Below are 144,179 nucleotides of genomic sequence, written 5' to 3'. Positions count from 1 at the left end.
AATCTGTTTGAAGCCCATGCTGAGCTTGGAGCTGAAGACATTGACCTTCCCAGAGTGGACAGGCTGTGTTTCCTGGCTGGTGGCCAGCTGTGGGTCCATCCCACACCCAGAGAAATCTCAGTTCCCAGGGCTAGGCACCACCTGCTGTGCCCGTTGACTTACTTTAAATAAATCTCAGTTGCCAATTAAAAAAAAAAAAAGAAAACTATGTAAAATTAATTGCTTAATGAAGCTGCTTCAAATTTCAATCAATGCATTTTAATGCTATTTGTGGATTATGTGTGCTATATTTGTAATTTATATTTTCAATCTTTAAGGAGATTCTGTAACTGAGATACACATGTGTGCACACACACACATAGGCACTCACGCGTACACACACACACACACACACACACACACAAGACTTGGTGAACTCAGTTTAGTTCATACTTAGGTTAGACTGCTGTAATACTGGGGAAAGTATTACATTTTTTATCCTATTTTTTGCCACATGGTAATATGCAGAAGACACATGACCATTGTCATCGTGCTCCATTGCTAGCCTGTACCACCTTTCATTTTCTGTCATCACAACAATGTTCTGACTTTGCTAGTGTGGATTTTGTTGGTTTCATTATTGAATATTTTACTCAAGACAGAGTCTTTCAAGCTATGTTTGTAGGTTCAGAAAGAATGATTATACAAAGCTATCATTTTGTTATTTCTTTTTTTTAAGTTCATTTATTTATTTTGTGTGTGTGAGAAAGAGAAAGCAAGAGAGAGCATGCTGGAGGGGCAGAGAGAGAGAGAGAGAGGGAGAGAGAGAATCCCAAGCAGGCTCTGCACAGTCAGCACAGAGCCCAATGTGGGGCTCCAACTCACAAACCAGGAGATCATGACCTGAGCTGAAACCAAGAGTCAGACACTTAACTCACTGAGCCACACAGGCGCCCCTAAAGCTCTCATATTTTTTATGTCTTTTGTATCTATGGACTTATATATCTGTGTGAAATAAAGTCCTGTATTTACTGTGGGAGCCTCTGAATTTTACAGAGGCTTTTTACACAGGAACATAACTATTTTTTTTATTAAAACAATTTTTTTTTTTACATTTCATTTATTTTTGATAGAGAGACAGAGCACAAGCGGGAGAGGGGCAGAGAGAGACAACGGAGACACAGAATCCGAAGTAGGCTCCAGTCTCCAAGCTGTCAGCACAGAGCCCGATGCGGGGCTTGAACTCACAAACCACAAGATCATGACCTGAGCCGAAGTCGGACACTCAACCAACTGAGCCACCCAGGTGCCCCAGGAATGTAACTATTTTAAAGGCCATAATTTATGATTTTTCTCTGATTTTTGCTTCCTTTCAAGCCCCCCTAATTACCAATACTCGTGATGTACATCTCAGAAAGTGTGTTTATACGTTATTGTGTTCAGCTCATAACCACTTTAGCAGAGCTTTTAGTTCTCACTATTACAGACTTTTCTGTGGCCCGTATGCTCAAAACTCTGCATACATCTGATTCCGACACAGGCTTACAGGCAGAATTGCTGAATCAAAGGATATACCCTTCCAAGGCTTTTGATACAAATTTGCCAAGTTCTAATTAGTTTATTCCTACTAAGGTTGAATATGTTTTCTATATTTATCCTGTTGTGATTATTTGCTTGTGCCCTTTGCTCATTACTAAAAATATTAGGTCCATATTTTTCTTAAGTTCTCTTATAAGAACTCCTTTTATAACGATAATTTCAATCCTCTGGCAGATATATTACAAGGGGAATTCCTCACCACCACCCTGCCCCAAGTTTGACATTTCCCATTTGTTTTTTGTTTGTTTGTTTGTTTTTTAGAGCTTTTTTAGAGCTTTTTAAGTTAAAAAAAATTTTTTACATAGACATTTAACGGTTTTATTTAAAAATTTTTTAAATCTTTTCTTTTATGAATCTTTTCTCCCTTTTGCTTTTATGAGTAGAAAGTTATTGGGGCGCCTGGGTGGCGCAGTCGGTTAAGCGTCCGACTTCAGCCAGGTCACGATCTCGCGGTCCGGGAGTTCGAGCCCCGCATCGGGCTCTGGGCTGATGGCTCAGAGCCTGGAGCCTGTTTCCGATTCTGTGTCTCCCTCTCTCTCTGCCCCTCCCCCATTCATGCTCTGTCTCTCTCTGTCCCAAAAATAATTAAACGTTGAAAAAAAAATTTAAAAAAAAAAAAAAAGAAAGTTATTCCCTATACATAGATTATGTAAATTGCCAATAATGCTCAAATGACATATTTAAAAATTTTTTTATTGCCGTATACTAACAGGGAGTGTTAGCTTCAGTAGACATCATAATGATTCAACTATTTTACACATTAATCAATGTTACCATGATAAGTATAGTCATCATACAACCTTATTATAATTTTTCTTTTTTGAGAGAGAGAGAGAAAGAGAGCAAGCAGGGTAGAGGGGCAGAGGGAGAGAGAGAGAGAGAGAGAGAGAGAGAGAGAGAGAGAGAAAGAGAATCCCAAGATGTGGGGCTTGATCCTACAACCCTGGGACCATTACCTGAGCAGAAATCAAGAGTTGGATGCTCACCGTCTGAGCCACCCAGGCGCCCCATTACAATCTTATTGACTATTCCCTATGCTGTACGCGTCACCTCTGTGACTTATTTATTTTGTAACGGGAAGTTTGTACCTCCTAATCCCTTTAGCTATCTCACCCATCCTCCCCCTCCCCTCTGGCAACCACCCATTTGTTCCCTGTATCTCAGAGTCTGTTTTTTGTTTGTTTATTCATTTGTGTCTTTTTTCATTGTTTTGTTTTTTAAGGCCACATATAAATGAAATTTTATGGTATACTCAGGTTGTCACAAATGGCAATATCTTGTTCTTTATGGCAGAGTAATATTCCATTTTTGTGTGTGTGTACATTTATGTGTGTGTATATACATATATATGTATATATATATATATGTATACACACACACACACACACACACACACACACCATCTTTTTTATCCATTCATCTGCCTATGGCACTTGGGTTGCTTTAATATCTTGGCTATTATAAATAATGCTGCAGTAAACATAGAGGTATATATATCTTTTCAAATTAGTGTTTTCATTTTGGGGGGTAAATATCCAGTAGTGGAATTACTAGATCATATGCTATTTCTGTTTTTAATTTTTTGAAGAACCTCCATACTGTTTTCCAGAGTCGTGCACCAAGTTGCATTTCCAACAGTGCACAAGGGTTCCTTTTTCTCCACATCCTCACCAACACTTGTTATTTTAAATAAAATCCTTAAATTTAGTGTTAAAAAATTGCTACTGCAACAAAATTTCTTTAAAAAAATTTTTTTAATGTTTATTTTTGAGAGAGAGAGACAGACAGACAGAGCACAAGCAGGGGAAGGATAGAGAGAGAGGGATACACAGAATCTGAAGCAGGTTCCAGGTTCTGAGCTGTCAGCACAGAGCCTGATGAGGGGCTTGAACTCATGACCTGAGCTGAAGTGGGATGCTCAACCTACTGAGCCACCCAGGTGCCCCCCAACAAAATTTCTTTTTGCTAATTATTTAAACACAGCCTACTGTCATGAAATTATTGAAGAAATGGCCTTCCCCCATTCTTTCAAACTTAGGATTTCTGCTAAATTCTACTTAGTAGAAGTTGGATATTAGGGAAAATAATCTTATTTTTGGTTTGCATGGTTCAACAAGAGCCAGTGGAGACTTTAAGTTTTGAAATGATGATATTTTTGCCCCAAAGATTAAGTATGAAAAGAATGAAAATCCAAATCAATATTTATGAATACCCCACATAGTTCTGGTTTATTTTGTTTTTAATTTCCTTTTTAGCTACGCCCTAACAGTAAAGCACCAGTGATTTGTTTTGCAGAATCCTTGCAGCCTTTCCTGGAAGCCTGTAGCAACACTTTATATTTTTGTTCTTGCTTTGTGCTGCTTTGAACCCCTAAGGTTGATCTTCAAATACTAGGAAAGCTCAATATGATTCTGCAGAAACTTTCCAAAATCAAGTAAGAATTTTTCTAAGATTTTTTATTGAAAGATATATCATTATGATGATTTAGGCCTTTCTGAATCCTATATTGGTTCAACTTTGTTAAGTCACAATTCCAATGTAGAAATTTCCAATTTCTAAATGTAGCAAAGTGAGATTCATGAACTATTACTGTATGTCTACAATATATATGCAGTGACAAATGAGAATCAGAGTGCCCATCTAAGAACATCCTGGTTCCATAGTTCATTTCTGCTAAATAAACTTAGAGTACTGTAAGGCAATTAAAAATAAGAGCAGTTTTTAGCAACCAAGTGGTAGTATCAGAGTGAAATACTGCACACTGATACTCTGTAATACCAGAGGTGAAAATAAAAAAGATAATAAAAGTATATTTGCAGATCCTTATTGCTGTACTGAAATGAATTTAGGGAGTAAAAGTGAAGCAGTCAGAAGAGATTTAAAATGATGTTGGTAACTGGATTTATTTTAGGAAACAGTTATGGACTTTTTATGCTACGAATTTGTATTTTATTGTAAGAACCAAGGCCATTTTTTCTACATTTCCTCTTCTTCCCCCTGATGCAGACATTGATATAACCAGTTATTAAATTATAAATAAAGGACATAAATTTTAAGCTTTATTTTCCTAATATTGAGGTATTCTCCAGTGTTTCTTTTGGGGCAATTAAGCACCTGTCTCATCCCATGTATATAACAGTAAACTTTTGATTTTGGTTCAGCTCCACTGCCCCCTCCCTCTCCCCTCCCCTGGATTTGCATGGTAGTGAACCGAGGTATTTTACCAGGACTCAGTGTACTTGAATAGTAAATATGATACATCTTAAAATTATTTGTAGATGTGTGCTAGTGGGTCTATGTGTTCTGCTTGGTACCTAGTACACTGTACCATACCACAGTAAGTTATTAATTCTCAAACGAACCTTATACTACTCATCTCACCAAATTACTTGTTTTGGACTGGCATCAGTTAAACTTATCAATTCATTGTCTTCCTTTACTTACAGGCTGACTGTACCATGGTTATCTTGATTTTTAATCAGTAAATTATCAGGAAGACCTGTTGTGGTTTACCTATGGTGCTATGAAGCTGCAGTAACATTACTTGGGTTTGATTTGGTCTTAGCTTTTTTTTTTTTTTTTTTTTAATTTTAGAGGGAGAGAGGGAGCACGAGCAGGGAAGCGGGGCTATGTTCAGTGTGGAGCCTGATGCAGGTCTTGATTCCATGACCCTGGGGTCATGACCTGAGCTGAAATCAAGAGTCAAGGGCTCAACCAACTGAGCCATCCAAGTGCCCCTGGTCTTAGCTCTTAATTTGTGGGATTTTTTTTTATGTAGTCCCAAAATGCAAGTATATCCTTGAGTCAAAGCATTTTATTATTCTTGATGTGTTTTATAGCTCACATTCATTTCAGACTGAGATAAAAAGCTTGAACAGGAGGGCTGGGAATAGCTGATGCTCAAGCAGGTCTTAAAGTAAATCTTTAAAACCACAAAGATGTGAATCGTTTTGTATTAAAGTGGGTGGTTATGTAGGTTATTTGATCATTTATTTCAGGAGGTAAATATATGTAGACAAGGAAATAAGAAATATGTTTCAGATGTTATTCTGATTGAAAATGAAATTACCGACTGGTTATTAGGAGGAGGATGGATAAATGGGTATGTTGGATCTAAGTCAAAAGTTAACCCAATATTCTGCTACTCACTTAAAATAAGAAGATCAAGTATTTTCCTTTTTCATGCTACAAGGAAATTATTTTTTTCTCAAACATGATAATAATGAATAGGGTGTAATTTTCAGGATCATAGAGCATATTCTTTTTTTTCTTGAATTCTTTTCTACTGTGGGCTTCTCTCCTAAAACCCTTTTTTGTTTGCCTTTACATATTAATCCTTTAGTTCCTTATTTTCTGCACTAGGTTGAAAACCAGGTGCCATTTGCCCACATTTACAAGTAAATGATCTCTCATTGCCATTCCAGATAATTTCCCTTAACTGTGTGCAATTAAGTTAAGGTATTCATTCTGTTATAGGAGTAATAAGAAGCTCTTTGAACATTTTACAATTCATCTGATGTTTCAAGAAAAACAAAGGACAACACATCCAGAGCATGCCTTTCTCTGTATTAACCTAAATTAAGCTCTGTTCAATTTGGGTTTAACAAAATGCAACTCCTTGGCCTCCAATGAAAGCCATTAGACTGGCTTAATATTATTTCATATATATGTGTTGCTTATTTGTAAGATTGTAAAAATAACCAAAGTAACTAAAAGTCTACCAAGTAAAGTTATCAGTAGCATCATTTATCATGAAAAATAGAATTTTTTTAACTTTTAAGATGAAATCTATAGAAGCTATGGAATTTTTGGACTGTTTCAGCTCAACTGAGGTAGTAATTACTAATGTAAAAAATGGAATTTCCAGAATTGGTGACACTGGGGTTACATTTTTGTAAGAGTATTTTAGGAAAATTTTTTAACTTATGTGATTATTTGGAATAAAATTGGAGTTTATGAGGGAAAGAATGTTGTCATTCTTTCTCAATATATCTACTTCCCTTTCAGAAGCAAAAGCACATAATTTTTAACTGCCATCCTCATATCATAACTTTTATATATATCCTAGATTCACAAAAACTGATTTTTTTTATTGTGCTCTTCACAGAGTACTTTATTTTTTTCCATTCTATTTAATTTATTTTTTAAATTTACATCCAAGTTAGCATATAGTGCAACAGTGATTTCAGGAGTAGATTCCTTAATGCCCCTTACTCATTTAGCCCATCCCCGCTCCCACAACCCCTCCAGTAACCCTCTGTTTGTTCTCCACATTTAAGAGTCTCTTATGTTTTGTCCCCCTCCCTGTTTTTATATTATTTTTGCTTCCCCTCCCTTATGTTCATCTGTTTTGTATCTTAAAGTCCTCATATGACTGAAGTCATATGATATTTGTCTTTCTCCGACTGACTAATTTTGCTTAGCATAATGAACTCTAGTTCCATCCATGCAGTTGCAAATGGCAAGATTTCATTCTTTTGATTGCCAAGTAATACTCCATTGTATATATATATATATATATATATATATATATATATATGTATATATACTGCGTCTTCTTTATCCATTTATCCATTGATGGATATTTGGGCTCTTTCCATACTTGAGCTATTGTTGGTAGTGCTGCTATAAACATTGGGGTGCATGTGCCCCTTCAAAACAGCATAGCTGTATCCCTTGGATAAATGCCTAGTAGGGCAATTTCTGGGTCATAGGGTAGTTCTGTTTAAAAAATTTTAAGGGACCACCATCATGTTTTCCAGAGGGGTTGCACTGGTTTGCATTCCCACCAGCAACGCAAAAGAGATATCCTCTTTCTCCACATCCTTGCCAACATCTATTGTTGCCTGAGTTGTTAATGTTAGCCATTCTGACTGGTGTGAGGTGGTATCTCATTGTGGTTTTGATTTGTATTTCCCTGATGATGAGTGATGTTGAGCATTTTTTCATGTGTCTGTTGGCCATCTGGATGTCTTCCTTGGATAAGTGTCTATTCATGTTTTTTGTCCTTTTCTTCACTGGGTTATTTGTTTGTTTTTTTTTTTGTGTGTGTTGAGTTTGTTAAGTTATTTATAGATTTTTGATACTAACCCTTTATCTGATATGTCGTTTGCAAATATCTTCTCCCATTCCATCAGTTGCCTTTTAGTTTTGCTGATTGTTTCCTTTGCTGTGCAGAAGATTTTATTTTGATGAGGTCCCAACAGTTAATTTTTGCTTTTGTTTCCCTTGCCTCCAGAGATGTGTTGAGTAAGAAGTTGCTGCAGCCAAGGTCAAAGAGGTTTTTGCTTGCTTTCTCCTCGAGGATTTTGATGGCTTCCTGTCTCACATCTAGGTCTTTCATCCATTTTGAGTTTATTTTTGTGTATGGTGTAAGAAAGTGGTCCAGGTTCATTCTTCTGCATGTCACTGTCCAGTTTTCCCAGCACCACTTGCTGAAGAGACTGTCTTTATTCCATTGGACAGTCTTTCCTCCTTTGTCAAAGATTAGTTGGCCATACATTTGTGGGTCCATTTCTGGGTTCTCTATTCTGACCATTGATCTGAGTGTCTGTTTTTGTTCCACAGAGAATATATTAAAGAATTTTTTTTCTATTTTTCTTTTTTCCGAAATAATTTAATCATCACCAAACTATATATGTACATTAGAAGGTTTGAAAAAAAAAATTGAAACATAAGGGATGGCAGAACAGCATGGAAGTTTTTTTTTGTCTCTCATCCATGAAATACAGCCAGATCAACACTAAACCATCCTGCACACCTAGAAAATGATTTGTGGATTAACACAACAATATGCACAAACTGAACCACAGAACTCAGCAGGTACACAGAGCAGAGAGTGAACTGGGGGAGAGAGAAGCCACAAAAGGAAGGGACCTGTGATTGCATGTAGAGAGATGATGGAGTTGGGGGGGGAGAATACAGGAAAAGCACCATCCCCCCAAAGCAGCTGGAGAGAAAGTACAAAAGGGGAAAAAGCCACAGGGACTGAACAAAAAATGGAGAAAGAGAAAGGAGAGGGTTTAAATTCCACTAAGATGCTATAAACTGGGAGAGTGCAGAGTCTGAAATTCTTCAGCTTGATATGTTCTGGTGCTCTGGTGGGAAGGGTGAACCCCAAGGAGCAGAGATTCAGGTCCTCGGGGTCCTCGGGCCACATGGAGAGAGGCAGTTCCCCTGCTGGGAGGACATTTGGTAGAGGCTGTGTGGTCACCCCACAGGCAAAGGTCCCAGCGGACACCAGAGAACAACCACATTCACTGGTGTGGGAACAAGGACATTATGGGAGAATCCTGGTGCCAGATGTGTGTTGTGATTTACCATAATCCCTGAAATACTGTTACATGATCCCAGAACATTTTATGGGGCAAGCTGGCACCCAGGAGTGGTCTCTGGGCATTGACAGAAGCACAGTCCTCCCTCTGAACATTCCTGGAGGCAGGTGGGCACCTGGACATTGCTCATTGACCCTCCCCCAGAAGATCTGACTGGTCAGAGCTACAGTCCTTTAGAAGTGAGGAGTTGGGAAACACAGCAGCATTTGAGATAAAACTCAGGAGGGAGGGGCCACCGGGCAGCCTGACAGCTTGGTCATGGACAGTGTAAAGCGAGGAGTGGATGGATGCCAGAGACAAAGGACAGGTGCACAATTGCTGGTTGGGGAGAACAGAATTTCGATACTAGAGACTGTGTAGCTTGGTGATGCCATTTTCACCCCTCCCACACATGTGCATACATACCTACAAGCACCACAACAATCCACCCCAGTAAGGTAAGCCACACCACCTAGTGGAGAACAGAGCCGTTAAACTAAGCACTGCCCAACTGGGCCAACGTCGCTCTTCAGGAACACAACAAGTCTGTGCCTGCTTAGCTTATGGACTATAAAGTGTTTCATAGTTTGACTTCTAAGGGAGACTGATGTAATTTCAATATTTCAGTCTGTTCGCTGGTGCATCTATTTAATTTTTTTCTTTTTCTTTTTTTTCTGATTCTTGAATACAGAAAGAGAAAAATTTATTTTTATTTTCAATATTTATTAAAACTATTTTAAATTTTTTTCTACTATATATTTTACTTTCTTGTAAATTTTTCAAATTCTATTTTACTTCCATCATTTCATTTTATTCTATTTCATTGTATTCATTCTTTCAAATTTTCAAATGTTTTCCTTTTCTTTTTTTTCTTATCTTGCCCTTTTTTCTCTAATCTATCATGCTCCTTTCAACAACCAGACCAAAACACACCTGAGATCTACATCATTTATTTCATTTTTTGTGTTGTTTTTAATTTTTTAATTTTAATTTTTTTACCTTATTTATTCATTTTCTTCCATCAAAATGATGAAATGAAAGAATTTGCCCCAAAGGAAAGAACAGGAAGAAACGACAACCAGAGACTTAAACAACAAAGATACAAGCAAGATATCTGAACCAGAATTTAGAATCATGATAATAAGAGTACTAGCTGTGGTTGAAAATAGATTAGAATCCCTTTCTGTGGAGATAAGAGAAGTAAAAGCTAGTCAGGACAAAATTAAATATGCTGTAACTGAGCTGCAATCTCGAATGATTGTCTCAGCGGCAAGGATGGATGAGGCAGAGCAGTGAATCAGCGATATAGAGGACAAACTAGTGGAGAAAAATGAAGCAGAAAAAAAGAGGGAGACTAAAGCAAAAGAGCACGATTTAAGAATTAGAGAAACCAGTGACTCATTAAAAAGGAATAACATCTGAATCATAGGGTCCCAGAAGATGAAGAAGGTAGAAGGTTATGTGAGCAAATCATAGCAGAAAAATTTCCTAACCTGGGGAGAGACACAGACATCACAACCCAGGAAGCACAGAGGACTCCCATTAGATTCAACAAAAACCAACCATCAACTAGGCATATCATAGTCAAATTCATAAAATACTCAAACAAGGAAAAAATCGTGAAAGCAGCGAGGGAGAAAAGTCCTTAACCTTTAAGGGAACAGATCAGGTTTGCAGCAGACTTATCCGCAGAAATTAGGCAGGCCAAAAGGAGTGGCAGGATATATTCAATATGCTGAATTGGAAAAATATGCAGCCAAGTATTGTTTATCCAGCAAGGGTGTCACTCAAAATAGAAGGAGAGATTAAAAGTTTCTGAGACAAACAAAAATTAAAGGAATTCGTGACCACTAAACCAGCCCTGCAAGAAATTTAAAGGGGACTCTCTGAGGGGAGAAAAGACGACATAAACAAACAAACAAACAAACAAACAAACAAAACACCAAAAGCAACAAAGAGAAGCAAGGACCAGAGAACACTACCAGAAACTCTAACTCTACAGGCAACCTAATGGCAATAAATTCATATTTTTCAGTGCTCACTTTAAGCATCAATGGACTAAATGCTCCAATCAAAAGACATAAGGGAGCAGAATGGATAAGAAAACAAGATCCATCTATATGCTGTTTACAAGAGACCCACTTTAATCTAAAGACACCTTCAGTTTGAAAGTGAGGGGATGGAGAACCATCTATCATGCTAATGGTCAATAAAAGAAGGCCAGAGTAGCCATACTTATATCAGACAATCTAGACTTTAAAATAAAGACTGTAACAAAAGATGAAGAAGGGCATTTTATCATAATTAAGGGGTCTGTCCACCAAGAAGACCTAAAAATTGTAAACATCTATTCTCCAAACATTGTAACAACCAAATATATAAATCAATCACAAACTTACAGGAACTCATTGATTAATAATACCATAATAGTAGGGGACTTCAACACCACATTTACAGCAATGGACAGAGCATTTAAAAAGAAAATCAACAGGGGCGCCTGGGTGGCTCCATCGGTTAAGTGTCCAACTTTGGCTCAGGTCATGATCTTGTGGTTTGTGAGTTTGAGCCTTGCTTTGGTCCCTGTGCTGACAGCTCAGAGCCTGGAGTCCACTTTGGATTCTGTGTCTCCCCATATCTTGACCCCTCCCCTGCTCATGCTCTGTCTCTCTGTCTCTCAATAATAAATAAATGTTAAAAAAATTAAAAAATATATCAACAAGGAAACAATGGCTTTGAATGGCAGTGGACCAAATGAACTTAACAGATATATTCAGAATATTCCATCCCAAAGCAGCAGAATACAGATTATTCTCCAGTGCATACAAAACATTCTCCAGAATAGATCACATACCAGGACACAAATTAGCCCTTAACAAGTACAAAAAAATTGAGATCATTCCACGCATATTTTCAGACTACAGAGCCATGAAACTCGAAATCAACCACAAGAAAAATTTGGAAAGATAACAAATACTTGGAGACTAAAGACCATCCTACTAAAGAATGAATGGGCTAACCAAGAAGTTAAAGAGGATTATAAAAAGTACATGAAGTCAATGAAAATGATAACACCATGACCAAACCTCTGGGATGCAGCAAAGATGGTCATAAGAAGGAAGTACGTAGCAATCCAGGCCTTCATAAAGCAGGAAGAAAGGCCTCACATACACAACCTAATCTTACACCTTAAATACCTGGAAAAAGAGCAGCAAATAAAACCCAAAACCAGCAGAAGACAGGAAATAATAAAGACTAGAGCTGAAATTAATGCTATCGAAACCAATCAACCAACCAAACAAACAACAACAAAAAAACCAGCAGAACAAATCAATGACACCAGGAGCTGGTTCTTTGAAAGAATTAACAAAATTGATAAACCACTAGCCAGTTGGATCAAAAAGAAAAAGGAAAGGGCCTATATAAATAAAATCAAGAATGAAAGAGGAGGGATCACAATCAACATAACAGAAATACAAACAATAATAAGAGAATATTACAAGCAGTTATATGCCAAAAAAATGGGCATTCTGGAAGAAATTGACAAATTCCTAGAAACATATACACTACCAAAACTGAAACCAGAAGAAATAGAAAATTTGAATAGACCCATAACCGTAAAGAAATAGAATTAGTAATCAAAAATTCCCCAAAACAAGAGTCCAGGGCCAGAAGGCTTTCCAGGGGAATTCTACCAAACATTTAAAGGAAGAGTTAACACCTAGTCTCTTGAAGCTGTTCCAAAAAATACAAATGGAAGGGAAACTTCCAAACTCTTTCTATGAAGCCAGCATTACCTTGATTCCAAAACCAGACAAAGACCCCACTAAAAAGGAGAACTACAGACCAATATCCCTGATGAACATGGATGCAAAAATCCTCAGCAAGATACTAGCCAACCAGATCCAACAATACATTAAAAAATTATTAACCAGGACCAAGTGGGTCCTGGGATGCAGGGCTGGTTCAATATCCACAAAACAATCAATGTGATACATCATATCAATAAAAGAAAGGACAAGAACCACATGATCCTCTCAATAGATGCAGAGAAAGCATTTGACAAAATACAATATCCTTTCTTTATAAAAACCTTCAAGAGGGGCGCCTGGGTGGCTCAGTTGAATGAGCGTCCAGCTTCAGCTCAGGTCATGATCTCACAGTTTGTGAGTTCGAGCTCCACGTTGGACTCTGTGCTGACAGTTCAGAGCCTGGAGCCTGCTTTGAATTCGGTGTCTCCCTCTCTCTCTGCTCCTCCCCCGCTCATGCTCTGTCTCTCTCTCTCCTTCAAAAATAAATAAAAACACTAAAAAAAATTAAAAAAATAAAATAAAATTATTTTAGAAAAAAAAACCCTCAACAAAGTAGGGATAGAAGATCATACCTCGACATCATAAAAGCTATGTATGAAAGACCCGACACTAATAATCATCCTCAATGGTGAAAAACTGAGAGCTTTCCGTATAAGGTCAGGAACACAACAGGAAGTCCCCTCTCGCCACTGTTACTCAACATAGTATTGGAAGTCTTAGCCTCAGCATTCAGACAACAGAATGAAATAAATGGCATCCAAATCTGCCAGGAGGAGGTCATACTTTCAGTCTTCACAGAAGACATGATACTCTATATGGAAAACCCAAAAGGTTCCACAAAAAAACTGCTGGAGCTGATTCATGAATTCAGCAAAGTTGCAGGATATAAAATTAATGCACAAAAATAGGTTGCATTCCTATACACCAATAATGAAGCAGCAGAAAGAGAAATCAAGAATCAATCCCATTGACAATTGCACCAAAACCCATAAAATACCTAGGAACAAACATAACCAAAGAGGTGAAAAATGTATAAACTGAAAACTATAGAAAGCTTACGAAAGAAATTGAAGGGGACACACAAACACACACACACACAAAATGGAAAAATATTCCATGCTCCTGGATAGGAAGAACAAATACTGTTAAAATGTCAATACTACCCGAAGCAGTCTACATATTCAATGCCACCCCTATCAAAATAACACCAGCATTCTTCACAGAGCTACAACAAACAATCCTAAAATTTGTATGGATCCAGAAAAGACCCTGAATAGCCAAAGCAATCTTGAAAAGAGGCATCACAATCCCAAAATTCAAGCTGTATTACAAAGCTGTAATCATCAGGACGGTATGGTACTGGCACAAAAACAGACACACAGATCAATGGAACAGAATAGGGAACCCAGAAATGGACCCACAAACGTATGGCTAACTAATCTCTGACAGAGGAGGAAAGACTATCCAATGGAATAAAGACAGTCTGTTCAGCAACTGGTGCTGGGAAAATTGGACAGCGATATGCAGAAAACTGGACCTGGACCACTTTCTTACACCATACACAAAAATAAACTCAAAATGGATGAAAGACATAAATGTGAGACAGGAAGCCATCAAAATCCTCGAGGAGAAAGCAAACAAAAACTTCTCTGACCTTGGCCACAGCAACTTCTTACTCAACACATCTCTGGAAGCAAGGGAAACAAAAGCAAAAATTAACTGTTGGGACCTCATCAAAATAAAAAGCTTCTGAACAGCGAAGGAAATAGTCAGCAAAACTAAAAGCCAACTGATGGAATGGGAGAAGATATTTGCAAACGACATATCAAATAAAGGATTAGTATCCAAAATCTATAAAGAACTTATCAAACTCAACACCCAAAAAACAAATAATCCAGTGAAGAAAAGGGAAAAAGACATGAATAGACACTTCTCCAAGGAAGATATCCATACGGCCACCTGACACATTAAAAAATACTAAACATCACTCATCATCAGGGAAATACAAATCAAAACCACAATGAGATACCACCTCACACCAGTCAGAATGGCTAACATTAACAACTCGGGCATCAATAGATGTTGGCGAGGAGGCGGAGAAAGAGGATCTCTTTTGCACTGCTGGTGGGAATGCAAACTTGTGCAACCACTCTGGAAAACATGATGGTGGTCCCTTAAAATTTTTTAAATATAACTACCCTATGACCCAGCAATTTCCCTACTAGGCATTTATCCAAGGGTTATAGGTATGCTGTTTCAAAGGGGCACATGCACCCCAATGTTTATAGCAGCACTACCAACAATAGCCCAAGTATGGAAAGAGCCCAAATATCCATCGATGGATGGATGGATAAAGAAGAGGTAGTATATATATATATATATATATATATATATATATATATATATATAATGGAGTCTTACTCAGCAATCAAAAAGGATGAAATCTTGCCATTTGCAACTGCGTGGATGGAACTAGAGTATATTATGCTAAGCGAAATTAGTCAGTTGGAGAAAGACAAATATCATATGACTTCACTCATATGAGGACTTTAAGATACAAAACAGATGAACATAAGGGAAGGGAAGCAAAAATAATATAAAAACAGGGAGGGGGACAAAACATAAGAGACTCTTAAATGTGGAGAACAGAGGGTTACTGGAGGGGTTGTGGGAGCGGGGATGGGCTAAATGGGTAAGGGGCACTAAGGAATCTACTCCTGAAATCATTGTTGCACTATATGCTAATTAACTTGGAAGTAAATTAAAAAATTAAAAATAACTGAAACATACAAATATCTTAGTTTCCCAACATCCAGGGATATTTCTTCCTACTGCCAAAGATGAGTGATGTAGCTGCAGGTCTGTTGAGGTGGAGATGGTGGGACCTGGGACAGAATACTGAGAAACACAGAAAAGGAGCATTGTCCTAAACACTGAAAAATATGCTGTATCAGTATATATTCTCATTTACAGAAACTGGGAGAAATTTTCAGGAAACGCTTGCACCTCTTCAAGTGAGTGTCAAAAAATGTGCTGTTTGTGAAGCCAAAACAGAAAGCCATAAAGAGAGAACAGGTTGAGTATGGTGACACTTTTAGGAACTGAAGAATGCAGAAGGAAAATGCACAGCAGACACAAAAATATACCATCACTGATACAGCAGAAGATAGAATCAGTGTCACGAGGAAAAAGAGTAGCTTTCATAAGTACCTTGAGATGGTACCAACGAGAGAGTGGACAGCTGATGGAAGAGCAAAGGTTGGCATTTGAGCGTTGCGTATTTGATGTTTCTGAAGAAGAAAACAGAACAGGTAGAGCAAAAGTACTGCTCAGAGATATAGTTGAACAAAGATTTTGGGGCACCAAAGAAAGATCTACATGTATGGATTGAAAGAGCTCATCATGTTCTTGAAAAATCGATGAGAAGAGCATTCTATAACTAGACACATCGTGTAATTTAAACACAAACTATAATTTAATTCTAAGCATTAAGATATGAAAGGAAAGGCAAGGACAAAAAAAAGCCAGTTACTGCAAGAGACGAAAAACCAAATTAGCCTCATGCACTACCAGATAGGAAACTATCCTCCTGCGTTTTAGAGAGGGAAATTTTAAATTCAAAAATTAAAAAAAAATTTTTGTAATGTTTATTGTTGAGAGAGACAGAGAGAGAGAGCAAGCGGGGGAAGAGCAGAGAGAGAGAGACACACACAGAATCTGAAGCAGGCTCCTGGTTCTGAGCTGTCAGCACAGAGCTCAATGCGGGGCTTGAACTCACAAACTGTGAGATCATGTGTTGAGATGAGGTTGGATGTTCAACTGACCCAGCCCCCCCAGGAGCCCCAATTAAAGAATTTATACCTAGTGAAGATGCCTTCACAGATGAAGACAATGGAAGAAAGACATTTTCAGATATGTAAGTGTTCAGAAATGATACCACTTCTTGAGACAAGAAGCTGCTTACTTAGATTATTCCAACCAATTTAGACATGAAGGAAAATTGAGTTTATTAAATCCACGTCATACCACAAGAGTGTAGTGAAACTGAAATCACATAAACACAAATAAATTTAAGTAATTGTCCTAAATCTCTTTATAAAATGGAGTGAAATGTTAAAGTCTTCAAAAGGATAAATAATGGGAAAAGCAATAATTCAGTAGTATTTTGATAAACTATATTAACTGATGTTAAAAACTGAGAATTAATGGGGCCCTGAGATTGAGGCACAGATGGAGGAGCTAATGAATAAAGTTTTCCATATTTTCATCAGAAATAGAGTCAATATGTTCCATATCAAAACTAAGGTTGACAATTAGAGAAATGAACAATGAAGAAATGTGTTTGGAAAATGTCAAGGTAACTACTATAAAAATTAAAGGCAGGATCAATATTCTCAAAACATTGAAGAAGAAAAATAAAATACTTAGTCATAGCAAAAAACAGAAGCCAGGATTTTGTAAAGAACAAAAACACTTATTAGGATAAATAAAAGTGTCTTTTTATTTTATTTGTATTTTATTTTAGCTTAAAAAATGGTTATTTATTTATTTTGAGAGAGACAGGGAGAGAGAGAAAAAAATCTCAAGCATGCTCCACACTCAGTGCAGAGCCTGGTACAGGGTTCGATCCCACAACCCTGGGATCATAACCTGAACTGAATTCAAGAATTGGATGCTCAACTGACTGAGGCATACAGATGCCCCAAAAATGTCTTAAAATTTTTATTTTAGATGTGCCTGGGTGGCTCAGTCAGTTAAGTATCCGACTTCAGCTCAGCTCATGATCTCATGTTTCGTGGGTTCAAGCCCTGCATTGGGTTCTGCGCTGACAGCTCAAAGCCTGGAACCTGTTGTTTCAGATTCTGTGTTTCCTTCTCTGCTCCTACTCAGCTTGTGGTCTCTCTGTCTCTCAAACAGAAATAAACATTATAGAAATTGAAAAAAACTATTTTTAGTATTTATTTTTGAGAGAGAGGGCAAGTGAGTGTGGGGGATGGGCAGAGAGCGAGGGAGACAGAAGGATCAGAAGCAGATTCTAAGCTGACAGCAGAAAGCCCCATGCAGGGCTTGAACTCACAAACTGTGAGAACATGACCTGAGCTGAAGTCAGCTGCTTAACGGACTGAGCCACCCAGGCACTCAAAAAGCGTATTTTAAATTAGAAATTCTGTATTACCGTGTGCTGATAAATTTGAAAATCTGGATGAAATGAACTATTTTTTTTCTAGGAAACAACTTATCAAAATCATCTCAAGAAATCTGCAATAGAAAATCAGTGAAGTCTGATAAAATTATAGAAGAATTCTTTTTAAAAATGACATCAAGTCCACGTGTTTTACAGGAGAATTATTTTAACATTTCAAGGAGGAAATGTTTAAAGCTATTTAAACTGTCTCAGAATGTAGAAAAATCATCCTAATTCATTTTACACAGTTAGCATGAATCCAGTACCAAAAATTGCCAAAGGAAGTAGGAAAGAATTAAATAGATTGAAAAATCTTAAAGAATTATGAACAAATCAATACCAACTATATATCACAGGAACATTAATCCATGACCAAGTAAGCTAGCATGCTAGAAATTTTAGAAATACAAGGTTGGCTTTCTGGTAAGAAAAATACATTTTACTCTATTTGTAAAGGAGGAGAACCATATAGTCATCTTAATAAATGCCTAGAAGTGTTATAATTCAAGTTATGTTGCTGATAAATGTTGTTACAGTGTGCTTAAAGAAATATGAAATCAAAGACATATTTACAATGAAGAACTAGCTACACGCTTATAGTGAGGAATAAAATTAAGGAGACCATTGAGGAAGTATAACTTTTGGAAAAGAGAAAAAAATGCGATCATTTGTAGATGATATGATTAATTGAAACAGCAGCATTCTTACAAAACTTCAGCAAGATGTACAATTGCAAAATAAACATATAAAAAACAAAGCTTTTATATATCTCAGGAATAACTAGAGATTGTTTTACTTATAATAATAAAAAAACAATTTTTTATATAATAAATTTAATAAACCTTTCTAAAATAGGCTGCCTATGGTAATCACAAACTGTTCTCTGTTATCTATGAGCTTGTTTTGTTTTGTTTTGTTTTTAATTCTAGATATAAGTGAGATAATACAGTATTTGTGTCTCTCTGTCTGACTTATTTCACTTAGAATAATGCCCTCAAATTTGTCCATGTTGTCACAAAAGACATTCTTTTCTATGGCTGAATATTATTCCATTGTATCTATATATCACAGTTTTTTTAATCCATTCATCCTTTGATGGGTATTCAGGCTGGTTTCATATTTTGGCTATTGTAGATAATGCTTCAGTGAATATGAGTGTGCATATATTGGTGAGTTAGTGTTTTCATTTTCGTCAGATAAAAGCCCAGAAGTGAAATTGCTGGATCATATGGGAGTCCCATTTTTAATTATTTGAGGAAACTTCATACTGTTTTCCACAGTGGCTGCACTGATTTACATTCCCACCAACAGTGCACAAGTGTTCCCTTTTCTCCGCATACTTGCCAACACGTGTTATTTCTTATTGGGTAATAGCCATTCTAATAGGTATAAGGAGACATCTCATCGGGTTTTGATTTGCATTTCTCTGAAGATTACTGGTGTTGAGTATATTTTCATGTACCTGTTGTCCATTTGTATGTCTTCTTTGGAAAAATATCTACTTAGATCTCTTGCCCATTTAAAAATTTTTTTATGTTTATTTACTTTTGAGAGAGAGACAGAGAGAGAGCACAAGTGGTGGAGACACAGAATCTGAAGCAGGCTTCAGGTTCTGAACTGTCAGCACAAACTCACAAACTGTGAGATCATGACCTGAGCTGAAGTCAAATGCTTAACTGACTGAGCCACCCAGGCGCCCTGATCTTTTGCCCATTTTAAAATAGTGTTGCTTGTTTATTTGCTATTGAGTTGTACAAGGTCTGTATATATTTTGGATATTAGCCCTTTATCAGATATATGATTTGCAACTATTTTTTCTCATTTAGTAGGTTGACTTTTCATTCTGTTGATGGTTTCCCTTGCTGTGAAGAAGGTTTTGATTGATACAGTCACACTTGCTTATTTTTGCTTGTGTTGTCTTTGCTTTGGGTGTCTGATTCCAAACATCATCACTAAGACTGGTGTCAAGGAGCCGTGACAACTGCTTATGTTGTCTTCTGGGAGCCTAATGTGTTCTTCCAATCTATGAGCATGGAATGTCTTTCCATTTCTTTGTGTCTTCTTCAATTTCTTTCATCAATGTCTTATACCTGTAAGTATACAGGTCTTTCACTTCTTTGGTTAAATTTATTCCTAGGTATTTTATGACTTTTGATGTGATTGTAAATAGGATTTTTCCCTTAATTTCTATTTCTCATAGTTTGCTATTAGTGAATGAAAACAAAATAGATTTTTTTTGTATATTGATTTTGTATCCTGAAATTTTACTGAATTTGTACATTAGTTTTAACAGTTTTTTTGGTGGAGTCTTTAGGTTTTCTATATATAATATGTCATTTGCAAATAGTGACAGCTTTACTTCTTTCTTTCCAATTTGGATGTTTTATTTCTATTTATTGCCTAATTACTGTGGCTAGGACTTTCAGTACTATGTTGAATAAAAATGCTATGAATAGACATCCTTGTCTTGCTCCTGATTTTAGAGGAAAAGCTTTTAGCTTTTCATCACTGAGAATGAAGTTAACTGATGGTTGTCATATATAGCCTTTATCATGTTGAGGTATGTTCCCAGTATGCTTATTTTGTTTAGAGTTTTGTTTAGAGTTTTTATTTTTAAGTAATCTCAATACCCAATGTGGGGTTCAAACTCACACCCCTGAGATCAAGAGCTGCATGCTGTACTGAGTCAGCCAGATACCCCAACACTACCATATGATTTTTATCCTTCATTTTGTTCATGGGGTGTATCACATTCATTGATTTGCATATTTTGAACTATCCTTGTGTCCCTGGAATAAATCCCACTTGATCTTAGAGTATGATTTTTTAACATATTGTTGAATTCAATTTGCTAATATTTTGTTGAGGATTTTTGCATCTATGTTCATCAGGGATATTGACCTGTAATTTTCTTTTCTTGTGGCGTCTATGTCTGGTTTTGGTATCAGGATAATGTTGGCTCCATAAAATGAGTTTGGAACAGTTTCCTCCTCTTTTATTTTTGGAAGAGTTTGAAAGGTTGGTAAATTTTTTTGAATGTTTGATAGAGTTCACCAGTGAACGTGTCTGGTTCTGGACTATTATTTGTTGGGAGTTTTATTATTATTGATTCAATCTCCTTACTAGTAATTGGTCTGTTCATATTTTCTTTTTCTTTATCATTCAGTCTTGGTAGGTTGTCTGTTTCTAGGAATTTACTTATTTTTGTAGGTTGTCCAATTTGTTGGTATATTTGTCTTGTTATTTAAGTCTGACTTAGTGAGTAATAGAGATCTAGTTTGGAATAACACTTATTCTTTAAAATTTGTTGATTTTTTTATGGACATGATAAATTTTTGTGAATATTCCAAAATTACATTCTCTGTTGAGAAAAAAAGTATTTTCTAATTATTGGATGCAGCCCTCTATATATGTCCTTTAGGTCAAACTTATTAATTCAGATCTTCTATTTCCATTGAAATCGTCTATATCCTTGATAAAGTTTTGTCTGAGAAGGATGTTTAGAAAATCTATTATCAAATACTTTATGCAATCAAAGTGTATTATATTTGTGTTAAACAAAAATATTTTTTGTCTTATAAATAAATAACAAGTATAATATAAATAAAAAATGTATAAAGATGTCCCATAGTTCCTGAGAGTGGAAGATGAGTGGAGGGAAGTGAGCCAGAAGAGCTGTTGGAGGCACCCAGTTATAGAAATCCAAGTGAGCTGTGCTGATGAATGGGAGTAGGAGTGACACCAGGGAGAGTGGTTTGTAAGACATTGATGGGATGGAATGAACATGAATGTGGAAAGAGGAAGAATGTACCGAAAGAGGAAGAATGTAGAATGACCTCCAGGCTTCTGACCAGGCCACATGGTGAATGGTGTAGCCATAATCTGAAATAGAGCACAAAGGAGAAAGTAGAGAGGAAGTAGCAGGCAGATGACACATTCAGTATCATATTTGCCACATTTGAGGAGTTTGTGGGGCATCCAACATCCAATAGAAAGATGGATGTAAGACAGATGGCTGTAAATATAAAAAACTTAAAATTTTATGAGTCAAAGGTCTAATAATCAAATTTGGGAGAGAGATAAGTGAGACAATCAGAGTAATACACAAGGCAATTACTCAAGGGTCTAAAATATTTGGAGAAGTCAGAAAAGCTGTGGCGGGAGCAAAACCAAATGAGATAAGAGTAGATGGGGTTATCAGGGCTCACTTCTGGCCCAGGATCTGATTTAAAAGGTGAGCAGGTAGAATCTTAAAAACACTGAAATTATATGATTCCACTTACATGAGGTCCCTAGAATAGGTCAAATTCATAGAAACAGAAAGTAGAATTGTGGTTACCAGGACCTTGGGGGTGGGGAACAGAGGGGTGAGGAGGAAGTGTTTATGGGACAGAGTTTCGGTTTTGCAAGATGAAAGAGTTCTGTAAGTGGACAATGGTGATGGGTGCCCCACAACATCAGTGTACTTAATCCCACTGAAGTATACACTTAATAGGATGGTGAACTTTATTTTATGTAGCATAAAGACAGACAGTAGCATATTCTGGGTACAAAACAGCCAAAGGAAAGAGCATGAAATTAAAATAAGCCAGGTTGATCCAGGTCACAACAGTCCTAAATATTAGAGAATGCTAGATTTTCAATGAAAAAAAAAAAAAAGTAGATGTGGATGATTTTGAATAGAGAAAAACTCAAAGGCAATATTTATGAATGCATTTATGTGTATGTTGTTTGAGAGAAGGAAATCTAGGGTCAAGGAGAGAAGGTAGGAATCTGATTTAATAATTCAGCAAGTTATGTCAATGGAAATGCAGGGAGAGTGTAGAGAACATCTTGGGGGTGTCTACCCAACTATTCCTGGTTTGTTCAATCTATTTTTACAAGTGACTTTAAACTTTTCACCCCTAAATAGTTCAGAATGTATCCTTTTAAAAAAGAAAATCATTTTACCACACAATCACAATATAATTCTCATATCTAAAAAAATTTACAATGCTTTCTTAATGTCACCTCATAGTCAGACAACATTAAAATTTCCTCTATTGATCATAAAATGCCTTTCAGAGCTGGTTTGTTTAAATCGGGATCTAATTAAGGAGCATGCATTACATTTCATTGTTTTGTCTCTAAACATTTTTAAAACCAAGCACAGTACTTGGCCCTGATTTTTTTGTCTTGACCTTGAACTTGTTGGAGAGACTCAGCCAGTTGTCTAAGGCCAATTTTCTCAATTTCTGTGTTTATCTGATTGTTTCCTGATTATGTCCTTTCTTTAACTGTTGTCTCTTTTATTTCCAGTAGACTGGAACTTTAATCTAAAGGTTTGAATATACTTCTATCAAACATTTTTAGCAAGGATTATTCGCAGTTAATAGTATTTTCATCAGGCACATAATGTCTAGAGCACAACTATTAGAGGTGCTTAGATCAAGGGGTTAAGGTATCTCTCTATTGGAAGGTTATGTTCATCTTTCTTTTTTTTCAACCAGGACATATTCTAAAAGATTCGTCAGCTCTGACTTTAGTCATATTTCACCGGCCTTTCCTCCAGTATCCTGTCTATATCAGGATTCAATTCATGATCTTTGGCTCTCTTTACTTTGTGTAATGTCCTTCCGTTTGGGTTGGCTGTTTTCTCATGGTTAAATAAAGTCCATGGATTTGGGGAAGGATACCCCAGAGGTGTAATGCCCTCTCCAGAGCATCCTATAGAGGGTACCCAGCCCTGATACGTCCCATGATGGGTGATATCAGCCTTGGCTCCCAGCCTAGGGCATTTTCTGTCAGGTTTCTCCAATGTTAAGTCACTGTTGTTCCTTGTAGTCAACAAATATTTGAGGGGGAGATACTTTCAGCTATGCAGTATCCTGCTCCTTCTTAAACTATGGTCCATTAATTTTCATATTCATTATTTGGTTTTGCCTATAGCAATTATTAGCTTTGGTATGGTGATTCTTATTTCTCCCACTCCTAACAAATGTATCAATTAGAATTCTTCTGTATGGAAGAGTTGTCCCTTCTGCCTCATTTTTAAATTCACCCAGAGTACTCATGGGTATCTATTTTATTCTTTGAATTATAATCTAATACTATTATTATTTATTTAGTTGTTCAAATTGTTCCAGTTTGGGCCATTGGGAGCTCTTCAAGGCTGGCTCCTATGTCCCTTTGATACGCCCCCATCTTTTTGTCTTTTTGGCACTTACTTACTTTTTGGCACTGCAAGATGCTCCAGGCTCATTTTGTATTTTCCCTACTCAGCCTTGGCATCAACCATTTCACCAAGGAGTCTTGGTTCTTTTTTTGGGGGGATAATATTTTAAATTTTAAAACCAAGAGCTGGGCAGTAGGTATGTTCATCTAGGCTCTCTGAGCCAACAAAGCTAAAAAAAAGTATGTGTATGTATACCAATCCATATATATATGCTTAGCTAGATTTCTATCACCATACTAAAGCTAATAATTGCTGTAGGCAAAACCAAATGATGAATATGAAAATTAATGGACCATAGTTTAAGAAGGAGCAGGATATTGCATACCTGAAAGTATCTCCTCCTTAAATATTTGTTGGCTACATGTATACCAATCCATGTATATACGCTTAGCTAGTTTTCTATCTCTGTGTGTGTAGTAAAACAAAAAACATGATTTATACTGATACCTCTGATTCCAATCCAGTACCTTGAGGTTGATTCTAGCCTTCTCCTTTTGCTTATTTCTAATTTCTTTCTCTTTCTGACAGTGAGAAACCTGGGGACTTGCCAATAAGTCAGACCTCCTGCCTGTCCTCAAGGACCTTACAATTATGTAGGGTCAAACATAAACATGCATGCAAGTAATGAAGGGCTGTATATCTGCAGAAGGCATAGTGACCTCCCAAAGGAAGATGTCCATGTTGAGGTGTGAAGCCAGGAACATTTTAAAAGCAGAAGTGACAACTGAGTTTTGCTTTAAAGAGTTCATCATTTGGACAAAAGAGAGTCAGGGAGAGGATGTTTCATTATTTTATGCAGTTTTCAAAGTCAGTTTTAAATTTTGTTTTGTAAAATGCAATGATTTTTATACCCTGCACTTATTTCAAGGTTTATGAATTTTTAACTATTCTAAGGGCTAACAGAACTTTCACATGTGCTCTGTGCTCTACTGTGGAAGAGAAGGAGAGACTTTATTTTAGTTTGTAATTCATGAATCACATTACAAAAAAGTCCTGTAGTTCTCTGAAGACTAGTTTATCCTTTCCAGGTTTTAGAGAAAAAGCAATCTAATGATCTGATTATATTAATTGATACCAAGATGGAAATGACCCTGGCCTAATCTTCTTCAATTCACATTTTAAAAGAGGACCTTAATAACCCCCAAGTAATAAGTAATTGGAGATGAAGAGTGAATATTTCTGAAGGAAGAAAGTGTATTTCTCATGCTTGCTGGCTTTTAGAAATTGAATTTCAAGGAAGCCTCTCAGTTAGCACTTTATTCCAGAAGGCATTTGGAGTTAATTTTAGAACTTAACAGAATGTTTCTTTAGAACAGTATTGTTCTAAATTTAATATAAGCCACAAATGAGATCCTTATAAGTAACTTAAAAATTATCTAGTAGTCACATTATAAAAACTAAATAGAAATAGGTGAAATTAATTTTAAGAGCATATTTTACCAATAAAATACATTTTACTTAAACCAATATGTTCACAATTTTGAAATTTCAGCATGCAATCATGATAAAATTAAAAAAAATTAATGCTTATTTATTGTGAGAGAACACGAGCAGGGGAGGGGCAGAGAGAGAGGGAGACACAGAATCTGAAGCAGGCTCAGGCTTTGAGTTGTCAGCATAGAGCCTGATGTGGGGTTTGAACTCATGAGCTGAGCCAAAGTCATATGCTCAACCGACTGAGCCACCCAGGTGCCCCACATTATAACATTTTAAAATGAGATGTGTTATTATATTTTTTTCATATGTCTTTGAAATATGGTGTGTATTTTATACTTACAGTATGTCTCAATTTGAAATAACCACATTTTAATCTTTCAAAAATCCACATATGACTAGTGGCTACTGTATTAGAGCAGTTTTAGAACAATGGAATTCTTTTTAAAATATTTCAGTCATTGTCTATAAGGCAGTTTGAAAGCTTATCTGAATGATTTCCGCTTTTCCAGGAAAGGAAGCAGAAATAGTACAGTCATGAAATTAAGTTAGCTGCATATTTTATGGGTCCCAGGAGAAATATGCAAAGCCAGAGAGAATGATCTCAGTCAGAAACTCAGAATGAATCATATGAATTAAACATTGGACAATGTCCAGTACTCAACATGACTCTTTAGTTTATAATAAGATCACATTATACCACCAAATGTAGAGATTTTCTAATTATGCTCAGTGTAGGATACATTGTTCTATAGACTACCATAGACCCATACTCAGCAAAAAGTTATATCTCATTTTTTGGGATTTGTATCTTATTGTAATCTTAAACTGCACTAAAGTGAATATAAACTGTTAAGTTCCTCAGAGTGGGTCTGAATCCTAGCCTCTACTTTGTTTATAAGAGAAGTAGTAAAAGTAGTGCTTTTGTGTATAAACAAGACACTAAAAGCAATCAATGGTGATTAACTAACAGTGCTCTTGCAAAAGGGTAACTCTTTCTAGAACTTGGTATACCACAGTATGACCATTGATCGACTTATTAACTGTTTTACACGTTTATAAGTTTTCTAAGCAGTTAAAAAGAGTCCTTTTCACGTCTGTGGTGGGACTTCAAGCTATCCTCAATCTTTATTCCACTAGCCTTCTATCACCACCTAGCTGTGCAATGAGTAACATATCCATGCTCACACAAAGCAGCTACAATAATACATCAGTGCTATAGATATACACTATACATATAGTCTAAAGATATATATAGATATAGACATAGATATAGATGATATAGATATAGATATAGATGTAGATGGATATAGATATAGAAAGTCAGAGAGCTCAGACTTAATGAATAGATCCTTTCCTTGGGAAAATTCATGAAAGTAAATACTGAACGTGAAACTGAAGGGCTTCTTGAGGGAATGTGATCTGGTAATCCACTGGAGTAAGAAAAAGAGCAAGAAGACATAGCCAGTTCTTGATGAGGCCCCCAAAGGATAGCAAACCCTGTATCTAGCCAGCAACAACACTGTTAAGAAAGAGTGAGCACAATGTTTAGAAAAGTTGATCAAAATACAAACAAAAAACACATATTTTCTCTTAAGTTATCATAAAACATTCAAGGAACATAACTAACAGAATTTGCAATATTATGGGTAAACTACATTTTAAATTGCTTTTGCAAATTAGGAAAGCAGTAACAGGAATGATCCAAATGTCATTTATATTAGTTTTATAAATATTTAGTTTTTTATCTATTTATTGTTTATTTATTTTTGGGAGAGAGAGAGAGAGAAAACACAACAGGGGGAGGGGCAGAGAGAGAGAGAGGGAGACACAGAATCTGAAGCAGGCTCTAGGCTCTGAGCTGTCGGCACAGAGCTGGATGCAGGGCATGAACTCACGAACTGTGACATCATGACCTGAGCTGAAATCAAGAGCTGGATACTTAACCAACTGCACCACCCAGGCAGGCGTCTCTGGGAGTATTTTTACATATAGTTGTTGTGAGTGTTAATTTTATGTCATCTTGACTGAGACACGGATGCTTATGTATCTGTTTAAATACTATTCTGGTGTGTTTTGAGGGTGTTTCTGGATGAGAGAACCATTTGAATTGGAGGATGGCCCTCCCCAGTGTAGGTGGGCCTCGTCCAGTCCACCAGAGGCCAGAGTAGAACAAATGGCAGGGTAAGGGAAAACTCATTTTCTCTACCTTCTTTGAGCTAGCTGGGGCACTGGTCTTCTGCATTTGGGCTGCAAATTACATCACTGGCTCTCCTGATAATCCAGTTTGCAGAAAGCAGATCATGGGACTTCTTAGTTCTGTTTCTCTGGGGAACCTGGACTAATATAGTACTACATACTGAAATAGGAGGAAAAATAGTCACAAAAATCCATTCATTTACTATTCTGAGAAATAATGAGTCCTAATAATCCATTAATTATTGATGTTTACTATTGATATTTGTTATCCAAGATCAGTAGATTTAGTAAGTACAACAAAAAATAGGCAATAATTATAGATCCTAAAAATATAACTTTAGCATCTATTCTGTGTTGATGTGTGTATTGGTCAGCTCCAGCTTCCATGACAAAATACCACACCCTGAGTGGCTAAAACAACAGAAATCTATTTTCTCACAGTTCTGGAGGGCACAAGTCCAAGCTCAAGGTTCTGGCTGATTTGGTTTCTGGTGAGAGCATTCCTCCTCGCTTGTAGACAGCCACCTTTTCACTATGTCGTCACCTGGTCTTTCCTTGGTGTGTAAACGCAGGGAGAAGGAGAGTGAACCCCCGTCTCTTCCTCTTCCTATAAGGACGCCCATCCTATTGGATTAGGTTTCCACCTTTATACTTCATTTAAGCTTACCTCTTTACAGGCCTCATCTCCATATACAGTCACATTGTGGGGGAGGGCTTTCACATGTGGATTTGAGGGGGGCACAATTCAGTCTATAACTATGTGTGTTAGAGCAATATCTCTGGTATCTTTGGATTCCTGTTCATTATGTAAATGTAATATTTACTTGTTTTATTTTAAAGGATTATAAAAGAAAAACATGAATCCCTTGCTCTACTTTTCTGACCCAAGGCCCTCTCTCCAAAAGTACTACTTTTACCTCTTTCAACTTTTCTCTTCCTATTTACCTTCATATTTCTAAATAATATATGGATTTGTTAAATCCATTTTTTATGATTTTTAGGTTTATTTTTATTAATTTTGAGAGCAGGAGAGGGGCAGAGAGAGAGAGAGAGAGACAGAATTGTAGGCTCCACAGTGTCAGGTCAGAGCCCAATGGGGGGCTTGAATTCACAAACCATGAGGTCATGACCGAGCTGATGTCAAGAGTCAGATGCAAGACTGAGCCACCTAGGTGTCCCATTTTTTATCTTTTTGATTTGCTTTTACATGAGGTGGGAATTTAGGAACTTTGTGTCTCCTCATTTCACCCATACCCATTCTTCCAATATAACATTCTAATATTTTGCAAATAGTGTTTTGACTTTATATTGTTATCCAGTGAGCCAAAAGTGTACTATGACTATATCTTCTTTGTCATTCACCTTTTAGTGTTTCCTAAAGTTAACATTGACTCCCCCCGCTTTCCTAGTCTCCTACTTACATTTCACTAATTCTCTAAGAACTTTCTACTCTTTATTCAATTTTTAGTAACTTAAACATTTAAAAAAGTTTTTAAAAATTGAAATATAACCAACAAACAGTGTTATATCAGTTTCAGGTGCATAATACAATGATTCAACAATTCTATACATTACTCAGTGCTCATCATTATAAGTGTACTCTTTATTCCCTATCACCTGTTTCAACCAATACCCCCTCCCACCTCCTCTCTGATAACCATCAGTTTGTTCTCTACATCTCTGTGGTTACTACAGCATTATTTACATTGGCCAAGATATGGAAGCAACCAAAGTGTTCATCCACAAATGAATAAAGGAGATGTGACACACACACACACACACACACACACACACACTGGAATATTCCTCAGGCATAAAAAAAAAAAAATGAGATCTTGCCATTTACAACAACATGGATAGACCTAGAAGGTATTATGCTTGGTGAAATAAGAGGAAAAAAGTCCCATATGATTTCACTCATATGTGGAATTTAAAAACAAAAACAAATGAACGAACAAAGAAAAAACAGACAAATTGAAGGACTCTTAAATGTTTAGTAACTTTTTGTTATGGAAAATTTCAAACACATACAAAAATGGTGAGAATACTACCATATATACTCCAGCCTCCATTATTAAGTTTCAAATCTCAACTCTTATTTCAAGGAATGTAAGGTTAGTTTAATAGCCAAAAGCCAATCCATGTAATAATATACCATATTAATAGAACAAAAGACAAACCCTCATGATTATCTCAAAAGAGACTGAAAAACTATTTGACAAAACCCAATAGTCTTTCATGATCAATCACTCAACAAACTAGGAATAGAAATAAACTTTCTCAGTCCGATACAAGGCATCTATGAAAGTCTCACAGCTGACATCCTACTTAATGGTGAAAGACTGCATGCTTTCCTCCGAACATCAGGACGATAGGGATGGCCTCTTTTGTCACTTCACTTTGACATTGTGCTAGAGTTTCTAGACAGGTGATTAGGCAGGAAAAAATAAAGGCATCAAAATAGGAAAGGAAGGGGTAAAACTATCTTTATTTGCATATGATATGATCTATGGAATATAGTTACCTATATTCCTGTGGAATCCACATACAGATAGCTACTGGAACTAATAAAGAATTCAGTGTGGTTACAGGATAGATCAGCATACAGAAAATCAATTAGATTTCTATATATAAGCAATGAACAATCCAAAAATGAAATTAAGAAAACAATTCAATTTACAATAGCATCAAAAGGAATGAAGTATTTAGGTATAAATTTAACATTTAAATGCAAGACTTGTATACTGAAAACTACAAAATATTGTCAAAAGAAATTAAAGCAAATCCAAAGAAATGGAAAGATACCCTATGTTCATGGGTTGGAAGACTAAATATTGTTAAGAAGGCAATATTTCCCAAATTGATTTATAGACTCAACATAAACCCCATCAAAATCCCAATTTGTGTTTTTGCAGAACAGACAAGCTGATCCTAAAGTTCATATGGAAATGCAAAGGATCTGGAATAGACAAAAAATCTTGAAAAGAAAGAGTAAAATTTTGAGGAAACACACTTCCCCCTTTCAATCTTACTAAAGAGCTGCAATAATCAAGACTGTGTGGGACTGGTCTAGCTGCAGACACACAGGTCAAGGAACTAGAACTGAGAGTTAAGATATAAACCCTTACTTTTATGGCAAATGATTTTCAACAAAGGTGCCATGACAATTCAATAGGGAAAGGACCAAGTTTTCAATAAATAGTGCTGGGACAAATGGATGACAACATGCAAAAGAATGAATTTGGACTCCTTCCTGTATCATATTAAAAAGATTAACTCAAAGCGAATCAGAGACCTAAATGTAAGAGCTAAAACTAGAACACTTTTTTAAGAAAACATAGGAATAAATCTTTGTAATTGTTGGATTAAGCAATGAAGTTTGGATCTGACATCAAAAGTAAAGGGGATAAGCAAAAAGTAGGTAAATTGAGATTTCATCAAAATGAAACTTTTGTGCTGCAAATGAGTCATCGAGAAAGTAAAAAGACAAACCACAGAATGGTGGGAAATATTTGCAAATCATATGTCTGATAAGAGATTTATGTCCAAAACTGTATATCACATAAAGTTGTATGTAAAGAACACTTACAATTAAATAATAAAAAGACAAATCAGGGGCGCCTGGGTGGCGCAGTCGGTTAAGCGTCCGACTTCAGCCAAGTCACGATCTCGCGGTCCGTGAGTTCGAGCCCCGCGTCGGGCTCTGGGCTGATGGCTCGGAGCCTGGAGCCTGTTTCTGATTCTGTGTCTCCCTCTCTCTCTGCCCCTCCCCCGTTCATGCTCTGTCTCTCTCTGTCCCAAAAAAATAAATAAACGTTAAAAAAAAAAAAATTAAAAAAAAAAAAGACAAATCATCCAATTTTTAAAATGGGCAAATAATTGAAACAGGACATTTTTCAGAAGAAGAAATACAAAGCACATGGAACACACTTTTTAAAAAAAAAAATTATTTATTTATTCTGAGAGAGAGAGAGAGAGAGAGAGAATGAGAATCCCAAGCAAGCTCTGCACTGTCAGCACAAAGCTCAATTCAGGGGTCTATCTCATGAACCTTAAGATCATGAACTAAGGCGAAATCAGGAGCTGGATGCATAACCGACTGAGCCACTTAGGTGCCCTGAAACACACTTTTAACGTCATTAGTCATTAGGGAAATATAAATCAAACCACAGTGAGATATCACTTCATATCCACTAGGATGGCTATAATCAAAAAGACAGATAAGTTTTGATGAAGATGTGGGGAAAATGAATCCATACCTTGTTGGTGGGATTGTAAAGTGGAGTAGTCCTTTAGAAAAGTTTGGCAGTTCTACAAATAAACATACAGTTACTATATGATGCAAAAAGTTCCACTCCAAGCTATGTACATGTACCCAAGAGAACTGAAAACATATCCACACAAAATCTTGTATGCAAATTTTCATAGCAGCAATATGCTTAATAGCTAGAAGTTGGAAATACTCAAATGCCTACCAACTGATGAATACATAAAACATAACATGTCATAGAAGGGATTAGTTTTCAGCAGTAAAAGGGATGATGCATGCTACAATGCAGAGGACCTTGAAAACATTATGCCAAGTGAAAGAAGTCAGTCACAGAAGATCACACACATGATTCTATTTATATGAAAAGCCTATCATAGGCAACTTGATAGGAAGTAGATTAGTGTTGTCAAGGACTGAAGTAGGCTAATGGAGGAGTGACTGCCAATGGGCAGGGAGTTCCTTTTAGGGGGTAATAAAAATTTCTAAACTCAGATTATGGGGATGATTTTGCAACCCTGTAACTGTACTAAAACCATTGAATTGTACACTTTCAACAAGGGAATTTTATGATATGTAAATTATATCTCAACAAATGTGTAAAAACCAAAACACAATGTATAAGTGATGTCAGAAAAAAAAAAAAAGATGTATGCTTATGGAGTGCATTGAGTGAAAATGAGTAGATAAGAAAACAACTTTCAACTCATTGTCAATCCTCTTTCACTGCCACCCTCACCCACTCTTCTCCCATAATACTTTGGATCAAATATGATTTCAACTGTAAATATTTCATCATGTTTTAAAAGTAATTCTTTTAAAACACAGACTCATCATCAAACTAAACAAATTAAACATATTTCCTTTAGGTGCTCCTAAAAAGCAAGAGGTGATTATTTTTTTTATTAAAAAATTTTTTTAATGTTTATTTTTGAGAAAGAGAGAGAGACAGAGCACGAGCGGGGAAGGGGCAGAGAGAGAGGGAGACACAGAATTCAAAGCAGGCTCCAGGCTCTTAGCGGTGAGCAGAGCCGACACAGGGCTCAAACTCATGAACTGTGAGATCATGACCTGAGCCAAAGTCAGATGCTTAACCAACTGAGTCATCCAGGTGCCCCAAGCAAGAGGTGATTATTACAGGCATGCGCAGGTAAATGTTACATTCACTTGTTGATTAATTAAATAACTTACTCATTAAGCACACTTTAGTGTTAATGTGCCGTGCACTTAAGTAAGGACTGGGCACAAAAAGAAAAGTGAATTGGTAAACCTTTTTGCAAGTTGAGGAAGTAGGAAGATAACTTCCAAAAGGGGGAATTAACATTGGAGTGCCCACTCTGTGCTGGGGTGATTATGTCATTTAATAACTCACGATTGTGTAATTTGTTGTCTTCTTGCAGATAAACAGATGGGGTGTCAGAACTGTCAAGAATGGGCCCCGAGCCAGTCAGTAGTAAAGTGGACATTCTGTCCAGATCTAAGTGTAGAGTTTCTCCTCTCGTCACTGCACTGTGTTCCAGACACCTGATAGTCACTCTCGAAGCACATGTAGAAGTTTGCTGAGGATGCAGGGACATGGTCTAGAATCCACTATACGTGTCTCAGGTATTAGAGCAGAATTGAAGTCTCCCAACATTCTCACCCCATATGTATTACCTCTGCCTGTCAGCTTAGCCTTCTTTGTGCTTTCTAGGTGAGCTTTCCTTGCTCTTTCTGGGCCTCCCAGAGCTCCTGTCTTTGTCATAATTTGAGTTACACAGAAATGCGGACTTGACTCTGTAGTACCAAATCCACATCATTGAATCTAATCAATTTCGCCTGGGTTAGGGCTCTGTGCTTGGTTCAGTTAGTTGATTCTGGTTGGGCCTATGGTTGCCTCCTGGTATGGTGGTGGGGCAAAAGTTCCCAGTGAGAGGCAGGGGTGGAAAGGATTGTTGTCGTCTTCAAGTCTAGGCAGACATTTGGAGTGTTAACCACTATGGGTTCTAAGTGAGCTCACCTCAAAGGGAAGCTGGGGTGGTCATCTACATTATTGAAACTGAAATCTTATTTCTTCACCATATTAATATTGAACAATATTCAGTGTTCTATTCATATGCACCTTGCTATTTTTTTTAAAGTAACAATTTGAAGGCCATGTAATCACATTTTGAATGCAGGAGGAAAAGATTTTTCTGCTATATATAACTTATGCATAAATAACCAAATCCTTTTTAACACTCATGGGTAAAAATTAGCTCAAAGACACCTGCAAAGTTGTATCAGGTTGTTTTACCTAGTGTATATTCATTTTGAAATAATAGCTGATTTTCAGATAACCAAATCAAAACAGAATAGTCTTAAACCAAATTGCAACCTACATTCCAACTTACTCATAGTACGAGTACTTTTTTTGTGTCACCAAATACCAAATTGTGTCTTTATTGGAAATTTCACATTCCTCAATACTATGTATTTCCAGTGACATCATTAGCTAACATGGGGCTTAAAAAGAACACAAAACGCTGCATGCCTTTCCAAGCCTTAGCTTTGCTAGTAAGCAATTCAATTACACTTCTGCCAAAGTTTGTTTAAAGGAATGTAATTGTGAAAGTTTGTTTAAAGGAATATAATTCTTGATCTTACACAGTTTGGAGCATAAGCAAATCTCACTGTATACAAGAGAGGCCTACATCACAGAGGAGGCTGGAACTTGAGAGGTGCCCAAAGTAAGGCTAAATGTGGCTCCCGGATCCAGCTGGAAGGTAGATGTCAGACATAGAAGGCATCATGGCTACACTTTATGCACCAAAATGTCAGTTCTCTCAAGCAAATGACATTCTAGGTCCCAACTGTCTGAAGAAAGCAGTGAAGGAATTTGCAATGCCAATTCATGGACTAAAAAACCCCAAAGAGACAGTGTCTAACAGAAAAAGAGTAGGCATAAAAATACAATATGCAGTTAAATATATTTAATAGAAATATTAAAATAATCATTACATTTCCTCTCATTGCTGAAGCCATGAAAGAATATCACTTTTGTAATCAAAGTAATAATTTTTTTATCATGCAAAAAGGTATTTTTGTTATTACATTCATAAGCAGAGACTGTATTTCAAAACAAGTTTATATAGACTTCAAAAAGGCCTAGACTTAAAGTGAAATTTATTAAATACTAGTAGTTACATAGTATGCTGCTGGCATACACATCTTCACAGTTCATAAAGTAAAAAAGCTAAACTTTTAAAGTCAGCTCTGAAATGGATGCATTTTCATTAATACATTCACTAGTTAAGTCTGTTCTTCTAAAACAGGAGGAAAGACAGAAATAGGAGATATTCTTTAAAGAACAAACTCAACATGTCAGCAGCAAATTTCAGTTAAATTAAATTGGAAACAAATGTTCTGAGTAACCAAAATATAAAGTCAGTTCACCAGCTGAGACTGAAAATTAGGGTATAAATTGGAAGGCTTAAGAGAACTTTACAGAGCATACTGTGTGGTGATTTTTCCATCAAATAAATATTAAAAATGGAATTCTCAAATTTATGATTTAGGAACACAATTTTGATCTAGTCTATAAAATATACTCAGAGGAATCAAAGGCAGGTACCACCACCACCTAAAGTTATTCACAAGACCTGTGGAACCATGACCCCGGCCTCTAAGGTGTCTTCCTGAAGCTCCTTGTGATGGAGTTCATGGAATGGCATGTCTGCTGGGCCACGGGAAGCACCACTCTCATATTAGATACAATGCTAATGACAGAGTCAATGTGTTGATAAGTTTTTATTAGGGGAGATGGAAAGAATTCTCAAAACAGATTCATGGCTTAAAAGTGGATGAGTCCCCTCAAGAGCCTGGAGAGACATCATGAAATCACCCCGAGGTAATGAGCTTGGTCCCCTACGTTCATGTTCCGTGTCACACCAGCCAACGGTAGAGTCTCTAACAACATAATGAGTTTTGAGATAATATACTTTAGAGGAAAAAAAGGACAGTTCATTTTAAAGTAATTAAACTGTATTTTAGTTTCATAACTAACTGCACATATTTGCTTTATAATCTCTTAATAAACATGTCAACTTTACCAATAAAGTATTTTCCTTCATATTCTAATTAACAAGTTTTCTTTAACAATTTATAATAATAATCCATCTGCAAGTCTGATCTTGCAATAAACAGTCTTGTAACATTATTTTAAAAACCTAAATTCCAGTTGGTACTGTACCAAAATTTAACTTCAAAATTCACAGTACTGCCCAGAAACAGGTGGGTCCTGAGGTTCTACAGAAGAAGGGAGTGACTTCGTTCTTGGTGTTTTCATCTGGTAGCACACATGGGAGGTCACAGAGTCAAAGGGCTGTGGACTGGTATCAACACTTCAGGCTGCTGTACTTACTTCATACTTTTACTTCAAGCAGAGACTTGTAAAATACATCTGACATAGATATGTATAAATATATGTAGATGTGAATATATACACACACTATTGGACAAAAGAATGACAGCAATGTATGTGAAACTTTTTTGCCAAATGGGTTCTATTTGGTAAATAAATAATGTTTTCCTGTCAATCTATCGAAGTCCAGACCAACTATGCAGATAGGATGCCCAGCCAGAGGAACGGGAAGCATTTTCTTCCTCACCTTTGGAAAGTTAAAAAAGAAAAAAAAGGCATTAATCTTTTCATACCATACTTTGACATTACAAGTATGTTCTTGAACTTTCAGTATTTGCTTTCTCCATTAGACAATTCCAAAATAAACTCCCCAGCACAACTAAGTATTATTGACAATAAGGGGAATTTTTACATTTTTTTAAAACAGAAGCCTTACATAACTTAGAATCTAAACCCAATAGTTTTGTGGTAAACCTCAAAATGAAACCAAGACAAACAAAAAATCATTGTTTTTAATCATTTAAAAAAAATTTTTTTAACGTTTATTTATTTTTGAGACACAGAGAGACAGAGCATGAACAGGGGAGGGGCAGAGAGAGAGGGAGACACAGAATCTGAAACAGGATCCAGGCTCTGAGCTGTCAGCACAGAGCCCGACGCGGGGCTTGAACTCACGGACCATGAGATCATGACCTGAGCCGAAGTCGGACGCTTAACCGACCAAGCCACCCACACGCCCTGTAATCATTTTAAAATCAAATACACTGAGGTATAATTTACTCATGGTAAAATTCATCCTTTTTAGGTATAACACCACCATCCCTACCTTTTTGCCTTTTCTAGAAAGTCATAAATTTAATTACATTGTGTATCTTTGGAGTTTGGTTCCTTTCACTTAGGAGGATGCATTTGAGAATTGTCCATGTTCCGTGTGTATCAGTAGTTCATTCCTTTTTACTGCTGAGTAGATTCCTCTGTGTGGCTGTACCAGACTAGTTTGTTTTATTCATTTACCAGTGAAGGATATCTGAGCTGTTTCTATTTTTTTCCAATTTAAAATAAAACTGCTAAAAACGTTTGTGCATGGGTTTTTAATTTTAACATTTATTGAGAAATGATCTGCATACCATAAGATTCACCCTTTTAAAGTGTATCATTCAGTGGTTAGGTTTGTGCAGTTTGTTGTGTGAACAAAGGCTTTCATTTCTCTTGGATAAATACCTCTGAGTGGGACTGTTATTATACAGTAAGCATGTTTAACTTTATAAAAAAATGCCAAACTTTTCCCAGGGGATTATATCATTTTGTATTGAGTGTTCTAGTTTCCTTTTATCTTTTTTATGATCAACACAAACAAATCCTGTCTTAAAATTCAGAAAAATTCTGGGCTTCCAAGAAAATTTCAGACAAGGCCTCCTTTATTGTTGTCTTCTTACTATGACTTGAATATTAATATATATGATTTGCAAGTTTTACAACCTTAAAAAAAGTGAACCCCTCTTCTTATTACATGTCCTTTGCCACCTTCCCACTTCTCCCCAAAAGTGATGACTATTAAATTCAGTATACTCTCTCCCAGATGCTCTTTTGTGTTTTCAAGCATGTATAATGTATCACAAGTGGATCTCATGCAGAAAGGCATTTTCAAAATTTTAAATAGAGGAACTTTTTTATTATTATTTAACCTTTTAAAAAATATTTATTTTTGAGAGAGAGAGAGAGAGAGAGAGAGAGAGAGACAGAGTGGGAGTGGGGAGGGGCAGAGAGAGACGGAGAGACAGAATCCCAAGCAGGCTCCACGCCATCAGCACAGATCCTGCCGTGGGACCGGATCTCACAGGTCATGTGAGATCATGACCTGATCTGTGTCTCAGATCTGGCAGGACTCTGCCCCATGCAGACAATGTTCTGGGCAGCTGTTTTTTTGTTTTTTGTTTTTTTAATGTTTATTTACTTTTGAGAGAGACAGAGACAGAATGCAAGTGGGTTAGGGGCAGAGAGAGAGGGAGACATAGATCCGAAGCAGGCTTCAGGCTCTGAGCTGTCAGCACAGAGCCTGACGCGGGGCTCGAACTTACGAGCCGTGAAATCATGACCTAAGCTGAAGCCGGCTGCTCAACCAAATGAGCCACCCAGGCACCCCTGGGGCAGCTGTTCTTCTCTGGTAAACAAGGACCACAGAAAGGCTGAGATAGGGTGTATTTGCTCCTGCACTGAGTAATTGCTCTCTTCTAATAAAATTCTACATCCTCTTCAAACCAAATCAGGCCCGTACAGTGAGTATGTGAGTGTTCTCTTCCTGCCAGTCTGGAGATGATCAAAAAAGCTGCACGGTCTTCACCTTTTTTCCTATTGAATTGTTAGTCTTTTTCTTTTTCTTTCTTTTTTTTTTCTTAATTGAGGTAAAATTGGTTCTTCTATTAGTTTTAGGTATTTTTCCTCTTTACTTACTTCTATAAAGTATTAGATTTTGGCAACACTGTACAGTAAGGAACAATACACAGTTCTGCAAATTATAACCTAGTTGGGGAGTAAAGATGTAGAGAAGCAAACTTTGCTCTTACTTGAGCAGCCAAGTTGAGATTCTAGTCTTTCAAAGAGAAGCACGATATGACCAACAACCTGCTTACCTCAAGTTGTGGCTCAAGAAGAAGAGAAATCCGCAGCCTGTGAATGGTGCTGGGATCCAACATGAGGGAAGCAGGGGAGTTAACATTTGCACCACATGCAGAGCAACAACCTATGCTACTGAGCAGTATTTCTTCATGTTACTTGTTTGGGGACTAACGTAGCACTTTGTGTTGTTTTGCCTTATGTAGAGATGTGACAGGCAGCTTTAAGCAGCTAATGACACTTGCCCGTGGGGCAAGTTGGGTCCTTATTGGGTGCTTATTACAAGGAGTTGGACATCACCTGTCAGAGGTAGAAAACCTACTTTATCCCCTAAGTTAATGTTTCTCAAATATTTATGACCCAGATGCACAGAAAGGCAAACATCTGTCTGATACAGTCAGACAGAAACCAACATTCACACATATACCCAGGGAACTTCAAGAAACAATTCTTACCCTTATCAGATTCAAGATAGTCTGATGTTTGTCTCATTGTCTCAATTAAAAAAAATGTTCTGTATGTGATTCACCAAATTAATTTCAACATCCATTAGTGATTACCAACCTGAATGAAAAATATTGGTATAATCTCTACACAAAATCAGAGTATAAACCCTGCTTCAAAGGAGATGAAGGGGGCAAGAGGTACTTGTGTTGTTTGCTTTTATGGTCCCATTCCTTTCACTGTCAGGAAGAGCAGCCCTTAGACCCTCTCTTCTGGTACTCTGGACATCTGTAACGTGGCCTATTGTTTCCAAGTCCTGGTAAATGTCCTTGGTCTGGCTGATGGGGCCCAGGACCCTTTTCCGTAGTGTGGTGACAGGTTTCCTGTGCATGGCATTCCTTCTTGTATCTCTGACCTTCTACTTACCTTTTCCTTATACATGAAGTACATAGTTGAGCATTTCCAATGGAGGTGAATTCTTGAAGTTTCTATCAGAAAAGATCTTGAGAAATATTTTCTCAAGGTTCACAGTTATTGTTTTTTTTTAATGTTTATTTTTGAGAGTGCACGTATGCGCAGGAGCAGGGGAAGGGCAGAGAGGTGAACAGATGATTGGAAGCTGACTCTGCACTGACAGCAGACAGCCTGACGTGGGGCTTGAACTCATGAACTGCAACATCATGACCTGAGCTGAAGTTGGACGCTTAACTGACTGAGCCACCCAGCTGCCCCAAGGTTCACATTTATATCTTATAGCATGTGAAAGACAGTACTCCACCAATGTCACGGAAAAGTACACTGTGAGCCTATCACTCCTTTAAAGGTAATGAGGTAATGGGTCTTCTTTTGAGACTTTTCTCTATTCTTTTAGGGGGCATTTTCACTTTTATGTGAAGAGGTACACTTCCTTTTATTTATCCTACTTGAAATTGTATTGAGACTTTTCAAATGTGTGGAGGGATGTCCTTCAGCAGCTCTGAAAAATTTTTAGCCACTCTCTTCAATACCATCTCTACCTCATTCTTTCCTGTCCTCTCCTTCTAGAACTTCAATTATTAAATATATGTTAGATGTCTTCATTCTATCTTCTACATCTATTACTTTTCTGGGTTTTTTTCCTCCATTGTGTTTCCATGCTTAATTCTGAATGATTCCTTCTGACCCATCTTCCAGTTTAATAATTCTCGCTTAAGCTGTATCTCTATCTGCTGCCAGACTACAGCTGCTTTTAATTCAATTTTTATAAGTTTTCTTTTGTTTGTTCACATAGATAAGAGATAAGTGAATAATCTTTATAACGTATAGTAGTTTAGGGAATTTTCGTATACGTTTACAGGACTTAGCAAAAAACCTGTATTAGAGTTCTGGGTTTCTAATGAGCTTCTTATATATACCCTGTGGGATGATCACTAACATCTGTGTTATCAGAACCCTTAAGTTAGTCTCTTTGAGATCTTTTAATCAACAGGCACTCAACTTACAGGAGCCACTTGAATGTAACACCTACATAACATTAAATATCTGGGCCTTAAAAAAGACTGTTAGATATGCTAAGTATTTTGAGATCATTTCATTGAAGTATGTTTTATTTTAAAAATACACATGTCATTCCTAAAGTCCTGGTTAATTTTACAATGAAAAAAATAGTTTTAACTTTGGTAGAATAAACAAAAAGTAATATATAAAAGCAAATTTATTATCAGGATAACTAAATTACAAAAAATGTACATTATGTATTCTTATTTTGGTTCTTGTGACAAAAATACAATTGTAGCTAAGGTAATGTGCCCTACAATTAGCAGAACTGAGGTTACTTGAGAATCTTCCTCCCTCATCATTACTCAGATATATTGTAAGACAACATTTTGAAAGAAACAATCAGCACTATGTACGAAGTATTTCTGCAAAACCAAAACCAACCAAACAAACAAACAACAAACCCCGAATCGTATCAGTCCTCTAGATCAGGGGTTCTCAAGGTATGGTCACCAGACCAGGTCCCCAGAGCATCAGTATCATCTGGGAACTTGTTAAAAATGCGAACTCTTGAATCTATTGAATCAGAAACTTGGTGGGGAGGGGGGTGTCCAGCAATCTGAGTTTTAATCATTGCACCAGATGATTCTGATACCTGCTCAATTTTGAGCACCACTCTCCAGCATTACCAGTTTAATCAGGACTTATAGGGAATAGAAGAACATATTAAAGAGCACCAACATGAGGTAAACCAGTCAAAAGTGGGACAACTGGACATTCTGCGCTTACTGATACGATGTCTCAGAAATTATACAACATTACCTATGAGGTATTTTTTGTTTCCCACCCCACCCATTTACACCTGGATCTAATCAGAGATCTAACTTCCTATTTATAGGCAATAATGGAACAAGTTAAATGCTATCTCCAAGTGCCAAATTCAGAACTGAGCTTCTGTAGGAAAATGACCAGTTTCTTCAAATAATAATCGACATACTACAAAAAAGAACATGGAAATGCTATAGATAGTAACAATAAGACAAAGCTTAAGGGACATCAACCAGATACAGTGTGTGAGCCCTATTTGGGATGCTGTAGAAAGACATCTGTGATAATGGGAACACTGAGGGTGAACTTGGTGTAGACAGCAGAGGGGTCCAATACACAGCAAATATTTGCTGGGGAAATCATATGATGTGTGGAACTTGTTTTAAAATCTCTAGCTCTGCTCTTCCCCTGTCAAAAGAAGTCTGACCATGAGTTGAAAACTGTTAAAGATGACTGAGAACTATAAGGGACATGACAGTATTCTGCCTGCATGCTTGAAAGGGTCAGTGATAAAACCATTTGAAACTAACAAAAATTAAACCATGATCCTTAAGACGCAGTCTTAAGTCAGGTAACTACAGCAGCTATATGTGCATCATTTTAAAGGAGTTAATGAAATCACAGTATTAAATCTATTTGATAGAAAATCTAAACTGCAAACACAGGACAGCTTTAAAGCTGAATGTTCCTTAAGAAATGGACTGTTGGGTATGATATGGACCAAGTGTTGAGCCATATCATTGTTGTCTTGAGACTCTTTGGGGGAAAAGAGGTAAAAGTGGACATGAAGCAAGAAAGACTAAACCAATACAAGTTAAAAAAAAAAAGTATTATATAAAATAAAACCACATTCTTTGATAGAATTCAATGCTAGAATTACAAGTCCACTATTCAAAAGATCTAACTAAACACTGTGTTGTATTTTGATGCATCTTAAAATTACATAATGTTACCTTTTCAAATCTAGTCACAGGTTACACATATGATAGAACTCATATTTTAAGTCATAGTGTCATGAAAAAGATTGTAAGAGCACAAAGTCTCATCCACAAGGCCAGCATTTAGTGTAAGTTATGAAACAGAAGTTCTAATACTTTCCTTCACGTACCTTGAGCAATTGCAGCAAGTTTTCCCTTTTCTTCAGGGCTGAGCTGCAGCATTGTATCTATAACAGGAAGCAGTCTTTCTTTCTCACTACCTGGTTTCAGGAAAATGAATTGGAGCAAGACATTCTTCAAGTACTCCAGGTTAGCTACAGACTTTTCTCGTTCCTGATTTCTTTCCAGTCTTCTTATTTCACTTTTGAGGAGCTGGTGTTAAATAAATGAGTTAAAAATGGTTTTAGGAGCTTTGGGTTAAAAATGGTGGACTGAACACATGCACTTTTCTTCCCTTCCTGCTGAAATGCCCCCCAAAAATGACTAAAAGAGAGTAGGAGAAAAGAAAAAAAGCAGATAGAAATATCAAGAAATTCCTAAAAGATGAGAAACAGAAAAAGTGGACAAGACTCAGTCCAGCAGCTTACCAACTACCACTGACAGGAGGACACAATGGATTCCACAAAAATACCAAGAAGCTCCTGCCTCAGAAGTACAGAGGAGCATGGAAATTGGGGCTGAAAATGGGGGACTGATATAAAACCTACATAGGTTGGTACTATGGTGCTCCCTCCATCTCCTGTTCTCTACAGAAAGTAAACCAGTGGGCTCAGGGCTGTGGAAAAAGACATGCTGTGAAGAGGGCAAGCCAGAGTTTGAAAACAAGGGCCACAAACCCCTTCCCTGCCCTGCTCACAGACTGCAGGTAGTCATGGTGTCCACACTGAAGTTATGTTTACATGATGCACAGCATTTCACCAAAACAAAAGCCAAGTCCATGATAGAGTAAATATAAGGAATATAAGACGATCTAAGATATTACAAAAAAAAAAATGGGGCAAACGGTGATAGAAAAGATGGCAAAATGTTAAAGTCTTTGGAGATTTGTGGGTTGAAACAGACAAAAATAGTTATACTTCATCATTTTATGTTAGTCCAGGAAAGTTAGCAAATTCGGTCCTAAAATCTACGGTCATTCTGAAAAGTGACAATAAGGTCCAAGAAATCATTCAGGAATGTAAATTTGTGGAAATATAACATTTGAATAGTCACTTAGACTCATTGGGCTAGTTAGCAATTTGTTATATGTGATAATGTTTGGAATATGTAGAAAATGTTATTTTATACAGATGCATATTACAATATTTAGAAGTGAATGTCATAGTATATACAATTTACTATGAATAATGTAATAACTCAGTATAAAACAGTTAACTGAACAAGGAGAGCTGAGGCTCTCCACCGAAGGACAGCCTATTTGGACAAGCATGTACAGGGCAGAAGCCATGTGCTCTCCAGACATACAAGAGCTGCAATGTTGCTCCCCACTTATCAGCTTCAATCATTTCTCTCATCAGTGATGTGAGGATTAAATGAGATGGTCTATGTAAAGCCAAGGGCCTGGCTCATGAGAATTGCACAATAAGTAATAGGACTATTTTTGGAGAAGTGACTTAGCAGTGAGCCTGGGTGCATTGTGTAACCCTCAGCTGCACCACAATCTATTACCACGTGTTTCTAGTGTCGCTTTTATTTATTTATCTTAATTTTTAAATTAAAAAAATTTTTAATTTACATCCAAATTAGTTAGCATATAGTGCAACAATGATTTCAGGAGTAGATTCCTTAATGCCCCTTACCGATTTAGCCCATCCCCCCTCCCACAACCCCTCCAGTAACCCTCTGTTTGTTCTCTATATTTAAGAGTCTCTTATGTTTTGTCCCCTCCCTGTTTATGTTATTTTTGCTTACGTTCCCTTATGTTCACCTGTTCTGTGTCTTAAAGTCCTCATATGAATGAAGTCATATGGTATTTGTCTTTCTCTAATTTTGCTTAGCATAATACCCTTAGTTCCATCCACATACTTGTAAATGGCAAGATTTCATTCTTTTTGATTGCCGAGTGATACTCCATTGTCTCTCTCTCTCTCTCTCTCTATATATATATATATATATAGATGTATACTATATATACTTCTTTATCCATTCATCCATCGATGGATATTTGGGCTCCTTCCATACTTTGGCCATTATTATTAGTGCTGCTATTAACATTGGGGTGCATGTGCCCCTTCGAAACAGCATATCTGTATCCCTTTGGATAAATAGCTCATAGTGTAATTGCTGGATCGTACATAGTTCTATTTTTAATTTTTTGAGGAACTTCCATACTGTTTTCCAGAGTGGCTGCACCAGTTTGCATTCCCACCAGCAGTGCAAAAGAGATCCTCTTTCTCTGCCTCCTCACCAACATCTATTGATGCCCGAGTTGTTAATGTTAGCCATTCTGACAGGTGTGAGGTGGTATCTCATTGTGGTTTTGATTTGTATTTCCCTGATGATGAGTGATGTTGGGTATTTTTTAATGTGTCGGGTGGCCATATGGATGTCTTCCTTGGAGAAGTGTCTATTCGTGTCTTTTTCCCTTTTCTTCACTGGATTATTTGTTTTTTGGGTGTTGAGTATGATAAGTTCTTTATAGATTTTGGATACTAACCCTTTATCTGATATGTCGTTTGCAAATATTTTCTCCCATTCCATCAGTTGCCGTTTAGTTTTGCTGATTGTTTCCTTCGTTGTGCAGGAGCTTTTTATTTTGGTGAGGTCCCAACAGTTAATTTTTGCTTTTGTTTCCCTTGCCTCCAGAGATGTATTAAGAAGCTGCTGCGGCCAAGGTCAAAGAGGTTTTTGCTTGCTTTCTCCTCGAGGATTTTGATGGCTTCCTGTCTCACATTTAGGCCTTTCATCCATTTTGAGTTTATTTTTGTGTATGGTGTAAGAAAGTGGTCCAGGTTCAGTTTTCTGCATATTGCTGTCCAATTTTCCCAGCACCAGTTGCTGAAGAGACTGTCTTTATTCCATTGGATAGTCTTTCCTCCTTTGTCAAAGATTAGTTGGCCATACATTTGTGGTCCATTTCTGGGTTCTCTATTCTGACCATTGATCTGTGTGTCTGTTTTTGTGCCAGTACCATACCGTCCTGATGATTACAGCTTTGTAATACAGCTTGAATTCTGGGATTGTGATGCCTCTTTTCAAGATTGCTTTGGCTATTCAGGGTCTTTTCTGGATCCATATAAATTTTAGGATTGGTTGTTGTAGCTCTGTGAAGAATGCTGGTGTTATTTTCATAGGGATGGCATTGGATATGTAGATTGCTTTGGATAGTATTGACATTTTAACAGTATTTGTTCTTCCTATCCAGGAGCATGGATATTTTTCCATGTTTTTGTGTCTTCTTCAATTTCTTTCATAAGCTTTCTACAGTTTTCAGTGTATGATTTTTTTTCACCTCTTTGGTTATGTTTGTTCCTAGGTATTTTATGGTTTTTGGTGCAATTGTGAATGGGACCAATTCCTTGATTTCTCTTTCTGTTGCTTCATTGTTGGTGTATAGGAATGCAAGCAATTTCTGTGCATTGATTTTACATCCTGTGATTTTGCTGAATTCATGAATCAGTTCTAGCAGTTTTTTGTGGATTCTTTTGGGTTTTCCATATAGGGTATCATGTCATCTGTGAAGAGTGTAAGTTTGACCTCCTCCTGGCCAATGTGGATGCTTTTTATTTCTTTGTGTTGTCTGATTGCTGAGGCTAAGACTTCCAATACTATGTGGTGAGAGTGGACAATCTGTCTTGTTCCTGAGGATGATATTAGCATTGGGTCTTTCATATATGGGTTTTATGATCTTGAGGTATGATCCTTCTATCCCTACTTTCTTGAGGGTTTTTTTTTTTTTTATCAAGAAAGGATGCTATATTTTGTTAAATGCTTTCTCTGCATCTATTGAGATCATATGGTTCCTGTCTTTTCTTTCATTGATGTGATAAATCACATTGATTGTTTTGCGGATATTGAACCAGCCCTGCATCCCAGGTATAATCCCACTGGATCGCCGTGAATAATTTTTTTAATGTATTGCTGGATCTGGTTGGCTAAAATCTTGTTGAGGATTTTTGCATCCATGTTCATCAGGGATATTGGTCTATAGTTCTTTCTCCTTTTTAGTGGGGTCTCTGGTTTTGGAATTAAGGTAATGTTGGACTCAAGAAAGAGTTTTGAAATTTCCCTTCCATTTCTATTTTTTGGAACAGCTTCAACAGAATACGTGTTAACTCTTCCTTAAATGTTTGGTAGATATTGGTTTCTTGTTCTCTTTTTAGTGGCGTCTCTGGTTTTGGAATCAAGGTAATGCTGGCTTCATAGAAAGAGTTTGGAAGTTTTCTATTTTTTGGAACATTTCTATTTCTATATTTTGGAACAGCTTCCATTTCTATATTTTGGAACAGCTTCAAGAGAATAGGTGTTAACTCCTCTTTAAATGTGGGGTAGAATTCCCCTGGAAAGCCATCTGGCCCTGGACTCTTGTCTTTTTGGGATTTTTGATTATGAATTTGATTTCTTTATGGGTTATGGGTCTGTTCAAAATTTCTATTTCTTCCGGTTTCAGTTTTGATAGTGTATATGTTTCTAGGAATTTGTCCATTTCTTCCAGATTGCCCATTTTATTGGCATATAATTGCTCATAATATTCTCTTATTGTTGATTGTATTTCTGCTGTGTTGGTTGTGATCTCTCCTCTTTCATTGTTGATTTTATTTATTTGGGTCGTTTCCTTTTTTCTTTTTGATCCAACTGGCTAGTAGTTTATCAATGTTGTTAATTTTTTCGAAGAAACATCTTCTGGTTTCATTGATCTGTTCTACTGTCTTGTTTTGTTTTGTTTTGGTTCTGATAGCATTATTTTGGCTCTAATCTTTATTACTTCCTGTCTTCTGCTGGCTTTGAGTTTTATTTGCTGTTCTTTTTGCAGATCTTCAAGATGTAAGGCTAGGTTGTGTATCTGAGACCTTTCTTCCTTCTTTAGGAAGGCTTGGATTCCTATATACTTTCCTCTTATGACCGCCTTTGCTGTGTCCCAGAGGTTTTGGGTTGTAGTGTTATCATTTTCATTGGCTTCCATGCACTTAATTTCCTCTTCAACTTCTTGGTTAGCCCATTCATTCTTTAGTAGGATGTTCTTTAGTCTCCAAGTATTTGTAACCTTTCCAAATTTTTTCTTGTGGTTAATTTCAAGTTTCATAGCACTGTGGTCTGAAAATATGCACGGTATGATCTCCATCTTTTTGTACTTGTTGAGGGCTGATTTATGTCCCAGTATGTGGTCTATTCTGGAGAACGATCTATGTGCACTAGAGACAAATGTATATTCCACTGCTTTAGGATGAAATCTTCTGCATATATATTAAGTCCATCTGGTCCAGTGTTTCATTCAAAGACATTGTTTCCTTGTTGGTTTTTTGATTAGATGATCTGTCTATTGCTGGAAGTGGGGGTGTTGAAGTCCCCTACTATTATGGTATTGTTATCAATGAGTTTTTTTATGTTCGTGATTAATTGATTTATATTTGGGTGTTTCCACAGTTGGCGCATAAATGTTTACAACTGTCAGGTCTTCTTGGAGGATAGACCCCTTAATTATGATATAATGCCCTTCTTCATCTCTTGTTACAGTCTTTATTTTAAAGTCTAGATTGTCTGATATAAGTATAGCTACTCTGGCTTTCTTTTATTGACCATTAGCATGACAGATGGTTCTCCATCCCCTTACTTTCAATCTGAAGGTATCTTTAGATTAAAGTGGGTCTCTTGTAAACAGCATGTAGATGGACCTTGTTTTCTTACCCATTCTGTTACCCTATGTCTTTTGATTTGAGCATTTAGTCCATTGACGTTTAGAGTACTGAAAGATATGAATTTATTGCCATTATGTTGCTTGTGCTTGTAGAGTTGGGAGTTCCTGGTGGTGTTCTCTGATCCTTTCTATCTTTGTTCCTTTTGGTCTTTATTTTTTTGTCTTTTCTCTCTCAGGGTGTCCCCCCTTAAAATTGCTTCCAGGGCTGGTTTAGTAGTCACAAACTCCTTTAATTTTTGTTTGTCTGGGAAACTTTTAATCTGTCCTTCTATTTTGAATGACAGCCTTGCTGGATAAAGAGTTCTTGGCTGCATATTTTTTCTGATTCACCACATTGAATATATCCTGCCACTCCTTTCTGGCTTGCCAAGTTTCTGTGGACAGGTTTGCTGCAAATCTGATTTGTCTTCCCTTGTAGGTTAAGGACTTTTTTTCCTTTGCTGCTTTCATGATTCTCTCCTTGCCTGAGTATTTTGTGAATTTGACTATGATAGGCCTTGTTGACAGTTGTTTTTTTTTTAATCTAATGGGAGTCCTCTGTGCTTCCTGGATTTTGATGTCTGTGTCTTCCCCCAGCTTAGGAAAGTTTTCTGCTATGATTTGCTCCCATAACCCTTCTACCTCTTTTTCTCTCTCTTCATCTTCTGGGACCCCTATGATTCTAACGTTGTTCCTTTTTAATGAGTCACTGATTTCTCTAATTCTTAAATTGTGCTCTTTTTCCTTAGTCTCCCTCTTTTTTTCTGCTTCATTATTCTCCATAAGTTTGTCCTCTATATCATTGATTCTCTGCTCTGTCTCATCCATCCTTGACGCCATGGCATCCATTCGAGATTTCAGCTCAGTTATAACATTTTTTATTTCATCCTGACTGGGTTTTACTTCTTTTATCTCTGCAGAAAGGGATTCTAATCTATTTTCAACTCCAGCTAGTATTCTTATTATTGTGCTTCTAAATTCTGATTCAGACATCTTGCTTGTACCTGTGTTAGTTAAGCCTCTTTCATTTCTTCCTGCTCTTTCTTTTGGGGCGAATTCCTTTATTTCATCATTTTGAAGAGAAAAAAGGAATTAATGAGGTAAAAAAATTAAAATTAAAAAAATTAAAATTAAAAAAATATTAAAATTGAAAAATTAAACACGCGCACAGACACCCACACACACAAAACTCGAATAAGTGATGATAGATCCTAAGTGTGTTTAAGTCTGGGTGTTGAAAGGGGCTTAATAGATCAGAGAAAAAGGGAAAGAAAGAAGGAAAAAAAGGAAATCTTTTGAAAATTTGAAGAAATGAATAGACTAAAGTAGAATAAAATGAAGTGATGGAAATAAAATAGAATTTGAAAAAATTTACATAAATGTAAAAAATATAATAGAAAAAATTAAAGAAAAATATTTGTAATAAAAATTGAAAACAAAAATGAAGTTTTTCTCTTTCTGTATTCAAGAAAAAGAAATGAAAAAGAGAAAAAAGGAAAAGAAAAAAAAGGGAAAATTGAATAAATGGACCAGTGAACAGACTGAAATATGATAGAAACGACTTCATTTTTCTCTAGAAGTCCAACTATGAATAGCTTTAATAATATGAATAGCTTTAATAATAGCTTTAGTTTAGCCCATAAACTAAGCAGATGGAGAGACTCATGTTCCTGAAGAGCGAGGTTGGCCTGGTTGGGTGGGGCTTAGTGTAACGGCTCATTCTTCACTAGATGGTGCTGCTTAGCTTACTGGGGTGGATTGGTGTGGCGCTTGTAGGTGTGTACATGCATGTGCAAGAGCAGTGATAATGGTGTCATCCAGCTACCCAGTCTCTCGTATCAGAACTCTGTTCTCCCTGATCAGCAATCACACACACATCCTTTGTCTTCAGTACCGTCCTTTGTCTTCAGCTCCCATCCACTCCCCGGCTTTACACAGTCTGTGGCCATGCCCCAGGCAGAACCTCCCTCCTGAGTTTTATCTCACATGCGGCTGTTTTTCCCCACCCCTTACTTCTGAGGAACTGTGGCTTTGACCTGTTCTGTCCCTCTGCGGGAGGGTGTCACCAAGCAATGGCCAGGTGCTGGCTGCACCCAGGAACATTCGTGGGCCTGCGCTGCTGCTGGTACCCAGGGACTGCGGCTAGGTGCCAGCCCACCCCAGAAAAAGTTCACGCAATCGGGTAGCAGCAGTGTTTTAGGGATTATGACAAATCACTACACACATTTGGCACCAGGCTTCACCCCCAGCAACCTTGTTCCAGAACCAGTAGATACGGTTGTTCTTCCAGGTCCACTGGGGCCTTTGCCTTTGGGGGAGTCACAGAGCCTCTACCAGGTGTCCTCCCAGCAGGGGAACTGCCTCTCCCATGTGGTCCAAAGACCCCCAGGCTTCACTCTGCTCCTGGGGATTCACTCTTCTCACCAGAGCATCGCCAGGTATTGTGTTGCAGAGCTTCAGACTCTGTACTTGCCCTGTTTATAGAGTCTTAATAGAGTTTAAACCCTTTCTTTTTCCTTTCTCCATTTTTAGTTGAGTCCCTGCAGCTGTTTCCACGGTTCTACTTTCTTTCCAGCTGCTTTTGGTGGGGGGGGGGGGGGTGCTTTTCCCGTATCTCCCCACCTCCATCCTCTCCACATGCAAAAACGGCTCCCTGCCCTCCACGGCCTCTCTCTTCCCCAGTTCACCTCTCTGTGCTGTGTACCTGCTGAATTTTGTGGTTCAGGTTGTGCGGATTGTTGTGTTAATCCTCAGTTTTCTAGGTGTGCAGGATGGTTTAGTGTTGATCTGGCTGTATCTCATGGACATGAGACACAAGAAAAACTTCCATGCTGTTCCGCCATCTTGGCTTCTCCCTTCTACTGTTGCTTTTAAATAGGAAAGCTTCCTATGCTACCTTCATATCTCTACCCACAATTGTGATAAGTAGTTTAGGGCCATAAATATCAGCTGAATGATATGAATGAGAAGTGTCTACAGTTTATCTTTAGAACTTAAGGGCCCATACCTATTTGAGTTTTACATAAGCACATGTGGAACAATGACTTGTGAACCTACTCTAATCTATTTCTGAATCTATTATGGTTTCTTAGAAAAAGCAGGAATTAAAGTAGTCTTCCTATATATAACACATACCAAAGCAAGTAGTATTTCTCAGTTTCAGGAATGTAGTGTCATAAACAATCAAGATGTGATGGATGTGTCTCATCTGTGAGAGTAGGGGGTGCGGTCAAGAAAACCAATCTGGTACAAAGAGTATTTTCTGGATGGCAGTGTTTGATCTTACCTTAATTTGCTCCATAAGGATTGCATTGGTTGCTTCTGTTTCCCGAAGCAGGACATTTAAGTGATCAGCGCTTTTTGTGGTAGAACTGAGCTTTTGAACCAATTCTTCTTTGGTAAATTCAGCATGCCATAAAGGAGGCTCTGCAAGATGTTGTTCCAGTAATTAATTCTCAAAATCAGAGATTATAGATGAAGATTCTAAGTAAGAAATATATCTAAGTATGGATATTTTAGTTTGCAATATTACTCAGGTCCACTCTCTGTCATTCTTCTATTCAACATATCTCTGTTACATGTTGAATGTAACACTAATAAGGCAGAATCTCTGTTGTAAAGCATGTAATCTAACTGCATTCAAGTTCTATGAACCCCAGTTCTAGAATTTGTAGACAGTTCTATCAGTTTCACTACTCACACTCCTCTATGTCCCAAGAGTTTATGTCATTTTACTTATAAACAAGGGGAGTAGTAACACTCACCAATCGTTTATATCATGGATGCTTGTAAGAATTTTATATGAAGAGGGTAGGTATCATTATTCAAATTTTATAGAGAAGGAACAGGCTCGAAGTTGACAAAGAATTTTGGCAGATCTGATTCTTGAGTCTGCTGCCAGTCTCTCATGATGCCTCCATGCCATTACTACTAACCTTGCCTGGAGGACTAACTGCAGTTTCCACCCACACCACAATCAGTGACCATGGACACAAACAGTCCTTACTCTAGATCCTGAAACTTCAGTTAGAGGATAGAGTCTCTCTGAATTATGAACATTAATGTTCATGACCGGTAAAACTAACATGTACCAAAACTTTACCATATTTAAATACGTTTAGCACTACTAAGTCACCCAGAGGAATAAATGAAAGCTGTCAGTTTCTTAGAAGGGTGAGAGAATAGTTCATCCTACTTTCTAATACTACATAGCTTACAACCATCTATTTCTGGCTCAAGCTTAGAGCAGAACTAGCATTAAAAACAAACAAACAATTGCTTCATTCTGTAGAAGAGTCTTCCATTTGGGGTGGAACACTGAAAGAAATTTTCCTAGAGTAGTTAAAAAAAACAAGTATAACTTAAGGGTTAGGATTTATTAGACAAGACAACAGAGCTAAATAAGAAAAACATACCCAAAGAGAGAGACCTACCAAGTTTAGTTTCAGGAGAATTAAGCAGTTGCTCTAAAGACTGTGTGTGAGTGCCAGAGGAAGATACAGACTCTGTGTCAGTTGTCTCCATTCCTTCTCCCTCCTCCCGGGTTATGGTGTACATGTCTGGTAGGGGAAGGTCTGTGCTTCTCCTTTCTCGAAGGTTCTTCAAAGGTTGGTGGGAAGAAGCTGGGCCTATTAAATTTTTTTTTTTAAAGTGTGAGATTGTTCGAAACCATGGATTCAGCATTCACTAAGATACACGATGAGATTAAAATGATCATAGGGATGTCAAATGGTATGATAGGGAATTTGAAGAACTAGAAGACAAGTAATAGGTGCATAAAGAATTTCTAAGCTAGGGGCACCTGGGTGGTTCAGTCGGTTGGGCGTCTGACTTCGGCTCAGGTCATGATCTCGTGGTCCGTGAGTTCGAGCCCCGCATCGGGCTCTGGGCTGACAGCTCAGAGCCTGGAGCCTGTTTTGGATTCTGTGTCTCCCTCTCTCTCTGACCCTTCCCTGCTCATGCTCTGTCTCTCTCTGTCTCAAAAATAAATAAATGTTAAAAAAAAAAAATTAAAAAAAAGAATTTCTGTCAGTACTAAAAATTATTAAAATAGAAGTTATTGAACTTTTAATCACTTAAATAATTTCAACAGAAGCTATAAATTAATTGCTACCACCTAGATAAAATATACTATTAAATATTGTAATAGAGCTATACTGTTGCAAAATACTGGCAGAAATTCTAAAACTAGACTCTGTTTTTGAGGATTAGTTATTTCAGATAGCTGCATGCTTTCTGACACAACACTCTTGCTGAAATTTCCTGGACAGATATTCTTGTTTATTACTGCCTTACACCTTTACCTCTGCCGGTTCTACCACTGCCTCTTCATATCTTCAGTGTTTAGCCAAAGAATGGCCTAGCATCCAGGGCAGGGATCTATTACACTCCTCAGGCCAGGCTTTCCTGTTTGCTGATAATGAACACTTGCATAGATCTGTAAGATCTGTAAGGCACTTTCAAACACATTACTTTATTAATCCCAAGAAACCCAAAGGTCAGAGAAATTAAATGACTTTGTCCAAGGTATCATAGTAGGGTTAGGGGTAAGAATTCTAACCCAGATCTGTTAAATTCCAATTTCATTTATTTTCCGTTCCATGAAGTTACCTCATTTCTTTCTTTCTTTTAAGGTTTATTTATTTTGAGAGAGAGAGAGAGAGAGAGAGAGAGAGAGATTGAATATGCACATGAGCAGGGGAGGGGCAGAGAGAGAGGGAGGGAGAAAGAATTCTAAGTAGGCTCCATGCTCAATCTCATGAACCATGAGATCATGACTGAGCCGAAATCAAGAGTCGGACACTTAATCAACTGAGCCACCATGGCACCCAACTAATTAAGCAGAAATTTTAAAGGGAAGAAACTATATTGGCCAATTGATCCTACAAGTTCATTGTTGCCCAGTTGCTGTTAGTAAGCTGCTAACTCTCATAATCCTAATCACAAAACAGATACATTTGGTGATCAACAGTGGAGAAAATCAGATTCAGTGAATACTGGAATTTGGATACATGTCATGAGACTGCAGGTTATGTCTGAGTGAGAGAACAGGAAATAGTGTCACATAGAGGGTAACAAACACGTGAAAGTCAGTACTGTAAGAGGTGAGGAGGTGGCTATAAGTATAATCAACAAGGGTTCAAATGGTTCAAATATCTTCTCAGTAAACTAATCCAAAATTCATTGGCACTGGCTTTCACCGGATACATTTTCTAATTTCTTATGAACTTGTGGAGAATGTATTTAAGTGACATAAATACATGAGAACATGAACAACCAATGTTTTCATGCATACACACATACTTCTTGTGGTCGGTTCACTCTTAAGCTGGAAAAGCTGAGCTTCCACTTTGGAGAGTTGCTGCTGTAAAGTTTCCATTGTCTTTCTGTGCTCTTCCTGCAAATGGCGCACTTGATCACGGAAGCTGCTGCGAAGGACCTCATTTTGGGACGTCAGTTGACTCACAGTCTGTGCATGTTCAGACTTTAGCATCATGTTCTCGGACTGTATTGAACACAACCTGAAGGGTGAGAGGAACTTACTTCATAGGAGATCTTTCAACTTGTCATGCTGACTCAGCTTTTCTCAACTGGGTTCTATTAGATCATTAGCCCTGAGATATTTACTAAATGTATGAATTAACTTCTAAAAGCATCTATAATGGTACTAGCTGTGCTAACCATCTGTGGACTTTGGCAGTCATCTAGTTCAAATCATTTCTGTGTTCTATAGTTCATGAGGAACCTCATTTGAGTAACCATGTTACAATGGTTCAGATGAGGAACTTCCTTCATCATTTATCAGAAAATAGGGTTAAATTTAGAGCATAAAATAATTATATTTTAAATTGTCCCCCTTTCAAGTTATCTTATGTGGTAATAGGATTACTGTACCTTTTCTGTATTACCTTGGAAACACAAAAATGAATACTTTCTTTTGATTCATAAATAAAGCCTTAGGGAAAGCCTTATGGAAAGTTTTCTGAGCCATTCTGAGCCAAGTAATGCAAAACTCTGAAACACATAGACTTGGTTTATTACAGCTGTTTTAAGATCTTGCTGCACAGTAGAATCATTGGGTCCCTTGTTAAAAACATAAACATCTAGTTCTCATCCTAGAGCCACTGAATCAGAATGTCTGGAGGTGGTCCTAGAAATTGCCTACTTTTAGCAGTTTTGCATGCAATTTTTATGTTGTCAGCCTGATGCTAGCCATGCAACTATAATTTGGGAACCACTATGTTTAATTGTTCACTTATAGTCTTGATGTTTTATGTTTGGATTTGGTAAAAAAAGAAAAAAAAAGTTTTCTTTTAATGCAAGGGAGCCACAAGTACTCTCATAAAAATTCAAACAATATGGAACCAATTACAGAAAGAAGTGAGAGTCTTCTTTTATTCAATTCCACCCCCACAGTGTAAAATCCCAACTTCAGGCACAGACATTGTTAATGGTTCAACATGTAGCTTTCCAAGAGCTATTTCCTATGTGCTACACATATGCACACCATATAGTTTTAAAACAAAATTTAGTGGCTAAAGCGTGACATACAATAAAAATATCATATGCTTCAGAAAAGGTTTCTTAATTGCCAAATTTATACTGGATCAATGAATTCAGAAAATGCTAGTGTATATGTTACCCCTCAAGCCTGCTTTTTTCGTAAGCTTTTGTTTAAATAGTATCTGCCACAAAAGTAAAGGAAGAATCATCGGCAGTCACAACAATTTTCTAAGGAAGATAATAGCTACATTTTAGAGCTAGGGTCAGGTTGGTAATTTGCAGGTGGTATCAGTGACACTTCTGACTTTACCTAGTTAAAAGCTAGAAGCTTGAATCCCAACCTGGACCTGGAACAATTGTGCTGATGGAAGTTTACCATCCGTCTCAGCTGTTATTGATGTGTTTATAGTAGCTGTACCCTCTGGGCAATGTAGTAGGTATTAGCTTCTCAGCCCAGTTATTCCTCTTGAGATGTTTTTACAATCTCATATAGAGAAAGTATGAATATTAAGATGTTTAAAAAAAGAAGAGGATTTATAAAGAAAAGGCTATTTCTTCATACTGGGACACAGATAGTAACCATATTACTCTTAATATGTGTGAAGAAGGGGGTTAAGACCTCTAAAGATATCTCAAATGCTGTGAAGTTTCTAGGACTAAGAGTGCCTGGCACATAGTAGGTACTGAAAAAATATTTATTGAACTTTAGAGGCATCATTTGCACTTTTATTTGTGTTAGCAATATATTTTGCAATAACTTTTCTAGAGTAAAGAATAAGTGTGGGAAATTTCTAATGTAAAGAGCAAGCAAGCATCACTATACTTAAGCTAATCTCATGGTAAACTCCGATGATAAGGAGCTAGAAAATTGGTAGATCTTCCTGGAAACTTTTGATTTACATGTTTAACTTATATAAATTACACTGCTAAAAGATTAGAAAGCCAATAAAATGAAGTTTTTGAGACTACCATAGATTAGGTAGGTATTAAAAGCATACCTGAGACATGTAAAGTATTCCAACATCCTTGATGAATGATGCTCAATGAAGAACTCTTTTCCTTAGTCTAAGATACAACAAATATTACCACCCAACTTCTTCATTAGGAATCCAAAGTTCCTTGTTCACAATAATCTACTCCTCCTGCCAGTACCCCTAAGGTCTACTGAAAGTACTGATTAACAGTAATAATATAACAAGTTGAAGACAGTTGCAAAGGTAAGTTGTATATTCCTTTTCAGCCAGCAGCTGTCTGAATGTTTTCCTCTCGAGAGAAAGAAAAATGCTTAGAATTTGAAACTTGAGTTGGAAAGTGGGTTTTTTTAAAAGAAACATTCTGGTCATGAAGGCCATAGGAGAGACAGAATATTGGATGAACAGATAAAGTTAATTGTTTTTTAAAAAAGTGAAGCATAAAAACAATAAAAAAGGAGGGCTTTAAGATAGGAAAACAAAGTTACCAAGCCTTTAGGAGTATCTGTTTCTTATTTTCAATTTATCCCAAGGAGCAACACTTTAGGAGTTCTAGCAAGGAAATATTTTGCTGCCCAGTACAAACACTGTTAGTGCTGCTAGCAACCTTACTTTTCCCGGAGTTCTGCCTCTTTGGATACAGTTTCCTGCAGCATCTTGTTATGTCTTTCTAGCAGAGTGTCATGTTCAGACTGTAACATCTGAAGTTCAGATACGTTGATCTGTAAGTTATTTTGGGTGTCCTGTAATTTGATTTTTAGTTGATCAATCAGCATTTCCAGGTGTTCTCTAAAACAGAAACAGTTTTACAAAAAATTTTGGAAGATGTAAACCTGGTTTCAAATAAATTTTACTTTAATCATTTCATCTTTTAATGTCATATTCTTGTTATTATTATGGACTATTTTAAGCGAAGTATAATTGGAAGAACTCAGTTATAGAATTCATTAGAGTCAGATTTTGAGTCTTAGGCAAATGCAGATTTACAAAAAAGGCTGTGAATTTATAAATTTCATATTCAAATGAAGAGAGCATTGAATGGTATTAAAATAGCCCATTTTGTTATAGTGCTACGCTTTTAGTTAAAAAAAAAAATCAGGTCTAAGCTTAATTTCCTTAAAAAAAAAAAAAGCATTTAATGCATAAGAAAATAGAAGGAATGTAAAACATTTACATTAAAATAATTTGAATCCAAAATTCCAGCACGATCAAAAAAGGCTCTAGAGGTGCCTGGGTGCTCAGCTGGTTAAGAGTCCGACTTGATTTCGGCTCAGGTCATGATCTCATGGTTCATGAGATCAAGCCCCATGTCGGGCTCTGCGCTGACAGTGCAGAGCCTGCTTGAGAGTCTCTCTCTCCCTCTTTCTCTGCCCCTCCCCCACTCACACTCTTTCTCTCAGAATAAACACTAAAAAAAAAAAAAAAGAACAGCACAAAAATTTTCAAAAAAGGCTCTTGCAGATGCTGACATTTTCATATTAAATGTGTCAATATTCAATTTCTGCTTTGAAATTTGAAAATGGGTTGACAGAGAAAATATCTAATTTTTCAGTCTATAGTTCCCATATTTAATAGATACTTAAATAAAAAGTAGCAAAAGTATAAACATACAAACATTGCAGAATATTTAGTCCTAGAATAGTAAGAGGCAGATGTAAAATTGTTTTCAACACTGAATCTCTACTTATAAAACACATTTGCTGTAGAATACCTTGTTTAATATTCCTAGCATACCTTCAAGTAATTTACAAAAGTGATCTTATGCTAATTTTAAAGATGCATTAAAAATATACTACAGAAACAAATAATTGACATGGTCATAAATTTAAAAAGAATAATTTAATTCCAGACTAGAATTTAGTACTTAATTTAAAACTTTTTGAAATAAGTAAAATGTTTTAAAGCAATTTCTATTTAGCTTAATTAAATTTTAAATGTTTGTTTTTGGTGGGGGGGAGTGAGCGGGGGAGGTGTGGCAGAGAGAGAGAGAGAGAGAGAGAGAGAGAGAGAGAGAGACCCAGAATCTGAAGCAGGCTCCAGGTCCTGAGCTGTCAGCACAGAGCCTGACACAGGGCTTGAACTCATGTACCATGAGATCATGACCTGAGCCAGAGTTGGACATCCAACTGACTTAGCCACTCAGGCACCCCTATTTAGCTTAATTAATGGTGGGTATATCAAGGAAGCATTTTTTTCCCTTCTATTTCTAAATTTTCAAAATGGGAAAAACTAATCATAACGTAACTTCAATGTCTGTATTTTTACTATGACCAGATCCTACTACAACAAGATGGCACTATTTAGTCTATACCTCAAAGACTATCTCCTCATTTCACTGCCCGAATTACACAGTTTCTGAGTTTGTAACAGTGCCCTTGGTAGTGACATTTCCCTGCTGCTGCCTGGAGATAGTGAAGCCAAGACACCCTGCTCTCGTTGCATGTAAAATTCCACAGTCAAATGAAATCAGTCGGATTTTCAACATACTTGGTGGAGGACCTATCTCAGGGGGAGGAAGGGAAAGCTGTGTGTTTCTTTTAATTTTGACTTTACCTTTCTTGTTTAGCTCCCTCGGTTTCAGTCTGAGACACAGATTTATTTTTCTGTTGTTTTAGAACATTGTGAACGCGGACTTTGTAGTTCTCAAATTCAGAGGCTATAGTAGCTTGTTCTGCCTATGACATTTAAAAGAGAGAGAATAACTTTTCTATTGTGTTTTCTATTGTAACATAATCCTCTTATTTTCTTTCAGATTAATGACTTACAATGAAAACCTGTTTTAGAAAATGAATAAAATGGCTGACACTCTTTATCCCTTTGATTAACTTACCCTAAAAAGTGTGTTTCTGTTGGCCTTACACTTTTTAATTCTTTGAATGATATAATTTTGTTTGACAGGAGATGTTTCTACATGTTTTCCTCCCTGGTAGATTCACTGAGTACCCATAAATTTTGTAATGGCACTATTTTTGCCTTTGGAAACTTAGAAAGATTTTTACTTAAGATAGTCCCTCTTTTCATAAATACAAGAAAAATTCAAAGAAATTAAACTACTTGAACTTCAGATTTCTAAGGAGAGAGGGAAAAGTGAAATTCTAGGTCTTTCACTTTCCCAAGGTGATCTCCCATTACCCTTCTGCCAAAATTGCTTAGATGATAGCTGCACCTCTCACAAAGCTACTGTATTGAGTTTGTTTTTTATGCTGAGGAAAGCAGGCCCTCAGAGCCATTCTAGTAGAATGTTATTTTATAATCATTTGGCCCTCAGAAACAACTATATGCTTTTTAGATTATAAAATTTAAAGAAAATAACTCTTACATACAGAAATTGCAAAACAAGGTTAAAATGGAAACATGTACCTATGTCTTCCCTTTTAACAAAACAAAACAAAAAAAAGGTTATGCACATGACAGGATTGGGATGGGGCTGGGGTTAGAGTCAGATGAGCTGCACCGAGTTTTCTTCTAATAAGTGCTCTTAAATAACAGCAAACACTAAAAGGCCAGACCACAGCCCTCCCGTGAACTGCTTGCTAGGTGATAACAACACCTGTCGTCTGTGTCCATGTGAAGCATGTACCTTGGCAGCGTGGCATTCTTCTTGAAGGGCTGTCACTTTTTGCTGGTATGCGCTCAATGTGCGCTGGTGCTGGTCTGCAGAGGTCTTCAGCTGTTCATGAACTTTATGTTTCTCAGAGGTTATGTCAGCCAGCTGAATCTGGGGCAAAACCTTTCAATTAAGCTCTAGCAAACTGGATCTTCACTAATTAAAGATGTTCCTTTAAATAAACTTGAGTTTTGGATCATGAGTATGTATAAGGTATAAAACTAAATAGAATTTAAAATATCTATTATTATTAAAAGAGTAAAGGCAATATAATAGAACATTTTCCCAATAAATTCAGTTTTCCTTAAAATCAATCATGAAAAATCATAAATTCCAGACTACTTATTATAGTTCAATGTTTAACTGAATATATCAAGATATTACATAAATATAACAGTTATAAAAATATATATAATAATGGAAACATACATACATATGTATACAATATAAACATATGAAACCATTTTATAAACTGATTCTTGTGACTGCACTATCATTTAGAAAGCTCAGATACAGCTCTGGGGCCATGTTGATTTTGTGTTGTACTATTCTTAGTGCATTAAGGATTTTCAAATACATGAAGAGAATCTAGCTTAAGCTAAATGGGATACTCCAGTTATATGCCATACCTGGCTTACTGCTTCTACTTTTTCAAAATGTTGAGGAAGGATATTGGGGGGGGCGGGGAATGTGTGTGGGTATATAAATATATGTACATAAGGATATTTAGAAAAATCCCTACATGGTACCTTACTTCTTTTGTAAATCCTCAGAAGTAAAAAGAATCTTACTTTATAGACTTCTACTTGCTGCTGGCTTGCCTCCAGCTCACCCTTTAAAGATGCTTGAAGTATTAAGTGATCAGTTTCCTAAAGAATAAGAATCCTGGTTATATTTAGAAAAGAAGGGATTTATAGATACATAAACTGAAATATGAAAATGGGAAATTAACATACTGCTTGCTTTGAATCTGCCAGTTCTTTTTTGGTTTTCACAAGCAACTGCTTGATTTTGGTATTCTTTTCCTCAGATTGTTGCACTGAAGACTGTAGTGAAGCTAGTAAAGGAAATAATTTCAGAAGAGGTTGAACAATTTTTATGAATGACTTTAAATAAAGAAATGACAAGTCTTTTCTTTGTATTAACCCATATTTAAAAGAAACTTGTCTTAACCTTTTATTATGGAACATTTCAAATATACATGACAGCAGTGCCAACAGTGTAATAAACTCCCGGCACCCCTCTCTCAGCTTTAACAATTACCAATACATGGCCAATCTTATTTCACCCAGAACAGGAATCTGGTCTGCAAGCTAAAATCTGGCTGCTGCCTGTTTTGTAAAGAGTTTTATTAGAACACAGTCAAGTTCATTTATTTACATATTGTTCACATTTGCTTTAGTACAACAATGACAAATTTACTAATGGCGATAGAGATATGATATGACCTGTAAAGCCTAAAATATTTACTGTGTGGCCCTTGAAAGAAAAAGTTTGCCAGCCACTAACCTATACCCTTACCTATTCCTTATGCCCTCACTGGTTTTTGGGTGATTGTTTTTGTTTTTTTGGTTCTTCACAAGAAATCCATTGAACTGTAAATATTTCAGTATACATCTCTTAAAATAAAGTTATATACTTAGTGTATAACTAAAAGATAAAAGCTTTACTTTTAAGAAGTACCTCAAAAGAGGTGCCATGTATTTCCAATTATATCACAGCAGATGCACATACCTGGTTGTCTGTTTTTGTGGTACTAATTGTTTTATGGAATGGGACTGTCAGTGACAATTCACTAAGGAACAAATAAAACATGATAAAAACAAAAAAATTTATGCTAACAGAGGTAAAAAAAAAAAATCATATAGGAATAAGTGGATTTACTGTCTAGATCACAGGTGCCCAACTACAACCAGCAGGCCAAATCTGGTCACAGCCTGTTGTGAAAGAGACGAAGAGTGTATGATAGAGACCACGTAGCCTGTGAAGCCTGTGAAGACTGACTTCCTGGTCCTTCAAGAAACAGTGTGCTGGACACCTGGTCTAAGCCAATTACATGGGCACTATGTAATTGTGCTACTAAAGTATATTATAATCAATGATTAACTTTATGTAGTTGTACTACATGTAAATATGAACACATATACTTTAAGAATATATCTTAACTATGACTTCTTATAAGTCTAATTTAGTTAACTTCTGGCAACTATTTGCTCAGTTCTGAAAAGCATTTTCTAAAGCACAAATTACATATAAAACCTTTGTTAAGTGCTTCAGGAATTATGATAGGATACAGTAAGTTCCTGAGCTCAAACCGTCTAAAAATGAAATTGGGGGATAACATTTCACATGATAACATAAAGCAAGATATAAATGTATGAAAGAAATACAAAAGGCTACAGAGATCCACAGGAGCCAAAGGTTATATAAAGTTTGCACAGGACAAAAAAAAATTCATAGAATAGGAAACACTGAAGATTAGGAAGGATTCCCAAACATGGGCATGATGGCGGGAGTGCGAGGGCATGAAAGGAGATTTCCTTTAGATATGAGATACACAGTTACAGAGTGGGGATAAATGTTGGAGGGGTTTCAGATTAAGATGTGTGTTGCTAATTTATTAAGCAACCTCCCCCCCCCCCACCCAGAACATTGTCTGGACGTTTTATCTTTTTCCTACTCTACCACATCTCCTTAGCCCAGCCTTCCAAGGCCCTTTCTGCCATTAGTCTGGCGGCTTTTGGCAGATTCTACACCATTCCATTTAATCCAATATGTTGGCAGACCAATCTTCCCCCACTGTCTTTAAAAAGGGCCCCAATACATTCTTCAGGTACTTCATGAACTGGATCAAAAATGTCTTCCTAATCATACCTCACTTCTCCCTGGCAGGTCAAGTCTTTCACTCCAACTGATCAAGACTTCCAAAATTATGTTACTTCTTTTAACTTTTGCTTGTACCATGGCTGCATAAAGGAATACTCTTTCCCTGTCTGCTTTTTCTCTCCAAAACTTACCTTTAGGACTCACCTTGAGGCCCAACTTGCAATTGTTTCAGTCTACAGAATCTCTCTCCTCTGAACTCTAGTACTCACTTCCTGTACCATTTATTTCTATACTTATTTATTGAATAAATATCTTTTTTTTAGTTTTTCCAAGGTATCAATCAATCTTCTCTTTCAGTTTAGTTGATGATCAAACATACACGTAATAACTAATTCATAAAACGAAATGTTTGTAGAAGGAAGATGGCGGCGTAGGAGGATGCTGGGCTCACCAGTCACTTAGATTCCACCTACACCTGCCTAAATAACCCAGAAAACCGCCAGAAGACTAGCAGAACGGAGTCTCCAGAGCCAAGCGCAGACGAGAGGCCCACGGAAGAGGGTAGGAAGGGCGGCGAGGCGAAGCCCGCTACACGGACTGGCAGGAGGGAACCGGGGCGGAGGGGCAACCCGCTGGCCAAGCAGAGGCACCGAGTCTGGCTTGCAAAAGCGGAGGGGCCAGAGGAGTGTGTTCAGACAGCAAGCGGGACTTATCATCTGATCAGAGAGCCGGAGGGCTGGAGGACAACAGGAGGTAGAGTTGTTGAGCCCCGGACAACAGAGCTCAGCTTGGCTGGGAACAGAGGCGCTCACCAGTGCCATCTCCCTCGCCCATCCCCCAGCCAAAATCCCAAAGGGAACCAGTTTCTGCCAGGGAACTTTCTTGCACCTGGCAAACACCCAATGTTGTGCTTCTGTGGATCCATCCATCCAGCGGCAGGTCTGACTCCCTCCGGTGCCACAGGGCCCCTCCCGAAGCAGATCACAGAAGGATAAGCGAGCTGAGCCTGCCCCTCCCGCCCCTGTACACCTTGCCAATCCACTCCAGCTAATACACCAGATCCCCAGCACCACAAGCCTGGCAGTGTGCAAGTAGCCCAGACGGGCCACGCCACCCCACAGTGAATCCCACCGCTAGGAGAGGGGAAGAGAAGGTACACACCAGACTGACTGTGGCCCCAGCGGTGGGCAGGGGGCAGACATCAGGTCTGACTGTGGCCCCGCCCACCAAATCCAGTTATTCAAGACAGCACAGGGGAAGTGCCCTGCAGGTCTGCACCACTCCAGGGACTATCCAAAATGACCAAACGGAAGAATTCCCCTCAAAAGAATCTCCAGGAAATAACAACAGCTAACGAACTGATCAAAAAGAATTTAAACAATATAACAGAAAGTGAATTTAGAATAATAGTCATGAAATTAATCACTGAGCTTGAAAACAGTATAGAGGACACCAGAAAATCTATTGCTACAGGGATCAAGAGACTAAGGAATAGTCAGGAGGAGCTAAAAAATGCTATAAACGAGCTGTGAAATAAAATGGAAACGACCACGGCTCGGATTGAAGAGGCAGAGGAGAGAATAGGTGAACTAGAAGATACAATTATGGAAAAAGAGGAAGCTGAGAAAAAGATAAAAAAATCCAGAAGTATGAGGGGAAAATTAAAGAACTAAGTGATGCACTAAAGAGAAATAATCTACGCATAACTGGTATTCCAGAGGAGGAAGAGAGAGGGAAAAGTGCTGAAGGTGTACTTGAAGAAATCGTAGCTAAGAACTTCCCTGATCTGGGAAAGGAAAAAGACACTGAAATCCAAGAGGCACAGAGAACTCCCTTCAGATGTAACTTGAATGAATCAATCTTCTGCACGATATATCATAGTGAAACTGGCAAAATACAAGGATAAAGAGAAAATTCTGAAAGCAGCAAGGGAAAAACGTGCCCTAACATATAAAGGGAAACCAATAAGACTTGTGACAGATCTCTCTTCTGAAACTTGGCAGGCCAGAAAGGAATGGCAGGAGATCTTCAATGTGAAGAACAGAAAAAATATGCAGCTGAAAATCCTTTATCCAGCAAGTCTGTAATTTACAACAGAAGTACAGATAAAGGTCTTCCCAAACAAACAAAAACTGAAGGAATTCTTCACCACTAAACCAGCCCTACAAGAGATCCTAAGGGGGATCCTGTGAGACAAAGTACCAGAGACATCACTATAAGCATAAAACACATAGACATCACAATGACACTAAACCCATATCTTTCTATAATAACACTGAATGTAAAAGGACTAAATGTGCCAACCAAAAGACATAGGGTATCAGATGGATAAAAAAACAAGACCCATCTATTTGCTGTCTACAAGAGACTCATTTTAGACCTGAAGACACCTTAAGATTGAGAATGAGGGGATGGAGAACTATTTATCATGCTACTGGAAGTCAAAAGAAAGCTGGAGTAGCCATATTTATATCAGACAAACTAGACTTTAAATTAAAGGCTGTCACAACAGATAAAGAATTACAGATATTATATAATAATTACAGGGAGTATCCATCAGGAAGAGCTAACAATTATAAATGTCTGTGCACCGAATATGGGAGCCCCCAAATAAATAAAACAATTACTCATAAACATAAGCAACCTTATTGATAAGAATGTAGTAATTGCAGGGGACTTTAACACTCCACTTACAGAAATGGACAGATCATCTAGACACACGGTCAATAAAGAAACAAGGGCCCTGAATGTTAATTGGATCAGATGGACTTGACAGATATATTTAGAACTCTGCATCCCAAAGCAACAGAATATACTTTCTTCTCGAGTGCACATGCAACATTCTCCAAGATAGATCACATACTGGGTCACAAAACAGCCCTTCATAAGTATACAAGAATTGAAATCATACCATGCATACTTTCAGACCCCAATGCTATGAAGCTTGAAATCAACCACAGGAAAAAGTCTGGAAAACCTCCAAAAGCATGGAGGTTAAAGAACACCCTACTAAAGAATGAATGGGTGAACCAGGCAATTAGAGAAGAAATTAAAAAATATATGGAAACAAACGAAAATGAAAATACAACATTCCAAACGCTTTGGGATGCAGCAAAGGCAGTCCTGAGAGGAAAATACATTGCAATCCAGGCCTATCTCAAGAAACAAGAAAAATCCAAAATACAAAATCTAACAGCACACCTAAAGGAAACAAGCAGAACAGCAAAGACAGCCTAAACCCAGCAGAAGAAGAGAAATAATAAAGATCAGAGCAGAAATAAACAATATAGAATCTAAAAATCTGTAGAGCAGATCAACGAAACCAAGAGTTGGTTTTTTGAAAAAATAAACAAAATTGATAAACCTCTAGCCAGGCTTCTCAAAAAGAAAAGGGAGATGACCCAAATAGATAAAATCATGAATAAAAATGGAATTATTACAACCAATCCCTCAGAGATACAAGCAATTATCAGGGAATACTCTGAAAAATTATATGCGAACAAACTGGACAACCTAGAAGAAATGGGCAAATTCCTAAACACCCACACACTTCCAAAACTCAATCAGGAGGAAATAGAAAGCTTGAACAGACCCATAACCAGCGAAGAAATTGAATCGGTTATCAAAAATCTCCCAATAAGAGTCCAGGACCAGAAGGCTTTCCAGGGGAGTTCTACCAGACATTTAAAGCGGAGATAATACCTATCCTTCTTAAGCTATTCCAAAAAATAGAAAGGGAAGGAAAACTTCCAGACTCATTCTATGAAGCCAGTATTACTTTGATTCCTAAACCAGACAGAGACCCAGTTAAAAAAGAGAACTACAGGCCAATATCCCTGATGAATATGGATGCAAAAATTCTCAGTAAGATACTAGCAACTAGAATTCAAGAGCATATAAAAAGAATTATTCACCATGATCAAGTGGGATTCATTCCTGGGATGCAGGGCTGGTTCAACATTTGCAAATCAATCAACATGATACATCACATTAGTAAAAGAAAAGATAAGACCATATGATCCTGTCAATCGATGCAGAAAAGGCCTTTGACAAAATCCAGCACCCTTTCTTAATAAAAACCCTTCAGAAAGTCGGGATAGAAGGAACATACGTAAACATCATAAAAGCCATCATAAAAGCCATTTATGAAAAGCCCACAGCTAACATCATCCTCAATGGGGAAAATCTGAGAGTTTTTTCCCTGAGATCAGGAACACAACAGGAATGTCCACTCTCACCGCTGTTGTTTAACATAGTGTTGGAAGTTCTAGCATCAGCAATCAGACAACAAAAGGAAATCAAAGGCATCAAAATTGGCAAAGATGAAGTCAAGCTTTCGCTTTTTGCAGATGACATGATATTATACATGGAAAATCCGATAGACTCCACCAAAAGTCTGCTAGAACTGATATATGAATTCAGCAAAGTTGCAGGATACAAAATCAATGTACAGAAATCAGTTGAATTCTTATACACTAATAATGAAGATACAGAAAGACAAATAAACTGATCCCATTCACAATTGTACCAAGAAGCATAAAATACCTAAGGATAAATGTAACCAAAGATGGAAAAGATCTGTATGCTGAAAACTACAGAAGGCTTATGAAGGAAATTGAAGAAGATATAAAGAAATGGAAAAACATTCCATGCTCATGGATTGGAAGAATAAATATTGTCAAAATGTCAATACTACCCAAAGCTATCTACACATTCAATGCAATCCCAATCAAAATTGCACCAGCATTCTTCTCGAAGCTAGAACAAGCAATCCTAAAATTCATATGGAACCACAAAAGGCTCCGAATAGCCAAAGTAATTTTGAAGAAGACTGAAGCAGAAGGCATCACAATCCCAGACTTTAGCCTCTACTACAAAGCTGTCATCATCAAGACAGCATGGTATTGGCACAAAAACAGACACATAGACCAATGGAATAGAATAGAAACCCCAGAACTAGACCCACAAATGTATGGCCAACTCATCTTTGACAAAGCAGGAAAGAACATCCAATGGAAAAAAGTCTCTTTAACAAATGGTGCTGGGAGAACTGGACAGCAACATGCAGAAGATTGAAACTAGACCATTTCTCACACCATTCACAAAAATAAACTCAAAATGGATAAAGGACCTGAATGTGAGACAGGAAACCATCAAAACCCTAGAGGAGAAAGCAGGAAAAGACTTCTCTGACCTCAGCCTCAGCAATTTCTTACTCGACACATCTCCAAAGGCAAGGGAATTAAAAGCAAAAATGAATTACTGGGACCTTATGAAGATAAAAAGCTTCTGCACAGCAAAGGAAACAACCAACAAAACTAAAAGGCAACCAACGGAATGGGAAAAGATACTTGCAAATGACATATCAGACAAAGGGCTAGTATCCAAAATCTATAAAGAGGTCACCAAACTCCACACCCAAAAAACAAATAATCCAGTGAAGAAATGGGCAGAAAACATGAACAGACACTTCTCTAAAGACATCCGGATGGCCAACAGGCACATGAAAAGATGCTCAACGTCGCTCCTTATCAGAGAAATACAAATCAAAACCACACTCAGATATCCCCTCACGCCAGTCAGAATGGCCAAAATGAACAAATCAGGAGACTATAGATGCTGGAGAGGATGTAGAGAAAGGGGAACCCTCTTGCACTGTTGGTGGGAATGCAAATTGGTGCAGCCACTCTGGAAAACAGTGTGGAAGTTCCTCAAAAAATTAAAAATAGACCTACCCTATGACCCAGAAATAGCACTGCTAGGAATTTACCGAAGGGATACAGGAGTACTGATGCATAGGGGCACTTGTACCCCAATGTTTATAGCAGCACTCTCAACAATAGCCAAATTATGGAAAGAGCCTAAATGTCCATCAACTGATGAATGAATAAAGAAATAGTGGTTTATATACACAATGGAATACTACGTGGCAATGAGAAAGAATGAAATATGTCCCTTTGTAGCAACATGGGTGGAACTGGAGAGTGTGATGCTAAGTGAAATAAGCCATACAGAGAAAGACAGATACCTTATGTTTTCACTCTTATGTGGATTCTGAGAAACCTATCAGAAACCCATGGTGGAGGGGAAGGAAAAAAAAAAAAAGAGGTTAGAGTGGGAGAGAGCCAAAGCATAAGAGACTCTTAAAAACTGAGAAGAAACTGAGGGTTGATGGGGGGTGGGAGAGAGGGGAGGGTGGTGATGGGTATTGAGGAGGGCACCTTTTGGGATGAGCACTGGGTGTTGTATGGAAACCAATTTGACAATAAATTTCATATATTGAAAAAAAACAACAACAAAAGAATCCCAAATGTTTTACTTAAGGAACATAATCTAGAGTTCTACCATTCAATGCACCAAGAACACAGTTGGAAAATATGGTATGTACATAAGAGATACATGCATAGTGAATTGTCTGGAAACTCTACAGTCGTTTCGATTATCTGAATATGTTATTTTTTCCCCCCTGGATGCAGGCAGATATCAGAACTCTGCATATGTGGCTTCATTCCTTTGTTTATTCATGGAATCACGTTTATTCAGCTGTGATTTGGCTACAGGTTGAATGAAGTACCCATTATGAAACATCATGGGAGATTTGTTTATTTATTGTGGGGATGCCATTGAAAATACAAATCTGGATTATCTGGATTATCAGTGCTTTCTGTTAAAAGTAAATATAAAATGGATACTGGGTTTGAAAATTCCCCGAGCAGACAAAACCATTTGTCATATAACTGAAACTTATTTAACTTAAACAAAAAAATCTAGCACTCAACATGTAAAATTCACATCCAATTAAAAAATTATTTCCCATGCAAAGAAGCAGGGAATTATTACTGATAACAGGAGAAAAAAATTCAATCAATAGATTTAGAACAATAAATCACAGAATATGCTTAAAGACTGGAAGGAAAATATAATGAAGAGATAAATGGAAAACAGGAACAAAAAAAACCACATATGGAATTTCTGGAGATGAAAAATATAATACCTCAAGAAAATATCACTGGATGGTAATAAAATATTAGACTCTGGAGATGAGAGAATTTAAAAATTACTTACTAATAGAAACAACAAGAATAGAAACTATATTATATTTAATAATAGAAAGTATCCAAAAAGAAGCTCAGAAAGTGAAAAAAAATAGAAAAAATGAACAAATTATCACTAATCTATGGTGATATATCAAGTGGTCTAATGTGTGTAATTGGAGTCTCAGGGGAAAAAAGAAGGAAGATTTAAACAAGAAAGAATAAAGTAAACAATGGCCAAAAATATGATCAACTTGAAAAAAACTAGAAAATCTAAATACAGCAAAGAAATGCAAAAAACCACAAGGAGGATATAAACAGGGAAAGAAAACATAACAAGGCACATCATAAAATTCTATACCCAGCAGAACTATCTTTCAAAAATGAAGGCATTCTCCCCTCAAAATGACGAAACGAAGGAATTCATCCCAAAAGAAAGACATGACAGGAAGAAATGACAGGAAGGGGCTTAACTAACACAGATACAAGCAAGATGTCTAACCAGAATTAGAATCATGAAATAAGAATATGAGCTGGAGTCGAAAATAGATTAGAATCCCTTTCTGCAGAGATAAAAGAAGTAAAAGCCAGTCAGGATGAAATAAAAAATGTTATAACTGAGCTGAAATCTCGAATGGATGCCATGGCGACAAGGATGGATGAGACAGAGCAGAGAATCAGTGATATAGAGGACAAACTTATGGAGAATAATGAAGCAGAAAAAAAGAGGGAGACTAAGGAAAAAGAGCACAATTTAAGAATTAGAGAAATCAGTGACTCATTAAAAAGGAACAACGTTAGAATCATAGGGGTCCCAGAAGATGAAGAGAGAGAAAAAGAGGTAGAAGGGTTATGGGAGCAAATCATAGCAGAAAACTTTCCTAAGCTGGGGGAAGACACAGACATCAAAATCCAGGAAGCACAGAGGACTCCCATTAGATTAAAAAAAAAACAACTGTCAACAAGGCCTATCATAGTCAAATTCACAAAATACTCAGGCAAGGAGAGAATCATGAAAGCAGCAAAGGAAAAAAGTTCTTAACCTACAAGGGAAGACAAATCAGATTTGCAGCAGACTTGTCCACAGAAACTTGGCAAGCCAGAAAGGAGTGGCAGGATATATTCAATGTGGTGAATCAGAAAAAATATGCAGCCAAGAACTCTTTATCCAGCAAGGCTGTCATTCAAAATAGGACAGATTAAAAGTTTCCCGAACAAAAATTAAAGGAGTTCGTGACCACTACACAAGTCCTGCAAGAAATTTTAAGGAGGGTTCCCTGAGGGAGAAAAGACTAAATAAATAAGTAAGTAAGTAAGTAAGTAAGTAAGTAAATAAATAAATAAATAAAATAAAGACCAAAAGGAACAAAGACTAGAAAGAACGAAAGAACACCAGCAGAAACTCCAACTCTACAAGTAACATAATGGTAATAAATTCATATCTTTCAGTGCTCACTGTAAATCAATGTATTAAATGCTCCAATCAAAAGACATAGGGTGACAGAATGGACAAGGAAACAAGATCCATCTATATGCTGTTTACAAGACACCCACTTTTTTTTTTATTTTTATTTTTTTTCAACGTTTATTTATTTTTGGGACAGAGAGAGACAGAGCATGAACGGGGGAGGAGCAGAGAGAGAGGGAGACACAGAATCGGAAACAGGCTCCAGGCTCTGAGCCATCAGCCCAGAGCCTGATGCGGGGCTCGAACTCACGGACCACGAGATCGTGACCTGGCTAAAGCGGACGCTTAACCGACCGTGCCACCCAAGCGCCCCTCAAGACACCCACTTTAATCTAAAGACACCTTCAGATTGAAAATGAGGGGATGGAGAAGCATCTATCATGCTAATGGTCAATAAAAGAAAGCCAGAGTAGCCATATTTATATCAGACAATCTAGACTTTAAAATAAAGACCGTAACAAGAGATGAAGAAGGGCATTTTACCATAATTAAGGGGTCTATCCACCAAGAAGACCTGACAATTGTAAACATTTATGCGCCAACTGTGGAAACACCCAAGCATATAAATCAATTAATCACAAACATAAAAAACTCATTGATAATAATACCATAATAGTAGGGGACTTCAACACGCCCACTTCCAGCAATAGACAGATCATGTAAACAAAAAACCAACAAGGAAACAATGTCTTTGAATGAAACACTGGACCAGATGGACTTAACAGATATATGCAGAAGATTTCATCCTAAAGCAGCGGAATATACATTCTTCTCTAGTGCACATGGATCGTTCTCCAGAACAGACCACATACCGGAACACAAATCAGCCCTCAACAAGTACAAAAAGATCAAGATCATACTGTGCATATTTCAGACTACAATGCTATGAAACTTGAAGTCAACAATCAGTAAAACTAAAAGGCAACCGATGGAATGGGAGAAAATATTTGCAAACGACATATCAGATAAAGGGTTATTATCCAAAATCTATAAAGAACTTATCAAACTCAACACCCAAAAAACAAATAATCCAGTGAAGAAAAGGGCAACAGACATGAATAAACACTTATCCAAGGAAGACATCCAGATGGCCAACAGACACATGAAAAATGCTCAACATCACTCATCTTCAGGGAATACAAATCAAAACCACAATGAGATACCACCTCCCATCAGTCAGAATGGGTATAATTAATAACTCAGGCAACAACAGATGTTGGCGAAGATGTAGAGAAAGAGGAACCCTGTTGCACTGCTGGTGGGAATGCAAACTGGTGCAGCCACTCTGGAAACATTATGGAGTTTCCTCAAAAAAGTAAAAACAGAACTACCCTATGACCCAGCAATTGCACTACTAGGTATTTATCCAAGGGATACAGGTGTGCTGTTTTGAAGGGACACATGCACCCCAATGTTTATAGCAGCACTAGCAACAACAATCAAAGTATGGACAGAGCCCAAACGTCCACATATGGATGAATGGATAAAGAAGATGTGGTATATATAGACAATGGAGTATTACTCAGCCATCAAAAAGAATGAAATCTTGCCATTTGCAAGTATGTGGATGGAACTAAAGGTATTATGCTAAGCAAAATTAGTCAGAGAAAGACAAATATTATATGACTTCACTCTGAGGACTTTAAGACACATACCAGATGAACACAAGGGAAGGGAAGGAAAAGTAATATAAAAACGGGGAGGGGGAAAAACATAAGACTCTTAAACATGGAGAACAAACAGAGGGTTAGTTGAGGGGTTGTGGGAGGGAGGGGGGGATGGGCTAAATGGGTAACAGGCATTATGGAATCTACCCTGAAATCATTGTTGTATTATATAGTAACTAACTTGGATGTAAAAAAAAAAAAAAAGAATAAAATTTTACAGTTAAGAAAAGAATGAAGACAATTTTTTGGGGGTGAAAGACATAACAGAATTCAATACCTACAGCCCACAGTACAAGATATGTTAAAGGAAGTCCTTCAGGCAAAAGGAAAGTCATACTTGATGAAATCTGGATATACATGAAATGAAGAGCAACAGAGATGGTAAATATGTGGGTAAATAGTTAAAAAATTTTTTTCTAGTTTTTTATTTGTTTAAAACAGGGATTGGAAAATGTTTTACATGGTGAGGTAATAAATATTATAGTGTTGCAGGTGATACAGTATCTGTTACAACTACTCAACTGTGCTGTTATAGCATGAAAGTAGCCATAGGTGATACACACAAATGTACATGGCAATGTTTCAATAAAACCTTTATATACATATATATATATATATACACACACACACACACACACACACACACACACACACACACACACAAATATAAAAACCTACATATATATATGAATAACTGTGGGCCATGGTTTACATATCTCTCTTTAATAAAGAAATATTTTTAAAGAAAAACAACACAGTTATTACATTCCTAACACACGTGAAAAACATGTGAAGCAAATGTGTGATAAAAATAAAGCAAAGACCAACAATGGGGAAACAAACAGTACTGTAAGATTCTTATACTATATATGAAGTGGTATAATTTACTTAAATGTAATCTGTAATAAATTTATGATATATTATAAACCCAAAACCCGCCACTAAACACTAACAATGGTATAGCTAATAAAAGAGATAAAATAGCATCATATAAATTAATTCAAAAGAAGGCAGATAAAAGAGGAGAAAGGAAATGAATTACAAGAACAATAGAAAATAATCAGCAAGATAGATTTAAATCTAATCACATAAATATTTATGTTAAAAATAAATGACTTATATATTCCAATTAAATAGCAGAGACTGTCAGCTTGGAGAGAAAAGGAAGACCCAACTATATGCTATCTAAAAGGAGTATTTTATAGACTTAGGTCGCAAGCCAAAGGATAGGAAAAGACATGCTATATAAACAATAAACAAAAGAAAGCTGGAGTGGTTAGATTAATATCAAAGTGGACTTTAGAAAAATAAATATTACTAGTGATAAGACACATTTCATAATAATAGAGGAATTAAATTACCAAGAACAAGTAATGATTCTAAATGTAAATGTAGCTAATTCCAGAGTTTCTAAATATGTGAAGCCAAAACTAACAGAAATGAAAAGAGAAAGAAATCCACAGTTATGTTCAGGAAATTCAACATCCCTCTCTCCATACTTGATAAAGCAGTAATCAGAAAATCATTAAAAATACAGAAAACTTAAACAGTCACCTAACTTGACTTAATTGACATTAGTTAGAACACTCTATCCAACAACTAATACAGTTGAACACATTGTTTTCGAGTGCCTAAGGAGCATTCACCAAAAGAAATCTTATTCTGAACCCTAATACAAAACTGAATAAACTTAAAAGGACTGAAATCATGCAGAATATGTTTTTTAACTACAACAGAATTCAGTTAGAAATCATTAACAGAAAGATATTTGAAATTCCTTCAAACAAATTAAATAACACACTTGTAAATAACCCATGGGTCAAAGAAGAAATCCAAAGGAAATTTAAAAAATCTTGAGTGGAATAAGAAGTATAACATACCAACTTATGAGATGTGGCTGAAGGAGTGCCTGGGGATATTTAGAGCTTTAGGTGCATACATGAGAAATCATTTTATGGAAAGAATGGAATGTAATCACCTTAAAAAGAAGGTTTAATTGCTATTTGATGTTCCTACTCTGCTGACAACCAGCAAATCGTGGATAAGACCATTTCTTACCTTTGTATCACTCACATAGCAGGTACTTAAGAAATGTTTAAATAAGTGAATGCATTATTCACCAACGCTGACTGTACACATCCAAACAAAACATGGTTTTACAACCCTCCTGGTCCTTAAGAATAGTGAGCATTGTGTGAAAGCTCTGGTTGGCAGTCAAAGACTGGTGAAATGAACAACTAATGTTGCTGCCCTGTGTTCTGTTATGATGAAATTATTGTAAGTTAAAGTGAATTTTGTTTTACTCACCCATTTCTTCTTGCAGGGTTTCTTGTTTCTGCTTCTGAATTTTTATTTCTTGCTCCAAATCTTCTATCTTGCTGTTTTTATTAGCTAACTTTTGATTTAGTTCTTTCATCAAACGTTCATAATCAGCTATCTCCATATTCATCAATGTGGTTTGCTGGGCATCCTGCACATATCAGAAATAAAAGATCCACATAATAGTAGATCAGTTGATTTGCAAAACTGTTAATTGCATAATTATAAATTATGCCACAGGAATAAACATATTCTATTATGCTTTTCTGTAATATGGAAAGTTTACACATATGAACAAACTAGAAATTGGTACTTTCTAATTTGTAATTTTATAAAATAAAATATTTTCTAATAGTTTAATCTAACTTTCTCAGTTTCACTGAATTTCATCATAATTTTCATTAACCACAATTCATAGTTCTACCCATGGAGCTCTTATTTATAAAATATTAACATTGAAAAATTTTTTTAAATTAATTTATTTATTTTGAGAGAGAGCGAGCCAGGGAGGGACAGAGAAGGAGGGGTAGAGAGAGAATCCTAAGCAGGCTCCATGCTCTCAGTGCGGCTCAATCTCTTAAATTGTGAGATCACAATCAATAGTCAGACGCTTGACCAACTGAGCCACTCAGGTGCCCCTAAAATATTAACATTTTAAGCAGCTCTTACAGTACTTTTCTTTTTGGCCTCATCTTTGAAGAAGTAGAGAAAAATTAGCCGAAGTTTTAAGTATAATACAAATTCCCATTTTTGACATTAATTAGATCTTCATGTGTCCTAGAATAATCCTGTACAAAAAATGAAGTATCAAACCAAAATCTAATCATTTTTGAGCCTAGATTCTTCTGAAAAAACAGGACTGAGAGAAATAAGTTAAACTTGCAATTTTTTGAGGCTGACAATCTACACATGATTATTTTGGTACCTCAAAAACCTTATTTTTGACATATTTCCTTTCTAAACTATTAGAATAGTTTAACACTGTGAATATTGATCTTAGTTTTGAATTTAGTATTTTATTTTACCTTTCTAACCAGCTCTAATTCTTGCATAGTTTTCTGAAGCTGTTTCTTTTCCTTCTGAAGTTGAAGCTGAAGTTCTTCAAGTTCATTTACAGAACTGGCATGCTCCTGAAATTAAAAATAAAAATATTGCCACCTCATCCCCCCAAGCCAACTAGCATTAAAAAAAGGTATTTGTAAGGGTCTATAAAATGAATTGGACATACTAAAATACAAAAAAAAAGCTTGAAAACCTTTTAATATTTAAAAAATGTGCACCTCAAAATTATATCTTGGGATTCTCAAATTCATAGCTCACATATATTAGGGAATTAATGAACTCTTGTATTCATAGTCTTTCCTTCACTTAAGTAATATAATAAAAATATCACTATATAACAAATTAATCCCATGGGACTGTTTGTACCTTTATCTTCTGTTCTTTCTGAAGTTTTTCGGCTTCCAACTCTTTGTCTGCCACTGCTTTGGCTTTTTGGACTTCTAATATCTGTACTTCTAATAACTTTGCATTAGACTGTAGTGTCTCAATACGAGCCAGGAGATCTTCATTATCAGAATTTAATTTTTCACACTAGAATGACAAATGTTCACTACTGTAAACATGCAGAAAAATATGTACAAGACAGGAAGAATAAAATAATACATTATGAGATTATGGCACAATTTGAAAACTGAAGATTTCAAAAACAATTCCACATAATGTAAAATCGAGAAGAAGTTTAAAACACTATTGTTAAAATAAATTTGGCAAACATTACAAGAGACCACAAGCACTGGCAGAGGAAAAGCAAAAAAGAAACAAAACCAAAAATACCCCAAGGAGCTGAGATTAGAGCAGTAGATAAGACAGGAGAGTTGCCAGCTGTTTTGTCATAGTCTTCCCCCAGCAGGGGGAAAAAGAAAATGAAATTAAGTTTATATTAACTTTAATTAAAAGTTTTTATGCAAAAATACTGAAATTTAAACATATTTATTACAATTTTCATGTTTGCTTTTACTCAATTTAAAATTACCTGAAAAGCCCTTTCAACCAAGTGGGTGTGTAAGGAATGTACCTCAACATAATAAAGGCCGTATATGACAAGCCCACAACTACATCATACTCAATAGTGAAAAGTTTTTCCTCTAAGATCAGGAACAAGACAAGATTCCTACTTGTGACATTTTTATTTAACATAGTATTAGAAGTCCTAGCCACAACAATAAGCAAGAAAAAGAAAAGGCATCCGAATTACAAAAGAAGAAGTAAAACTGTCACTATTTGCAGATGACAGGATACTATGTATAGAAAACCCTAAAGATTCCACCAAAAAACTATTAGAATAAACAAATTCAGTAAAGCTGCAGAATACAAGATCAATATACAGAAATCTGTTGTTTTCTATACACTAATGACAAACTATCAGAAAGAAGAATTAAGAATAAACAATCCCACTTAAAACTGCATCAAAAGAAAAAAAGTACCTAGTAATAAATTCAAAGAGGTGAAAGACTTAAAACTTTAAGACACTGATGGAAGAAATTGAAAATGACAGAAATAAATGGGAAGATATTCTATGCTCATAGATTGGAAGAATATTTTTCAAAAGTCCAAATATTGTTATCCTGACCAAAGCAATCTACAGATTCAATGCAATCCCTATGAAAAATTCAATGGCATTTTTCAGGGAACTAGAACAATCCCAAAATTTGTACAGAACCTAAGAAGAGCCCAAATAGCCAAAGCAATCTTGAAAAAGAAGAATGAAACTGGAGCTATCATGCTCCCCAATTTCATACTATATTACAAAACTATAGTACTCAAAACAGTATGGTACTGGCATAACAGCAGACATGCAGGTCAATGAAACAAAGAGCCCAGAGATAAACCTATGATAATATGGTCAATTCACTTATGACAAAGGAGCCAGGAATATACAATAAGAAATGTACAGTCTCTTCCAATAAATGGTGTTGGACAAGTTGCATGTCCACATACAAATGAATGAAACTGGACCACTACCTTCATCTTACACAAAAATTAACTTAAAATGGTTTAAAGGTTTGAATGTAAGACCTGAAACCATAAGACTCCTAGACAATGGCAGTATGCTCCTTGACACTGGTCTTGTCAATGATATTTTGAACCTGATACCAAAAGCAAAGGCAACAAAAATAAAAATTAACAAATGGGACTGCATCAAATTCAAAACCTTCTTTATATAGCAAAGGAAACCATCAACAGAATGAAAAGGCAACCTATTGAATGGGAGAAAGCATTTGCAAATCTTATATCTGATAATGGGTTAACAGCCTAAATAAAGAACTTGTACAATTCAAAAGCAAAAAACCAAACAATTCGATTTAAAAATGGGCAGAATATCTATACAGGCATTTTTCCAAAGACATACAAATGGCTAACAGGTACATGAAAAGATGTTCAACATCACTGATTATCAAAGAAATGCAAATCAAAACCACAATGAAATATCATCTTATATCTGTTAGAATGGCTATCATCAGAAAAACAGAAACAGCAAGTGTTGGCAAGGATGTGGAGAAAAGGGTTGGGAATGTAAATTGGTGCAGCCACTGTGGAAAACCTTATGGAAGTTCTCAAAAAATTAAAAACAGAACTACCATATGATCCAGTAATTACACTTCTGGGTATTTATTCGAAGAAAATAGAAACACTAACTCAAAAAGATATAAGCACAACCACATTTACTGCAGCATGACTTACAATGGCCAGGATAAGGAAACAACCTAAGTGTTCACTGATGGATGAATGGATAAAAAACATGTGGTATATGTATGTATGTATGTGTATGTGTGTGCATATATGAAATGGAATATTATTTGGCCATACAGCCATACAGAAGTATGAAATCTTGCCAGCTGTGGCAACATGGATGGACCTTGAGGGCATCATGCTAAGTGAAATAAATCAGAGAAAGATAAATACCATATGATCTCTCATATATGTGCAATTAAAAAAAAAAAACAAAACAACTAAGCTCATAGAATATGTCGTTGCCAGAGGCACAGGGTGGGGGTGGGTGAAATAAGTGTAGGCAGTCAAAGGTTATAAACTTCCAGTTATAAAATAAATAAGTCATGAAATGTACAGCATGGTGCTATAGTTAATAACACTGTATTGAATATTTGAAAGTTGTTAAGAGAGTAAATCCTAAAAGTTCTAATTGCAAGGAAAAAAAATTCTGTAACTACGTATGGATAGGTGTTAACCAGACTTCAAAATATATGCAAATCATGATGTACACCTGAAACTAAACTAATATAATGTTGCATGTCAATTATACCTCCACAAAATTTTTTTACCTGAAAAGTTGAATTCCTTAATTGTCTTGTAAGTTCTTCTATGTGATGTTCAAAATTATTAGCACGTTCTTTTTCCACATCCAACTGCTCTGACTGCTTATCATATTCTAATAAAAGATTCTTCAATAAAACAAAAGGATTTAACTTTAGACAATTATACATTTGACCAATCAGACTATATTACCAAACCATCTTGATATAACATTTGAGTCCATTCTGAAAGTTTAAAACACTTAGCTAAGTTCAACATTTGACAGAACATCTAATTGGCACTGTATAACAAAATTAACATAGTTCAGAGGACTTTAGTATGGGATGGAACTATTAAAGGGCAAAAGGATTTTACATTTATACAGTACCAGCAAGTTAAATATATTCTAGTCATCAATAAAAATAAACTCCTGTAACATAAACAAAATTTAAAGAGGTAGGAGAAAAAGCTTAACCTGGTGGCCTATTAACTCCACCTAAAGAATTGTGATGAGGGAAATGTTTCAGGCCTGGCCTAATATAAGGTATAAGTGCTAATGGAAGGACATAGGAAGATATTTCATACAATCAGTGTCTCACTCTCTGTGGCAAGATGTTTACCATTTTTTGGACTCTAAAACCAATGGAATTTTGATATTTTTGGTTGGTCCCTACTCAAGAACAAAATGCCCAGGCTGACCTTTTTGCAACATACTGGCAAATTAGGTTATCCTCCAAAGTATGTAAATGAGATTCACTGTTTTGAGACTGTGTGTACTGTTTTTTTTTTTTTTTTCCCCTCCTCTAATAAATCCTGCTTTTGCCTTGGTTCTTGGAAAACTATCGACTGTTCTTCACATAATGAATTTGTGTACAGAATAACTAACAAAATCTGAGTTTTCTTTGAAAGTTTACTTTGGAAAGCCTAAAAAGTGACCTTCATTCAGACCAGGACTTCTTGAGTCCTTCCCAGGCTCTTCTGGGGTTTCATGTGTGACAATTATAGGCTCTTTCTGGCTCTTGCTTGCCAAACCCGACTCTTGGCTAAGTGTAATTTTGTTTCTAATTCTGATTTATACATAATCAACTATTATCCACACTAGTAGCTGAATGTTGGGATCTGAGTTTCAATTTTATGGTCTACCCATCTAATGATCGACAAAAAAACAGGATGTGGGAACCAAAAATCTGGCTTTATATATATATGTTTGTCCATGTTTATTTGTCTGAGGGTTCTGCTATTTCTTGGCTTAAATGAATATGGGGTTGAGAAATCATTTGTCTTCCACAGAGAGAAGATTCCATGCTGTTTTTGTATTTCGTGCAGATTCCTCTAAGTCTATAGATCAGAGATCTTTATCTTCTTAAACTCTATCTCGTCTTCGTTTTTACTTGCTATGGTTCTAATAGTTGTCAAGAGCTGCAAAAATGGGATTCCTATAACAAAGCTGACTTAAATAAATAATGGCTCGCCACAGGAAATTCTGACTATAATCACATATTATTCCTAAGGGGAGCACTGGAACAAAAAATGAATGCCATGCGTGCAATGGTCTAATTTCCTCGATGCATATGCCTATATTGATTCCAAGCAAATGAATAATTACAAATTATCACCGCTTCAGAATTGTTGCATGTTCAGATCTTTTTTTTTTTTAATATTTTTAATGTATGTTTACTTTTGAAGGCGAGAGAGAGACACACACAGAATCTGAAGCAGGCTCCAGGCTCTGAGCTGTCAGCACAGAGTCCAATGTGGGGCTTGAATTCATGAGCTGTGAGATCATGACCTGAGCTGAAGTCAGGCGTCCAACTGACTGAGCCACCCAGGCGCCCCTGTTCAGATCTTTAACACAACAACAACAACAACAACAACTGAGAGGCATCTGGGGAACTTGGTTAAGCATCCAACTCTTTATTTTGGCTCAGGTCACGATCAACCTCTGCATCAGGCTCCACACTGAGCACGGAGCTGGCCTGGGATTCTCTCTCTCTCGCTCTCTCTCCTCCTCCTGTTCATGTGTGCGTGCACCTGCTCTCTTTCTCTTAACATAAACATTAAAAAACTGATAAAAATGATTATTTTAAGTGATATGAACACTGAAAAAAGAAACTGGCCAGGTTCACAAGTCTACAAAATTCCTCAGCATCCTAATATTGATGTTCCCTGAGGAACCTAATGGAGCTCAGTTATGTCTATTTTTATAAAAAATGATCATGATTCTTAAACATATCAGCAGGACTGATTTAATCGTACGTCCTGTTGTTTCCTCACAAATGGAATCCCTAGCTTATTCAAAGACTGAGAAAATTCTACAACTATAAAATGTATTTTTAAGTTTATTTATTTACTTTGAGAGAGAGAGAGGGAGAGAGAGAGCAAGCTGGTGAGGGGCGGAGAGAGGGACAGAGAGGGAATCCCAAGCAGCCTCCACACTGCCAGCACAGAGCCTGATGTGGGGCTTGAATAATCAACTGAGCCACCCAGGTGCCCCTAAAATGTATTTTTGAAAATGTTTTAATAGACTTCATTTTTTTAAGAGCAGTTTTAGGTTCACACCAAAACAGAGAGGAAGGTACAGATTTCCCATTACTCCTCTACCCCCAAATGCAGAGCCTTCTATATTATCAATAATACATGGCACATTTGTTACAATTGATGACCTTACACTGACACATCACCATCCAAAGTCCATAGTTTACATTAGGGTTCACTTCTGGTGTTGTACATTCTCTAGCTTTGGACAAATTTATAATGACATACATCCACCATTAATCAGTATCATACAGAGTAGTTTCACAACCTAAAAATCCTCTGTTCCATCTATTCATCCCTTCCTCCCCAACCACTGATTTGTTTTTAACTGTCTTTTCCCTTTTCCAACATGTCATGTAGTTGGAATCATACATTATGTAGACTTTTCAGATTGGCTTCTTTTGCTTGGTAGTAGCATGCATTTAAGTTTCCTTCACGCCTTTTCATGGCTTCACAGCTCATTTCTTTTCAGTGCTGAATGACATTCCATTGCCTGGATGTACCAGTTTATCTATCCATTTACCTACTGAAGGCCACCTTGGTTGTTCCCAAAGTTTGGCAATTATAAACAAAGCTGTTTATAACACCTACATGCAGGTTTTTGCGTGGATATGTTTTCAACTCCGTTGCATAAACACCAACAGTTACTAGATCATACGGTAAGAGTAGGTTTAGTTTTGTGAGAAATTGCCAAACTTCTGTCAAAATGGCTGTACTATTTTGTACCCCCTACCAGATTTTCTGAATGAGAGTTCCTATTGCTCCATGTCTTTTTCAGATTTTGGCCATTCTAATAGGCATGCGGTGGTTTTAATTTGCACTTCCCTGATGACATATGGTGTGGAATATCTTTTCATATGCTTATTTGCCATCTGTTTATCTTCTTCGGTGTAAGTTTTTTGGCCCAGTTTTAAATCAGGTTTTTTGTGTTCTTACTGTTGAGTTTTAGTAGTTCTTTGCATATTTTAGGATAACAGTCCTTTATCAGATGTACGTCCTTTGCAAATATTTTCTCCCAGTCTATGCCTTCTCATTCTCTTGACATTATCTTTCGCAGAACAAATACTTACAATTTAAACATATATGTGTGTGTGTGTCTGTGTATGTATGTGTGTGTGTGTGTGTGTGTGTGTGTGTGTGTGTGTATACATATAGCTTATCAATTCTTTCATGGATCATACCTTTGCTGTTCTAAAAAGTCATTGTTACACTCAAATTCACCTAGGTTTTCTCCAGTTATTTTCTAGGAGTTTCACAGTTTTTTGTTTTACATGTAGGCTTATGATCCACTTTTGAGATAATTTTTGTGAAGGGTATGAGGTCTGTATCTAGATTCAATTTTTTTTTTTTTTTTTTTTTTTTTTTACAGGTGGATGTCTAATTGTTTTAGCACCATTTGTTTAAAAGGTTATCTTTCCCTCCACTGTCAAAGATCAGCTGACTATATTTATATGGGTCTATTTCTGGGCTCTCTATTCTCTCCTACTGATCTATTTCTCTATTCTTCTACCAATATCACATTGTCTTGATTGCTGTAGTTTTATAGTAAGTCTTGAAGTCAGGTTAATCCTCCCATTTTGTTCTTCTTCAGTATTGTTTTCTGAGTCTGACCTACATCATTTTCCTTCTCTAAGGAACTTTTAAAATATTTAAGAGTTTATTTAGAGAGAGAGAGAGAGAGAGAGAACATGTGTGAGACTGGAGGAGGGGCAGACAAGGGGGAGAGAGAATCCTAAGCAGGCTCTGTGCTCTAAGCAAAGAGCCTGATGTAGGGCTTGAACCCACGAACTGTAACATCATGATCCGAGCTGAAATCCAGTCAGATGCTTAACTGACTAAGCCACCCAGGCGCCCTAAATTTTTAACATTTCTTGAAAGGCATGTCTTTCTTTTCCTATGAGCATTCTCATTATGCAGTTGTACCTTTTGTACTTGGCTCACCATTCTTTGATATTTTTTTTTTGTCTTTTGAAATCTATCTATATACATATATTTAATTTTTATTGGTTTTTGAGAGAGACAGTGGACATGTGTAAGGAGAGAGGGGCAGAGGAAGAAAGAATCTTAAAAAGGCCCCACGCTCAGCACGGAACCTGACACAGGGGATCCCACAACACTGGGATCATGACCTGAGCTGAAATCGAAAGTTGGACACTCAACCGACTGAGACACCCAAATACCCCTGAAATCTATATTAAAAAAATTTTTTTTAATGTTTGCTTATTTTTTGAGAGAGAGCAACAGAGTGTGAGTAGGGGAGGGGCAGAGAGAAAGGGCGACACAGAATCCGAAGCAGGCTCCAGGCTCTGAACTGTCAGCACAGAGCCCAATGCAGGGCTCGAACTCATGAACCGTGAGATCATGACCTGAAACAAAGTTGGATGCTTCACCGACTAAACCACCCAGGCATCTCTATAGTTTAAACAAAGAAATTGGCATACCTGGTCTACCCATTGATAAAAATTAATAAATTAGATTAAAATGTAAAGAAGCAAGCTGCTAATGGCTCATAAAAGACAAATGAGCCTATATTTAAATTTCAAATAAATGTTTTAAAAAAATGGATGTGTCAAATACCTTTATATATTAAGGATATTAATCCCTTGTCATATTTTCATGTTAATTTTTTATTTTATATAGTTCAGTCTATCTTTTCCTTTGTAAATTCAATTGCTTTTAAGTTTAGAAACATATCTCATATCCAGCAGTAAAATGATTGTTTTATACCAGGTTTTAAAAAATCCTTTTCACTTTTCACAAAACTCTTTAAATCCACCTAGAATTTATGTTGGTGTGTGGGAGTAAAGTAAAAATCTAACTAAATTATTCTGAAGTAGTTACCTAATTCCTTCTTTGTTGGTTTCAATGTTTTCAAATCTTACTGGGCTAGTATACAATCTAGCTTAGTTGGTGATAGAACAGATCTGGAACCAGACTTCCTGAATCCAAACTTGGCTTCATTCTGTTACTTGCTCTGTGGTAGCGGCAATGTTAATTATATGTTTCTTGTTTTTTTGTTTTTTTTCTACTAAAAAAATTTTTTTTTTAGAATTAAGTGTGGTAAGATATGTAAAGTGCTTAGAAAAGAGCCTGGCCTAGAAGTGTTTGTTGTTATGCAGAGGTCTCTGTCTTCTGTTAAATTAATGTCTTATTTTTATATCAGAATTGTATCACATTATGGTTTTGCAATAAATTTCACACCTGCTAGAGCAAGATGCTTTTCTTTTTTCACTTTAAAAAGTATTAACTATTCTTGTGAGCTTATTTCCCATTTGAAACTTAAAATAATTGTCAAGATTGCCTAACCAAAATAGATAAATAAATCTTTAGTGAAATTGTTTCAGAACATGTAAACCAACCTGAAAACAAGTATATCAAATAATAATAGTTGCTATATATATGTTTTGCAGTTTTCTTCATGAAGTGCCAAATTTTCTCATTAAAGTTCTTCCTGAAATTTTATTTTTTGGCTTCTATGGAATTTTCTTCTTTCAATCAATCCCACTTGGCTCACTCTCTTGTTGATACCATCCTCTTTTATTGTTATACACTGTAAGTTTCTTAAATTTTTTTTGTCTACTTCTCTGTTATTGCCATTAGAATTTAAGTCCTTAGAGGGCAGGAATTTAGTCTATTTGGTGGACTGCATCTCCCTAGTACTCAGTACTCACTCTGACTGTATAAATATTTGCTGAATAAATACATACAAGAATGTAAAGGTATTTATCTTACATTCAGGGATTTTGTTGCACTCTCTTATTTTAATTTTAAATTTTTTTATAATATTCTCATGTTAGGTTGATAAGCATATTACCTCCAAATAATGCTTTTACTTTCCTTTTAAACCTGTTGTTTGAATTTCAAGTTTATTCACTTGGCCAGAATATAAAATAATAACAGTAATAATAGTCATCTTTTTTGTTACTGATTTTATTAGGAAATCCCAAGACAGAATTTTGGTTTTAAAAAACAATAGCTTGAAGGTACTTTAAATCTCAGACACTTAAAATCTTGATACTAGGATGCTATGACATTACACAAAAAAATAGAAACAAATTTACTAAAAAATACAAGGTGACTGTCTTATGGAAAAGTTTTACATTTCTAGTACATTCCTTAACTTAGAAGTTACAAATATAACTTGCTATTAAAATAACTATTTTTACCTTATAGCTTTCTGCTCCTTGAATGAGATCTCTCATGGAAGTAGACAACTGATCCTTTTCTGATCGAACAGATTCAAGCTCTTCCCGTAGAGTCTGGGCCTATTTTAAATATATGATAAAAAGTTTTGTTTTGTTTTTTAAAGATTTTATTTTTAAGTAATCTCTACACCCAGTGTGGGGCTTGAATTCATGATGCTGAGATCAAGAGTCATGTGCTCTACCGACTGAGCCAGCCAGGCGCCCCTAAAAAGTTTTTTATGGACAGAAAAACTAGATTTTCTAATATGCAAGATTATTGAATCTTGTATTTTTAAGTCACCTTACCTCTCTTTTGCTAGAATCTAGTTCTTTTTTTGCCTTCACAGCAACTAGTTTTATCTTATTTATTTTTTCCTCTTTCTCTTTGGATTCTTTTTCCAGATATCCTAAAAACACAAAATGAAAGGATTATATATATGAACTCAAAAGGAAAAAATCCAAATTATTTACTTGTGTTAGCCTTAGAAATTGACCTTTAATCTGGAACACAAAATCTGTAATCTGTAATTAAAAGTAATAAGTAGCAAAAATATTAGTATCTATTTTTTTAAGTGAAAGTTTAGTCATTACCTAAGCAAGGGAAACAATGGTAAAAATGTCCATTTCTTTCCAACTGTCAAAATATCCTACTCATTTCATAAGTGTCTAGGAATTGGAGAGGCTATTAGTGCTCCTTTAATGTTAGAAGATTTCCTAGAAACTCAACTATGGTAGGATTTTAGGCGGCAATTTGCAAATCAGGATCATATGGGGAAATATCAGATACAGTTAAATACTTTTGCTCTGTAGACACACTCCAATCCTGATCTCTTCCTTAACATCTTTAGCCATTTCCTCTATTTCAGCTCCTGTGTTCCAGATCTTATTTCTTGATATCTCTGCTTAGGTTATCTGAATTTCTGTCCTCGCTCATTAATCCAGATGCACTTGTGCTCACAGACTCTGCCTTTCTCTGCTGCTACAGATGATTATTTTGTCTGTGTGTTTGTGCAGCACTGGCCAATTGTTCCACTTTTGCATTTCATCCTACACCTCTCACGTACTCAAGAATCAGTGCAGCGGGGCGCCTGGGTGGCGCAGTCGGTTAAGTGTCCGACTTCAGCCAGGTCACGATCTCGCGGTCCACGAGTTCGAGCCCCGCGTCGGGCTCTGGGCTGATGGCTCAGAGCCTGGAGCCTGTTTCCGATTCTGTGTCTCCCTCTCTCTCTCTGCCCCTCCCCCGTTCATGCTCTGTCTCTCTCTGTCCCAAAAATGAATAAATGTTGAAAAAAAAAAAATTAAAAAAAAAAAAAAGAATCAGTGCAGCAAAGCTCCCTCTTTCTTGTGCAGCAAATTCCCCTCTCTAATGGAGTTTTCTTTTTTTTCTTTCATTTTTTTTTTAAAGTTTATTTATTTATTCTGAAAGAGAGAGAGAGAGTGGGGAGGGGCAGAGAGAGAGGAAGAGAAAGAGAATCCTAAGCAGGCTCTGTACTGTCAGCATGTAGCCCGATGCAGGGCTCGAACTCATGAACACATGAGATCATGACCTGAGCTGAAATCAAGAGTTGGCCACTCAACTGACTCGAGCCACCCAGGTGCCCCAGTGGAAGCACCAAAGAGGATGGGAAAGGTCATAAAAGGAGTGCTGAAAACAGCACACAAACAAAAAAAGGCAAACCACCACACTTCCCCTCTGGATACTGTCTCATCTCTTTTATAAGCAAATCCCTTTGTAAGCATGTGTACACATGCTCTCAAATTTCTTTTTTTTTTGAACATATTTCATTCAGGCTCTGGCTTTAGCATATCACGAAAAAGGTTATCAAGTTACCAATGCCCTCTAGTTTGCTTAATCCAATGGTTAGTTCTTTGTACTGATGTTACTTTACCTATTCTAGCATTTGCCATGGTTAAATATTTTTTCCCTCTTTAAACACTTCTGTTACTTGCACTTCATCGATCTTAATTTCCAACACATTTTATGTTCTGGGTTTTCCCAACTCACTGGCCGCTCCTTCCCAATCTCCTGTGCTGTTCCCATCTTTCAGACTTTTAAATGACAGAGAACGGTCTCTGGTCTTCATATTTTTTCTACATTCACTTCCTTGGTGATCTCCATCTCATGGCTTTTAACTGTTCTGTTAACTACAACTTTTCACCTCGGATCTAGGTCTCTCCCCATAACTCCAGATTTGCATATTTAGTAGTCTACCTGACATCACCATCTGAGTTGTTAAATTTGTCTCAAACCGAGTTCCTAATCTCATTTTTAACCCCACTTGTCCCAGTCATCCACTATAAGAAAACTAGCATTCATTTAAAAATCTTCCAGCTTCCCCTTACTTAACACTTCTAAGTATTTGTCTCTTATTTTTAAATGGGAATAAAATAGCTACTTCATAATGTTACTATGACAAAGATGTGTATAGGACAAAGTCTCAAGTTCTTTGCACACATTCTAGTGCTTTTGTGGTCATACTCCTGCCTCTCTAGGAACTTCTTGGTATGCTCCTTGATGTTATGTATGTTGATATTCACACACCTGCCGTTCTCTCCTGCCAGAATACCTTTCTTCTCATGTCAAATTTCTCATTCTTCAACAAAAAGTATAGCCTATTCTGTGATGTTTTTCCTACCTGAAGACAGACAGCCGATCATGCCTTCCTGTACTTCCAGCATTACACCTTGTCGACACTTCAAACTACTACAAGAACAGCCCTTCTGGCACTTGGCTCTTTGAAGACATGGTCTGTATTTTAATCACTTGCTATTACTAGTGCCTATCTAGCTAGGCATTCAAATAAACTTTGCTAAATAAATGAAAAATCCCCAAACCATCATGGAACCAGTTATAAATGGAATCACATCAGTCCTTTAAACAATTAAACAAGAGAGTGGTAATTTTGGAAAGGAAGGCAAACAGATGGCAGAGAAACAAAAATGGGGGCATTAGAGACAGCTAGTTATCATGATTTAACAACTCATTAATCAGCTACATTTCTCAATGTATTCTAACTCTAGAAGAATCTGTGTAATTCATTGTGACAACATATACAAAACCATACTTACCTATTTTTTCTTCCAACTCTTTTACTAAAGAAGGTTGATCATTTTCTACAGGTGATTTCTCTAAGGAATCCTAGATTTTATAGAAAAAACAAAAAGAAAATCACTTCATTTCCCATGATGAACTAATTGGCCATCATATCAAGCATGAGAAAATCCTCATTAAAGAAAATTCACACAAAAAGCAATTTGATGAGCAGTCTTTTTCTTACCTTGATAGACCAAGTAATACTGACCTTATGCATATAGAATTTACTGTAAAAAAACAGTAGTATCCAAGGCCAAGATGAACAACCTGACACATACCAAACACATAATGCAATAAAGAAAAGATTAAATGATTATAGTTTATCATACTTTCACAAATTTTGGACAAAAATCTAAAATTTTGGCTACAGTTAAATACCACAATAGCCCACTTTTCTGCTCAATAGTGCTCTTTAAGAAAGGTAAAATGTATATCACACCACAATGAAATTCTAATTTTTTCATGTTGTAGTTTTGGTGTTGACTAGTTATGCAATTTTGACCAAGACATTTAACCCCTTAATCATTTAATCTTATGCCAGATCAAGATTCTAAAATGATCTAAAACCAAAAAGTGACCAATATGGATACAGAATACGTAACATGAAAATGTTTAATGTACTTTTCAGAAAACAATTTACTTCTGACTTAAAAGTGTAAAAATTTAATGTATGTATTTTCTAGTCTAGTACTAGAACTAAGAATTTATTTAAGTTAATAAAATTGAAATAATAGTACCTTTAATAACAACAACTCTGCTCTCACGTCCTGCAATTCAGCTTCTTTTTGTTCCTGCGATAGCCTCAGGTTTTCAAGCTCCCTTACAAAAGACTGTTCTTTTTCATTTTGGGTTTTATTTTTGCTATGTAAGTTTTGAGAGGCTTCTTCAACTTGACTTAAAAGATTCTGGTTTTCAAGCCTTGTTTTTTCATTAGCATTCTTCATTTCTAGAAGATCAGACTGCAAGGCCTCTTTATGCGACAGGGTTTCTTCTAATTCTTTCCTTAAGAGAACTTTCTCTTGTTCATGGTCTCTTAGTAGAGACTGAAGCTCTTCATGCTGAACTGCATTCTCTTCTTGAAGGCACTTAGTCTTTTTTTCTAACTCTGCTACCCTTTCATCATACTGAAATATCAAGTTGTGTTTTTCCTCATTGATTTTAGCTAAGGATTCACCTACAGCTTGTAGGATATTTACAACATCTTGCTCTTCATCTTCTTCTGAAACTTTTGACTCCATCTGCTTCAGAAAACCATATAACTGAGTTTTGACAAATAACTTCTGAACCTGCTCATTTTCAAACAGTGTACTTAAATTATCTCGTTCTGTAATTGTTACCTGAAGTTTCTTTTCTAATTCAGAAATGTGTTCCTTAAGCATAACATCTTCTTTTTGGGACAGGAGAACTTCCAAATCCCTATTCAACTGGTTCTTTTCTGAACTTAATCTATTATTTTCCTCATAAAGAGACTTAACTTCAGATGATAGTGCTTCCTGGTCCTCAGAGACAGTTTTTAATTGAACCATAAGTTTTTCTAGTTTTTGGTTATTTTGATCCTTTTCTTTTAATGTTTCTTCTAGTTCTCCTCTTAATTCATTTACCTTTTGTTCCAGTTCACTGTTGCAGTGGCTAGTTTGCTCTACTTTTCCCCTAAGTTCTACAATCAATTTTTCTTCCCTTTCACATTTTTTATGGAGATTATCCATCTCTTCATGAGAAGTTTTTATTTTACTTATGAAATCATTTTTTTCCTCAGTGAGGGAACTTATCTTTGCTTCAAGTTCTTGTAACATGGTATCTCTCTGACTGAGACTAACTAAACACACTTCATTCTTCTCTTGAAGACTTTTTATGGTATTTTCAAGTTCTGGCACTAATTCTTGTTGGGACAACTTTTCATTTTCTCTCTGGAGACGATTCACAGTTTCAAGAAGAGCATCTTTTTCATTAAAGGCTGTTCTGAGTTTCTGCTGAAGTTCGTTAACATCAGATGCTTGCTGTTGCTTCATTGATTCAAACTCTTGACTTATTTTCCCAGCAGATTCCCCCAGTTCTGTTTGTAAGATCTCCATAATCTCCCTCAGACTCTCATAATTTAAAATTGCTTCTTGCTTTTCTTGCTGTAGGTTTTCACAATGCTCCTTAAGACCTTGTATTTCAAACATTAGTGTTAATTTTTCTTTTTCTGAACCTGACAAAAATGTCTCAGTTAGTTCTGATATTTCTTTTTGATGCTGTTCCTTAAGTCTCTGTACTTCTTTGTTATGTTGTTCTACAATACAGCAAAATTGTTTGTTTGAATCTTCTAGTTCAGATTTTAATTTTTCAATTACACAGCTCTGTTCTTCTTTAGCTAGCAATAATTCATTAATTTTAAACTCTAAGTCTTCCCGTTCATGAAAAAACTCATCCTTTATATGTTGTGCATCAAGTTCAAGTTTTAATTTAAGATTATTCATGTAAGTTACCTCATCTTTTAAGATACTATGTTGAGACTCCAGTTCTTTTAAGGTGTTTTCTAAGTGTTTGATTTTTTCGTTTACTACTTGTTCTACAAAAGCTTCTTCTTGTAAGAGCATAGGACACATCTGATTTTCGTGGCTTGCATCTGGCGCATTCTCTAAGTTTTCTAATTCACATTCATATTTCTCCTGAATGTTCTTCACACTTGCTTCACATTGTCTGACTAAATTCTCCTTTAGCTGGTTTAAATTACTCACTTCTGCTTCCCGTTCTTTTGCAGATGCTTCTATTTGGCACATCAAATCTTTCACCTCTTCTTGGTGTGCAACTTTCAACTGCAAAAGCTCTTCTTGCAAACTATTAATATCTTTTTGGTAACGCTGGGAATTAGCCTCAATGACTTCTTGGAGATGCGTAATTTCTTGCTCCTTTTCATTTGTGGCAGTGCTTAATTGTTTTTGCAGATATAAAATTTGTTCCTCAAAGACTGGCTTGATGTTCTGAATTTCTTGTAGTTTTTTAACATTATCTTCACAGTTACCCTGAAATTTAAGTTGTTCGGAAAGTTCTAATTGTTTTTTTGTTGCTTCTTCCAGTTCCTTTTGCAAGCTAGCTTTATCTTCACTGTGTTTGGAATGTACTGCCATTAATTCATTTTTCAGATTTTCAATTTCTTTCACATAGTTTCCTTGTGATTGTTCAAACTCCTTGTGCACATCTTCCATCTTAGTAATAGAATCCTATTATAAAAATCAGCACACAAAAATACCTAATTAAGACAAAAGAAATGCCTGCCTTCAGGAAAAATATTAGCCACAGGCTAACTGGAGAGAAAAGGAAGTGAGCAAAAATGTACATAGAGCAATATGACACTGAGACTCCCAAGAATTCTGCTCAGGCTGCAACTACCTTAAGTATCATACTGCACGTTGCAGTACTAAATGTGTTATTCAGGGTAATAACTAAAATCTAAGAAATCTCTGGATTTAATTTCCTTTTAAAAAGGGATAAATTATGGAAGTTATATTGAGTCACAAAGGTTTAATGAGTTATCTCCTGAGTTGAACAACAGGGGACTTTTGGGGAAAATTAGCCCAGACCCAATAGGCAATGGACTATTCCAGAACTGAACAATGATTCATTTAGAGTATGTGTGAGAGTCAACTTACTTAAACAAGTACTTTTTCACAAAACAAGTAATTTTTAATAATTCTCATTAAAGAGTAACATTACAGCAATAAAGAGGATTAAGAAATGCAAAAACTAAATGCTAGTTCTATTTCTATGTAGATGAGGGATTTCAGTTGTTTTTCTTTTTTAGATATTAATTTGTTGTTGTAAATTATTAAAGTCATCAAATCACATGCTTGTTAAGATTTTAGCTCTAAAATTCATGACTATAGTAAATAAATAAAAAAACCAAACATTACATTGTTGCCTTACCTCAACCTCTTGCTTCATTTTAATATTTTCTTTCTTCAGATAAAGACACTGTTGCTCACTCTCTGCTTTTTCCAGAAGAAGAGCATCCAGACGTTCAGTCAATGCCTGTTTTGGAGCAGGGTGATTTGTTTGCCAGAGGTTAAAAATGATGGATTGAACACATGCGTAATTTTTTCTTCACATTTCCAAACCACACTGAAGTAAGAATAAAAGACTTAAAAAGGTCTATACATAAGAACAAAGAGAAAAGGAGAAAATAAATAAGGACTACGGGAAATTTCACCATATTTTTGAAAAACTGAAAAGTGGAGGAGGAACTGAATTAGAAAGAGGAAGAAAAGTAAAACTTACAGTGTCTTCACAGGGAAACACACGAGAAGCTGGCAAATACTCTAGTAAATTAAATGTCCAGAAATTGGAGGCCCTAGATATTGTTGAGGGAAGTATAATGTGTGGGATTCAAAAACTGGGGATTGGTTGACAATATGAATAGGGAGGATGAGAATAAAAGGCAAGAAATCACCCCTGTCCCATCTTCCTCACAGACAGGTTTGTTCTCTGCAGAAATTTAACAGGATAGAAAGTAAATGAAATGGAAACTAGGTCAACAAGAGTAAGTAAAACTTCTAGCAAGACTGATTAAGAGAAGACAGAAGTCACAACAATAAAAATAAAAAGGAAACATATCTACATATAAATCAGAGATTAAACAGCTAAAGAGAATATTATGAACAATTATTTGGTAATAACATTAAAAACTGAAATGAAAGGAATAAAAATATCCTTATTAACTCAAGAAAAAAAAATTAAAAAGCCTAATACTGTAACAATATAAAAATTAAACTAGTGGTTTAAAAACATGTCCACCTAAGGTAACAGAAGGAATAGTTTTACAGGTGAATTCTATCAAATTTTCTTTTTTTTAAAAAATTTTTTTTTTCAACGTTTATTTATTTTTGGGACAGAGAGAGACAGAGCATGAACGGGGGAGGGGCAGAGAGAGAGGGAGACACAGAATCGGAAACAGGCTCCAGGCTCTGAGCCATCAGCCCATAGCCTGACGCGGGGCTCGAACCCACGGACCGCGAGATCATGACCTGGCTGAAGTCGGACGCTTAACCGACTGCGCCACCCAGGCGCCCCATCAAATTTTCAAAGAACAGATTATCCCAATTACATATGAACTTGTTCAGACAAAATAAGAAGCAGATTCCATTATTCTACAAAATTTGCATAACATGATACAAATATTGAAAGACTTTACAAACAGGAAAATCACAAATCCAATTCATCATGAATCCAGATTAAGTTAAACCTAAATGTTTAAAGTCTATAAAAATGTTAACATCTTAAATAAATTAGTCTACTATCACTCTATATCTGTCTACTTCTGAACTTACGTAAAGTAATAAAAACAAACCAAAGAACAGATGTAGAAAATTTAGAGTTCTGTATCAAGTTATAGCTATTATTCAAACACAGGTAGAATAAAGCCATTTTAAAATATGGATGACATTTTCCTCCCATACATCCCTTCTTAGGATGCTACAGAAGGGCATACTCTATGAAGATGAGGTTAACCACCACAGTGAATAACATGTCACTTAGCAAATGGGGGGCCAATATAGAAAAGCAGTGTAAAAATTCACAGGATCATGGCACAAGGCCATTTCCAGGAAAACTGGATGGCAGACCTAGAGAACAACCAGAACAAATTAATGCAGGACAGAAGGCTTTAGAAGGGGGGTGGGGGGGGGTCCAGGAAAAACAGTAAAGATGATCTGATCTATCTGATCAATGGAAAGTAGGAGTTATTGGGAAAGATAGCAAAATTTTCATATGCTGTTAACAGCAAGTTAATAGCTAAATGTCTAAAATGGATAAATCAAGGAATAGCAGTGTAACTGTATTATTTAGAAATACAGAAATAATTTCTAGAAGTTATTAGTGTTTTAATAAGTTATTTAGTTATTAGCATTATTTGTAAATTATGTGCACAGATTACTTTGGTTAAAACAATTTTAGTTTTAAAATTAGCTTTTTCACATTACATAGAATATTGCAAAATAAACTTCTGATTGGTAAATATCAGGGCAATCCTAAATACATTCACTGATTTTTAGGGGATATATACAGGTCATTAACTGAAAACAGCTATAAAAAATCTTGAAGATTAGAGGCACAGATGCACAGTTATTTCTTAGGAAATACAGACTTGATTCCAGCAAAGAGATAATAACAAGAGTGACATGTACAAGAAATTTCATTATCTTAACATGCAATTTCACCTCCCCCTTGCATTTGGAAGCAGCATATAACTTCATATACCTTCAAATTTTGACATGGAAAATACGATTATTCCTCTTCTAAAAATGAAAGTCAAATACATCAGCTTTGAATAAAACTTTAGATGTATCCCAATGTGCTAGAAGATAACTACTAGAAATAAGATGACTACTAGAAATTTAGAAAATTTAGAAAAGCATGGAAAAAAACATTACAAAGCTTTGAGAAACAAAAGAAACTCTAAAGATTAGACCAAATGGGTGGGGAGGGTACATTTAGTTAGCATTAGGGGCCTGTAAGTAAGAATAAGCAATTCAGGTTCTTCAACAGATGAACAAGATAAAAACAATACCCTGTGATCTGGCAAGAGCATATAAAACAAAAAGAGGAGAGAGAGCCGGGTTAGGGAAGAGAAAGTGTACTGATAAACTGCAGCATTATCCTGAAGGAACTATAGATCACTGGTGGCTGACACATGTTCAGGATAAAGGAAACAGGAAAACTGAAGAGTCTCTAAAGTTAAAAGGTCTGAAAAACAGTGCTGCCACTGGTTGTCCAGTAAAAGGGATTTGGCCATGCTAAACACAAAGAGAAATGGGTGAATATTTAAATCTTTCCCCAAACAGCTAGAGATTCAACTGTGAGATGTGGGTCAGTAATCACATCCAGGTATATATATCTATTTATAGATTTTATGCATCCATTGGCCTAAAAATCACCATCAAATTCCTGAGCATGGGTTTTCTGAGGGGGAGAGGGAACAGCAGGGCTGAGATTAAGGCAGTGCCTTAATTACAGAGTGTGTGCGATGGAAAAGAGAAGAGAGTACCACTCATTTCACACAGAAAGAGAGGTAAAAAACTTAACCAAGGGCAGAGAGGAAGTGGAAAAACAGAGGCAAAAGCCCTTTCTGGCACATTGACAGCTTTAAAGGAAATTTGATTTGTTATTACACATTTCCTCTAAGTAAATAAATAAAAATTAAAGCAATATTTGCAACTTTTGCATTACCTTAATAATATCACCAGTTCCTCCAGCAACAGGTTTTGTTTTGAATTCCTCAATTTCTTTCTCCAATTCTAAATAATTATTAAAAAAATTCCAGTTCAGAAATGAAGAGAATAATTATTGTCTAAAGTGGTAAGTACATTCTTTAAGAAAAAAAAAGACACTATAAATTAGAATAAAGCAGCAGATATTTTGAGAAAGTACTAATTTCACCCCATATTACTTTTTATTTTCCTTTTTTCTTATGGAAAAATTCCAGACAAGTAAGAAAAGTAGAAAGGATAGTATGATTAATACACCCATCACCTTAATTTAGCAATAATTACATGGACTCATTTCATCCTGACCTGTATTTTTCCTTTTTTTCTTACCTATCTTGATATTTTTGATGCAAATCTGAGACATTATAGTATTTTAGCTGTAAATAACTTCTTACTGTATAATCTTAACGCAATAATTAACCTCATATTAAGCATAAATACTAACCTATTTCATCAACTCATGTCCAGGTCTGGAGCCTAGAACACGTTTCCAAATATATTTATTACTCTCTTTATCACAAACTGGCCCAATCTCCCTAAACACAATGCGACCTTTTCTAGTAGAAAATAAATCTTGGCTTGTAGCAATTAACATTTGTTAAGTCATTGGAAATTCATAACCTCACCGCACGTATTGAAAAGAATACTAATATCTACATTCTTTAGGAATATAAAGTTGAACAGGCAATCAATCAACTTCCACAAATATATTTCAACATTCCAGGAATGGAAATATTTTATTACTTTACTTGAGGCCTCTTTTTACTTCTTTGGGCTCACAATCTTCTATCTCTGACATTTCAACTGACTACCCTAGAAAAAAATGATTTATCTAGATCAATATACAATCCAAATCCAAAAAAATGCTTAATTTTAACCAAATTTTTCTTTAAGATCCTCTTCCTTGACTTTTATTATTTTATTATTTAAATTATTTTAATAGTTCAAAAATAACTGCCGTTTAGAGATGTGTAATGGTAAAAAAAAAAAAATCACAGGTAAATGGTTAGAATGTTAAATAATAATAGATTTCACACTGAGTAAGATTTTATTGGATTCACTGGTAAACAAAATAAGCCAATATACAACTAAAAACCTAGTATTTTAAATCATGATTCAATGAGATTGTGGTAAAGATGAGTATTTTCAACTCAATACCTGCACATCGGGCTTTAGCTTTCTGTATTAGCATCATCTGCTTCTTGGCAAACTTGATAAGATCTTCCTTGGGCAAGGTTTCCAGCTGAAAGATGTAATGATATTACTAATTTGTTATAACTCATGTTCCTTTTAGACCACAAAAAAAGAAATATAATATCTTCTTAAAAACATCCTACTGAATAAATCTTCATGTCAACCAAACCATATTTTTTAAAAGTAGCAACTGCAACTTCAACTCAATAAATACCAGTTAAGGGACTGCTATGAAATATAAAAAACAGCACATATCCTCTTACTCACATAAATTCTTGTTTAGGTTAAGATACTTTCTGGGTTTTGATTTAATTGTAAAATTAGGGGACTGGGACTAATTCTACTTAACGTTCCTTGGAGCTGTAAAATTATTCAAGGCTGAAATGTCTTTGGCTACCTGAAAATATGTAAGCATAAATATAGCAACAAGACAAATCAGGGTGCATTTAGTCTTTTTAAGAAATCAGGGAAATTACTTAACCTCTGGGCTCAGTTTTCTCATCTGTAAAATTGGGATAACAAAAGTACTTGTCTCATGGTTACCATGAAGCTTAAATGATGAAGTAACTGTTCAGGGAAGTACTGAAAACTTAGTATGCAAGCAATAAACCACTATCTTTTTAGAATCATGGAATGTTAAACGTTGTACCAGACCATAAAAATTACCTAATTCAACCTTTTTTTCATACTGTAGGAGTAACCTACAGAATTGAGTCCGTTGACTCCTACTTAATGTCACTGCTCTTTCCACTACACTATATAAATCCTCATAGATTAATGTTTGAAAAATTGCAGAATCTCTCAGCGGTGCTAACCAGGAGCAGGAAGTAAACAAGGTCCATTCCTTTCACACCATGAAACTTAAAAAAAAAAAAAAAAAAAAAAAAAGATAACAGATTGGTTACTGTGTCAATTAGAATCGAGAGCCCTTGGGGGAAGGGTTTCTTTTAAATAGGCCACCCTCCTACCCATGCCAAAGTTTTCCATTCATCACCCTTCCACTCTTCAGTGAATTGGCTAGTCAAGTACTGTATTTTCTTCACCTTAGATTTCCCGGTCCCAGAGGTGGCTGGTGAAGCCACCCCATCTTGAACAGGATCCTGCAAAACAAAATCAAACCCACGTATCAAGAACTCTTCTCCTAATCTCAGATAGAACGCTGGAACCTTTACAGGTAAAGCCTCTCCGTGGAATCAAGTGTAGGAAACTCCTATGTGAGTTAGGGAAGGTGAGGGTCTGTCGCTGTGGCAAATCATATACAATCTGGCTCTAAGGAGCCAGGTATTCTAGGGACTGAGTTTGGGGCAGTAGGGGCAGAGACCGGAGCAGCGCAGGGCTGCGGGACGCAAAAGGAAGGTTGCCAAGAACTCACACGGCGCCCATCCCCGTGTCTCAAACCGCGGCTCGGGAAGGCCCCGCGGGGAGATGGTGGGCCCCGGTCCCAGTCCGGTCGCCCGGGCAGCGTTACCTCCATGGCAGCCGGCCTGCAGTGGCCACGCAGCCCCGCTGCCCCGCAACCCCTACAGCCCAGCCGCCGCCGACTCCGCACTTCCGTCTGCTGTCGCCTCTGACGTACCCTCGGCTGCAGGTTAAAGGTCGCGCTTCTCCGTGGCTACCCGCCACCCCCCGCGTCTCCATGGCTACCGTCTGATGGCGCTTCCGCTTCCGCTTCTCCTCCGGTGGGCGGCTCCCGGCGCGCGCCCTGCCCCGCCATCTGCCAGCTCCGCCCGACTCCCTGGCCTAACCCGGGGTGGGGGAGGTTTCTGCACGTTCCGGTGGGCGGGGGACAAACCCTGGTATTGGGTGTCACAAACCCTGGTAGGTTTGAATCCTGCCACTGCTATGTTTTAGTAGCTGTGTGAATTGGGCAAATCACCCCTGAGACCCTCGTTTTCCATACCTTAAAATGCTGTTAGGATGATGGGAGTACTGTATTGAGGGTCAGGTACCCCCAAAAGGCCAGTTACCTTACTCTTTAAAAAAAAATTTTTTTTTAACGTTTATTTATTTTTGAGAGACAGAGACGAGCACAAGCAGGGGAGGAGCAGAGAGAGGGAAACAGAATTGGAAGCAGGCTACAGGCTCTGAGCTGTCAGCATAGAGCCTGAGGCAGGTCTCGAATTCATAAACCGTGAGATCATGACCTGAGCCAAAGTTGGTCCCTTAACCGACTGAGCCAGCCAGGCGCCTGGTCAGTTACCTTACTCTTTATGGAAAGCCTCAGATGCCTGTCAGATAGCTGTTTTCAAGAGGATTCTTAGGCAGATGCCGTCCAGCAGGGTGCCCTGTGAGTTCTCCCCGGAGCTGATGGAGCCAAGGATGCGGCCTCCCGAAGCAGGCATTTTTTGGCTCTCAAGGCTGTGAGGAGGTCCCCAGGGGAGCTTTTGTCCAAGGGGGCTTTGAACCCTTGCTGATGTGGGAAGCAAGAGAGACGGCCTCTCTCAGGGCCAAGATGGAGGAACAGAGATGGTGAGAGACAGCACCTTATGTGGAACTAATGGGTTGTTTGTTGGTGCTTCCCCATCCCACAAGGAGTGTTCCCAGTGTACATTCTTGCCTTGATCTGACCTAAGGGAAGCAGCATTCAGTCTTTAACCATTAAATGTGATGTTAGCCATAGGTTTTAATACTGATATCCTTTATCAACTCTCTGTACGTGCAATAATAACAATAATAATACTCCCTTTTAAAAAACATTATGTCTTGATTATGAACATAAAATTTTGGTCTGATGAAATTAAAAATATGATTTTCCTCAGTCCACTATACTTCTGAAAATGCTCATGTTCATGTTGTGTCCCCTTCATCTCTCTCCTATTTTGTGTACTGTTTGACGACATTCTGATTGCATTTAAGTCTTTTAAGTGAGGGCCCAAAAGTTATGGTTTATGGTTTTGTTTACTGGGGGCCTCTGTTCCACTGTGGTAGCATGGCCTAGGAGATGGCCACATCCTTTTATCTCTGTCTTTCTCTTTCTCTCTCAAATATATGGTTAACCCCTCCTGGATATACATCATCAACCCTCAACAATTGACAATGCATGGCTAGTCTTATTTCACTTTTACTCACATTTACCATATCCTTAATTCTCCTACATTATTTTGAAATAAATCCCAGGGAGCATATCATTTAATTTATAATATTTCTGAATGTATTTGTAAAATACTTTTTTTAAACAAAGTAGACAAATACTATTATGATACAAAAAAACAGAATTATTAATATCATTGCATATCCAATTAATGTTCATGTTGGCCAAAGTTAGTCCTTTTAGAATTTGATTGTTTGATTCAGAATATTAACACCCATTCTTTGCAACTGGTTTATATGTCTCTCTCTCTTTTTTAAATTTTGAAGAAGGTATTATAATATCTTTTATTTTGTTATTATTATTTTTATTTTTATTTACATCCAAGGTAGTTAGCATATAGTGCTATAATGATTTCCGGAGTAGATTCCAGTGATTCATCCCCTATGTATAACACCCAGTACTCATCTCAACAAATGTCCTCCTTAATGCCACTTTACCCATTTAGCCCATCCCTCCACCCACAACCCCTCCAGTAGCCCTTAGTTTTTTCTCTGTATTTGAGAGTCTCTTATGTTTGTCCCCCCTCCTTGTTTTTATATTATTTTTGCTTCCCTTCCCTATGTTCATCTGTTTTGTATCTTAAATTCCTCTTATGAGTGAAGTCATATGGTGTTTGTCTTTCTCTGATTGGCTAATTTCACTTAGCATAATACCCTCTAGTTCCATCCACGTAGTTGCAAATGGCAAGATTTCATTCTTTTTATTGCCGGGTAATACTCCATTGTATATATATATACCACCTCTTCTTTATCCATTCATCCATGGATGGACATTTGGGCTCTTTCCATACTTTGGCTATTGTTGCTAGTGCTACTATAAACATTGGGGTGCATGTGCCCCTTCAAAACAGCATACCTGTATCCCTTGGATAAATACCTAGGAGTGCAATTGCTGGATCCTAGGGTAGTTCTATTTTTAATTTTTTGAGAAACCTCCATACTGTCTCCCAGAGTGACTGCACAGTTTGCATTCTTACCAGCAGTGGAAAATAGATCCTCTTTCTCTGCTTCCTTGCCAACATGTGGTGTTGCAGGTAGTATCTCATTGTGGTTTTGATTTGTATTTCCCTGATAATGAGTGATCAGCATTTTTTTATGTGTCTGTTGGTTGTCTGGATGGCTTCTTTGGAGAAATCTCTATTCATGTCTTTTGCCCGTTTCTTCACAGGATTATTTGTTTGGTTTGGTTTGGTTTTGATGTTGAGTTTGATAAATTCTTTATAGATTTTGGATACTAACCCTTTATCTGATAGGTCATTTGCAGATATCTTCTCGCATTCCATTGATTGCCTTTTAGTTTTGCTGATTGTTTCCTTTGCTGTGCAGAAGCTTTTTATCTTGATGAGGTCCCAATAGTTCATTTTTACTTTTGTTTCCCTTGCCTCTGGAGACGTTAGATAAGAAGTTGCTGCAGCTGAGGTCAAAGAGGTTTTGCCTGTCTTCTCCTTGAGGATTTTGATGGCTTCCTCTCTTATATTTAGGTCTTTCATCCATTTTGAGTTTATTTTTGTGTATAGTGTAAGAAAGTGGTCTAGGTTCATTCTTCTGTATGTTGCTGTCCAGTTTTCCCAGCAGCATTTGCTTTATTCCACTGAGTATTCTTTCCTGCTTTGTCAAAGATTAGTTGGCCATATGTTTGTGGGTCCATTTCTGGGTTCTCTATTCTGTTCCATTGACCTGAGTGTCTGTTTTTGTTCCAGTACCATCCTGTCTTGACGATTACAGCTTTGTAGTACAGCTTGAATTCTGGGATTGTGATGCCTCCTGCTTTGGTTTTCTTTTTCAAGATTGCTTTGGGTATTCAAGGTCTTTTCTGGTTCCGTACAAATTTTAGGATTGTTTGTTGTAGCTCTGTGAAGATGCTGGTGTTATTTTGATAGGTATGGCACTGAATATGTAGTATTGACATTTTAACAATATTTGTTCTTCCAATCCATGAACATGGAATATTTTTCCATTTTTTTTGTGTCTTCTTCAATTTCATTCATAAGCTTTCTGTAGTTTTCAGTGTATAGATTTTTCACCTCTTTGCTTAAATTTATCCCTAGGTGTCTTATGGTTTTTGGTGCAATTATGAGTGGGATTGATTCCCTGATTTCTCTTTCTGCTGGTTCATTATTGGTATATAGGAATGCAACCGATTTCTGTGCATTGATTTTATATCCTGTGACTTTGCTGTATTCATGGATCAGTTCTAGCAGTTTTTAGTGGAATCTTTTGGGTTTTTCATATAGAGTATCATGTTGTCTGTGAAGAGTGAAAGTTTGACTTCTTCCTCACCGATTTGGATGCCTTTTATTCCTTTGTGTTGTTTGATTGCTAAGGCTAAGACTTCCAATACTATGATGAATAACGGTGACGAGAGTGGACATCCCTGTCATGTTCCTGACTGTAGGGGAAAAGCTCTCAGTGTTTCCCCATTGAGGATGATAATAGCATTGGGTCTTTCATATATGGCTTTTATGATCTTGAGGTATGATCCTTCTATGCCTACATTCTTGAAGGTTTTTTTTTCAAGAAAGAATGCTGTATTTTGTCAAATGCTTTCTCTGCATCTATTGAGAGGATCATGTGGTTCTTGTCCTTTCTTTTATTCATGTGATGTATCACATTGATTATTTTGCAGTTATTGAACCAGCCCTGCATCCCAGGTATAAATCCCACTTGGTCCTGGTGAATAATTCTTTTAATGTATTGTTGGATCTGTTTGGCTCATGTCTTGTTGAGGATTTTTGCATCCATGTTCATCAGGAAAATTGGTCTGTAGTTCTCCTTTTTTTTAAAATTTTTTTTTCAACATTTATTTATTTTTGCAACAGAGAGAGACAGAGCATGAACGGGGGAGGGGCAGAGAGAGAGGGAGACACAGAATCGGAAACAGGCTCCAGGCTCCGAGCCATCAGCCCAGAGCCTGACGCAGGGCTCGAACTCCCGGACCGCGAGATCGTGACCTGGCTGAAGTTGGACGCTTAACCGACTGCGCCACCCAGGCGCCCCTGTAGTTCTCCTTTTTATTGGGGTCTTTGTCTGATTTTGGAATTAAGGTAATGCTGGCTTTATAGAATATGTTTGGGAATTTCCCCTCCATTTCTATTTTTTTGGAACAGTGTCAAAAAATAGGTGTCAAATCTTCTTTAAATGTTTGGTAGAAGTCCCCTGGAAAGCCATCTTCCCCTGAACTCTTGTTTTTCAGCAGAATTTTGGTTATTAATTCAATTTATTTACTGGTTATGGGTCTGTTCAAAATTTTCTATTTCTTCTTATTTCAGTTTTGGTAGTTTATATGCTTCTAGGAATTTGTCCATTTTTTCCACATTGCCCATTTTATTGGCATATAATTGCCCATAATATTCTCTTATTGATCAAACTGGCTAGGGGTTTATCAATTTTGTTGATTTTTTCAAAGAACCAGCTCCTGGTGTCATTGATCTGTTCTACTGGGGTTTTTTTTTGTTTGTTTGTTTTTGGCTTTGATAGCATTGATCTCTGTTCTAATCTTTATTATTTCCTGTCTTCTGCTGTTTTTGGGTTTTATTTGCTGCTCCTTTCCAGCTCTTTAGGGTATAAAGTTAGGTTGTGTATCTGAGACCTTTCTTCCTTCTTTAGGAAGGCCTGGGTTGCTATATACTTCCCTCTTATGACCACCTTGGCTGTGTTCCAGAGGTTTTGGGCTGTGGTGTTATCATTTTCATTGGCTTCCATATACTTTTTAATTTCCTCTTTAACTTCTTGGTTAGTCCATTCATTCTTTAGTAGGATGGTCTTTGGTCTCCAAGTATGTTATCTTTCCAAATTTTTTTCTTGTGGTTGATTTCGAGTTTCATAGCTCTGTGGTCTGAATATATGCACGCTATGATCCTGATCTTTTTGTACTTGTTGAGGGCTGATTTGTGTCCCAGTATGTGATCTATTCTGGAGAATGTTCCATGTGCACTGAAGAAGAATGTGTATCCTGCTGCTTTGGGATGGAATATTCCTAATATGTATGTTAAGTCCATCCAGTGCAGTGTGTCATTCAAAGCCATTGTTTCCTCATTGATTTTTTGCTTAGATTATCTGTCCATTGCTGTAAGTGGGGTGTTGAAATCCCCTATTATTATGGTATTATTATCAATGAGTTTCTCTATGTTTGTGACTGATTTATATATTTGGTTGCTTCCATGTTTGGAGAATACATGTTTACAATTGTTAGGTCTTCTTGGTAGATAGACCCCTTAATTATGATATAATGCCCTTCTTCATCTCTTTTTACAGTCTTTATTTTAAAATCTAGATTGTCTGATATCAGTATGGCTACTCCGGCTTTCTTTTGGTGATCATTAGCATGATAGATGGTTCTCCATCCCCTTACCTTCAATCTGAAAGTGTCTGTAGGTCTATAGTGGGTCTCTTGTAAACAGCATATAGATGGATCTTGTTTTCTTACCCATTCTGTTACCCTATGTCTTTTGATTGGAGCATTTAGTCCATTGACATTTAGAGTGAATACTGAAAGATATGAATTTATTGCCATTATGTTGCTTGTAGAGTTGGAGTTTCTGGTGGTGTTCTCTGGTCCTTTCTGATCTTACTTGCTTTTGGTCTTTTTTGTTATTTTCTTTTCTTCCCTCCTAGTCCCCCTTAAAGTTTCTTGCAGTGCTGGTTTAGTGGTCATGAATTCCTTTAGTTTTTGTTCATCTGGAAAACTTTTTACCTCTCCTTCTATTTTGAATGACAGCCTTGCTGGATAAAGAATTCTTGGCTGCATATTTTTTCTGATTCAGCACATTGAATATATCCTGCCACTCCTTTCTGGCTTGACAATTTCTGTGGATAGGTCTGCTGTAAACCTGATCTGTCTTCCCTTGTAGGTTAAGGACGTTTTTCCCCTTGCCATTTAATGATTCTTTCCTTGCCTGAGAATTTTGTGAATTTGACTATGATATGCCTTGTTGATGGTTGGTTTTTGTTGAATCTAATGGGAGTTTTATGTGCTTCCTTGATTTTGATGTCTGTGTCTTTCCCCAGGTTAGGAAAGTTTTCCACTATGATTTGCTCACAAAAACCTACTCCTTTTTCTCTACTTCATCTCTTGGGATCCCTATGATTTAGATGTTATTCCTTTTTCATGAGTCACTGTGTTCTCTAATGCTCATATCGTGCTCTTTTGCCTTAGTTTCCCTCTTTTTTCCTGCTTCATTATTCTCCATAAGTTTGTCTTCTATATCACTGATTCACTACTCTGCTTCATCCATCCTTGCTGCCATGGCAGACATTTGAGATTGCAGCTCAGTTATAGCATTTTAAATTTTGTCCTGACTAGATTTTACCTCTTTTATCTCCACAGAAAGGGATTCTATGCTTTTTTCAACCCCAGCTAGTATTCTTATTATTGTGATTCTAAATTATGGTTCAGACATCTTGCTTGTATCTGTGTTGATTAAGTCCCTGGCTGTCCTTTCTTCCTGTTCTTTCTTTTGGGGTGTATTCCTTTCTTTTGTAATTTTGAAGGAAGAAAAAGAATTAATAAAATAAAAGTGAAAATAAATAAAAATAAAAACAACACAAAAAATCAAATAAAGGATGCTAGCTCCTAGGTATATTTCAGTCTGGTTTGAAGGATGTTTGATAGATTAGAGAAAAAAGGGAAAGAATGGAAAAGAAAGAAAAAAGGTTAAAAAAAGGAAAATGTTAGAAATTAAAAAAAAATGAATGCAATAAAATAGAATCAAATGAAACGAGGAACATAAAATAGAACTAAAAAATTTACAAAAAATTAAAAAATATTGTAGAAAAATTAAATCTTTTTCATAGAAACAGAAAATAAAAATAATTTTTTTCTCTTTCTGTATTCAAGAATAAGAAAAGAATAAGAAAAAAAAATTGAATAGATAGACCCATGAACAGAATGAAGTACAATTGAAATTATGTCCAGTTTCCCCTAGAAGTCAAACTATGGAGCACTTTATAGTATGTAAACTAAGTAGGCAGAGAGATTTGTGGTGTTCCACTAGAGCGCTATGGCCCATTTGGGTGGGTCTTGGTTCAGCAGCTCCATTCTCCACTAGATGGAGCTGCTTAGTTAATTGGACTGGATCGTTATGTAGGTATACATGTGCATGCGCATGCGTGGGGGGGTGAAAATGGCGTCACCGAGCTACCCAGTCTCTAGTATCAGAACTCTGTGCTCTCACAGACTGGAAATCAAGCACCCCTCCTTTGTGTCTGGCTTCCTCACAGACTGGAAATCAAGCACCCCTCCTTTGTGTCTGGCTTCCATCCACTCCCTGCTTCTACACTGTCCATGACCAAGCTGTCAGCCTGCCTCCTGAGTTTTATCTCAGATGGGATTGTGTTTCCAAACCTCACTTCTGAGTGCCCTGTGGCTTTGACCTGCTCAGACCCTCTGAGGGAGAGTTTGCTGAGCAGTGGCCGGAGGCCGGCCCGCCCCCAGGAATGTTTGCAAGACTGTGCTGCCACAGATGCACAGAAACTGCAGCTGGTGCCAGCCTGCCCCAGAAAAAGTTTAGGGGATTGTGTAGCAGCAGCGTTTCAGGGATTATGGTAAATCACAATGCCCATCTGGCTCCAAGCTTCAGTGAACCCTTAATGTCCCTGTTTCAACACCAGTGAAAGTGGCTGTTCTCTGGGGTCTGCTGGAGGAGACTGTACTGCCTCTATCAAATGTCCTCCCAGCAGGGAAAAAGCCATTCCCCATGTGGCCTGAGGACTCCTCAGACCTTGCTGTCTGCTCTTGGGCTTTGCTCTTCCCACTAGAACTCCTCCAGGTATCAAACTGCAGAGTTTCAGACTCTGAACTCCCCTTTTTTATGGCATCTTAGTGGAATTTAGACTGTCTCCTTTATCCTCCCCCCCCTTTTTTGTTCAGTCCCTTGTAGTCCCTTTCTCCATTCTTCCTTTTTTGCTCACTCCACTCTCTTTCTCTCCAGCTGCTCTCAGGGGGCATAGAGCAATGCTTTTCCTGGACTCTTCTTCTGTTTCCATCCTCTCTCCACAGGCAAAAACAGCTCCCTACCCTCAACAGTTTCTCTCTCCCCAAGTTCACCTCTCTGCACCACGTACCTGCCAAGTTCTGTAGTTCAAGTTGTGCAGATTGTTGTGTTAATCCTCAGATCAGTTTTCTAGCTGTGCAAGATGGTTCAGTGTTGATTTGGCTGCATTTTAGGGATGAGGGATGCAAAAGAAAAGTTCCATGCTGCCCTGCCCTCCTTCTGGATTTATATGTCTCTTAAGTTTCTTAATCTAAAGGTCTCCCCTGCCATCTATTCCTTTTTCCTTTCACTTATTAGAGAAATAGAGTCATTTATCCTAAACAGTTTCTTACAGTTGGATTTTTCTGATTGTGTCCCATTTACCATATTTCTTTTCCCTTTCTGTTTGGTATAAATTACTAGTTATATTTGAAGGTTTGTTTGTGTGTGTGCATGTGTGTGTGTGAAGAGTACTTGATAAGGGATGCTATGTACTTCTACCAGGAGATAGATAAAATCTTTTGTCTTGTGATGTGAGCAATCACTGATGATCATTGCCTAGATCATTAGTTGCAAAATGGTGATATTCTGATTCTATCGTTCTTCAACTTATTAACTGAAATAATTCTTCAAGGAGAAATTTCCTCTCATTAACTATTTTGTTACCCTGAGGATAAGACTTCGATTTGCACTTTACTTGCTAGTTTTCAAAGCAATAGACTTCAAAATAATCCTCCCAGATTGACCAGTTAAATATTTTTCTTCTTGTAACTATTTAATATTCATGGATTTAAAAATAGTTGATGAGGGGTGCCTGGGTGGCTCAGTTGATTAAGCATCCAACTCTTGATTGTGGCTCAGATCTCACCGTTTGTGGGTTTGAGCCCCACATTGGGCTCTGCACTGTCAGTGCAGAGCCTGGTTGGAATTCTCTCTCTCTCGCCTTCTGTCTCTGCTCCTCCCCTGCTCTCTCTCTCTCTCCACCCCCCCAAATAAATAAATAAACATTTAAAAACTTATAAAAAAGAAAAATAAAAATAGTTGATGAGTTTAAATTTATTGCAGTTCTTATTCTTTCTGTTGTTCAAATTGTCCCATTTTTGGTTTATGGGAGTCCCTACAGATTGGCTCTGCAGTTGGCCATGTTCTCCTAACATAGATCTTTGGTGCTTAGCTCTCCAGGTTGGATGGTACCCTTTCTGCTCCATTGGCACTCATTTCTACTTGCCATTCATGGTAACTTCCTGAGGCACCCTAATTATGTGCTTATAGCTAACTTGCTTCTTGTGCTAAATCATCCTGTTCTTTTTGAAATCCTCTGATCTCCCACTCTTTTCAAATTTTGTTCCTCATGACTGAGGTTAAACAGCATCATCTCTACAAATAATTAAATAAATAAAGTTACTGGGATTTTTTCCCCTTTAGCATTCCTGACTCACTAAGTCTTGGGGTGAGAGGAAAAACTCAAATGTTTTCATTTCATGTGCCTTCTCTATAGTGGGCTTAGGGGCTCACATGCACACATGTACCATATATAAATGTGTGTGTGTGTGGGGGGGACTATATATATAGTCCAGAAGTATACACTGGTTTTAAAGACCCACATTACTTCACCTTCATGCACGGCAAAGTATTTTCCAGACTTAAGAGAAATTTATGGTAAACTCTATTTTGATTAATAACCCAAAGGAAAATAACTTGCCATAAAATAGCAGGTTAACCAGCTATACTGTTCACTCCAATCCTGTAGAAGTTGTTCAGAGAAACACAGCAAGAAATAGTTATATTCTAGGAATGAACTGTATGAATAGCTACAGAAGAATTGTTGTTACAGTAGAATTCTGTCTTTCCCACATTTGACACCAAAAGGACCTTTCTTCCTTTTGATCCTCCATCCCTCATCCTGTTCTCTCTTAGCATTAGGTTGAGTAACACTGTCCATAAATTGTAGGTCAGGTAGAGCAGCATGGAATCCTCAGGGAGACAAAGATCAGTGCATCCTTAACAGTGTCCCCAGGCTGCCTAGCAACCAAATACCTCACTCAGTTCCAGTTCACTGCCAGCTGTCTTTCTGGATATCATTTGTGTAAGAATTTTATTCTCTGAGATGACATAGATGGGCATAATGTCCTTGACCATATGGTAGCTTTGTTCTTGTTCCTCTAAAGGGAAAAATTATTTTATTTCTTATTCTACTAGTTACAGTGAGCACTGAAATCCCCAAAATATATTTACCATCTTTCATACTTTCTTTTTGATTTTTTTCACATTTATTTATCTTTGAGAGAGAGGGAGAGAGAGAGAGAGAGCATGAGTAAGGGAGGGGCGGGGGGGCTGGACACAAAATCTGAACCAGGCTCCAGGCTCTGAGCTTTCAGCACAGAGCCCAACATGGGGCTTGAACTCATGGACCGTGAGATCATGACCTCAGCTGAAGTCGGATGCTTAACCGACTGAGCCACCCAGGTGTACCATACTTTCCTTTTTTTTTTTTTTTTAAGGTTTATTTACTTTTGAGAGAGAGAGAGAGCATAAGTGGGGAAGGGGCAGAAAAAGAAGGGCACAGAGGATTCAAAGCAGGCTCCACGCTGTCAGCAGCGAGCCCAATGTGGGACTCAGACTCTTGAACCATGATATCATGACCTGAGCCAAAGTCAGATGCTCAACCAACTGAGCACCAAGGTGCCCTATCATCTTTCATGCTTTCTTAAGTGAAATAAACAATATTTATGAATTGATTGTGAGTACTCTGAGGTCTCCTGATATTCTTCAGTCCATAGTTAATACATATTTAGATTTTAGAAAAATTATTATTGATATTTTACATTTTTTGACTGCTAATTAGTTCATGTTTTTGAGATATATATTAATGTAATGATACTATCACCAGTTTAATGATGTGTTTCTTTTCAGTTGTAAAGATAACATCTGGAAAATAGAGGAAAATCTCAGAAAATAAAAATCACCCTGAAAATGTATTAGAAATAGAAAATAGAGACACTTGTCATTGTGTTTGTCAATAATACATGCTATGTTACTGGGCACATTGTATGCCAGATGGAGACTGCTTTGTGTCAACCAGCATTGTTCACATAATATAATTTGAGGATGTTGAAAGGCCCTGCCTAAGTAAATATATCTTCTTCACCAGCTTGCCATGGTGCCACTGTTCCCTCCTTATATGGTTTAGGTGACAAAGGTGGGGCATTATTTCCAGAAAAGCCTCATTACAATACATCTGTTATTTAGGGTTCTGAGAGATGCCTGATCTTTTTTGTTAGTACATTAGCAAGAGTTAGTTCAGGAAATTAGTTCTTGGCTCACTAGTGCTTCAGTTATGTTTCTTAAAGTATGATTCTTGCCCACATACTTGTAAGTAGGCATAAGAAACTAAGGCCAGAATTTAAGGTATTGGTTAAAGGCCATAAAATGGCTAGTAGCAGAACCAGGACCAAAACCAAGGATTCTTTTTTTTTTTTTAATTAGAAAATTTATTTATTATTTATTTAATTCCAATATAATTAATGCATAGTGTTGTATTAGTTTCAAGTGTACCATATGCTCACCAATTCTTTTTTTAAAATTTTTTATTAAAAATTGTTTTTACTGTTTATTTTTGAGAGAGAGAGAGAGAGAGAGAGAGAGCATGAGCTGGGGAGGGGCAGAGAGAGAGAGACACACACACAGAATCTGAAGCAGGCTCCAGGCTCTGAGCTGTAAGCACAGAGTCTGACATGGGGCTCAAACTTATGAACTGTGAGATCATGACCTGAACTGAGGTTGGACACTCAACTGACTGAGCCACCTAGGTGCCCCAATATACCCACCAATTATATACATTACTCAGTCATCATAAGTGTACTCTTTTTTTTTTCCTTTAAGAGATGAGAGGGCATAAGTGAGCAAGGGGCAAAGAGAGAGAGAGATAGAATCCCAAGAGGGGCAAAGAGAGAGAGAGAAGTGGGGCTCACCCAAAGCAGGACTTGTGTTTCACCCAAAGTGGGGCTCACATGAAGTGGGCTTGTCCTCCATGAGAGTTGATAGCATCGTGCCTAGATAACAGTAAGTGCTCATGAAATGTCATTTTACCCCAACTAATCCTAAGACTCTTTAACTGGGTTTATTGGGATATTTTAAGCAGATTCTTTGACTAGAGAGAACCCACTTGCCTGGGTTTGTAAAGTGGGTTCTGAAATATAAGAAGGCTGCTGACTTCCCAAATATAAAATGGAGAACTTGAACAAGACAACAGGCCAGGTCCTTCCAACTCTTACATTTTACAGCCCTGTCTGGATGACCTTTGGAATTCCTTCCAATTCTAGTCCACACATTCGACTATCTATACAGTATTAAAGAGAAGGAACCTTCTCTTAGTTTCCCTTGTATTCACCTCCAGCATCTATTATAACACCAGTCACATTTAATTATTTGTTGAATGAATGAGTAGAAAAAAGTGACAAATATAATCTCCTTAAAGACCCTATGCTGTGGTTGTCCAACAGTCATTTGAAAGAGTCTGAGAACCATAAATATTAAATGTTAGTGGTAGTTGTCTGCTATGGACTGAATACTATTCCCTCCCCCCCACCACCAAATTCATATGTTAAGATCCAATCCCCATACCTCAGAATGTGACTATATTTGGAGGTAAGGTCTTTAAAGAGGTAATTAAGATAAAATGATGTCCTTGGTGTAGGCCCTAACACAACATGACTGGTGTCTTTATAACAAGAGGAAAATTGGACACACACACACACAGAAGGAAGACCATGTGAAGACACTAGGAGAAGATATGGGGCATATGGGTGGCTCAGTCGGTTAAGTGTCTGACTCTTGATTTAGGCTCAGGTCATGATCTCACAGTTCATGAGTTCGAGCCCCACAATGGGCTCTGCGCTGACAGTGCGGAGCCTGTTTGGGATTCTCTCTTTGTGTTTCTCTCTGCCCCTCCCCTGCACACACACTCTTTCTCTCAAAAATAAATAAATAGACTTTAAGACACTAGCAGAAGATAGACATCCATGAAGCAGGCAAGAGGATTTCAGAAAAAAAAAAAACCCTGTTGGCACCTTGATCTCAGACTTCTGGCCCTCAGAACTGTGAGAAAATAAGTTTCTGTTGTCTAGGCCACCCAATCTGCAGCCCTAGAAAACTAATAAATTAACCAACAATGAATTAAGGAATCTGAAAATTGTTACTATAATGTTAGTTGTATCAGTAAAGATTGTTTTCAGCAATAACGTCTGACTAACAATGGCTTAAATAGATTATTTTCTCCCAAACAAGACATCTGGAAGTAAGGAGATAATAATTTCATACTAGAGCTAGAGTCTATTATTTTCTTGGCTATTTCCCCATGATCAAGAGATGGCTCTCATAGCTCCAAGGAAAATAGGAGTCACCAGCACAATTTTTTCCTACCATGAAAACAGCAAAATATTTCCAGAAAACCCTTCCTCAATAGACTTCTTACTGCATCTTACCACCCAGAACTAGACCAACCTAGGTTTAAGGGTTAGACCAATCATGAACCTGATCATGAGGCCACCATAATTCTGAACAAAGTTGAGGCTCTCTTGACAAGGAAAACCAGTAAATGGGTAACAAGAAGGCAACAGACAATGTCTATAACCTACCTCTGTAATCTTGTGAAAATCACCACACTGTTCCACTGGCTCACTGTTTCCTCTTTGCTGTACCCCCTGCCATCAGAACAGACACTTCTGGACCCATACCAATGACCCATCTAATACTTCAGCCTCATAATTCTAGAACCAGCTTAACTAGAATGACATCCATTTGCCCTGAAATTCAGCACTTCATGGATTCTGAATCACTCAGCCATACCCCACACCAATATCCCAAATTTTGAGATTTCTCTTCGGAGATTAGAGTGTCCTTATTTTCAACATCTGTTATTCCCACACCATTTCCCATGGTGTAAACAATGCAAACTTTTTGAGAGAAGGGGGATGTGATGGTTGGAATTTAAAGAAAGGATAGTGTCCTTCAATGTGAATAGATGACTGTCTTCTAGATGGTTGCAAGCTAGTTCACTTCCCTTGTTGCCTTCAGAACGTGGGAGACATTTGGGAAGTGTCTTGTTTGAACACTTGTATGTTTACATTTCAGTCCAACACTATGAAGGACACATCAAACGTGGCATCTAATGTGTTATAAAGGCCAATAGGTCCCTTGTCTTATCTCATTCTGTACTTCATTTCTTCAATTTGTGTGACTGTATCAGCAAAGGCTGAATACAGTCTACTAAAATTCAGTAATGAATATAGTTCTAGAAGCAACGGTGATTCCAGTCTACTGGTAAAAACTCTATGCTTGGTAGGTACATAGAATTGATACACAGAATTGATACAAAGACTCTTTTTTTAATTAAAAATTGTTTAATGTTTGTTTATTTTTGAAAGAGAGAGAGAGAGAGAGAGACACACACACACACAGAGTATGAGTGGTGAAGGGGCAGAGAGAGAGGGAGACACAGAATCTGAAGCAGGCTCCAGGCTCTGAGCTGTTAGCACAGAGCCCCACACGGGGCCCAAACTCACAGGCTGTGAAATCACGACCTGAGCCGAAGTCAGAGGCTCAACTGACTGAGCCACTCAGGTGCCCCCACAAAGACTTTTTAAAAAATGTTTGTTTTTTTTTTTTTTTTTGAGAGAGAGAGAGAGAGAGAGAGAGAGAGAGAGAGAGACTGTGAGTGGTGGAGGGCAGAGAGAGAGGGAGATACAGAATCAGAAGCAGGTTCCAGGCTGCGAGCAGTCTGCACAGAGCCGGATGCGGGGCTCAAACTCATGAACGATGAGATCATGACCTTAGCCGAAATTGGACACTTAACCAACTGAGCCACCCAGGTGCCCTGATATAAAGACTTTTTAAAAATCACTTTCCAAATTCAGTCTCCTCTCATTCTGAGGTGCTTGTTCAAGTACCCAAACTTGTTTTTAATCTTTTGGTTCAGAATTTTGTCCTAATATAAACTAAAATCTATACTAAATTATTCTTTCATTCAGCCCTGGTTACCACAAGAACCTGCTATTCAGGTTGTTGTTGTTCTATATAGTCACCACATTCTTTGTGTAAAGATGATACTGTTCATTTATGTAAGTGACAGGTACATACTGATGGCCATTGACCTACTTATACATATTTGAGGTCTGTTTGAAAATAAGAAAAGAGATGTATAATTTTTGTTCTGTTTTTGATCATAAATTATAAAATAAACACCATTTTAGTCACCTGGGCAAGACACACATTAGAAGACATTTGGTTTGATTGTACAGTAAGTTTAGAGCAATTCAGTTTAACTTTTGTCTCTCCTAAGTTTGACTGACTAATTGAATTTATCTTGTTGGGTGTTTTCTTAAATTGATCTGACTTATTTAGATGCCATTGTATTACTTACAAATGTTGCTGGTTTTATACTTTTATAGTGGAATATTTAGATTGCTTTCTAGACTATAGTTCTCTAGATCTGTATCATGGACCTAGTCATAGAGACAATCCATGGTCTGGACAGGCAAGAAATGAATTTATTGGCGTTGCTTTTCTTTATTTCATTACTTTATTCTTAGGGTATAGCAGCAAAATTGCTGCAGCATGTTCAAACCTCTATCATACACATGAAATGCACAAAGGAAGCAAGAAGATCAATTCTTGAAGCATTCCCAGACTAGGGAGAAATTTCCTGCAAATCAAAATTCTCTGCAAACCTCTTCATGGCTTTTATTGGCCAAAGTGCATTCCATGCCAATTCCTAAACTAATCACCATCCAGGGGAATGGGATTATATTTAACCAATAGGCTAATATTGGAGAACAAGAAGCCAGAGCCACCATAAGAATGTCCTGAAGGAAAGGGACGGAGCAGCAAGGAATTGAAAGCAGTTCCGTTCCCAAGCAGAAAACCTTGGACTGCACTTTCTCTTCAGAAGGACATCATGTGGGCCCCAGGCCTGGGGATAAGAATGTTTTGTCTGGCGCCGAAGGTACTCATGACCCAGTGTGGAATACACTTCAAGTGCATGACCTGGCAAGATGACAAACACTATGTTGTATGTGCTTGCTGTTATCAGACATATTGCAAAATTAAGAGGCTTGAGGCAGGAACCGGTGCTTTGGCTACTGGAGAGTCAGCCCCCTGCTTTGTAATTCTCTCCTCACCGCACCTTTAGGCCCTGTCTCTCTTCAGCTGGTGCTGGAACAGGGGCCTGAAGGTCGAAGTGTGCAACACCGCTGAAGAAGTGGGGAGGAAACCGAAGGGAACCTTTGAGCCGGGGAAGCTCATCCTTTGGGATTTCTGTAGGGCAAGTATGGGGAATGCCACCTCATTTAGTTATGACTCATATATTCAGCTCCTGCAGGCGTTACTAAAGAGCTCAGGGATAAAAGTGAAACGTTTGCATTTGAGGATTTGTTTTATTTAGTAAAGAAACATTGTTATTGGTTTACGCCCTCTGGCAAAAATGCTTGAATCAGAAACAATGGAATTTGACTTTATGTGTTTTGCTCGAACTCATCAACAAAGAGAAGCCATCCCTCTCTCCATATGGTCTTTATGTAATTTAATTTCCCTGGCTTTACAGCCCTTGAAGTCAGAATCGGGGGAAGGAGGGAGCATTGGTCCTCAAAACCCCTCACTGGCTGAAAATGATCATGAGCTTGTAGATAATGAGGAACCCGAGCCCCTATCCCCACCACCGGAGGAACGGAAACCTATGGGGTGCCTGGTTAATGGCCTAGAGATAGTCTCAGCTCAAGCTTCCGCACCCCTGCCTCCCGCACTGCCCCACGGCCCTGGGCCTGTCAATCTTTTTGAGGAAACTAAATGCTCCACTTATTCAAAAAACACATTTTTTGATACCTCCGCTTGGAGAATCACAGTTCCTGTGTCCTCCATGATGCAGATGCTTCAACAAGCTGAAGCTGCAGGGACACTGAATTAATGGCTAGTATGCCTGCAGTTTATCCTGTCAACATTCCCCAAATTCCTCCTGATCAGCAATATACTCAGGAGGGCAACAATTTGATGATGTTCAAGTTTTAAGGTAATTAAGGATTTGAAACAGGCTTGCATACAATACGGTGTTACTTCCCCCTATATGTTGGGATTGGTGTCTGGTTTAGCGAAATTCAGAGTGACTCATTCCGTAGGACTGGGAGGTCCTAGGTCGCACTGTCCTAAGTGCTTCTGAATTTTTGCAATTTAGAACTTGGTGGGATGAAGCACAGATACAGGCCCGGCGTGATGCCGCCGCCAAAGCTCCTGTGCCCATTACCCTAGAACAATTTACTGGCCGGACAAGGGTTTGGCATACAGGTTCGGCTTCAGCGTGATGATCAACCAGTATGCAAGTTACATTGTGCTGCCTTAATGCCTGGGAGAAAATAGCTATCCCGGGACAGGTGACACCCTCTTTTGTTCAAGTTAAACAGAATCTTAACGAGCCTGATGTAGATTTCATCGCTCAGCTAAAGGATGTTGGCTAAATGAAGTTATTATAAAAACCGTTTCTGGGGCGGGCTTGCCCGATCTCCTCTTACAGCTGCTGTCTTTTGGTAACGCTAATAAGGAATGCCAACAAGCTTTATGCCCAGTGAAGTCTCAAGGGGGTGATTTAGCTGATTATTTAAAGGCCTATCAAGATATCGGCTCAGAGGCCTATAAAATGGGGGTACTGTCAGCGGCTATTCAAGGCACTGGACCTTACAAACAGTCCAAGTGTTTTCGCTGAGGCAAATTGGGACATTATAAAAGGGATTGTAGACAGCCGAATCGTAGCAATTCCCAGGATCTACCTTGGTTCTCCTACCAGAACGAAATACTAAACCTCCTATGTTATGCCCCCGATGCAATAAAGGCTATCATTTTGTTAATCAATGTACATCCAAAGTCGATAAAAATGGAGCTCCCCTGCCTCCTCGGTCGAGAAGGGGGATAATGGGCCCTCCCCAGGGCCTGAAGGTAAACAATATGGGGAATGAGATTCCACATTGTTATCCCATGAGCGACAGGGACTTATCACTCAAATCTGTCCATCACCTCCTCCATGCCACACGAGGGAGCGCTGCATTAGATATCCCTGCCCCAGATTCTTTGGTCCTTGAACTCTCCATTGGAATTTATCAGGTTAAAATTGGGATTTATGGCCCTCTTCCTTCAGGGTCTGTTGGTCTTCTTATTGGATGAAGTAGTCTTGTCCAAGGGAGTTCATGTCCACTTAGGAATCATAGATGCTGATTCTAAGGATGAAATTTTAGTAATGATTAGTACTTCTGTTCCTTGGCATTTCATGGTAGGAGATTGCATTGCTCAACTATTATTGTTGCCTTATGTTGCTTTAAATCCCACGCCGATAGAATGGCAGGGAGGGTTTGGATCTACTGGCAAACAGGTATTTTGGCAAACATTTCTAAAGGACAGAAGGCCTTAGATGAGCATACAATTCATGGAAAATCGTTTTCTGGCCTGGTAGACTCAGGAGCTAACGTCACCATCATTGCTTCCAAGTTTTGGCCTAAGAATTGGCCACTTTGGTATGGCCAACTAATCTTTGGCAAAGCAGGAAGAATATCCAATGGAAAAAAGACAGTCTGTTTAACAAATGGTCCTGGGAGAACTGGACAGCAACATGTGGAAGGATGAAACTAGACCACTTTCTTACACCATTCACAAACATAAACTCAAAATGGATGAAGGACCTGAATGTGAGACAGGAAACCATCAAAACCCTAGAGGAGAAAGCAGGAAAAAACCTCTCTGACCTCAGCTGTAGCAATTTCTTACTTGACACATCTCCAAAGGCAAGGGAATTAAAAGCAAAAATGAACTATTGGGGGGGCGCCTGGGTGGCTCAGTCAGTTAAACATCCGACTTCTGTTCAGGTCGGATGAGCCGTTTGTGGGTCGCAGTTTGTGGGTTCGAGCCCTGCGTCGGGCTCTGTGCTGACAGCTCAGAGCCTGGAGCCTGCTTCAGAGCCTGTGTCTCCCTCTCTCTCTGCTCCTCCCCCACTCTCACTCTATATCTGTCTCTGTCAAAAATCAACGTTAAAAAAATGATTTAAAAAATGAACTATTGGGACCTCATGAAGATAAAAAGCTTCTGCACTGCAAAGGGAACAATCAACAAAACTAAAAGGCAACCGACGGAATGGGAAAAGATGCTTGCAAATGACATATCAGACAAAGGGTTAGTATCCAAAATCTATAAAGAATTCACCAAACTCCACACCTGAAAAACAAATAATGCCGTGAAGAAATGGGCAGAAAACATGAATAGACACTTCTCTAAAGAAGACATCCAGATGATCAACAGGCACATGAAAAGATGCTCAATGTCACTCCTCATCAGGGATATACAAATCAAAACTAGATTGAGATACCACCTCATGCCAGAGTGGCTAAAATGAACAAATCAGGAGACTATAGATGCTGGAGAGGATGTGGAGAAATGGGAACCCTCTTGCACTGTTGGTGGGAATGCAAATTGGTGCAGCCACTCTGGAAAACAGTGTGGAGGTTCCTCAAAAAATTAAAAATAGATCTCTATGACCCAGCAGTAGCACTGCTGGGAATTTACCCAAGGGATACAGGGGTGCTGATGCATCGGGGCACTTGTACCCCAATGTTTACAGCAGCACTTTCAACAAGAGCCAAATTATGGAAAGAGCCTAAATGTTCATCAACTGATGAATGGATAAAGAAATTGTGGTTTATATAGACAATGGAATACTACGTGGCAATGAGAAAGAATGAAATATGGCGTTTTGTAGCAACGTGGATGGAATTGGAGAGTGTTATGCTAAGTGTAATAAGTTATACAGAGAAAGACAGATACCATATGTTTTCACTCTTATGTGGATCCTGAGAAACTTAACAGAAGACCATGGGGGAGGGGAAGGAAAAAAAAAGTTAGAGAGGGAGAGAGCCAAGCCATAAGAGACTCTTAAAAACTGAGCATAAACTGAGGTTTGATGGGGAGTGGGAGGGAAAAGAGGGTGGGTGATGGGCATTGAGGAGGGCACCTGTTGGGAGGAGCACTGGGTGTTGTAGGGAAACCAATTTGACAATAAATTTCATATTTAAAAAAATAAAGAATTGGCCACCTCATCCTGCATCCGCAGTCTTTACGGGTGTAGGAAAAGCTACTGATATCCAGCAGTGTTGACATTTTTCTATGTAAAGAGCCTGGAGGCCAGGTTGCTACTATTCAGCCTTATGTTACTGGTAGAGCCATTAATCTGGGGGGAAGAGACCTATTAAGTCAATGGGAAGCATATACTAATGTTCCTTATGTTTCTCCTGCTGCAACCAATATTATGTCCAAAATGAATTATAATCCATTAAAAGGGCTTGGATGACAAGAAAATGGGCATATGGAGCCAATTACTGCCAAAATGCAGCCTCCTTATATGGAACTGGAATATCCTATACAGAATTCAAATTTAGTGTAAGGGCCACTGTTCATGAACAACGTTATGCCTTACGTTAAAATGGTTAACAACTGCCTCAAAAGTAAGCCTCAAACATAGCTATCTGTTTTTAAAAACAGGACCCAGCACAAGCATATTTTCTTACTATCAGCCCATTCTCTGGCTCCAATCTTACAATTGATGGCACTCCTCCAATGCTTCTGTCTTGTGCTACTTGTATGTTGTCAGAATGGGATGGATGGGTGACTTGGGAAACATGTAGAGGGGATATGGAGCGAGTTCTTTTAAATACTTCCTATGGAAGTTTCATTGATTACAGCCTTATGGGCTCAGCTTGCCTTAAAAATTCATTACAAAATCTACAATTGTGTGTTCATAATCAAACTATCAACACCACTACTAATGGCCCAATTGTTGGGCATGGTGAGGGATTTTCTGCACCCAGTCCTCATTTACAAGAAGGACCGCTACAGAAGTATATATGGAAATTAACTGCTGCCCTCAACCATTTACAAACCTGGAAGGGCACATATTATAAAAACAGCTCCAGCGATATTTCTACTTTACATGTCATGGTTAATAGTACCCGGTACATACAGGCTTGTGTCCATTTGCCATACATACTGTTGAAAGTTTGGAATGATGCTGAGGCCCTGTCTCTCTTCAGGCTAACTACTGGAGTAGAGGTTGACATCAATTTATCCTGAGGCACATGGGCTACATGGAGAAGGGGTGGATACCTGAATTGGCATAGTAGCTAGGTATGAAACCAGCAATGCCAGCAATATCCATCACTGGAAGGAAGTGGGAGAATTTAAGAAATATCAAGGCTCTAATGTGTTGGTGATATGTTATGGAGAATGAGGGAAGAAGTTTAGGATGATACATGGGTGTGTCTGGCCTTGGCAGTTGGAAGCATGGTGGGCTACTGATGAAATAAGAGACCAGAGAAAATAGACTTAATGGAGGAAGGTGGTAAATTTGGTTTTGTGTGTTGAACTTGAAGTGCCAACAAAATGTCCAATGGACATGTTCACTGGAAATGTCCAATGTTTGATGTGCTCTAGAATAAGATTTAGCCTGAATATACATATCCAAGTGACATCAGCATGTAGAGAGAATTGAGTGGGTAAGATAACCCAGGGAGTAAGTGGAGGGAAAAAAAAAGAGGAAGAATTTAGAATCATTGAGAAAGAGGATGAGAGCAAATGAAAAAGTAATATTGGAAATGTAGAAGGAAAAATCTGGAATATTTGTTATTAGGGAAGCTGAGGGATGAGAGCAATTTAAGAAAGTGATAATGGTTATACACTGTTACATGATGCAGAGAAATCAAGAGATACAGACTTAAAAGTATCCATTGGATTAGTGGCATGAAGGTCCCTGGGTGACCTTGACAATAATACTTTTGATGGACTGCTTGGGACAGAAGCATGACTACACCTAGCATGAGAAGGGAGTGGAAGAGAGCATTAGAGAAGGTACATGCAATCAACTATTTTAAAAGTCAAATCTAAGTGTTTTTTAAACCAAGAGTGATGTTAGTGTGTTTAAATGCTGAACAGCTTTCTGATTCAAGATGGCTGACTGACTCAGTTACACAAGCTCCTTTCCAAATTCTTCATTGTTTAACAGTAGTGACTGCAGCAGTACTAGAAATCATGTTTATTCTGTTGGTGAAACAGAGGAGGGGTTTCTGGAAGATGTGAAGGAAGGGATTGGATTTTTGGCAAAAGCAAAGACCCTAAAAAAACAATATACTGGACAAGTTAATAGTCATAGATGCTTGGAAGGATGCAGTGGGTAATAGGCTGTGGGAAGATGGTAGGATCATTAAGTCAAGATTGCTGGAGCTGGATCAGGCCCAGAGAGTGTCCATATGGGCATTCCCTCTCTAGGCAGTAGCTGAAGACAGCCTTGTTTTTCATAAGTGGCAGGGGTGTAGTGGGGTGGGTGGGTCTTCCTTGGAGGGTGGGATGTCATAATCTGAGTCCACTGAAATGGACACAGAGATTTGCCTTATGAAATCAATTCCTCAAGAAGCATGAGAGGCAGTTCTCCTGGCTTCACTTTTGTGTCCATCCACCACGGCCAGGGCTCTGCTCTCAAGAGAAGAATGCAGTGATTTTGATACACTAGCTAGAGATGCTTTGCATTTATAAACTCTGGGTAGATTACTAAAAATCACTGGACATTGTTAATAGTGTGAAGAAGAACATAGTTTAGTTGCTCTTGAATACTGAGGAAACAGTTAAAGAGGAAACTGATGACTTAAATTCTCTTTTTTTTTCAGAAATGATTGAGATGATATTGTACCCACAAAATAAAGGCTACTCTGAAAAAGAAACAATTGGAGAGTAAGAAATAGCTCTTTGAAATGAAACAAAAGAAAAAAACTTTATATAAGTTTATAAGTAGACTAGACATGGCTGTAATCTGAAAATACGAATATTGTGAAATATGATGCAAGTCATAACAATCTAAAATATGATGCAAATGAATTCCCTAGAACTTAGTGCTAAAAGACAAATAGTTGAAAATTATGAAAGACAAGTTAGGAAACATTCACTATTTGTTTCATTTTTTGGGGGGATAATGAAACACTTTCATTTCTTATTAACACAAATTTTTAAATATTCAGATATAATTGACATATAACATTGTATTCACTTTTGGTGCACAACATAATGACTTGATATACGTATATATTGTGAAATGATTCCCACGATAAATTTAGTTAACATCTACCATCTCCTAGAGTTTTTTTATCTTGTGGTGAGAACTTTTAAGATCTACTCTCTTAGTATATTTCAAATATACAGTACAGCAAGTTAAGTACAGTCACCATGATGTACATTATGTCCCCAGGACTTATTTATCTTATTGCTGGATCTTTTGCATCTTTTGACCATCTTCACCCATTGTACCCACCTTCTATCTTTGCCCCTGACAACCACCAGTCTGTTTCTCTGGGTCTATGAGTTCAGTTTTTTCTTTTTTTTTGATTCCGCATATAAGTGATAGCATACAATATTTATCTTTCTCTGTCTGGCTTATTTCACTTATAATACCCTCAAGTTTCATCCCTGACATTGTAAATGGCAGGATTTCCTTCTTTTTCAAGGCTGAATAATATTCCAGTGTATGTGTATATCACATTTTATTTTTTATATTTTTTTCAATATATGAAGTTTATTGTCAAATTGGTTTCCATACAACACCCAGTGCTCATCCCAAAAGGTGCCCTCCTCAATACCCATCACCCACTCTCCCCTCCCTCCCACCCCCCATCAACCCTCAGTTTGTTCTCAGTTTTTAAGAGTCTCTTATGCTTTGGCTCTCTCCCACTCTAACCTCCTTTTCTTTTTTCTTCCCCTCCCCCATGGGTTTCTGTTAAGTTTCTCAGGATCCACATAAGAGTGAAACCATACGGTATCTGTCTTTCTCTGTATGGCTTATTTCACTTAGCATAACACTCTCCAGTTCCACCCACATTGCTACAAAAGGCCATATTTCATTTTTTCTCATTGCCACGTAGTATTCCATTGTGTATATAAACCACAATTTCTTTATCCATTCATCAGTTGATGGACATTTAGGCTCTTTCCATAATTTGGCTATTGTTGAGAGTGCTGCTATAAACATTGGTGTACAAGTGCCCCTATGCATCAGTACTCCTCTATCCCTTGGGCAAATTCCTAGCAGTGCTATTGCTGGGTCATAGGGTAGGTCTATTTTTAATTTTTTGAGGAACCTCCACACTGTTTTCCAGAGCGACTGTGCCAATTTGCATTCCCACCACCAGTGCAAGAGGGTTCCCGTTTCTCCACATCCTCTCCAGAACCTATAGTCTCCTGATTTGTTCACTTTGGCCACTCTGATGTATATCACATTTTAAAAATACAATTCATCAGTCAGTGGACACTTCGATTGTTTTCATGGTGGCTACTGTAAACTATGCTACAATAAACATGGGGGTGCAGGCATCTTTTCAAGATAGTGATTCTGTTTCTTTTTATTAAATACCCAAAAATTGAATTGCTGGATCATAATTATTTATTTCATTCAGGAAGTATTTCAAGTGTCTACTAGATTCCACTTGCCCTCATAGAGCCTACAGATTGGTGAGGGGTAAGACAATAAGCAAATTATGACAAAAAATGTGTATATAATCAAATTGTGATAATTTTCTATAAAGTACAAAGAGTTTCAGTATTAATGATATCTGAAATTTTTATAATTTTGAACTCTGTGCCATATACCATTTTAAGTGCAAACTTTAATATATTAACTTATTTACTGTTCTCCACAATGCTATGAGGTAGATACTATCTCTGAGGAACTGTCTACAACCATGAAAAATGTGAGATTTTATATTACTTTATAAATTAACAAGTTACATGGAAACTGATGAAATATATGAGACTCCTGGGTCAGAAATAAATACTCCAGGCAAAGCAGGCTGCATGGATTTGATGTTCATAGGTAGATGCACATGCAGTGGGTTTGTGTTATAGCTGAGGAACTCAGAGCTCAGGGAACCCAAATCTTTTGTAATGGGCTCAAGAAGGTCTGCTCTTTTCCTTAGAGGGAGATATTATCATTAGATGTTGTCATTACTAGACAGTAAATAAGATGCTCTTTACTCCAGAAGGACACTTTATTCTAAGGCTGTTCTTTTTACACATATCCTTAAAAAAGTAGTCTAGAAAAAAGTTATTTAGTTCCTCTGCTCACAAGATGTGCAGAAATGACATAGACCATGGGTAATTGCCTCCCAACAGGAAACTAAAGCACAGAGAGGTTGAGTGATGTGTCTTATTCTTGAGCTGACTAGTAGCAGAAAAAAGATCTAAATTCAGACAATCTGGACACCATACTTTTACTAGGGGTTTACAAACTGTGGTCTTGAGGCCAAATCCAGGCCTGTTTTTGTATGACCAATGAGCTAAGAATGGTTTTTACATTTTTAAAGAATTGTAAAAAACAAACAAACAAACAAACAAACAAAAAACAACAGAGAATATGTGGTAGAGATTACATATATCCCATAAAGCCTAAAATATTTACTACCTCGCTGGACCTTTATACAAAAAGTTTGCCAAACTATGATATTAACCAATGGAACTAACTGCCTCTATAGGATGTTTAGTGGAGTATGTATGTATGGATCTAACCTAGTTCAAGGCGATGGTGGTAGTAGAAGGCACAGATTGATATTTGAATTGAACTTTGAAAGGTAAATAGAAGTTGGATGAAGACAGGTGAGGAAATGGATTCCATGAAGAAAAATTTCACTGAATGAAGAAATACTTGAGTTTTTAGGTCAAAATTCAGTGATGACAACCACTGTCCATGTTGGTATGAACATGCACCATTCCTGAAGTCTAGTGTAGGTGGTAGCTGTGATCACTGAGTGCTCTGCACAGTATGTGGGACTGGGGATAAAATATGGGACAAAGTCTAAGAATATGAGGCTGACTGATGTGGGTGTTTCACCATGTTCACAGTTCTCAAACCTAGAGTTGTTCTTAATCCAACTGTTAGTAATTCAAAATATACACTTAATCCAACTGTTAGTAATTTCCACGGCCACACCTGTAGTCCAAGCCATTATTATAATAACCTTCTAAACTGATGTAATTGCTTTCACTCTTACTGCTTACTTCCTATTTTCCATACAGCAACCAGAATAATACTTAAAAAAATTTAATTCCAGTGTAGCTAACATACAGTGTGATATTAGTTTCAGGTGTTCAATATAGTGATTCAACAGTTCTATATATTAGTGCTCATAAAGATAAGTGTACTCTTAATCCCCTTCACATATTTCACCCAACTCCTTACCCACCTCCCTGCTGGTAACCATCTATTTGTTCTCTGTAGTCAAGAGTCTGTTTTTTTGGTTTCTCTCTCTTTTTTGCTTTGTTCATTTGTATTGTTTTTTAAATTCCATATATGAGTGAAATCATATGGTATTTGTCTCTCTCTGACTGGAGTTTTCCACTTTGCATTATACTCTCTAGATCCATCCATGTTGTTGCAAATGGCAAGATTTCATTCTTTTTTTTTATAACTGAATATTTCATTATATACATAAACCATATCTTCTTTCTTCATCAATGGATGGATACTTGGGCTGCTTCCACTTGGCTTTTGTAATTAATGCTACAATAAACATGGGGGTGAATATATTCCTTTGAATTAGTTTCTTCATATTCTTTGGGTAAATACCCAGGAGTGGAATTGCTAGATCATAGGGTAGTACTATTTTTAATTTTTTGAGCAACCTCCATACTGTCTTCCACAGTGGCTGCACCAATTGCATTCTCACCAATAGTGCACGATGGTTTCTTTTTCTCCACATCCTTGCCAACACTTGTTGTTTCTTGTGTTTTTAATTGTAGCTGTTTTGACAGGTGTGAGGTGGTATCTCATTGTAGTTTTGATTTACATTTCCCAGATGATCAGTGATGTTGAGCATCTTTTCATGTTCCTGTTGGCCATCTGTATTTGGAGAAATGTCTGTTTATGTCTTCTGCCTATTTTTAATTAGATTATTGTTTTCTTGGTTTGAGCTGTGTAAGTTCTTTATATATTTTGAATACTGTTTATCAGATAAGTCATTTGCAAGTATCTTCTCCTATTCGGTAGATTGTCTTTTAGTTTTGTTGATTGTTTGCTTTGCTGTGCAGAGGCTTTTTATTTTGATGTAGTCTCAATATTTTATTTTTGCTTTTGTTTCCCTTGCCTAGGGAAACATATCTAAAAAGATATTATAGCCAATGTCAGAGTAATCACTGCCTGTGCTCTCTTCTAGGATTTTGAGGGTGTCAGGTCTCACATTAGGTCCTTGATTCATTTTGAGGTTTTATTTTTATTTTTATTTTTTCATTCTGAGTTTATATTTGGGAATGGTGTAAGAAAGTGTCTCAGTTTATGTCTTTTCCATGTAGCTGTCCAGTTTTCCAAACACTATTTATTGAAGTGACTGTCTTTTTTCCATTGTATATTCTCGCCCTATTGGTTGAAAATGAATAGCCTACATAACTATGGGTTTATTTCTGGGCTCTATTTTGTTCTATTGATCTATGTCTCTGTTTTCGTGCCAATATTATAATGTTTTGATTACTACAGGTTATGATATAACTTGATGTATAGAATTGTGATACTTCTAGTTTTGTTCTTCTTTTTCAAGATTGTCTTGGCTATTTGGGGTCTTTATGGTTCCATACAAATCTTGGGCTTGTTTGTTCTAGTTCTGAAAAATGCTAATGGTATTTTGATTTTTTAAAATGTTTATTTATTTTTGGAAGAGGGAGAGAGAGAGAGAGAGAGAGAGAGAGAGAGAGGGAGGAAGGGACAAAGAGAGAGGGAGACACAGAATCTGTAGCAGGCTCCAGCCTTTGAGCTGTCAGCACAGAGCCCAATGTGGGGCTTAAACTCACAAATCATGAGATCATGACCTGAGTCAAAGATGGATGCTTAACTGACTGAGCCACCCAGGCACCTCCCCCCCTTTCAAAACAATTTTTTTAATGTTTATTTAGTTTTGAGAGAGAGACAGAGAGACAGAAAAATGCTATTGGTTTTTTGATAGGGAGTGCATTAAATATGTGGATTGGTTTGGGTAATAGGGACATTTTAACAGTATTTGTGCTTCTGATCCATTGACAGCATATGTCTTTCCACTCGTTTTTCATCTTTAATTTTTTTTGTCATTGTTTTATAGTTTTCAGAGTATGGGTCTTCCACATACTTAGTTAAATTTATTCCTAGGTATTTTATTATTTTTGGTGCAATTGTAAATGGGATTGCTTTCTTAATTTTTCTTTCTGTTGCTTCATTATTAGTGTATAGAAATGCAACAGATTTCTGCACATTAGTTTTGTATCCTGTGACCTTACTGAATTCATTTGTCAGTTCTAGTAGTTTCTTGGTGGAACCTTTCAGGCTTTCTTACATAGAAAAGCATCATATCATCTGCAAATAGTGAAAATTTTGCTTCTTCCTTAACAATTTGGATGCCTTTTGCTTGGCTGATTGGCTGTGGCTAGGACTTCCAGTACTATGTTGAATAAAAAGTGGTGAGAGTGGACATCCTTGTCTTGTTGCTGACTTTAGGGAAAAATCTCTCAGTTTTTCCCCATTGACTATGAGGTTAGCTATGGGTTTTTCATATAAGACCTTTAATTATGTTAAGGTATGTTCCCTTTAAACCTACATTGTTGAGTGTTTTTATCATGAATGGATGTTGTACTTTGTGAAATGAATTTCCTGCATCTTTTGAAATGCTCATAAGGTATATCTTTTCTTTTTTTGATGTGATGTATCACTTCATTGATTTGAAAATACTGAACCATGTATGATTGCATCCTGACAATAAATCCTACTTGATTGTGGTAAATGAAATTTGAAATGTTTTGTTGGATTTGATTTGCTAATATTTTGTTGAGGACTTTTGCGTCTATGTTTATCAGAGATATTGGCCTGTAGTTTTCTTTTTCAGTGGTGTCTTTATCTAGTTTTAGTATTGGGGTAATCCTGGACTCATAGAATGAATTTGGAAATTTTTCTTTCTCTTCTATTTTTTGGGATAGTAGGAGAAGAATAAGTATTAACCCCTGTTTAAATGTTTGGTACAATTCACCCATGAAGCCATCTGGTCTTCCACTTTTGATTATTGGGAGTTTTTTGGTTAATGATTCAATTTCTTTGCTGGTAATCAGACTGTTCAATTTTCTATTTCTTTCTGTTCAGTTTTGGTAGGTTATATGTATCTAGGAATTTATCTATTTCTTCTAGGTTATCCAATTTGTTAGCATATAAATATTCATAAATTTCTCTTACAATCTTTTGCGTTTCTGTTCTGTCAGTTGTTATTTCTTCTCTTTAATTTTTAATTTTGTTTTTTTTATTATTAAATATAATTTAATGTCAAATTGGTTTCCATACAACACCCAGTGCTCATCCCAACAGGTGCCCTCCTCAGTGCCCATCACCCACTTTCCCCTCTCCCCCACTCCCCATCAACCCTCAGTTCTCAGTATTTAAGAGTCTCTTATGGTTTGCCTCCCTCCCTCTCTGTAACTTTTTCCCCCCTCTCCCACCATGGTCTTCTGTTAAGTTTCTCAGGATCCACATAACAGTGAAGACATATGGTATCTGTCTTTCTCTGCCTGACTTATTTCACTTAGCATAATACTCTCCAATTCCATCCACGTTGCTACAAAAGGCCATATTTCATTCTTTCTCATTGCCATGTAGTATTCCATTGTGTATATAAACCACAATTTCTTTATCCATTCATCAGTTGATGGACATTTAGGCTCTTTCCATAATTTGGCTCTTGTTGAAAGTGCTGCTATAAACATTGGTGGTACAAGTGTCCCTATGTATCAGCACTCCTGTATCCCTTGGGTAAATTCCCAGCAGTGCTACTGCTGGGTCATAGAGTAGATCTATTTTTAATTTTTTGAGGAACCTCCACACTGTTTTCCAGAGTGGCTGCACCAGTTTGCATTCCTACCAACAGTGCAAGAGGGTTCCCGTTTTCTCCACATCCTCTCCAACATCTATAGACTTCTGATTTGTTCATTTTAGCCACTCTGGCATGAGGTGGTATCTCAATCTAGTTTTGATTTGTATATCCCTGATGAGGAGTGACATTGAGCATCTTTTCATGTGCCTGTTGCCCATCTGGATGTCTTCTTTAGAGAAGTGTCTATTCATGTTATCTGCCCATTTCTTCACGGCATTATTTGTTTTTCAGGTGTGGAGTTTGGTGAATTCTTTATAGATTTTGGATACTAGCCCTTTGTCTGATATGTCATTTGCAAGCATCTTTTCCCATTCCGTTGGTTGCCTTTTAGTTTTGTTGACTGTTTCCTTTGCAGTGCAGAAACTTTTTATCTTCATAAGGTCCCAGTAGTTCATTTTTGCTTTTAATTCCCTTGCCTTTGGAGATATGTCAAGTAAGAAATTGCTGCGGCTGAGGTCAGAGAGGTTTTTTCCTGCTTTCTCCTCTAGGGTTTTGATGGTTTTCTGTCTCACATTTGGGTCCTTCATCCATTTTTGATTTTATTTTTGCGAATGGTGTAAGAAAGTGGTCTAGTTTCATCCTTCTGCATGTTGCTGTCCAGTTCTCCCAGCACCAGTTGTTAAAGAGACTGTCTTTTTTCCATTGGATATTCTTTCCTGCTTTGTCAAAGATTAGTTGGCCATACATTTGTGGGTCCAATTCTGGATTCTCTATTCTATTTCATTGGTCTATGTGTCTGTTTTTGTGCCAATACCGTAGTGTCTTGATGATTACAGCCTTGTAGTAGAGGCTAAAGTCTGGGATTGTGATGCCTCCCACTTTGGTCTTCTTCTTTAATATTACTTAGGTTATTCAGGGTCTTTTGTACTTCCACACAAATTTTAGGATTGTTTGTTCTAGCTTTGAGAAGAATGTGGGTGCAATTTTGATTGAAATTGCATTGAATGTGTAGATAGCTTTAGGTAGTATTGACATTTTGATAATATTTATTCTTCCAATCCATGAGCATGGAATGTTTTTCCATTTCTTTGTGTCTTCTTCAATTTCCTTCATAAGCTTTCTATAGTTTTCAGCATACAGATCTTTTATATCTTTGGTTAGGTTTATTCCTAAGTATTTTACGGTTCTTGATGCAGTTGTGAATGGGATCAGTTTCTTTATTTCTCTTTCTGTTGATTCATTATTGGTCTATAAAAATGCAACCAATTTCTGTACATTAATTTTGTATTCTGCAACCTTGCTGAATCCATGTATCAGTTCTAGCAGACTTTTGGTGGTGTCTGTTGGGTTTCCCATGTAGAGTATCATGTCATCTGCAAAACGTGAAAGTTTGACTTCATCTTTGACAATTTTGATGCCTTTGATTTCATTTTGTTGTCTGCTGATGCTAGTACTTCCAACAGTATGTTAAACAGCAGCGGTGAGAGTGGACATCCCTGTCATGTTCCTGATCTCAGGGGGAAAGCTTTCAGTTCTTCCCCATTGAGGATGATATTGGCTGTGGGCTTTTCATAAATGGCTTTTATGATGTTTAACTACGTTTCTCCTATCCCAACTTTCTCGAGGGCTTTTATTAACAAAAGATGCTGTATTTTGTCAAATGCTTTTTCTGCATCGATTGACAGGATCATATGGTTCTTATCTTTTTTTTTATTAATTTGATGTATCACATTGATTGATTTGCAAATATTGAACCAGCCCTCCAGCCCAGGAATGAATCCCACTTGATCATGGTGAGTAATTCTTTTTATATGCTGTTGAATCCGATTTGCTAGTATCTCATTGAGAATTTTTGCATCCATATTCATCAGGGATATTGGCCTGTAGTTCTCTTTTTTTGCTTAGTCTCTGTCTGGTTTGGGAATCAAAGTAATGCTGGCTTCATAGAATGAGTCTGGAAGCTTTCCTTCCCTTTCTATTTTTTGGAACAGCTTGAGAAGTATAGGTATTATCTCTGCTTTAAATGTCTGGTAGAATTCCCCAGAGAAGCCATTTGGTCCTGGACTCTCATTTGTTAGGAGATTTTTGATAACTGATTCGATTTCTTCACTAGTTATGGGTCTGTTTAAACTTTCTATTTCTTCCTGTTTGAGTTTTGGAAGTGTGTGGGTGTTTAGGAATTTGTCCATTTCTTCCAGGTTGTCCAGTTTGTTGGCATATAATTTTTCATGGTATTCCCTGATAATTGCTTGTATTTCTGAGGGAGTGGTTGTAATAATTCCATTTCCATTCGTGATTTTATCTATTTGGGTCCTCTCCCTTTTCCTTTTATAAGCCTGGATGGCGGTTTCTCAATTTTGTTTATTTTTTCAAAAAACCAACTTTTGGTTTCATTGATCTACTCTACTGTTTTTTTTTTTTATTCTATATTATTTATTTCTGCTCTGATCTTTATTATTTCTCTTCTTCTGCTGGGTTTGGGGTGTCTTTGATGTTCTCCTTCTACTTCTTTTAAGTGTGCTGTTAGATTTTGTATTTGGGATGTTTCTTGTTTCTTGAGATAGGCCTGGATTGCAATGTATTATCCTCTCAGGACTGCCTTCGCTGCATCCGAAAACATGTGGATTGTTGTATTTTCATTTTCGTTTGTTTCCGTATATTTTTAAATTTTTTCTCTAATTGCCTGGTTGACCCACTCATTCCTTAGTGGGTGTTCTTTAACTTCCATGCTTTTGGAGGTTTTATGGGCTTTTTCCTGTGGTTGATTTCAAGTTTCATAGCATTGTGGTCTGAAAGTGTGCATGGTATGACCTCAATTCTTTTATACTTATTAAGGGTTATTTGTGACACAGTATGTGATCTATATTGGAGAATTTTCCATGTGTACTCGAGAAGAAAGTATATTCTGTTGCTTTGGGATGCAGAGCTCTAAATATATGTGTCATGTCCATCTGATCCAATGTATCATTCAGGGCCCTTGTTTCTTTATTGATTCTCTGTTTAGATGATCTATCCATTGTTGTAAGTGAAGTATTAAAGTCTCCTGCAATTACCACCTTCTTGTCAATAAGGTTGCATATGTTTGTGATTAATTGTTTTATATATTTGGGTTCTCCCGAATTTGGTGCATAGACATTTATAATTTTTAGCTCTTCATGGATAGACCCTATAATTATGATATATTGCCCTTCTTCATCTCTTATTACAGCCTTTAATTTAAAGTCTAGCTTGTCTGATATAAGTATGGCTACTCCAGCTTTGTTTTGACTTCCAGTACCATGATAGATAGCTCTCCATCCCCTCACTTTCAATCTGGAGGTGTCCTCAGGTCTAAAATGAGTCTCTTGTAGACAGCCAATAGATGGGTCTTTTTTCTGTATCCATTCTCATACCCTATGTCTTTTGATTGGAACATTTAGTTCATTTACATTCAGTGTTATTATTGAAAGATATGGGCTAGAGTCATTGTGATATCTGTAGGTTTCATGCTTGTAGTGATATCTCTGGTACTCTGGTACTTGCAACATTTCATTCACAGTGTCCCCCTTAGGATCTCTTGTAGGGCTGGTAGGGTGGTGATGAATTCCTGCAGTTTTTGTTTGTTTGGGAAAACCTTTATCTCTCCTTCTATTCTGAATGACAGACTTGCTGGTTAAAGGATTCTTGGTGCATATTTTTTCTGTTCATCACAATGAAGATTTTCTGCCATTCCTTTCTGGCCTGCCAAGTGTCAGTAGATAGGTCTGCTACTACTGTATATCTACCTTTGTATGTTAAGGCCCATTTATCCCTAGCTTCTTTCAGAATTTTGTCTTTATCCGTGTATTTTGCCAGTTTCACTATGATATGTCATGCAGAAGATTGATTCAAGTTACATCTGAAGGGAGTGCTCTGTGCCTCTTGGATTTCAATGCCTGTTTCCTTCCCCAGATCAGGGAAGTTCTCAGCTATGATTTGTTCAAGTACACCTTCAGCCCCGTTTTCTCTCTCTTCTTCTTCTGGAATTCCTATGATACAGATATTGTTCTGTTTGATTGCATCGCTTAGTTCTCTAGTCTCCCCTCATACTCCTGAATCTTTTTCTCAGCTTCCTCTTTTTCCATAATTTTATCTTCTAATTCACCTCATCTCCCCTCTGCCTCTTCAATCCTCAGCAGCTGTTTAAAATGGCTTTCCCCTTTGAATGTTTTTAAGGTCAGATGTCTTTTGTTCAATCATTATAGAAGAAAATAATAAAATTCCAGATGATCTAGAATATATGAGAAAAATGTGAAAACATTTGCACACGAGTGGAGAAACGGAGTGGCTTATGAATTTGGTGGAACTAATGAATTGTCTGTCATTGGATTCTTCTTCACTACACCAAAGAAGGTGTGATTGTCACTTTAGTCTAGAATTTCATCTGATTACTTCCCAATGAATTCCAGCACCTTTTCAAATTTACACTTTGGATCCTAAGAAGAAAGTTAAAAGAGAATTGGGAATTAATAAAAATAAAAACAGGTTTTGAAGTATATCAAATTAGCATAGGTTTGGAAGTATATCAAATTAGCATACTATAAATAGAAAAAAAGGAACTAGAGTGATGATTGGTTCAAAACACTGACCTTCATGAGATAAATTGGTATTAAATATTCTCACTCTTCTTAGGCTATATTGCTGCTGGTATTATTTGTGTCTTGATGTAGAATTTTTTTAAATTTGTGATTTTAAATATATTTTTTCCTTTTATATAAACACAAACTAGTAAGTATTAACAAAATGTCAAGCAATTATTGCAAAACTAGCCTTGGAATTTTGAGGATCAAGGAAATGTGTTAACTAGAGGTGTACCTAAATGTATACTAGGCAGTCTTTGTGTTCACAGACCAGGGAGGATTCCATGAATTTCCATGAGAGCTTCCTTGATTCATGACTTTATGATATTCCATGTACATGTTGATGAATATACAATATTTCTTAATTGCCACTATTTTCTCCTGTCTCTTCATGGGTGAGTACCTGGTGGTGGTGAGTCAGTCAGTGCAAAATAAAACATGTCACATAGCCAAGCAGTCAATAACTGTTTGTTGAAAGAGTGAACATGTCATTATTTCCAAAGCATGCCTTGGAGATATGGAAAATTGTGCTATGCCACACTGCCCCTCACCTCCATCATATCCTCATAGAAGAGGTAGAGAATGCAGTGTTGCTTGTTGACTTTGAATCAACCTTTCATGTCTTGCCAAGAACTCCAACACAACGCAAGAGATAGAAGAAAAATGGGGCAGTGTGTCTTGACTGTCTATGTGATCCCAGTAATGCACTGAAAGGATTTATGAAGATAGGAGATAATCCACAACAATAATTCCCTATTTTAGAGAAGGTAAAACCCATGTTACAGTGTCCAGATATTATTTCTAACATTTTCTACAGCACTTGCCAGCATAAATAAGATTATTGATAAAAGAAGAAAACTTAGCTAAATTCTCTCACCTTTATTAGTTGGAAAACTTTCATAAAACTCATCCCATGTTTCTGGAGCAGGAAGTGTTTTATTCTTCCTCTGAAATAGGACACCAAATTGTCCTTGAGACTTTTTCTACAGAGATTTCTGAAAGTAGATGGTAAAGTAGAGGGTTGGGGGTGAAGAAGAAAAAATGAGAGAGAAATTTTAGTGATGTCAGAGCCGTAGTTTTTAGTATAATAAAGTGTGGGAGAAAAGTTTTAATGACTTTCTATTTTTATTCATCACTGAGGATTGTTACTACATGAAAACAAAAGTTTTATATAGTTAGTGGTTATTTTGTGAGCAATGATGTAGACTGGAAAGGGATGCATTGAAATTCTGGTTTTGGCAGAGCACCAGCACATGAAAGAAGGACATACATGAAGAAATGAATGCACTTAGATGCCTCTCTACTCTTGGCTTTTTTCATGAGCTCAGTCAACTTTCAATAGTAAGTCTCCTGATTTTGATTTAGGTATTAAGTATTTAGGTATTTAGGTATTAAGTATGTAGTCATATCGTGGCAATCTGTGTGAATAGACATATTTTTGGGGGCGCCTGGGTGGCTCAGTTGGTTAAGCGGCCAACTTTGGCTCAGGTCATGATCTCGCGGTCCGTGAGTTCGAGCCCCGCGTTGGGCTCTGTGCTGACAGCTCAGAGCCTGGAGCCTGTTTCAGATTCTGTGTCTCCCTCTCTCTGACCCTCCCCTGTTCGTGCTCTGTCTCTCCCTGTCTCAAAAATAAATGAAACGTTAAAAAATTAAAAAAAAAAAGACATGAATAGACATTTTTCCAAAGAAGACATCCAGATGGTCCACAGACACATGAAAAGATGCTCAACATCACTGATCATCAGGGAAATTGCCAGAATGGCTAAAATTAACTGCTCAAGAAACAATAGGTGTTGGCGAGGATGTGGAGAAGGGGAAGTCTCTTGCACTGTTTGTGGGAATGCAACCTGGTGGAGCCACTATGGAAAAGAGCATGGAGGTTCCTCCAAAACTTAAAAATAGACCTACCATAAAATCCAGCAATTGCACTACTAGGTATTTACCCAAAGAATACAAAAAGACTAATTCAAAGGTATATGTGCACCCTGATGTTTGTAGCAGCATTATCTATATAGCCAAATTAAAGATGTGGTATGTATATATACAGTGGAAAATTAGCCAAAAAAAGAATGAAATCTTGCCATTTGCAATGTCATGAATGGAACTATAGAGTATTATGTGAAGTGAAATAAGTCGATTAGAGAAAGGCAAATACCATATGATTTCATTCATATGTAGCAGTTAAGAAACAAAACAAATGAACATGGGGGGAGAAAACAAAGAGGCAAACCAAGAAACAGACTTTAACTATGGAGAACAAACTGATGGTCACCAGAGGGGAGGTGGGTAGGAGGATGGGTGCAATAGGTGATGGAAATCAAGGAGTGCACTTGTTTTGAAGATCACTGGGTGATGTATATAAGTATTGAATCACTAAATTGTACACCTGAACTATTATCACACTATATATTAACTAACTGTAATTTAAATAAAAGTTTTAAAAAAGAAAAACGATAAGGAAAAAATTTTTCATTTATTGAAATGATCATGTGATTTTTGTCTGTTATGCTATTAATGTGGTATATAATTCTCTTTATATATTATGTATTGCTGGTGATACAGTTGCTAGTATATTGTTGAAGATTTTTTACATCAGAGATACTGATCTGTAGTTTTCTTTCTTATGATTGTCCTTGGCTGACTTTGTTATTAGGGCATCATAGGATGAATTGGGAAGTGTTCTTTTTTATCTTGGAAGAATTTGTGAAAGACTGATATTAATTTTTTAAATGTTTGACATAATTCACCGGGGAAGGAATCTAGTCTTGGGCTTTTCTTTATAGAAATTTTCTTGATTCTTAATTTCTTGTCTCTTTATTTGTTACAGATCTATTCAGAATTTCAATTTTGTGAGTCAATTTCAGCAGTTTCTAGGGATTTATGCTTTTTCCTGTTATACAATTTATTGGCATACACTTATTCACAGTGATGTCTCCTCTTTTCATTCCTAATTTTATTTATTTTATTTTATTTTTTTTAATATATGAAATTTATTGTCAAATTGGTTTCCATACAACACCCAGTGCTCATCCCAAAAGGTGCCCTCCTCAATACCCATCACCCACTCTCCCCTCCCTCCCACCCCCCATCAACCCTCAGTTTGTTCTCAGTTTTTAAGAGTCTCTTATGCTTTGGCTCTCTCCCACTCTAACCTCTTTTTTTTTTTCCTTCCCCTCCCCCATGGGTTTCTGTTAAGTTTCTCAGGATCCACATAAGAGTGAAACCATACGATATCTATCTTTCTCTGTATGGCTTATTTCACTTAGCATCACACTCTCCAGTTCCACCCACATTGCTACAAAAGGCCATATTTCATTTTTTCTCATTGCCACGTAGTATTCCATTGTGTATATAAACCACAATTTCTTTATCCATTCATCAGTTGATGGACATTTAGGCTCTTTCCATAATTTGGCTATTGTTGAGAGTGCTGCTATAAACATTGGGGTACAAGTGCCCTATGCATCAGTACTCCTGTATCCCTTGGATAAATTCCTAGCAGTGCTATTACTGGGTCAGAGGGTAGGTCTATTTTTAATTTTCTGAGGAACCTCCACACTGCTTTCCAGAGCGGCTGCACCAATTTGCATTCCCACCAACAGTGCAAGAAGGTTCCCGGTCCTCCACATCCTCTCCAGCATCTATAGTCTCTTGATTTGTTCATTTTGGCCACTCTGACTGGCGTGAGGTGATATCTGAGTGTGGTTTTGATTTGTATTTCTCTGATAAGGAGCGACGTTGAACATCTTTTCATGTGCCTGTTGGCCATCCGGATGTCTTCTTTAGAGAAGTGTCTATTCATGTTTTCTGCCTATTTCTTCACTGGGTTATTTGTTTTTCGGGTGTGGAGTTTGGTGAGCTCTGTATAGATTTTGGATACTAGCCCTTTGTCCGATATGTCATTTGCAAATATCTTTTCCCATTCCGTTGGTTGCCTTTTAGTTTTGTTGGTTGTTTCCTTTGCTGTGCAGAAGCTTTTTATCTTCATAAGGTCCCAGTAATTCATTGTTGCTTTTAATTCCCTTGCCTTTGGGGATGTGTCGAGTAAGAGATTGCTACGGCTGAGGTCAGAGAAGTCTTTTCCTGCTTTCTCCTCTAGGGTTTTGATGGTTTCCTGTCTCACATTCAGGTCCTTTATCCATTTTGAGTTTATTTTTGTGAATGGTGTGAGAAAGTGGTCTAGTTTCAACCTTCTGCATGTCGCTGTCCAGTTCTCCCAGCACCATTTGTTAAAGAGACTGTCTTTTTTCCACTGGATGTTCTTTCCTGCTTTGTCAAAGATGAGTTGGCCATACGTTTGTGGGTCTAGTTCTGGGGTTTCTATTCTATTCCATTGGTCTATGTGTCTGTTTTTGTGCCAATACCATGCTGTCTTGATGATGACAGCTTTGTAGTAGAGGCTAAAGTCTGGGATTGTGATGTCTCCTGCTTTGGTCTTCTTCTTCAACATGACTTTGGCTATTCGGGGCCTTTTGTGTTTCCATATGAATTTTAGGATTGCTTGTTCTAGTTTCGAGAAGAATGCTGGTGCAATTTTGATTGGGATTGCATTGAATGTGTAGATAGCTTTGGGTAGTATTGACATTTTGACAATATTTATTCTTCCAATCCATGAGCAGGGAATGTCTTTCCATTTCTTGAAATCTTCAATTACCTTCATAAGCTTTCTATAGTTTTCAGCATACAGATCCTTTACATCATTGGTTAGATTTATTCCTAGGTATTTTATGCTTCTTGGTGCAATTGTGAATGGGATCAGTTTCTTTATTTGTCTTTCTGTTGCTTCATTATTAGTGTATAAGAATGCAACTGATTTCTGTACATTGATTTTGTATCCTGCGACTTTGCTGAATTCATGTATCAGCTCTAGCAGACTTTTGGTGGAGTCTATCAGATTTTCCATGTATAATATCATGTCATCTGCAAAAAGCGAAAGCTTGACTTCATCTTTGCCAATTTTGATGCCTTTGATTTCCTTTTGTTGTCTGATTGCTGATGCTAGAACTTCCAGCACTATGTTAAACAATAGCAGTGAGAGTGGGCATCCCTGTCGTGTTCCTGATCTCAGGGAAAAAGCTCTCAGTTTTTCCCCGTTGAGGATCATGTTAGCTGTGGGCTTTTCATAAACGGCTTTTATGATCTTTAAGTATGTTCCTTCTATCCCGACTTTCTCAAGGGTTTTTATTAAGAAACGGTGCTGGATTTTGTCAAAGGCCTTTTCTGCATTGATTGACAGGATCATATGGTTCTTCTCTTTTTTTTTTTTTTGTTAATGTGATGTATCACGTTGATTGATTTGCGAATGTTGAATCAGCCCTGCATCCCAGGAATGAATCCCACTTGATCATGGTGAATAATTCTTTTTATATGTCGTTGAATTCGATTTGCTAGTATCTTATTGAGAATTTTTGCATCCATATTCATCAGGGATATTGGCCTGTAGTTCTCTTTTTTTACTGGGTCTCTGTCTGGTTTAGGAATTAAAGTAATACTGGCTTCATAGAATGAGTCTGGAAGTTTTCCTTCCCTTTCTATTTCTTGGAATAGCTTGAGAAGGATAGGTATTATCTCTGCTTTAACGTCTGGTAGAACTCCCCTGGGAAGCCATCTGTCCTGGACTCTTATTTGTTGGGAGATTTTTGATAACCGATTCAATTTCTTCGCTGGTTATGGGTCTGTTCAAGCTTTCTCTTTCCTCCTGATTGAGTTTTGGAAGAGTGTGGGTGTTTAGGAATTTGTCCATTTCTTCCAGGTTGTCCAATTTGTTGGCATATAATTTTTCATAGTATTCCCTGATAATTGTTTGTATCTCTGAGGGATTGGTTGCAATAATTCCATTTTCATTCATGATTTTATCTGTTTGGGTCATCTCCCTTTTCTCTTTGAGAAGTCTGGCTAGAGGTTTGTCAATTTTGTGTATTTTTTCAAAAAAACAACTCTTGGTTTCGTTGATCTGCTCTACAGTTTTTTTAGATTCTATATTGTTTCTTTCTGCTCTGATCTTTTTTATTTCTCTTCTTCTGCTGGCTTTAGGCTGCCTTTGCTGTTCTGCTTCTATTTCCTTTAGGTGTGCTGTTAGATTTTGTATTTGGGATTTTTCTTGTTTCTTGAGATAGGCCTGGATTGCAATGTATTTTCCTCTCAGGACTGCGTTCGCTGCATCCCAAAGCGTCTGGATTGTTGTATTTTCATTTTTGTTTGTTTCCATATATTTTTTAATTTCTTCTCTGATTGCCTGGTTGACCCATTCATTCGTTAGTACCGTGTTCTTTAACCTCCATGCTTTTGGAGGTTTTCCAGACTTTTTCCTGTGGTTGATTTCAAGCTTCATAGCATTGTGGTCTGAAAGTATGCATGGTATAATTTCAATTCTTGTAAACTTATGAAGGGCTGTTTTGTGACCCAGTATATGATCTGTCTTGGAGAAGGTTCCATGTGCACTCGAGAAGAAAGTATATTCTGTTGCTTTGGGATGCAGAGTTCTAAATAGATCTGTCAAGTCCATCTGATCCAATGTATCATTCAGGGCCCTTGTTTCTTTATTGACCATGTGTCTAGATGATCTATCCATTTGTGTAAGTGGGGTGTTAAAGTCCCCTGCAATTACCACATTCTTATCAATAAGGTTGCTTATGTTTATGAGTAATTGTTTTATATATTTGGGGGCTCCGGTATTCGGTGCATAGACATTTATAATTGTTAGCTCTTCCTGATGGATAGATCCTGTAATTATTATATAATGCCCTTCTTCATCTCTTGTTACAGCCTTTAATTTAAAGTCTAGTTTGTCTGATATAAGTATGGCTACTCCAGCTTTCTTTTGGCTTCCAGTAGCATGGTAAATAGTTCTCCATCCCCTCACTCTCAATCTAAAGGTGTCCTCAGGTCTAAAATGAATCTCTTGTAGACAGCAAATAGATGGGTCTTGTTTTTTTATCCATTCTGATACCCTATGTCTTTTGGTTGGCGCATTTAATCCATTTACATTCAGTTTTATTATAGAAAGATACGGGTTTAGAGTCATTGTGATATCTGTATGTTTTATGCTTGTAGTGATGTCTCTGGTACTTTGTCTGACAGGGTCCCCCTTAGGATCTCTTGTAGGGCTGGTTTAGTGGTGACAAATTCCTTCAGTTTTTGTTTGTTTGGGAAGACCTTTATCTCTCCTTCTATTCTAAATGACAGACTTGCTGGATAAAGGATTCTCGGCTGCATATTTTTTCTGTTTAGCACACTGAAGATACCGTGCCAATTCTTTCTGGCCTGCCATGTTTCAAAAGAGAGATCAGTCACGAGTCTTATAGGTCTCCCTTTATTTATTTATTTTTTTTAAAAAACTTTTTTTTTTAACGTTTATTTATTTTTGAGACAGAGAGAGACAGAGCATGAATGGGGGAGGGGCAGAGAGAGAGGGAGACACAGAATCCGAAACAGGCTCCAGGCTCTGAGCCATCAGCACAGAGCCCGACGCGGGGCTGAAACTCATGGACCATGAGATCATGACCTGAGCTGAAGTCGGACGCTCAACCGACTGAGCCACCCAGGCGCCCCTAGGTCTCCCTTTATATGTGAGGGCTCGTTTATCCCTTGCTGCTTTCAGAATTTTCTCTTTATCCTTGTATTTTGCCAGTTTCACTATGATATGTCATGCAGAAGATCGATTCAAGTTATGTCTGAAGGGAGTTCTCTGTGCCTCTTGGATTTCAATGCCTTTTTCCTTTCCCAGTTCAGGGAATTTCTCAGCTATAATTTCTTCAAGTACCCTTTCAGCACCTTTCCCTCTCTCTTCCTCCTCTGGGGTACCAATTATGCGTATATTATTTGTTTTTAGTGTATCACTTAGTTCTCTAATTTTCCCCTCATACTCCTGGATTTTTTAAATCTCTCTTTCTCTCAGCTTCCTCTTTTTCCATAACTTTATCTTCTAGTTCACCTATTCTCTCCTCTGCCTATTCAATCCGAGCTGTCGTCATTTCCATTTTGTTTTGCATTTCGTTTTAAGTGCTTTTCAGCTCCTCGTGACTGTTCCTTAGTCCCTTGATCTCTGTAGCAAGAGATTCTCTGCTGTCCTCTATACTGTTTTCAAGCCCAGCGATTAATTTTATGACTATTATTCTAAATTCACTTTCTGTTATATTATTTAAATCCTTTTTGATCAGTTCATTAGCTGTTGTTATTTCCTGGAGATTCTTCTGAGGGGAATTCTTCTGCTTGGTCATTTTGGATAGTCCCTGGAGTGGTGAGGACCTGCAGGGCACTTCCCCTGTGCTGTGGTGTATAACTGGAGTTGGTGGGTGGGGCCGCAGTCCGACCTGATGTCTGCCCCCAGCCCACCGCTGGGGCCACAGTCAAGACTGGTGTGCGCCTTCTCTTCCCCTCTCCTAGGGGTGGGATTCACTGTGGGGTGGCGTGGCCCGTCTGGGCTACTTGCACACTGCCAGGCTTGTGATGCTGGGGATCTGGCTTCTTAGCTGGGGTGGGTAGGCAAGGTGCATGGGGGCAGGAGGGGCAGGCTTAGCTCACTTCTCCTTAGGTGATCCACTTCAGGAGGGGCCCTGTGGCAGCAAGAGGGAGTCAGATCCGCTGCCGGAGATTTGACTCCGCAGAAGCACAGAGTTGGGTGTTTGCGCGGAGGGAGCAAGTTCCCTGGCAGGAACTGGTTCCCTTTGGGATTTTGGCTGGGGGATGGGCGGGGGAGATGGCGCTGGTGAGCGCCTTTGTTCCCCACCAAACTGAGCTCTCTCGTCTGGGGGCTCAGCAGCTTTCCCTCCCTTTGTCCTCCAGCCTCCCAGCTTTCTGAGCAGAGCTGTTAACTTATGACCTCCCAGATGCTAAGTTGCGCTTGCTGTCGGAACACAGTCCGTCAGGCCCCTCCGCTTTTGGCAGCCAGACTCGGGGGCTCTGCTTGGCCGGCATGCCACCCCTCCGCCCCAGCTCCCTCCCGCCAGCCCGTGGAGCACACACCGCCTCGCCACCCTTCCTACCCTCTTCCGTGGGCCTCTCGTCTGCGCTTGGCTCCGGAAACTCCGTTCTGCTAATCCTCTGGCGGTTTTCTGGGTTATTTAGGCAGGTGTAAGTGGAATCTAAGTAATCAGCAGGACGCGCGGTGAGCCCAGCGTCCTCCT

At 37.3% G+C, this 144,179-nt stretch overlaps 1 protein-coding gene and 1 pseudogene across 2 annotated transcripts; one reads left to right on the top strand and one right to left on the bottom strand.

Annotated features, from left to right (window-relative positions):
* Positions 1–11, top strand: part of LOC121016217 (leucine carboxyl methyltransferase 1-like) — a 1,065-nt pseudogene extending 1,054 nt beyond the window's left edge.
* Positions 12–34,935: 34,924 nt separating this feature from the next.
* On the bottom strand, positions 34,936–100,064 carry GCC2 (GRIP and coiled-coil domain containing 2). Of its 2 annotated transcripts, none has more exons than XM_040454150.1 (23): positions 99,938–100,064; positions 99,513–99,569; positions 98,434–98,518; positions 97,238–97,305; positions 93,941–94,045; positions 90,772–93,237; positions 90,010–90,079; positions 87,247–87,347; positions 86,923–87,021; positions 80,251–80,370; positions 77,336–77,500; positions 76,933–77,037; positions 75,896–76,058; positions 61,550–61,650; positions 61,385–61,462; positions 60,567–60,704; positions 59,540–59,661; positions 57,599–57,775; positions 54,816–55,033; positions 52,946–53,140; positions 51,799–51,938; positions 42,850–43,051; positions 34,936–36,627 (listed from the first exon to the last, which is right to left on the bottom strand). In XM_040454150.1, the coding sequence occupies exons 1-23, from the start codon at positions 99,941–99,943 to the stop codon at positions 36,557–36,559; spliced, it is 5,052 nt and encodes a 1,683-aa protein (XP_040310084.1). In that variant the 5' UTR covers positions 99,944–100,064; the 3' UTR covers positions 34,936–36,556. The 2 variants fall into 2 exon arrangements, with proteins under 2 accessions (XP_040310084.1, XP_040310083.1); XM_040454149.1 differs by having other exon boundaries at positions 99,842–100,013.
* Positions 100,065–144,179: the final 44,115 nt, after the last annotated feature.

Source organism: Herpailurus yagouaroundi, unplaced genomic scaffold (assembly GCF_014898765.1).
Source record: "Herpailurus yagouaroundi ecotype Mexico unplaced genomic scaffold, PumYag 210, whole genome shotgun sequence".
Classification (NCBI taxonomy): domain Eukaryota; kingdom Metazoa; phylum Chordata; class Mammalia; order Carnivora; family Felidae; genus Herpailurus; species Herpailurus yagouaroundi.
Note: the sequence above shows the minus strand (reverse complement) of the source record. Positions and strands in the feature narration are given on the sequence as shown.

Excerpts from the sequence above, each read along its gene's own strand:
- GCC2 (XM_040454149.1), bottom strand. The coding sequence starts at position 99,943 with ATGGAGGTAACGCTGCCCGGGCGACCGGACTGGGACCGGGGCCCACCA. Across the intron at positions 87,022-87,246 it reads TAGATTCTAGCAAAAGAGAG|GCCCAGACTCTACGGGAAGA; the intron begins GTAAGGTGACTT and ends TATTTAAAATAG. Across the intron at positions 36,628-42,849 it reads ACTTGCTGCAATTGCTCAAG|GTGAGGAAGAAAATGCTTCC; the intron begins GTACGTGAAGGA and ends AACTTTCCAAAG.